This window comes from Bombina bombina, chromosome 2 (assembly GCF_027579735.1).
Source record: "Bombina bombina isolate aBomBom1 chromosome 2, aBomBom1.pri, whole genome shotgun sequence".
Lineage (NCBI taxonomy): Eukaryota > Metazoa > Chordata > Amphibia > Anura > Bombinatoridae > Bombina > Bombina bombina.
In genome coordinates this window covers 968,790,076-968,934,254 of record NC_069500.1, presented here as the reverse complement: position 1 = coordinate 968,934,254, position 144,179 = coordinate 968,790,076, and the positions used below count along the sequence as shown (strand labels likewise).

The following is a 144,179-nucleotide window of genomic DNA, read 5'->3' as shown; positions in this document are numbered from 1 at the left end:
CTTCCACATCAGCAATTGAATATCCAGATCATTCATAGGGGTCTATTTATCAAAGGTCTGGCTGACCTGATCTGACAGTGCGGATCAGGTCCACCAGACCTCGCTGAATGCGGCAGCGATACGCTCTCTGTATTCAGCATTGCACCAGCAGTTCTTGTGAGCTGCTGGTGCAACGCCACCCCTTGCAATCTGCCGCCGGTAGGGAGGTGTCAATCAACCCAATCGTACTCGATCGGGTTGATTTTCGGTGATGTGTGTCCGCCTGCTCAGAGATCGCTGCTTTATAACTGCTGTTTCTGGTGAGTCTGCAGGCTCACCAGAAACACGGGCCTTCAAGCTCAATTTGGAGCTTGATAAATGGGCCCCATAGGCTCAAAAGGAGCAAAACTCTCAAGACCAGATTGAGATTCCAAGGGGGATACACAGGCTAAACAACCAGTCTAAGTCTAACAAGTGATTGAACATCACGTAACCTCGCTAGATTTTTATTATACAAAATAGAAAGTGTAAAAATCTGGCCTTTTAAATGTTAGCCAGCATACCCTTATCTAAACCATCCTGAAGAAACTGAAGGATCCTAGGAATCCTAAAATAATCCCAATTAAAACTTTTGTGAGGGTTTAAGGGTGTGTGGAACTCAGAATGCAGGAACAGATACAAAGAACAAATGAAATTCTTTCTTGAAAGCTTTACTGTATGATACATAAAAAGGAACAGTTAGTAGTGCAGATTGAAGATCACAGAAGAGGACTTAAGCAAATCGTTAAAGTATTTTAGCAGAAACAAAGTCCATTAGACATTGGTTTTTGATAAGAGCTAAAAAAGGTGAGAGTAACACTGAATACCTATCAGGTACAGCTGGTATGGAGAAGGCTGTCACTGGTAAGGTAGACACAGATTTTTCAGCAGGCACAGGATACCCAACAGGTACTGTTGGTGAGACTGTCATGGGATACCAGATAGGTACAGTGGACACAGCTTCAGGAACAAGGTGAGCATTCACTAGTGTCAGTTTATACTACTTGACTTTCAGGATCCAAGTGAGCATACGTGGGAGCAAGGTAAGTATGCTTGGTTTCAGAGGCAAGGTGAGCATACACAGATATCAGGTGAGTATACTTTGGTTTTCAGGAGTAAGATGAGCATACACAGGTATCAAGTTAAGTATGCTTGGTCTCAAAAGCAAGGTGAGTATACACAGGTAACAAGGAAATTATGTTTGGTCTCAGACGCAAAGTCAGCATACACAGGTATCAAGGTAAGTATGCTTAGTCTCATAAGCAAAGTGAGCATACACAGGTATCAAGGTAAGCAAAAGGTAGGGAACAGCAGCCAAAACAATTAGGCACAGGAGCCAGGAAGCAGCCACCTCATCCACATCAAATGAAACTCCAAAAGAAAGGGTGCTCCAGCCTTTGCAGTTTAAAGTAAAATGACCTTTATTGTGCTATGGTCCACAAGACAAACCATGGCACAATAAAGGTCATTTTACTTTAAACTGCAAAGGCTGGAGCACCCTTTCTTTTGGAGTTTCAGGTATCAAGGTAAGTATGCTTGGTCTCAGGAGCAGGGTGACCATACACTGGTATCCAGGTAAGAATGCTTGGTTACAGGAGCAATGTGAGCAAGGTATGCTTGGTCTAAGGAGAAATGTGAGCATACACAGGAGGGAGCAATAACTCAGCCCAGAGTGATGGGCAGGGTGCGCTTTTATAGGGACTCTCACACCTGCTATTATCATGAGGATGGCCCTTTAAATCTATTCAGCGAACAGCCGTGCACACCTAGAGAGCTGCAGCCACAGTTTTTTTAAAGAGGAGGAGTGCAGCACCCTCGGTGTTCGCAGAGATCGGGTCCTCCCCACCCGGAGCAGTTAAGTAACATGATAACCCTTGTGAATCACACCAGGAAAGAAAAACTTTCCACACTTTGTGATAAATCTTTCTTGTTACAGGCTTCCTTGTCTGAATCAAAGTATTGATTACTGAATCAGAAAAAGCACTTTGATGTAAAACTAAATGTTCATTCTCCAAGCTGTCAAATTTAGAGCCCTGAGACTTGGATGAAGGAAACCTGAACCAAAAGATCTTTTTACAACGACAGGGACCAAAGAAAAGAACTGGACATCTACACCAAATCCACAAACAAAGTCCTGCAAGACCAAGCAGGAGTGATCAGAATGACTGATACCTTTTTCTGCCAAATTCAAGCAATTACTTTGGGAAACAGAACAAAAAATCCAAGAAACCACAAGTGCATCAACTAGATCTGCCTGGGGATTCCAAGATCTTGCACAGTATCTGGGTAGTTTGTGATTTAGATGAGCGGGCATCAGATTTCTGATAGAACCCACCTGCTCACAATCTGATTGAAAACCTCTTTGTTAAGGGCCATTGTTCTGAATGAAAAGTCTGACAGCTGAGAAAATCCACCACCCCATTTTTTACAGCTGGAATGTGAATAGCTGAAATTACACAACAATGTTGTTCTGCCAATCACTGAATTTGAGATATTTCCTTCCTTCCCAAGGAACTTCAAGTTCTTCCCTGATGATTGATATCCATGACCACAGTGACTTTGTGCAACTGAAACCTTAGGAAAGACTCCTGCTTGAGGAGAGGCCAACTCTGAAGAGCCCTGGAAGTTGCTTGGAGTTCCAGAACATTAATTGGTAACCTCGCCTCTTGAGGAGACCAAAATTCTTGCACTTTCTGAGGCCCCCAGATGGCTCCCCAACTGAACAGGATGGAGTCTGTTGTGGTAATTTCCAGGACGTACAAAAATGTATGCTCCTTGAAATATAGATTAGTGATCTGACCACCAAGAAAGAGATTGTCTTGTTTTGTAGTCCAAGCAGATTTTTTGCGTAAACTGTTTGTAATCACACGTCCACTGTTTGATGATGCTGAACTAAAGAGGCTGGACATGAATTCTTGCAAAAGGAATGGCATCTGAGGCTCCCACTTTTTGACCTACTACTTCCATGCATTGTTCCACAGAAGGAAGAGACAAAGTTTGAAGATTTGCAGAAGCCCTCTGCAGTTTTGACCAGCAAGCTTCTGTGAGTGATAGAGGCATGGAGTCCATAACCACTCCTAGAAAAGTGACCCTTGTTTGAGGAGTCATAGAACTCTTTGGAATGTTCGTGATTGTGAAGAAAATTTAAGGATTGACTGAAATTCCCTGAAGTCTTATAATGGATATTAAGGCTCTCAGAACCTCTGTGAAGATCCCTGGGGCTGTAGCCAAACCAAACAGAAGAGCTAAAAAATGGAAATGCTTGTCCTAAAATGCAAATCTGAGAAATTAGAAATTATCTCTATGGATGGGGATGTGGCGATATGCATCCTTCAGATCTATAGTAGTTGAGAATTTGACCAGTTTGTACCAAAGGCAAAATGGTTTGAAGTCTCTCCATTTTGAAAGTAGGGTCTCTCAAAATTGTGTGTAGAGTCTATAAGTCCAATATGGGTCTGAAACTTCCCTCCATCTTTGACATTAGCATGATTTAAATAGAATCATTGATTTTGTTCTGATACTTGAACTGGAACAATCAATCCCATGAGTTCCAAGACCAGAACAAACTCAAAAAGGCTCTTTCTTTCAACTGATTCTTGGGAACATGGGACAGTAGGAACATTCTCCAAGGGGGTCTGGTACGAAAATCTATCCTATACCTCTGAGAAACTATGTCTAATACCCAAGAATCCTGAACGTGTGCGAACAAGGCCTTCTAAAACAGGGATTATAAGTTATTTATGGGGTAAAAAAGGGGAAAGGCAGACATTTCTAAAAAAAAAATAAAAGAAAAAAAAATAGAAAATAGGATGCATAGAATCCAATAGGAAAGAACTGGGAGCTAAATAAAGCTATTTTTCCAATTTTCTACTTAGACATTTAGATTTCTCTTCAATTAATGTTTAGTTTTAAAGTACTGGCTATTGCAGAGAGCTAGTGACTGATAGGATTTAGACTGGGCATTTGCTGGAACAAAACATGGTTTATGTGTAGGAACACTTCAAATAATACATAAGTAAACTTAGTTTCACTATACAGTCACTAGATTTCCTACACTGGAAACTCTTGCCACTGAAAATTTGGTGGGACTGATATGTCTGAAAAGGCTGCATCAAACATAGAGGACAGTGCTTTGTACATTATAAACTTATTGTGATCCGCCTTTTTTTTATAGGATGAAGATATATTTTTAGACGTACAATACATTACGGAAGACAGTATCCACGACTTTATAGTTTTAAATAACTGCAGTTATGTAAAATGGTAAATTTGAGGATACTGTCTTCTATGAGAAGTCACTAAAAACAAATCTTCATCCTGAAAAAAAACATTACTTGAAATACATATTACATAATACATTTAAATTACAGTTATTGCATTATTATTATAAGTATTATAAGTTTTACATTAGGGTAAAATTAAAAACTAATAGTTTAGATTTACTATATTAAAAATAGCTGCCGCACAGTAGCAACTCAATGCAACAAAAGTCAGTACATCTTTCATTACTGAGAAACAAATCTCTTATGTTTTTCAATACTTTGTATTTTCACCTTTACTTTTGATGACAGACTCAATCCTCCTCGACATGGAGGATACTAGTGTTGCAGAAATTTCTGGAGATAATTTTTTTTTAGCTGCTCTTTTCTGGAGGGTTTGTGTTGCTCTACCTTTCTCTTTAAAATAACCCAAAGGTGTTCTATTGGATTAGGCAATATACTTGGCAAGGTCATAGGTTTTTCTTTTTCTTTAGAAACTCTTTTGTGATTTTAGCAGTGTGCTATGGATCCTAATCATACTAGAATATTCCTCTTAAGCGGAACTTCTGAAAACTATATCCACAGGCATTGATGGTGCCATCTATAAATGTCATCCCCCCAACACCTTTTGCAGACAGGCAGCCCCATATTATCACACTCGCACCTCCGCGCTTCACTATTGGGACTATGCATTCACTATGGTAGTCCTGGAGAGGTTCTTGCCAAACATGCTGGATCCCATCTGAGCTGAACAATTTGTATAGGTATCATCTGACCAAAGATTAATCTTGCAGTTTTGTGCAGTTTTGTGCTGAAGAGCAAGTACGTTTTGTTTTTTTCTTGGATACTGTCCAAGAGGTTGACATTACCCAATGTCCTTTACATTGTCTGAGCTGTGTTCCAACTGAGAAAGTTCTAGTGTTCACAGGTCATTTTAAAGCCATGTTCATAAAATTAGGCTAACTGGAAATCACAGGTGTAATCAATTTTGTTTCTATGATCTAACTTGTGTTTCAGTGATCATAGGTGTATTAAATTCATTGAGTACATAAAACGCAACATTAGGCCCACCGCAACCTAAGACCACTACACTATTAACCCCTTAAGGGCCATAAGCCCTGCTGCAACCTAACCCCATCTATACTATTAACCCCTTAAGCACCATAACTTTCACTGCAACCTAATCCCTCTAGTAGAGTAACAACCCATTAAACACCCTATCCTACAATGCATCCTAACCCCACTACAAACTAATGAAAATAAACAAACCATTACACAGCAATAAATAACCAAAGCAAGTAACCAAAGCTAGCAACCACAAAGTAAACAAAATATTACAGAAAATTATCACAATGTAAACAAACATTAAAACAATATCCAATAACAACAACATAATCAAACATCAACAACAAATATTTAATACTCACCATCCAAAGTCTTCTATTCTTCATTAGATGTAAAAAAAATTAAAAAAAAATCCAGGAGAAAAACAACTCCCTTTCTTTCAGATATAATCCAGAAGGATCAAGCTGAAAAAGAAAACCAGAACAAATGCTCCTTTTCTTTACTTAAAGGGACACTGAACCCAAATTTTTTTGTTTTGTGATTCAGATAGAGCATGAAATTTTAAGCAACTTTCTAATTTACTCCTATTATCAAATTTTCTTCATTCTCTTGGCATCTTTATTTGAAATGCAAGAATGTAAGTTTAGATGCCGGCCCATTTTTGGTGAACAACCTGGGTTGTTCTTGCTGATCGGTGGATAAATTAATCCACCAATAAAAAAAAGCTGTCCAAAGGTCTGAACCAAAAAAAAAGCTTAGATGCCTTCTTTTTCAAATAAAGAAAGCAAGAGAACAAAGAAAAATTGATAATAGAAGTAAATTAGAAAGCTGCTTAAAATTGCATGTTCTATCTGAATCACGAAAGAAAACATTTGGGTTCAGTGTCCCTTTAATCAGATGTTATTCATTAGATGGCTGTGGTTCCTCTTGTCCGTGATGGTGACTTTTCGGTGGTGGCTCCAGTGGCCCACCTTGGTGGCTGCAGCTCCTCCATGGTGGCGGCTCCTCTTCTTGCATCTGCTCCTCTTGGTGTCTGGCAGCAGACTCATTTTTTTCTGTAATTTTCCCCCTTTTATTGTCTGTTTAAATCTGCCGATAAAATATTTGTTTTTCTATTGGCTGTTTAAAAAAATAGAAATACGTCTATTCTATTTGAAAATTTAAAAAAATCAACCAATAGAACTGCCAGGATAATGAGTGTGCTGCCGGACAGCATGAAGAGCGGATGCAAGAAGAGGAGAAGCCGCTACCACGGAGGAGATGCCACAGCAGTAATAATAATAATAACTAGTATTTATATAACGCCTTTCTCCCAGTGGGACTCAAAGTGCTTTTTCAGCGCTCGCTCTCGGAATTAACCAAATCGGCAGCTGAATAGTAATAGTTGTTATTATTACCCAATTTAATGATACTCATTTTATTGACTTTGGAAGGATGAAGGGCTGAGTCGGCCCTGCTGGGATTTGAACCTGTGACCTGGGATCTTTCAAACAGGTAAGTAGTTAGGGTATTTACCAACTAAGCTACCTCACCTGCCACCATTTTATGTAGAAGAGGAGTCTGGTTTTTTTAAGTATTTTTTTTGTTTCTCACCTAGATCATTGTGGATTTGAAGAAGAGAAAAACTTTTTTTCTGTGGGGTTATTTTTTTATATTACTTTTTTTGTGGCTTTTTTTTTATTATTATTTGTTTCCATAATTTTTTCCATTATGGTTGTGTATAACATCTAATGAATGCTACTGTCTACCTATATAATCTAATATCACCTCTCCCCTAGTCAACATGGCCCTTATGGTTTTATTTTATGACACCTAATTTGGAGTATTAATAATTAAGGGGGTGGAAGCTGAAAATACCCATCTCCATAATACTCCTCATTGGAGTTAGGAATTTTGTCCTGTCTATTGCATATTTGTTCAATAAAGTGTTAATGTTTAACTGCAATATATATTTGATAAGGTAGTGTTTAATTCAACACTGGCTTAAATGCCACAAATCCTCTACTTTTCCCTAATCTCCCGGTATTTTTTTTTAATGATTTGTTTACTTTGTGGTTGTTGTTTGCTTTGGTTATTTATTGCAGTGTAATTTTATGTAATAGTTTGCTTAATTTGTGGTTGTTGTTTGCTTAATGCAATGGTTTTTTTTTCTTTAGTTTGTAGGGGCTTGGGGTTAGGTTGCTTTAGGGGTTAATAGTATAGGTCAACAAATTATCATCTACCATACAGAAGCAGTTAGTTTTTTTGAACACTATATAAATGTCTACTGACAGAGCACTGCAGCCTATTTGCCAGGTTAATGGATGTTTATAACAGTTGTCAAATGGATAGTTATATATATAACCTTATCTTGCATATGGAATGTGTTACACAATTCTTATCTGCCTACTCTAAAAGCATAGCAAAAAAAAAGAAAAATGTACTATAGCTACAACTCCTCCTTTCAATATAATAAGTAATGTTGGTTAAAGTGTCACTGCCATTCTGCCAATTATATTGTTGTTAGATTTTTAAATCTAGTTTTAGGCAATTAGGTATGTGATATACATGTTTATGTGCTATATATTATCATTATACAGAGTATTAAAGGGACACTGTAGATAACAAATATTTGAAAAAATAGATACTTAAATAGTAATATGGCTATTAATATTTTAAAGTGATAGACATACAAATATTAGTTAAACGAACAGTAAACCTAGAAAATAATGTTACATAATTCTGCACATAGTGCAGAATTATATAACATTATATTAGTGTTAGCTTTATGTAACATAATATTGCCTGTGAATTTTTATTAAAATAGAGGGGTTTTCAGACACGCCCTCTGTGCCCTACTGAGCGGGTCTGGTTTTCCCTCTGAGCGCATCTGGGCAGCTGTCTAGTCCCAGCCCGGCCCGACCGCGCCGTTACACTCAATGTAGCTTGCTCCTGCTCTGTCTGACAGCGGGAAGGAGCTACATTGAGTGTAATGGCGCGGTTGGACCAGGCTGCGACTAGACAGCTGCCCAGATGCGCTCTGAGGGAAAACCAGACCCGCTCAGTAGGGCACAGAGGGCGGGTCTGAAAACCCTCTTTTTTAATAAAAATTTCACCTGCAATATTATGTTACATAAAGCTAACAGTAATATGTTACTATGTGCAGAATTATATAACATTATTTTCTAGGTTTACTGCCCCTTTAATATATTTGGTCAGAAAAAGTTACAAGAACATATTGCTGCAAACCATATACACTATATGGCAAAAAGTAAGTGGACATCCCTAATTACTGATTTTAGGTTTTTCAGCCACATTGCTAACAGGTGCATAAAATCTAGCGCATAGCAAACATTCCCCTAGATTACGAGTTTTGCTCTAAACAGGGTGCGAAAATAACGCCAAAAAAGTTGCGTTATTTCACTATCCATAGCGCTGCCATTACGAGTTACTGAAAAGCCTCCTTCTGCTGTGCGTTAGGGTGCATTAAGCTCCATACGGCACAAAAGCCGAGAGCTGAGTTTACGTGCTTGTGCACGCTTTCCATCATAGACATCAATGGGAAGAGAGTGTTAGAAAAAAAACTAACACCTGCGATCGTGGAATGGATCCCCATTGATGTCTATGAGGAAAAGAAAGCTATGTTTAAACCTAACACCCTAAAAATAAACCCCAAGTGTAAACACCCCTAATCCGCCACCCCCGACATTGCCAACACTAATTAAAGCTATTAAACCCTAATTCTCCGCTCCCCAACATCGCTGATACTTATAAAAGCTATAATCCCTAATCCTCCGCTCCCCGACATCGGCAACACTAAAAATAATTATTAACCCCTATTCTGCCGCTCCCTGACATCGCCGACACCTAAATAAAAGCTATTAATCCCCCCTCCTGCTCCTTCCCTATGCCCCCGCCCTCTTCACTATATACTCACGGGGGGTTCCCTTTGACTATAGTATCACTGACTGGCATGGTTGACAGACCCTTCCCTTCCTGGCCTATTGCGATACTCCTCCAGAGGACTGCCGAGACCTTGTCCTCGCTACATGTAGATTCCCCTCTGATTCCTCCTCAGTAGACATCTTCCTTGACGGGGTCCTGACATATATCTTCCCCCAGCTTGGGAGAGCACTGGTTCACTGGTTAGTGAAGGTATGCACCTTACTCCCCATCTGACTCATACTTACAGCCATCTTAGTATTGAGACTTGTGGAATGAACTCAGAAGTTAGTACGTTGAACAATCTACTCGCCTCTCTTAAAGGGAATTTAATAACAAATGTGTTTAACTGTATCTCTTTTCCCTTATCCTACTTCCCCTTCTCCTCCCTTTTAGGAATTATAATTGTTACCATACTTATGCAGAATGTTTAAATGCTGATATGATTGCCCCTATTCCCGACCGAATTCTGTAACCCTCAGGTCGGGATTGGTGTTGTGTATTGTAATTTTTCAATAAATAAAAAAAAAAGCTATTAATCCCTAATCCGCCGCTCCCAACATCGCTGCCACTAAATAAAGTTATTAACCCCTAATCCACCACTCCCAGACATCGCCGCCACCTAAATAAACCTATTAACTCCTAAACCTCCGGCCTCTCACATCGCCGCCACTAAATAAACCTATTAACCCCTAAACCTCCGGCCTCCCACATTGCCTCCTATTAACCCCTAAACCTCTGGCCTCCCACATCGCCGCCACTAAATAAACCTATTAACCCCTAGATCGCTGGCCCCCCACATTGTAAAACACTAAATTAAGTTATAAACCCCTAAACCTAACACCCCCCTAACTTTAAATTAAAATTACAATATAACTATATTTAAATAAACAAAAACTTACCTGTAAAATAAAAATAAACCTAAGTTTAAACTATAAATGAACCTAACATTACTATTCTTATAAAATTAAAAAATCTAAATTACAATTTTAAAAAACCAACACCACGAAAAATTTAAAAAATCTAAAATTACAAAAAATAATAAACAATAAATTACAAAAAATAAAAAACACTAAGATTACAAAAAATAATAAACAAAATTATCAAAAATAAAAACAATTATACCTAATGTAATAGCCCTTTAAAAATAAAAAAGGCCCCAAAATAAAAATACCAACTAGCCTACGATACACTACCAACAGCCCTTAAAATGGCCTTCTGTAGGGCATTGCCCTAAGTTAAACAGCTATTTTACCTGTAAAAAAAATACAAAGTCACCCCAACAGTAAAAACCCTCACCCAACCAACCCACAAAATAAAAACCTAACTCTAAAAAATAATAAAATAACCATTGCCCCAAAGAAAGGAAAAAAAACAAACCTAACACTAACCCCATAAAATCTACTCACGGTCCCTGAAGTCCGGACATCCATCTTCATCCAGGCAGCAAGAAGTCATCTTCATCATCTTGGGGGCGTCTTCTATTTTCATCCCGGCTGCGCGGAGCTATCCTGGAAGACATTCTGAACGGAGCATCCTCTTCATAGGTCACTGAAATGGAATGCAAGGTAGCCGTTTCAAAATGGCATACCTTGCATTCCTATTGGCTGATTTGATTCTTCAAACTTAAATCAGCCAAAAGGATGAGAGCTTCTGAAATCCTATTGGATGTTCAATTTATTTTTAGAGTTTTTTTAGAGTTGACTTTGTATTTTTTTAAAGGTAAAAGAGCTTTTAAGGGCTATTGGTAGTTTATTGTAGTCTGGGCAGTGTTTTTCTTTTGGGGGGGCTTTTTATTTTTATAGGGCTGTTAGATTAGGTGTGATTGTTTTTATTTTTGATAATTTAGTTTAATATTTTTTGTTATCTTAGTTGGCTAGATTACCAGTTTTGCGTTATGAGCGGCTCGGTGCTAACTTGCACCTCCCTCTAGTGCTGCTATTACAGGTTTTCATAAACCCGGCGTTAGCAGGCAATATGTGAGCGTTGAGCAAAATTGAGCTCAATACCGCACTCCAATACCAGCGCTGCTTTGAGCTGGTTTTACGTGCTCGTGCACGATTTCCCCATAGGCATCAATGGGGAGAGCCGGCTAAAAAAAAGCCTAACACCTGCAATAAATGAGCGTAAAGCTCTGTAACGCAGCCCCATTGATTCCTATGGGGAAAGAAAATTTATGTTTACACCTAACACCCTAAAATAAACCCCGAGTCTAAACACCCCTAATCTGCCGCCCCCGACATCGTTGACACCTACATTACATTTATTAACCCCTAATCTGCCGCCCCGACATCGCAGCCAACTACAGTACACTTATTAAGCCCTAATCTGCTGCCCCTAACATCGCCGCCACCTAACTACATTTATTAACCCCTAATCTGCTGCCCCCAATGTCGTCACTACCTACCTACTCTTATTAACACCTAATCTTCCGCCCCAACATTGCCGCCACTATACTAAAGTTATTAACCCCTAACCCTAAGTCTAACCCTAACCCTAACACCCACTGACTTTAACATAATTAACATAAATTTAAATAAAAATTACAATTATTACCTAAATAATTCCTATTTAAACTAAATACTTACCTATAAAAAAAACCCTATTGGCCAGATTACGAGTTTAGCGGTATGAGGGGTAGGGTACAAACTTGCACGTTATTGTTACCGCTTACTTTCCTACAGCACTGGTATTACAGGTTTTCGTAAACCCGGCGTTAAAAGGCAAGAAGTGAGTGTAGAGAAAAATTGTGCTCCATACCGCACTCCAATACTAGCGCTGCTTAAGTCAGTGGTGAGCTGGTTTTACGTGCACGTGCACGCTTTCCCCATAGACATCAGTGGGGAGAGCCGGCTGAAAAAAAGCCTAACACCTGCAATAAAGGAGCGTAAAGCTCCGTAACACAGCACCATTGATTCCTATGGGGAAACTAAAGTTATGTTTACACCTAACAACCTAACATGAATACAGAGAGAAGTGCACTCACAGGAACGAACAACTGGCTCAATAACATTGTTAGCCTGTTCTATGGCGATTTACCACCTGGGTGCAACTTTTTAGCCCAGTAATGCTTTTCACAGAGTAGAACTTTCCTGTAGTATATCAGTCTGATCCCGCCTATTACGGTCAGTCCAGTGCCGAAATACCAGGCAATTCCTCTCTGAACAAGGAACACAGCAACCCCAGACGATCGTTTCGGCCTTCATTGGGCCTCGTCAGTGAGGTGTAGCCATATTCCTCTAAGCACACTGAGCAAGGAGTCCACGTCTGGTTGCCCCTTTTTCCCATAGGGAGACTAAATACATACAGAGAGAAGTGCACTCACAGGAACGAACAACTGTCTCAATAACATTGTTAGCCTGTTCTATGGCGATTTACCACCTGGGTGCAACTTTTTAGCCCAGTAATGCTTTTCACAGAGTAGAACTTTCCTGTAGTATGTCAGTCTGATCCCGCCTATTACGGTCAGTCCAGCGCCGTAATACCAGGCAATTCCTCTCTGAACAAGGAACACAGCAACCCCAGACGATCGTTTCGGCCTTCATTGGGCCTCGTCAGTGAGGTGTAGCCATATTCCTCTAAGCACACTGAGCAAGGAGTCCACGTCTGGTTGCCCCTTTTTCCCATAGGGAGACTAAATACATACAGAGAGAAGTGCACTCACAGGAACGAACAACTGGCTCAATAACATTGTTAGCCTGTTCTATGGCGATTTACCACCTGGGTGCAACTTTTTAGCCCAGTAATGCTTTTCACAGAGTAGAACTTTCCTGTAGTATATCAGTCTGATCCCGCCTATTACGGTCAGTCCAGCGCCGAAATACCAGGCAATTCCTCTCTGAACAAGGAACACAGCAACCCCAGACGATCGTTTCGGCCTTCATTGGGCCTCGTCAGTGAGGTGTAGCCATATTCCTCTAAGCACACTGAGCAAGGAGTCCACGTCTGGTTGCCCCTTTTTCCCATAGGGAGACTAAATACATACAGAGAGAAGTGCACTCACAGGAACGAACAACTGGCTCAATAACATTGTTAGCCTGTTCTATGGCGATTTACCACCTGGGTGCAACTTTTTAGCCCAGTAATGCTTTTCACAGAGTAGAACTTTCCTGTAGTATATCAGTCTGATCCCGCCTATTACGGTCAGTCCAGCGCCGAACATGAACCCCAATTCTAAACACCCCTAACCTTACACTTTTTAACCCCTAATCTGCCGCTCCTGACATCGCCGACACCTACATTATATTTATTAACCCCTTATCTGCCGATCTGGACATCGCCGCCACCTACATTATACTTATGAACCCCTAATCTGCTGCCCCCAACATCGCCGACACCTACATTATATTTATTAACCCCTAATCTGCTGCCCACAACATCGCCGACACCTACATAATGTTATTAACCCCTAATCTGCCGCCCCCAACGTCGCCACCAATAAACATATTAACCTCTAAAACGCCTTACTCCCGCCTCACAAGCACTAGTTAAATATTATTAACCCCTAATCTGCCACCCCTAACATTGCTACCTACCTACAATTATTAACCCCTAATCTGCCGTCCCCAACGTTGCCGCCACTATATCATATTTATTAACCCCTAAACCTAAGTCTAACCCTAACACCCCCTAACTTAAATATAATTAAAATAAATATAAATAAAACCTACAAATATTACCTAAATTATTCCTATTTAAAACTAAATACTTACCTGTAAAATAAGCCCTAAGCTATCTACAATATAACTAATATTTACATTGTATCTAGCTTAGGGTTTATTTTTATTTTACAGGCAAGTTTGTATTTATTTTAACTAGGTAGAATAGCTACTAAATAGTTAATAACTATTTAATAACTACCTAGCTAAAATAAATACAAATTTACCTGTAAAATAAAACCTAACCTGTCTTACACTAACACCTACCCTTACACTACAATTAAATAAATTCCCTAAATTAAATACAATTAACTAAATTCCAAAAACAATTAGCTAAATTACAAAAAACAAACACTAAATTACAGAAAATAAAAAAAAATTACAAGATCTTTAAACTAATTACAGCTAATCTAATAGCCCTATCAAAATAAAAATGCCCACCCAAAATAAAAAAAACCCTAACCTAAACTAAACTACCAATAGCCCTTAAAAGGGCCTTTTGCAGGGCATTGCCCCAAATAAATCAGCTCTTTTACCTGTAAAAAAAATACAAACAACCCCCCAACAGTAAAACCCACCACCCACACAACCAACCCCCCAAATAAAACCCTAACTTAAAAAAACAAAGCTCTCCATTGCCCTGAAAAGGACATTTGGATGGTCATTGTCCTTATAAGGGCATTTAGTTATTTTGCGGCCCAAAGCCCTAACCTAAAAATAAAACCCACCTAATACACCCTTAAAAAATCCTAACACTAACCCCCGAAGATCCACTTACCGGGAAAAGTCTTCATCCAAGCAGCAAGATGTCCTCAACGAAGCCAGCAGAAGTGGTCCTCCAGATGGGCAGAAGTGGTCCTCCAGACAGGCAGAAGTCTTCATCCAGACAGCATCTTCTATCTTCATCCGGCGGGGGGCGGGTCCATCTTCAAGACATCCGGCGAGGAGCATCCTCTTCCAATGACGACTACCCGACGAATGAAGGTACCTTTAAGTGACGTCATCCAAGATGGCGTCCCTTAGATTCCGATTGGCTGATAGAATTCTATTAGCCAATCGGAATTAAGGTTGAAAAAATCCTATTGGCTGATGCAATCAGCCAATAGGATTGAACTTCAATCCTATTGGCTTATCCAATCAGCCAATAGGATTGAGCTCGCATTCTATTAGCTGTTCCAATCAGCCAATAGAATGCAAGCTCAGTAGTCGTCGTTGGAAGAGCATGCTCCTCGCCGGATGTCTTGAAGATGGACCTGCTCCGCTATTGGTAGTTTAGTTTAGGCTAGGGTTTTTTTTTATTTTTTTTGTGTGGGCTTTTTTTATTTTGATAGGGCTATTAGATTAGGTGTAATTAGTTTAAAGATCTTGTAAACTTTTTTTTTATTTTCTGTAATTTAGTGGGTTTTTTTTGTAATTTAGCTAATTGTTTTAAATTTAGTTAATTGTATTTAATTTAGGGAATTTATTTAATTGTAGGGTTAGGTTAGGTGTTAGTGTAAGACAGGTTAGGTTTTATTTTACAGGTCAATTTGTATTTATTTTAGCTAGGTAGTTATTAAATAGTTAGTAACTAGTCTACCTAGTTAAAATAAATACAAACTTGCCTGTAAAATAAAAATAAAACCTAAGATAGATACAATGTAATTATTAGTTATATTGTAGCTAGCTTAGGGTTTATTTTACAGGTAGGTATTTCGTTTTAAATAGGAATAATTTAGGTAATAATTGTAGGTTTTATTTATATTTATTTTAATTATATTTAAGTTAGGGGGTGTTAGGGTTAGGGTTAGACTTTATTATTATAAATTTAATATAGTGGCGGCGACGTTGGGGGCGGCAGATTAGGGGTTAATAAATGTAGGTAGGTGGCGGTGATGTTAGGGGCGGCAGATTAGGGGTTAATAATATTTAAATAATGTTTGCAAGGTGGGAGTGCGGCGATTTAGGGGTTAATATGTTTATTATATTGGCGGCGATGTCCGGAGCGGCAGATTAGGGGTTAATAATTGAATTTTAGTGTTTGCAATGCGGGAGGGCCTCGGTTTAGGGGTTAATAAGTAGTTTATGGGTGTTAGTGTACTTTTTTGCACTTTAGTTATTAGTTTTATGCTACAGCGTTGTAGTGTAAAACTCATAACTACTGACTTTAAAATGCGGTACGAATCTTGACGGGATAGGGTGTACCGCTCACTTTTGGCCTCCCAGGACAAGCTCGTAATACCAGCGCTATGGAAGTCCCATAGAAAAAAGACTATACGCAAAGGCCAAAAAAGTGTGGGGTGCCCCTAAATCTGCAAGACTCGTAATACCAGCGGTAGTAAAAAAGCAGCGTTATGAGGCTTAACGCTGCTTTTTTACTCATAATGCAAGACTCGTAATCTAGCTGTAAGCTAGCTACAATATAACTAATAGTTACATTGTAGCTATCTTAGGTTTTATTTTTATTTCACAGCTAAGTTTGTATTTATTTTAACTAGGTAGACTAGTTAATAAATAGTTATTAACTATTTACTAGCTACCTAGTTAAAACAAATACAAATTTACCTGTAAAATAAAACCTAACCTATCTTACACTAACACCTAACCTTACACTACAATTAAATAAATTACATTAATTCAATACAATTAACTACATTACAAAAACAAACACTAAATTACACAAAATAAAAAAGAAATTATCAAATATTTAAACTAATTACACCTAATCGAATAGCCCTATCAAAATAAAAAAGCCCCCCAAAATAAAAAAAAACCTAGCCTAAACTGCCAATAGCCCTTAAAAGAGACTTTTGCGGGGCATTGCCCCAAAGAAATCAGCTCTTTTACCTGTAAAAAAAATACAAACAACCCCCCCAACAATAAAACCCACCACCCACACAACCAAATCCCCCAAATAAAACCCTATCTAAAAAAACTAAAGCTCGCCATTGCCCTGAAAAGGTCATTTGGATGGGCATTTCCCTTAAAGGGCCATAATACCCAAATGTTTAAACACTTGAAAGTGATGCAGCATAGCTGTAAAAAGTTGACTAGAAAATATCTCCTGAACATCTCTATGTATAAAAGAAAGATATTTTACCTCAAAAGTTCCTCAGTAGCCACCTCCCATTGTAAAGGATTTCTAAGCAGCATTTTAGTGTGTCTGTCCTGGGACATCTTAGGGGATGAGCATCGTGCACTCTCATATTATTTCACCAATCAGGTAAAGGAAGCTTACTATGAAATCTCATGAGAGTTAAGTTAAATCTCATGAGATCACAGTAATAGTTTATGACCTCAGCACTGCTGATGCTGATTGGCTGCTGTTCATTTCTTAATTTTTTTTTTATTTTTACCTGCAGCTGAGAGCAGCTGAGTATAACTTTTTACACAGAAATTACTCTGCTGAGCTGAGGAGGTTGTGAGGTAAACTATCTTCCTTTTTTACATAGTGATGCTCAGGTGATATTTTCCTGTCAGCTTTTTACCGTTATACTGCATCAGTTTCAAGTGATTTAGCATATGAGTATTATTTCCCTTTAAAAGGGCTCTTTTTCAGCCCAAACCCTAAGCTAAAAATAAAACGCACCTAATAAACCCTTTAAAAAACCTAACAATAACCCCCGAAGATCCACTCAACGATGCCGGGAGAAGTCTTCATCCAAGCGGCAAGAAGTCCTCAACGTAGCCGGGAGAAGTCTTCATCCTAGCGGCAAGAAGTAGTCCTCCAAATGGGCAGAAGTCTTCATCCAGACGGCATCTTCTATCTTCATCCTTCCAATGCGGAGTGGCTCCATCTTCAAGACATCCGGCATGGAGCATCCTCTTCTTCCGACGGCTAACGAAGAATGAAGGTTCCTTTAAGGGACGTCATCCAAGATGGCATCTCTTGAATTCCGATTGGCTGATATAATTCTATCAGCTAATCAGAATTAAAGGTGAAAAAATCTTATTGGCTGATCCAATCAGCCAATAGGATTGAGCTTGCATTCTATTGACTGTTCCAATCAGAAGATGGAGCCGCTCCGCGTCAGAAGGATGAAGATCAAAAAAATAACAACTAAGTTACACAAAATAAAAAACACTAAGTTACACAAAATAGATCCAATCAGCCAATAGGATTGAGCTCGCAATCTATTGGCTGATAGAATTCTATCAGCCAATTGGAATATAAGGGACGCCATCTTGGATGATGTCATTTAAAGGGAAAATTTATTGTTCAGAAGACGTCGGAAGAAGAGGATGCTCCACTCCGGATGTCTTGAAGATAGAGCCGCTCTGCGCCGGATAGATGAAGATAGAAGATGCCGTGTGGATGAAGACTTCTGCCCCTCTGGAGGACCACTTCTTGCCGTCTGGATGAAGACTTCTCCTGGCTTCGTTGAGGACTTCTTGCTGCTTGAATGAAGACTTCTCCCGGCTTCGTTGAGGATGAATGTCCGGTCTTCAAAAACTGTAAGTGGATCTTCAGGGGTTAGTGTTAGTTTTTTTTAATGGTTTATTGGGTGGGTTTTATTTTTAGCTTAGGGGTTTGGGCACAGAAAAAGAGCTAAATGCCCTTTTAAGGGCAATGCCCATACAAATGCCCTTTTCAGGGCATTGGGGAGCTTAGGTTTTTTAGAGAGGTTTTTATTTGGGGGGGTTGGTTGTGTGGGTGGTGGGTTTTACTGTTGGGGGGTTGTTTGTATTTTTTTTTACAGGTAAAAGAGCTGATTTATTTGGGGAAATGCCCTGCAAAAGGCCCTTTTAAGGGCCAATGGCAGTTTTGTTTAGGCTAGAGTTTTTTTTTATTTTGGGGGGCTTTTTATTTTTATAGGGCTATTAGATTAGGTGTAATTAGTTTAAATATTTGATAATTTATTTTTTATTTTGTGTAATTTAGTGTTTTTTTTTTGTAATTTAGTTAATTGTATTTAATTAATGTAATTTATTTAATTTTAGTGTAAGGTTAGGTGTTAGTGTAACTTAGGTTAGGTTTTATTTTACAGGTAAATTTGTATTTATTTTAACTAGGTAGTTAGTAAATAGTTAATAACTATTTACTAACTAGTCTACCTAGTTAAAATAAATACAAACTTAGCTGTGAAATAAAAATAAACATAAGATAGATACAAACAATTAGTTCTATTGTACCTAGCTTAGGGTTTATTTTATAGGTAAGAATTTAGTTTTAAATAGGAATTATTTAGGTATTAATTGTAATTTTTATTTAGATTTATTTTAATTATGTTAAAGTTAGTGGGTGTTAGGGTAAGGGTTAGACTTAGGGTTAGGTTTAGGGGTTAATAACTTTAGTATAGTGGCGGCGATTTTGGGGGCAGCAGATTAGGGGTTAATAACAGTAATGTAGGTTGTGGTGATGTAAGGGACAGCAGATTAGGGGTTAATATTATTTAACTAGTGTTTGCGATGCAGGAGTGTGGCGGTTTAGGGGTTAATATGTTTATTATAGTGGTGGTGATGTCCAGAGCGGCAGATTAGGGGTTAAATATTTTATTGTAGTGTTTGCAATGCGGCAGGGCCTCTGTTTAGGGTTTAATAGTTAGTTTATGGGTGTTAGTGTACTTTTTAGCACTTTAGTTATGAGTTTTATGCTACGGCTTTGTAGCGCAAAACTCATAACTACTGACTTTCAGTTTACGGTATAGATCTTGACGGTATTGGCTGTACCGCTCACTTTTTTGCCGGACAGACAAACTCGTTATACCGGTACTATGGAAGTCCTATTGAAAAAGGACTTTTTGAAAGATACAGTAGTTACATTGCGTTACGGTCAAAAAAGTGTGCGGTGCAGCTAAACTTGCAAGACTCGTAATAGCAGCGGTAGTGAAAAAGCAGCGTTATGAGTCTTTTTCACTCATAATGCAAAACTCGTAATCTAGCCAAGTGTTTATTATTTTTTGTAATTTTAGATTTTTTAAAAAAATTTCTTAGGCCTAGATTTGGAGTTTGGCGGTAGCCATGAAAACCAGCGTTAGAGGCTCCTAACGCTGGTTTTAGGCTACCGCCGGTATTTGGAGTCATTCAAAAAAGGTTCTAACGCTCACTTTTCAGCCGTGACTTTTCCATACCGCAGATCCCCTTACGTCAATTGCGTATCCTATCTTTTCAATGGGATCTTCCTAACTCCGGTATTTAGAGTCGTGTCTGAAGTGAGCGTTAGAAATCTAACGATAAAACTCCAGCCGCAGAAAAAAGTCAGTACTTAAGAGCTTTCTGGGCTAACGCCGGTTCATAAAGCTCTTAACTACTGTACTCTAAAGTACACTAACACCCATAAACTACCTATGTACCTCTAAACCGAGGTCCCCCCACATCGCCGACACTCAAATAATTTTTTTAACCCCTAATCTGCCGACCGCCACCTACGTTATACTTATGTACCCCTAATCTGCTGCCCCTAACACCGCCGACCCCTATATTATATTTATTAACCCTTAATTTTCCCCCCTCAACGTCGCCTCCACCTACACTTATTAACCCCTAATCTGCCGACTGGAGCTCACCGCTATTCTAATAAATGTATTAACCCCTAAAGCTAAGTCTAACCCTAACACTAACACCCCCCTAAGTTAAATATAATTTTAATCTAACGAAATTAATTAACTCTTATTAAATAAATTATTCCTATTTAAAGCTAAATACTTACCTGTAAAATAAACCCTAATATAGCTACAATATAAATTATAATTATATTATAGCTATTTTAGGATTAATATTTATTTTACAGGTAACTTTGTATTTATTTTAACCAGGTACAATAGCTATTAAATAGTTAAGAACTATTTAATAGCTAAAATAATTACAAATTTACCTGTAAAATAAATCCTAACCTAAGTTACAATTAAACCTAACACTACACTATCAATAAATTAATTAAATAAAATACCTATAATTATCTACAATTAAACCTAACACTACACTATCAATAAATAAATTAAATACAATTCCTACAAATGAATACAATGAAATAAACTAACTAAAGTACAAAAAATAAAAAAGAACTAAGTTACAAAAAATAAAAAAATATTTACAAACATTAGAAATATATTACAACAATTTTAAACTAATTACACCTACTCTAAGCCCCCTAATAAAATAACAAAGCCCCCCAAAATAAAAAAATGCCCTACCCTATTCTAAATTACTAAAGTTCAAAGCTCTTTTACCTTACCAGCCCTGAACAGGGCCCTTTGCGGGGCATGCCCCAAGAAGTTCAGCTCTTTTGCCTGTAAAAAAAAACATACAATACCCCCCCCCAAAATTACAACCCACCACCCACATACCCCTAATCTAACCCAAACCCCCCTTAAATAAACCTAACACTAAGCCCCTGAAGATCTCCCTACCTTGAGTCGTCTTCACCCAGCCGAGCCAAATACTTCATCCAAGCGGAGCAAGAAGAGGTCCTCCATCTGATAGAAGTCTTCATCCAAGCGGGGCAGAAGAGGTCTTCCATCCAATTGAAGTCTTCATCCAAGAGGCATCTTCTATCGTCATCCATCCGGAGCGGAGCGGCAGCATCCTGAAGACCTCCGACGCGGAACATCCATCCTGGCCGACGACTGAACGACGAATGACGGTTCCTTTAAATGACGTCATCCAAGATGGCGTCCCTCAAATTCCGATTGGCTGATAGGATTCTATCAGCCAATCGGAATTAAGGTAGGAATATTCTGATTGGCTGATGGAATCAGACAATCAGAATCAAGTTGAATCCGATTGGCTGATCCAATCAGCCAATCAGATTGAGCTCGCATTCTATTGGCTGATCGGAACAGCCAATAGAATGCAAGCTCAATCTGATTGGCTGATTGGATCAGCCAATCGGATTGAACTTGATTCTGATTGGCTGATTCCATCAGCCAATCAGAATATTCCTACCTTAATTCCGATTGGCTGATAGAATCCTACTGCTCTCAGATGGCGGTATGGAGCGTGTTGATATAGGCTGTAACACAAGCATTTTAGCCTGAACACACAACCTGTAATACCGGCGCTATGGAAATCCCACACTCAAATGTAATTTTTTTGAGTGCAGAATAGACGTTGCATTACAGGCTAAAATGCTAATATGCGTTCCTGGCCATTACAGCGTAATGGCGATTTTTTCAGCGTTAAAAGCTGTACCGCACAGTAACGCAAAACTAGTAATCGAGTTGATCGGCAGTACAATGGGTTGTACGGAAGACCGTAGCAACTTTAAACATGGCATTATCATAGGTTGCCACCTTTGCCACAAGTTAGTGAAATTTCTGCCCTAGTATATCTGCCCCAATCAACTGTAAGTGCCATTATTGTAAAGTGTAAGTATCTATGAGCTACAATAGCCCAGCTATGAAGTAGTGGACTACACAAACTCACAGAGCAGGGTTGCTGAGTGCTAAAGCGTGAAGTGCAGAAAATCACCTATCATCTGTTGCATCACTAACTGCAGAGTTCCAGACTGCCTCTGAAAGCAAATTAAATGGATTTCCATGGATGAGCAGCTGTACATAAACCTCACATCAACATGCACAAGAGTGGTGTAAAGCAAACCAAACTGTATTCTGGAGCAGGGGAAAAATGTTTTCTGGAGTGATGAATCACACTTCACTATCTAGAATCATGCCAGGAGAATGCTACCTACCAGAATGCATAGTGCCAAGTGTGCCTGGGCTAGGCCACTTAGTTTCAGTGAAGGGTCATCTTTATGTTCTACAGGATACAAAGACATTTTAGAAAATTGGGTGCTTCCAACTTTGCAGCAGAGGGAGAAAGTTATGATGGAACAGCATATGGCCTTCCCAAACTGCTTCCACAAATTAAGGTCTATGAAGACATTGGTTTATGTGTTTAGTTTGGAGGAATATGAATGACCAGCACAGAGCCCTGATCTCTTCTCAATTGAACACCTTTGGGATGATTTGGAATGCCAATTGTGAGTCAGAACTTCTCGTCCAACATCAGTATATGACCTCACAAATTGGCTGAATCCGCACAAATTCCCACAAACACACTCCAAAATATAGCAGAAGAGTGGTGACTGTTATAGCTGAAAAGAGGGAGGGGGCAACTCATATTAATGCTGGTTTCTTAATAGGATGTTAAACAACTTCATACAGTTGTGGTGGTCAAGTGCCCACATTCTTTTTGGCCATATAGTTTATCTCCTGCAGGCTGCAGCTGTCTCTGGGTGTCCCGGGGTGTTTTAGAGATGTGGTTTGTGTTTTAACCTACACCTGAGCTCAGCATGTGGAAATCATAAATACTCTATCGCCCATGTGATGTATCTTGTCTTGTGGTCATGCCTTGCTATTTCAAAACTGAGAATGTTGTCTTTTTAATTTTTTTTGTTATATGCACGTTAGCGTGGACTGTTTAAAAAAGTGAGGTTTTTTTGAGTAAAGGATACTACATATTCTACATGTATATCAGTAAGAAAAATTGCAGTCTCTTCAGCTTCACCAGCTTTAAAGGGACAGTCTACATGACAATTGTTATTTAAAGCAGGGGATTCAAGCTTATTGTATCCGTGGGCCACTGACCCAGTGTTCTTCTCCCATGGGGCCACAAACAAAGTGAGTACTCTGGAACTGGATATACTAGAAACTGGAAGGGACATTTACCCAAGAAATAGTGCATGGTAGGAGCTGTAGTCCCCAATAGACATACATTGTGTATATTTATGTTGTGGGTGCCATGTGAAGTGATCAATTTGGAACTGAATAAAAAGTGACATTTATCCAAGCAGTGCATAATGGGAGTCCACACTGGACAATACATGCTTGTCTTTATATTTATCTTGTGAGTGCCTATATAGATCAACTTGTTACACCTCTTAGAACCCTAAAAAAATTGATGGGGCCAAATTAATAATTTACCTAATAAACAAGGGAGGGCTAGATTAAACTATCTTGAGGGCTGTATATGGCCCCAGGGCTGGTACTTTGTGAACACTGGTTTAAAGGGACAATATATTCCAGAATTTTTATTGTTTAAAAAGATAGATAAACCCTTTATTACCCATTCCCTAGTTTTGCATAACGCTGTAATATCAATATGCTTTTTACCTCTGAGATTACCTTGTATCTAAGCCTCTGCAGACTGCCCCCTTATTTCAGTTCTTTTGACAGACTTGCATTTCAGCCAATCAGTGCCCTCTCATAAGTAAATTCACGGATGAGAGCACAATGTTATCTATATAGCACCCATGAACTAATGCAGTCTAGCTCTGAAAAATTGTCAAATGCATTGAAATAAGAGGTGGCCTTCAAGGGCTTAGAAATTAGGATATGAGCCTACCTAGGTTTAGCTTTTAACTATGAATACCAAAAGAATCAAGCAAAGTTGATGATAAAAGTGAATTGGAAAGTTGTTTAAAATGGCATGCCCTCTCAGAATTATGAAAGTTTAATTTTGACTAGATTGTCCCTTTTCAACACTAACTACATGCTAGATAGAATGATGCATTCAAATAAAATAGTAGTCTGAGAATAACATGTAGATATATTTTTTAAAGTTTTATTAAATAAAATGTATAAATGTTTTGTAGATGATCCATTTTAAATAACATTGCTCTGATTTTTAGACTCCAAACCAAGCCCCAAAGTTTTAGGAGAATACAGACGTATACCTACTCCAGCTTGCTTCTGTTTGTGTAAAGAGTCTTTTCATATACAGAGGAAGGGGTGGGGAGTGTCTGTTATTTCCCACTTAAAGTGGGTGTTCTAGCGACCTTTTTAACAGAGCTAAACTGGGAGCTTCTAAGTACATTTTTACGGTTTTACACTGGATTTGTATATAAGTATATGTGCATATTATTCTTTATAGTAGTGTATATTACAGTTATATGAAAATTGGTGTATACTGTCCCTTTAAATGTTTAAATATTGACAAAATAAAAGTTTTACACCAAGATTAGAAGTTGTGCGGAATGGCTTTACTGCTTAAAAAATGGCCTTTGAGTGCTGAATAGTCAGCTACTCTGTATTACAAGTCATGCAGTAAGGTATGGCTTTACCACGATCGTTATGGTCTATACCGCAACTATCCATTCCACGTTCAAAGACCTGTAAATATGGATTTTACAAAACAAAAATGTTTCACAAAACCCATAAAAAATATGTTACAAAGTACACTAATACCCATAAACTACACTATTAACTCCAAAGCCGCTAACCCCCCAGCATCGCAACTAATAAATAAAGCTGTTAACCCCTAAACTGCAATCCACCCACATCCCAACTACTAAAATAAACCCAGTGGCGTATTTATGTTTTGTGCTGCCCTAGGCACTCAAAATTTTCCACATAATATTTTTTTGGGTCTGTGGGTAAAATGTTTTTGTTTTATTTGTTTTTTCATAACCATTCAAAAGAAAATGGGCTAGCAAAACACTTGCATACAGGTGGGTTGAATTGCATGCATCTCATAGCATTTTCTCCCTGAGAGAAGGGAGAGAAAAGAAGGGAAGGGGAAAAAAGGGAGGGAAAAAAGGGAGGGAAAGGAAAGCAGGAAGGGAGGGAGAGAGAGAGAGAGAGAGAGAGAGAGAGAGAGAGAGAGAGAGAGAGAGAGAGAGAGAAGAGAAAAGTGGTGAGGGAAAGAAAGGATTGAAAGAAGAGGAGCAAGGGTGGGAGTTGAGAGAAAGAAGGAAGGGAGTTGAGGGAGGGAGTGAGTTGAGGGAGGGAGGGAGGGAGAAAGGGAAAGAAGTAGCGATGTGGGGGGGGTGGCGGTTTAGAGTTTAATAGGTTTATTATAAACCTTTTAAACCCTAAACCACCATCCCCACACATCGCTACTACTAAAATAAACTATTAACCCTTAAACCACCATCTCCCCATATCCTGACTACCTAAATTAAACTATTAACCCTAAACCTAACACCCCCTAACCTTAAATTAATGTTACAATATACTAACTGCAGCATAACAAAAGGAAAGACCCCTTGCTCCATAAAACTAAACTTTTATTATATACTTAAAATTTCAGATAGCAGTCCATCCAAAAATACATATAGAGGGAATAGCGCAGCACACCGGGTTACGTGTTTTGACAAGCAGCCGTAGTCTTAGCCACAATATACTAACTACCTTAAAATAAATAAAAACTTACCTGTGAAAAAAATAAAAACTTAGCTTAAACTACAATAAAACTAACATTGCAGAAAATAATAAAAATCTAAAATTACATAAAATAAAAAAATCTAATATTACAGGGAAAAAAAAACTAACATTACATTTAAAAAAAAAAAAAATTACAAAAAAATTAAAAATAGCTAAGATTACAAAAATAAAAAAACTAACATTACAGAAAATAACAAACCAAATTATCTAAAATAAAAAAGTTATCCCTAATCTAATACCCCCTTAAAAACAAAAAGCCACCCCAAAATAAAAAAACCCTAATCTAACAATAAACTACCCCCCTAAAATTGCAACACCCCAACCCAAATTCCACCCAACCCCCCAAAATAAAAAACACCTAACTAAAAAAACTTTGGCAATCATCTCTTTTTTTACCCATAAAAATGAAAAAATGCCCTAATCTAAAAAAAAAAAAACCACACCAAATATATATATATATATATATATATACAAAACACGGACGGGAACTGCACTCTCATACCGGACCGGGTACACATCCCATGACCCTACAACATGCTCAGCCCTGGGTGCCACTGGGACTCACAGGAAGCTGTGCTGTCCCCAGAGCCACAGACAGTTAACCCCAGACAGGGTGCAAGAACCATAGGGAAAATTACAAAACAAATGCATCTGGCCAAATGGGACAAGCCCAGGTACCTCATCAAGGTCCTTTCCAATACCTGGGACTGCCTGTGGCTCTGGGGACAGCACAGGTTCCTGTGAGTGCCAGTGGCACCCAGGGCTGAGCATGTTGCATGTTGTATGCATTTTTTTAATTTTACGATTACATTCGAAAATATTAGTTTAGAAAAATTTGAATTTATATATTTTTAATAGTATTTTTAATGTTTTCTTTAAATGTAATATTCGAATTATGCAATATTCGTATTCGAAAAATTTGATTTTATATATTTGTAATAGTATTTCTATAATGCTTTATTTAAATGTAATATTCGAATTATGCAATATTCGAATACGAAAAATTTGAATTTATATGTTTGTAATAGTATTTCTAATGCTTTCTTTAAATGTAATATTTTAATTATGCAATATTCGATCGAAATAGAAAAATTTGAATTGATATATTTGTATCTATTATGTATCAATTTACTAGATTCCCTACCACATGAACTATTGAACTTCTGAATAGTATTTGTTAAATAGAATGTTAAATTTGAAATTTCGAATGTGGACATTCGATCTAATTATAAACATTCAAATTCGAAAGTGATATTCGAAAACTGTAAATAGCATTCGATTATAGAATTTTTAAGAATATTCATTCGTATCAACATTCGGATTTGTAATTCGAATTTCGGTAACAACATTCGTTCTAACATTGGAATTTGGAAATTTACACATTCGCCCATCCCTACTGAACACAACTGCTGCAGTGAGCAAAGGCATAGGACTACTGTGTGTAAGCAATGCCATTACGATCGACTGACTGTATATACATTATGCCTTCCTTCAACCTCTAGTTCTCTGTGAGCACGGCACTAATGCATAGAGCCGGATGATTTTTGAAGAACTTTTTATTATTTGCTGCATGGTTGCCTTTTAACTACACCACTAGTGTAGGTGCAAAGTCAGTGAAACCGGGAGAGAGAGGGAATGGGAGACAGTGTTTGAGGTGCAGCACTTTGTAGCTGCAGATAATTGCTGAGCAGATTCACTCCGCTCCTGGCATAATGTGTAGCTAGATTACTCCGCTGCAGGCACAGAGCACTGCCTATCCAGCACCATACTAAGCTTGCTCCTACTGCTCATGTAAGGGTGGAAGCTCTGTGTCATTATTTTGAACACCCTCATAAAGCACAGGCTAGAGTCTCCCTGCATCGGACGTATCTTCAATATCAATCCACACTGCTCTTTCATTGGCCATGCAGCATTCTGGGACTTATAGTTCCCTGCCGTTTAACCTAGAAATGATCCAACCACACCAGGCTGAATTTTAGGTGTGGATGGCAGCAGTGGGGCAAATGTAAGGAACTCAAGGGTATTTTATGAACTTCAAACCAGAGCGCCAGGGCCTAATTTAAAGGTGCCATTGATGCCCTGGTGCCCGGGTTAGTCAAGCCCTGCCCTATTGTAACATCCTGTCTCTTTAAGGGGAGGTACCTTTTTCCTTGAGGCCTTCGTTTCAGCTGCCTCTCTGCTGGGTTTTACAGGCTCTTAAACCTTTAGGATTGTCCACAGCAGTCTCCATTATAACGCTGCCTGACCTGCAAACGCTGTCAGCTTTGACATCACCTTCATGAGCCGCATCTCCCTTTAGCGTGAATCCTAAGAATTTCCTGACCGCTAGCCTGCTTGATCCTTCTACATCGACTAAGCTCTTTCAAGGAAGGGGTAAGCCCTGCTTCTCATACCCCTATCATTTTTTGTTATCTTTTATTTTTTTCTGTTAGCTAACTATTATTTACAATCCTGCAGTATTTTACAGGGGAAACTTATAGTATTTGCTATCTTCCACACTGTTGGTATTACCATCTCCAATCTTGCACAATACTATAAGTCTCCTTTAGATTAAATCCTCATACTTAGACATAGGTGATACTATGGGGCCTATCTATCAAGCTCCGTACGGAGCTTGAGGGCCCGTGTTTCTGGCGAGCCTCCAGGCTTGCCAGAGACACCAGTTATGAAGCAGCGGTCTAAAGACCGCTGCTCCATAACCCTGTCCGCCTGCTCTGAGCAGGCGAACAGGAATCGCTGCAATTCCACCCGATCGAGTACGATCGGGTTGATTGACACCCCCCTGCTGGTGGCCGATTGGCCACGAGTCTGCAGGGGGTGGCGTTGCACTAGCAGCTCTTGTGAGCTGCTGGTGCAATGCTGAATACGGAGAACGTATTGCTCTCCGCATTCAGCGATGTCTGTCAGACCTGATCCGCACTGTCGGATCAGGTCCGACAGACATATGATAAATAGGCCTCTATGAATCAAAGTATTTATCTAGGTCTAAATCATAATACATAACTTTAATATAACTATGCTTATAATATACAGAGACTGTGTTCTAAAAAAGATATTACACCATTTTTTGTACTGAAAACCTCATGTTATAAGTTCTTGAGGATAAACTGAAGCTTTATGTTACACCTATGGTGCTGTGGATTCTTTTGGATCATTGTTTTGGACTAACCCCAAAATAGGTACTCACCATTATTGAAGTCCGACAATCCATCTTCTTCCAGGTGGCAAAAAGTTTTCATTGAGGTGAATCCATCTTCTTCCATTGCGGGAACATCTTTTTTCTTCTTGCCGGAGGTGCGGAGTGGTCTTCTGATGTGCGGATCTGGAGCGGTGGTCCTCGTCGGCGTTCATCAGCGTTGTGGAGGGTCCTAATTATGTGACCGTCTGACGCACACTGAAGATTGAATGCAAGGTACCCCTTTTATATTGGAGTATCTTGCATTCCTTTTGGCTAAAAAATTCAAATCAGCCAATAGGATGAGAGCTGCTTACATCCTATTGGCTGATTTGATCAAAGTCTAATCAGCCAATAGGATGTAAGCAGCTCTCATCCTATTAGCTGATTTAAATTTTTTAGCCAATAGGAATGCAAGGGTACCCCAATATAAAAGGGGTACCTTGCATTCAATCTTCAGTGTGCGGCAGACGATCACATAAAGAGGAACCTCCACATCGCGGATGATCGCTGTCTCCGACGAGGACCATCACTCTGGAATCGCAGAAGACCGCTCTGCCCCTCCGGTAAGAAGAAAGAAGATGGTTCCACGATAGAAGAAGATGGATCTTCTATTTTGGGGTTAGTGTTAGTTTTTTTGTTGTTTTTTTTTTGGGGTGTTTATTTTTTTTTTAAGATTAGGGGGCCTATCTATCAAGCTCCGAAAGGAGCTTGACGGCCCGTGTTTCTGGCGAGTCTTCAGACTTGCCAGAAACAGCAGTTATGAAGAAGCGGTCACAAAGACTGCTGCTCCATAACCTGTCCGCCTGCTCTAAGCAGGCGGACAGACATCGCCGTTAAATCAACCCGATCGAGTACAATCGGGTTAATTGACACCTCCCTGCTGGCGGCCCATTGGCCGCGAGTCTGCAGGGGACGACGTTGCACCAGCAGCTCTTGTGAGCTGCTGGTGCAATGCTGAATACGGAGAGCGTATTGCTCTCCGCATTCAGCGAGGTCTGACAGACCTGATCCGCACTGTCGGATATTGTTAAATAGAGGCCTAGGGCTTTTTTTTTTTGAGCAGTAAAAGAGCTGATTGCCCTTTTAAAGACAATGCCTATACAAGTGCCCCTTTAGGGGCAATGGGTAGATTAGTTTTTTTTCTAGTTAGGTATTTTTTATTTTGGGGGGTTGTAATTTTAGGGGGGCTTTGCATTTTTTTTTTTAAAGAGCTGACATCTTTAGGGCAATGCCCTACAAAAGGCCCTTTTAAGGGCTATTGGTAGTTTATTGTTAGATTAGGGTTATTTTTTATTTTGGGGTGGCTTTTTTGTTTTTAAGGAGATATTAGATTAGGAATAACTTTTTTATTTTGTATAATTTCATTTTTTTTGTAATCTTAGCTTTTTTTTTGTAATGTTAGTTTTTTTTTTAGATGTAATGTTAGTTGTTTTTTTCCGTAATGTTAGATTTTTATTATTTTCTGTAATGTTAGTTTTTTTTGTAGTTTAAGCTTAGGTTTTATTTTTTTTACAGGTAAGTTTTATTTATTTTAAGGTAGTTAGTATATTGTAACTTTAATTTAAAGTTAGGGGATGATAGGTTTAGGGGTTAATAGTTTAATTTAGCTAGTCACCATGTGGGGGGATGGCGGTTTAGGGGTAATAACTTTATTTTAGTAGTAGCGATGTGGGGGATGGCTGTTTAGGGGTTCATAGGTTTATTTTAGTAGTAGCAATGTGGGGGATGGCGGTTTAGGGTTTAATAGGTTTATTTTAGTAGTAGCGATGTGAAGGGGCCGTGGTTTAGAGGTTAATAGGTTTATTTAGCATTGGCAATGTGGGGGGACAGTGATTTAGAGGTTAATAGCTTTATTTAGTGTTGGGGATGTGGGGGGGCGGTGTTTTAGGGGTTATTAGACTAGGTGTTTATGTTAGGGTGTTATGTTTTTGTAAAACTTTCATTTCTCTGTAGACTTTAATGGGGAATGAGAAAATGCGGTAGCGATTTCCTACATTTTTTCTCTATTGATCTCTATGGGGGAATACATGCACGAGCATGCCAAGTCGGAACTTGGTTTGTTTGAGATATAAGGTTTACCGCACCATGCCGCACAACAAAAGAAAGTTTTATAGTGACTTGTAATTCCAGTGCTATCGAAATAGTGGTACGGCCCGATTTTGCGCAGTGAGTACGCAAAGGCTATACCGCACAACTTGTAATTTTGGTGTTAGTTTCTAAAAAACAATGGGAGCTGTCATGTTGTAACTTTGGTCGCCTTCTCTGCTGTGGCCAATTAGGGATAGGTATAAATAGGTCACTAGAATGTGCAGCCAATGGCTGTGTGGCATATAATAGTGTTCTGCACTTCCGTTTCTAACAGGAACTTAAAATCTCACAATTTCAGAATATAATTACAGGATAAGGGGACAAAATAAATAATAAAAGTTTATTGCAGACTTTTTTTCATAGCTATGATTTATCATTTTATATTATCTCAAAGTGTGTAATGTCTCTTTAAAAATATAGACCATCCCTTTATTTTCAATTCCCCTATTTTGAATAACCTACAGTTACATTAATATACTTTTCACCACTATGATGACCTGTATCTAAGCCCCTGCAGCTTGCCCCTTATCCCAGTGATTTATCCCAGTCATTTTTACAGTTTGCATTTTAGCCAAACAGTGATGGTTGTTGTATAACCATTATCATTCTCCACGGGAGTGAGCACAATGTTATCTATATAGCACACATGAACAAGCACTGTCTGGCTGTTGTGCAAGATTTTAAAAAATGCTGCAGGGGGGGGGCTGCATGGGGCTTAAACGTAGAGGTTATAAAGTATATTAATATAACAATGTTAGTTATACAAAGCTAGGAAATGGGTAGTAAAAGCGTTATCAATCTTTTTAAACAATAAAAAAAATCCAGTAGACTGTCCCTTTATCAGTTTTTCCATGTAAATGATTTACTTACTCATCTAAGTGTACACATTTTGTCCATTTTTAGTGAATCGGCAGCTTACAATAACATACAAAATGGTATGGAGAGCCCTAACTATATTATAACTATGATTTCTTTTCTGACAGGAAAAAATTCAACTTAAATGTTAAAACATAAAGTAAATTGCTATATGAGAAATTATTTTTTTTAAGCATAATAGCATTTATTTTAGAGAAGCTTTGTTTTGCATTCAAATACAAATATGACCTCTGTGATAAAAGTCACATAAGGTTAACAAGTACGCTTCGCTTGTGATATGTTTTTTATAAGCAGTTGATAACTTCCCTCTTCTTGCAACTACACTAAAATTCCTACTTCTGACAAAACATTTGCCTGAGCTGCATGAAATCTTTTCATTTTTTTTTGGTTAACGTAAGCATTGATGGTACATATCTATTTATAAATTTAATCTACACTAAATGCCTTACTAATGGGAAACTTATAATGCATATATTACAGGGCATATATGATACACTTTTTAAAGTAGCTTTGTGAGGAAAAAAAATAGGCTTTTACACTGGGTTGAATGCAAAAAAGTTATATACCCTCCCCCTGTGATTACACCCCAATATACTTGCAGTTATTTCAATTACATGTAATTGCCACTGTGATCACCAGATAGCCACTTGGGTATTTTAACCCTTAAATTGAAAAGATAGGACTGTTGTCTTTAGACTGAGGGGTCACATGATCCTCCTAATAATGGTGGACAAAAGAAAGGGGCTCCATGAGAGCCCCTGGTAAAGAGAATTAAGGTCAATGGATCTTCCTTGTTGTATGTGATACCATTATATTTGCAAGATGACAGAAAATCATTGAGATTTCTCAGTGATACTGTTATGTTACCGTACTAACAGAAAGATTTCTCAGTGATACTGTTGTGTTACCGTACTAACAGAGAGATTGCTCAGTGATAGTGTTGTATTACCTACTAACGGAGATATTTCTCAGTAATAGTGCTGTGTTACTGTACTATCATAGAGATTTCTCAGTGATAGTGTTGTATTACCTACTAACAGAGAGATTTCTCAGTGATAATGTTGTATTACCTACTAACAGAGATATTTCTCAGTGATAGTGTTGTGTTACCGTACTAACAGAGATTTCTTAGTGATGCTTTTGTGTTACCGTACTATAAGAGAGATTTCTCAGTGATAATGTTGTGTTACTGTACTAACAGAGATTGTTCAGTGATACTGTTGTGTTACCTACTAACAAATTTCTCAGTGATACTGTTGTGTTACCGTAATAACAGAGAGATTTCTGAGTGATATGTTGTGCTACCGTACTAACAGAGAGATTTCTTAGTGATATGTTGTGTTACCATATTAACAGAGAGATTTCTCAGTGATAGTTTTGTGTTACCGTACTAACAGAGAGTTCTCAGTGATGCTGTTGTGTTACCGTACTATCAGAGAGATTTCTCAGTGATAATGTTGTGTTACTGTACTAACAGAGATTGTTCAGTGATACTGTTGTGTTACCTACTAACAAATTTCTCAGTGATACTGTTGTGTTACCGTAATAACAGAGAGATTTCTCAGTGATATGTTGTGTTACCGTACTAACAGAGAGATTTCTCAGTGATATATTGTGTTACTGTACTAACAGAGATTGTTCAGTGATACTGTTGTGTTACCTACTAACAGATTTCTCAGTGATACTGTTGTGTTACCATAATAACAGAGAGATTTCTCAGTGATAATGTTGTGTTACTGTACTAACAGAGATTGCTCAGTGATACTGTTGTGTTACCTACTAACAGATTTCTCAGTGATACTGTTGTGTTACCATACTAACAGAGAGATTTCTGTGATATGTTGTGTTACCGTACTAACAGAGAGATTTGTCAGGGATATGTTGTGTTACCATACTAACAGAGAGATTTCTCAGTGATATGTTGTGTTACCATACTAACAGAAAGATTTCTCAGAGATACTGTTGTGTTACCGTAATAACAGAGAGATTTCTCAGTCATATGTAGGGATTGGCGAATGTGTAAATTTCGGAATTCGAATGTTAAAATAAATTTTATTACCAAAATTCGAATTACAAATCCGAATGTTGATACGAACGAGAATTCTTAAAAATTCTATAATCGAATGCTGTTTACAGTTTTCGAATGTCACTTTCGAATTTGAATGTTTATAATTAGATTGAATGTCCACATTCGAAATTTCGAATTTAACATTCTATTTAACAAATACTATTCAGAAGTTCAATAGTTCATGTGGTAGGGAATCTAGTAAATTGATACATAATAGATAAAATATATCAATTTGAATGTTTCTATTTCAATTGAATATTGCATAATTCAAATACTACATTTAAAGAAAGTATTAGAAATACTATTACAAACATATAAATATGAATTTTTCGAATTTGAATATTGCATAATCGAATATTACATTTAATGAAAGCATTAGAAATACTATTACAAAAATATACATTCAAATTTTTTCGCATGTAATCGTAAAATTTGAAACCGAAGATTCAAAAATCAAATGTTAGAATGTTATGTAAACATTCAAAATTCGATTTGAATGAATGAATGTGTTAAAATTTGTTTCATTTTTTGAATGTTGCAAAACATTCGCCCATCCCTAGTGATATGTAGTGATGTTGCGAACCTAAAAATTTCTGTTCGCGAACGGCGGACTCAAACTTCCGCGACTGTTCGCGAATGGGTGAACCGATCAATAGATGCAATAGATACATTTGATATATACAATAGACAGATAGATAGATTTGATTGATAAATAGATAGATTTGATAGATAGATAATTTCCCAGACAGAGAATTACAATACGTGCGGTCTGGGACCCATGGTAAGGTTACTTCCTTTTGCACAATCGAGTACAGGTTGGGGATTGCCTTTTGTGCAAAGAAATTTTGTCCGGGTACCTTCCACTGCGGTGTCCTCTATCAGGGGACGTGTATATGGCATGGATTTTAGGAACAGGGAGATGGAAAAAGATGCTTGATCGGTCCTCCTATTTCAAATTTGGAGCACTGCGCGTGCAATCTAATGTGCCACCAGGTAGGAGTGGTATGTTAAGTAGTACTATTCCTATCAGTTTAATCCCTGTTAAGTGCCTTTTTTTTGGTTTGGTTTTTGAAGCCACAGTGGAGCACCAGAGGCCAGAAAAATTTGGCATGTACACATGCCTGAAAAATTAGGTATTGTTGCAGCCGCTGCTGTAACAGCGGCCAGAAAAATTGATGTTAGTTAATGTTAGTTGATGTTAGTTAGTCACGCAAGTCATCCGGCATTCGAAGATAAAATACAGCAGCGTGTGGACCATTTTTAGCCCAAGGCAGCTCATCTCATCAGGCCTTTTTTACTCGAATGTATCGCCCAATGTCAGTCCCTTCGGGATCCATCCCTCATTCATCTTAATAAAGGTGAGGTAATCTAGACTTTTTTGACCTAGGCGACTTCTCTTCTCAGTGACAATACCTCCTGCTGCACTGAAGGTCCTTTCTGACAAGACACTTGAAGTGGGGCAGGCCAGAAGTTCTAGTGCAAATTGTGATAGCTCAGGCCACAGGTCAAGCCTGCACACCCAGTAGTCAAGGGGTTCATCGCTCCTCAGAGTGTCGAGATCTGCCGTTAAGGCGAGGTAGTCTGCTACCTGTCGGTCGAGTCGTTATCTGAGGGTGGACCCCAAAGGGCTATGGCGATGCATAGGAGTTAAAAAGCTCTGCATGTCCTCCATCAACAACACGTCTGTAAAGCGTCCTGTCCTTGCCGGTGTGGTCATGGGAGTCAGAGGATTATTTTCCCCTCTTCCCATTGTGCTGTGGCATCACAATTATACGCTGTGTAAAGCATACTTTTTAATTTATTTTGGAACTGTTGCATCCTTTCCGACTTGTGGTAATTTGGCAACATTTCAGGCGCTTTATGCTGGATATCAGAAAAGTGCACCATGGCCGTGTAGGAACGCCTCAAATGGCCATACACCTTCCTGGCCTGCTTCAGGACGTCCTGTAAGCCTGGGTACTTATGTACAAAGCGTTGTACGATCAGATTACACACATGTGCCATGCACGGCACATGTGTCAACTTGCCCAATTTCAATGCTGCCACCAAATTACTTCCGTTGTCAGAAACCACTTTGCCGATCTCCAGTTGGTGCGGAGTCAGCCACTGATCCACCTGTGCGTTCAGGGCGGACAGGAGTGCTGGTCCGGTGTGACTCTCTGCTTGTCAACCCCAAGACGGCGTGACACTGCCATATCCGGGATGTGGAATAGTACCTGCGAAGCTGGGGGCGTGCCGTTGATGTGGAACAAGACGCAGTAGCAGAAGAGGACTCAGCCGAGGAGGTTATGGAAGAGGATGGAGTAGGAGGAGTAGAGGAGATGGCAGCAGGCCTGCCTGCAAGTCGTGGCGGTGTAACCAACTCATCCTCTGCAGAGCCACGCATTCCATGCTTGGCAGCCGTCAGCAGGTTTTCCCAATGTGCAGTGTAGGTGATATACCTGCCCTGACCATGCTTTGCAGACCAGCTATCAGTGTTCATATGGACCCTTGCCCCAACACTGTGTGCCAGACATGCCATTACTTCCTTTCGCATAATCGAGTACAGGCTGGGGATTGCCTTTTGTGCAAAGAAATTTCGGCCGGGTACCTTCCACTGTGGTGTCCCAATAGCTACAAATTTTTTTAATGCCTCAGACTCCACCAACTTGTATGGTAAAAGCTGGCGGGCTAAGAGTTCAGACAAGCCAGCTGTCAGACGCCGGGCAAGGGGGTGACTTTGTGACATTGGCTTCTTACGCTCAAACATGTCCTTGACAGACACCTGACTGTGGGCAGATGATGAGCAGGAACTGCTCCGGAAGAGAGACGGAGTGGCGGATGGTTGAGAGGGGGCAAGGAGGACAGCAGTGGTTGACGTGGCTGAAGATGCTGGACCAGGAGGAGGATGGCGGCTTTGAGTTTGTGTGCTGCTTCTACTCATGTGTTGATCCCATAGGCATTTGTGATGTGCGATCATGTGCCTTCGCAAAGCAGTTGTACCTAGGTGGTGTTGGACTTTCCACGACTCAGTTTCTTTTGGCACAGGTTGCAAATGGCATCGCTGTTGTCAGAGGCAGACACACAAAAAAAATGCCACACTGCTGAGTTCTGCGATGACGGCATTCTGGTGGTGGCAACAGCATGCGTTGATTGGGGTGCTGTCGTTTCCTCCTCTCTGTCTCCCCATCTGAACTTTCCCCCTGTTCTTCTTCTCTTCTAGCAGGCACTCACGTGACATCCACGGACGCATCGTCATCATCAACCGCTTCACTTGTATCTGACAAATCAACAAAGGAAGCAGCAGTGGGTGCAACATCATCATCATCACACCGTACGTCCATGTCTGTAATGCTGCCTGACTGAGACATATCACTGTTATCTACATCCTCTGTCAATGATGGTTGCGCATCACTCATTTCTTCCAACTGCTGTGTAAAAAACTCCTCTGACACATCAAGTGAAGCGGCTGTGGTGCTAGTGTTGGTGGTGGCGGCAGGCGGGCGAGTGGTAACTTGAGCGGTGCCCGAAGATAAACTGGAGGAGGATGGTGCGTCAAGGTTCGGAGCGGAAGCTATAGAAGATTGGGTGTCCTGTGTTATAAAGTCAACTATTTCTTCAGAACTTATTGAGTTCATGGGACGTGGCCTCTGAACCCTGGGCATTATTCTAGGGCCAAAGGGAATCACAGCACCATGACCACAACGGCACCTGCGGGGTGGCCTGCCTCTGCCTGTCATTTTTTTTTTAAATGTACACTTACACTACTATTAAACAAGATATGAGTGGTGGCACTGGGCAAGTGGGCCCAGTATAAGCTGTGAGCCTGACACAAAAAAGCAGACTGATGTTTCACAGTCCAAAAAGTTTTTTGTTTTTAAATTTACAATACTGTTACACCAGATGTGAATGGTGTGGCACTGGGCAAGAGGGTCTGGCACACACTCTGGCAGGCAGGCAACTGCAATTAGATTACACAAGCAGACTGATGTTTCACAGTCAAAAAAGTTTTTTTTTAAATTTACACTACTGTTACACTAGATATGAGTGGGGGCACTGAGCAAGTGGGCACAGTATACGCTGTGAGCCTGGCACACACGCTGGCAGGCAGGCAACTACAATAAGATTACACTAGCATACTGATGTTTCACAGTCGAAAAAGTTTTTTTTTTTTTAAATTTACACTACTGTTACACCAGATATGAGTGGGGGCACTGAGCAAGTGGGCACAGTATACGCTGTGAGCCTGGCACACACGCTGGCAGGCAGGCAACTACAATAAGATTACACTAGCATACTGATGTTTCACAGTCGAAAAAGTTTTTTTTTTTTAAATTTACAATACTGTTACACCAGATGTGAATGGTGTGGCACTGGGCAAGAGGGTCTGGCACACACTCTGGCAGGCAGGCAACTGCAATTAGATTACACAAGCAGACTGATGTTTCACAGTCGAAAAAGTTTTTTTTTTTTTAAATTTACACTACTGTTACACCAGATATGAGTGGGGGCACTGAGCAAGTGGGCACAGTATACGCTGTGAGCCTGGCACACACGCTGGCAGGCAGGCAACTACAATAAGATTACACTAGCATACTGATGTTTCACAGTGGAAAAAGTTTTTTTTTTTTAAATTTACACTACTGTTACACCAGATATATGAATGGTGGCACTGGGCAAGTGGGCCTGGCACACACACTGGCAGGCAGGCAACTGCAATTAGATTACACTAGCAGACTGATGTTTCACAGTCAAAAAAGTTTTTGTTTTTTTAAATTTACACTAAGGGCTTTTTGGGGAGCTGTCCTTACAGCAGAGATCAGATGAGTCCTTTAGGACTGTAGTGGACACTGAATACACTAGCCTAGCTATCAATTTCCCTATGAAATCAGCAGCAGCTACACTGTCCCTCCTCTCACTAACAATGCAGCTTCCGAATGAATCTAAAATGGCTGCTGTCCAGGAGCTGGGAGGGTCTGGGAGGGAGTGTCTGCTGCTGATTGGCTGAAATGTGTCTGCAGACTTTGAGATACAGGGTCAAAGTTTACTCAATGATGACGAATAGGGGGCGGATCGAACATCGCATATGTTCGCCCGCCGCTGCGAATGCGAAGAAGCTATGTTCCCCGGGAACTATTCGCCGGCGAACAATTCGCGACATCACTAGTGATATGTTGTGTTACCGTACTAACAGAGAGATTTCTCAGTGATATGTTGTGTTACCGTACTAACAGAGAGATTTCTCAGTTATATGTTATTATTATTATTATCAGGTATTTGTAGATCGCCAACAGATTCCTCAGCGCTGTAAATGTAGTCGGTGTACAGGATAGCTTTTGTAGGGGTCAAGTGGGTAGAGGGCCCGGCCGAGAGTTTCACTGTTGTAGTCGGCTCTTATGAAGCGATCTGTAAACAGCTGGGCCCATAGGCTTACAATCTAAGGGGTTCAAGGGGAAAGCAATGGCGTTAGGAAAGGTTAGTGTTGGTTGTATGCATCCCTGAATAGTAGAGTTTTTAGGGAGTGCTTGAAGCTGTTTAAACTAGGGGAGAGTCTTATGGAGCGAGGCAGGGAATTCCACAAGATGGGGGCCAGTCTGGAGAAGTCCTGTAAACGTGAATGTGAGGAAGTAACAAGAGAGGAGGAGATCCTGAGCTGATCGAAGGGGACAGGAGTGAGAGTATATAGAGACAAGTTCTGAGATGTAGGGGGGGGGCAGTGCAGTTGAGAGCTTTATATGTCTGGGTGAGGATTTTATGTTTAATCCTAGAGGCAAGAGGAAGCCAGTGAAGGGATTGGCAGAGAGGTGCAGCAGATGAAGAGCGACGAGTAAGGAAGATGAGCCTGGCAGAGGCATTCATAATGGATTGTAAAGGAGCTATGCAGCAGCTAGGTAGACCAGAGAGGACGGAATTGCAGTAGTCGAGGCGGGAAAGGATGAGAGAGTGGATTAAAATCTTGGTTGTATCTTGTGTAAGGAAATGTCTAATTTTAGCAATGTTTTTAAGGTGGAAGCGGCAGGCTTTAGTCAAGGACTGGATGTGAGGAGTGAAGGAAAGATCTGAGTCAAGTGTGACCCCAAGACATTGGGCGAGCGGGGTAGGGGTAATGATGGAATTATCAACAGTTATAGAAATTTTGGGGGTGGAGACATTGGAAGAAGGGAGAAAATAAGGAGTTCAGTTTTGGAGAGATTTAGCTTAAGGTAGTGAGAGGACATCCAAGATGAGATGTGAGAAAGACAGTTAATGACACGGGTTAGTAAGGAAAGAGGTAGGTCTGGTGCAGAGAGGTAGATTTGGGTGTCATCAGCATACAAATGGTATTGAAACCCATGGGACTTTATTAAGGAACCTAGTGACGACGTGTAGATTGAGAGAAGAAGGGGACCAAGGACAGAGCCTTGAGGTACCCCAACAGAAAGGGGTAATGGGGCAGAGGGTGCTCCGGAGAAGGCTACACTAAATGTACGGTTAGTCAGATAGGAAGAGAACCACGAGAGAGCTGTGTCACAGATGCCGAAGGATTAGAGGGTTTGGAGCAGAAGAGGGTGGTCAACAGTGTCAAAGGCTGCAGACAGGTCAAGGAGGATAAGCAGAGAGAAATGGCCTTTGGATTTTGCTGTAAGTAGGTCATTGGTTACCTTGACAATTGCTGTCTCTGTAGAGTGATGGAACAAAATCCAGATTGCAGTGGGTCAAGAAGAGAGTTTAGTGTAAGGAAATGGGATAGGCGTGCGTAAACTAGCTTTTTGAGGAGCTTTGAGGCAAGAGGGAGTAGGGAAATAGGGCAGTAATTGGAAGGGGAGGTTGGATCAAGGGAAGGTTTTTTGAGGAGAGGTGTGACCAGTGCATGTTTTAGAGATGAGGGAAATATACCAGTGCTGAGGGAGAGGTTGAAAATGTGTGTGAGTATGGGGATGAGGGTAGAAGAGAGGGAGGGGAGTAGCTGTGAGGGGATGGGGTCGAGGGGACAGGTAGTGAGGTGGGAGGACAGTATAAGGGCTTATGTTGTGTTACTGTACTAACAGAGAGATTTCTCAGTGATACTGTTATGTTACCGTACAAACAGAGAGATTTCTCAGTGATATGTTGTGTTACCGTACTAACAGAAAGATTGCTCAGTGTGTTACTGTACTATACCGTATATAGAAACATTTATGAATACTAAGGTATGTAATATTTGCACAAAGAAGAGTAATACCAGAAGAAGAGAACTTGAACTCTTTTAGGAGGGTAACAGCTTCAGAAATAAATAATAAATATAATTATATATATATATACAAAAGTACATTGCTCTATATGTGAAGAAACTTGTAATGTGAAATATTCATAATTCATGTCAGGTTTAGCGCAATTGAATAAACGTGATTGGGATAGTGTGCAAGTGTGGGTTTTAGTTTTTTTTAAAGTTTGCCTGCTCTATTGAATTCTGTGGGAGAATAAGTTTAATGCGGTCGCAATATTTGCACACATCGGGTTTTCGCTTGCTCGCTAACGTTTTGATTTCGACTTGTTATAAGAGAGCAACCCAATTTGCACAAAAAGCTTCCATCTAGCGAAGTTAACGCGGAAGCACAAAATAGTGCTCCAATCATAATCTAGGCCATAGTACATTGTTTTTGGTCATGGACAAAAGTTAAAAAATTCTGCTATAATCAGAACACATATTTTTTCTGCTGTCTAATAAACTATAAATTAAATACTAGTATTTAATTCTAATATTCTGATGGTCAGGAACGTAATCTTAGAACATTGGAAATGTAATTTAACACCTTCATTTAAAATATTCAAACATGCACTTCACAGAGAATATTTAATGTTGCAATGGGATATACAATACAATGCAGAATCCAAGGTTGAACTGTTTTATGAAAAATGGAAATATTTAATTGTTAAATTACTTATTGGTACAAAGACAATTTATTCAAATATTTGCAAAAAACTTTTTTTGTACTGGAATTGTTTTTTCATGTATTTATTTACATTCTACTCTGTTTAAAAGTTTGTATTGTTGTTTTGTATCTTTGGAAACCTTATGAAAAAAAACTATTAATCTGATATTTTATAATACAGCTGCTAATAGCATTGCAGGTACCTTTTTACATAAACCTGCAGATTAGTATATACGGAGCAAAATAAAATATTATGAAAAATAAAACAGCAGTCTTTTATATGACTTGTTTTAAATGATGGTTTTGTCTTCTCAACAAATACTGCATATGAACTTCAATAGAAAACTATCTTACTGAACACAGCAAAATGGGGCGACGCCCTTTTGCAGGGGAGGTATAAGGGGAGGCTCAACTTAGACTATTCAAAACGTATGACTGAAAAGGGCAAAACATTTCTTGCAAGCTGCCTGTTGAGAACCAAAGACTGAAAACAGATGGACACTGCAGGGAAAGTAAGGAAACCCATTTTTACATATTAGGGACTTCCATTGTAACAGTAAATGAAAAATAGAGTTGAAGTTTAGATATTGCTTTGAGAAAATTAAATGTATTTAAGTTTAAACTTTACAAATGTTATATGCTCAACTTTTTCATTTCCATTAGCAAACAAGAGGGGTATCTTTCAAAGTATATTAGAGTCAAGATAAATAATACTTCTATGCAATATTTTAGATTAGAAAAATTATCTAATTGTATATGTGTGTTTATGTATGTGCATGTATGTTTGTGTATATGTGTTTGTATGTGTATATATGTGTGTGTATGTATGTATGTGCATAGATTTATATAGCATGCAGCATTTTGATACATTACTTACAAACTCACAATAGTATTATTGATATATATATACTGTATATCAATAAACTGTAGCATTTGTATTATAATGTAACGCATATAGGTCTTAGCAGTGTTTGAGTATGAATTACTTTTTTTTTTTCTCTTTTTAGTGATTTAGTATGTTGGAGTTGTATATAATATTGAGCAACTGTTGCTATAATGTATCATTATATAAAACAAAGTCTGCTTTAGTTTTTTTATGCTAAAATTGGATTCACGAGGGCAGTAGCGCAGGCACTAACCAATCAACAAGTGTGTGCACATGGTGCCAATATAGATTTAAAGAAAGGCTAAAGCAATGCCTTATAATAGTATCCTTGTACAGGATTGTATATAAACAACCCATGGACAGTGCTGCGGAATCTGTTGGCCCTTTATAAATCAAGAATGATAATAAACAACATACTGACTTGGAACTTTGGTAAGTTCTGTTATAAAGCTTTCATGTAAATGTAACACAGTCTGACTTTTTTTTTTTTTATTTCCCAGCACTGTTTCAAACAGTTAAATGAATATCATTGTGCAGAAATATCAAATACTTTAATTTTTTTTCTTTTGTGATTCAGATAGAGCAGGCAATTTTAAGCAACTTTCTAATTTACTCCTAGTATCAATTTTTCTTCGTTCTCTTACTATCTTTATTTGAAAAAGAAGGCATCTAAGCTAAGGAGCCAGACAATGCTTGGTTCAGACCCTGGACAGAACTTGTTTCTTGGTGCTGTCCAATCAGCAAGGACAACCCAGGTTGTGAACCAAAAATAGGCAGGCTTCTAAACTTACATTCCTGCTTTTCAAATAAAGATAGCAAGAAAATGAAGAAAAATTGATAATAGGAGTAAATTAGAAAGTTGCTTACAATTGCATGCTCTATATGAATCGTGAAATAAAACATTTGGGTTCAGTGCCCCTTTAAGCTAAAATGATACTGTTTAAAATGCCAAATATGTGGGCTATCTCTGTAACTGTAACCACACAAATCTATGCTAAAAGGCATATGTGTGTAGCCACCAGAAAGTTTCCAGTACAGCAATGCTACTCCTGAGACTAAAGTATAATTTTCAACAGAGAATACCGAGGAAAAAAGATCATATTAGATAATAGAAGTAAATTGGAAAGATGTTTCAAACTACATGTCGTATCTGAATCATAGAAGAAACATTTTGGGTCCTGTGTCCCTTTAAAGAATGTGTATTAAAACCCTGCTACAATTGACAATGTATATAAGGAAATATAGGGCATATATTGTCTGTAGTACTGTTTTTTTTTTTTTTTTTTTTTTTTTTTTTTTTTTTTTCCTGGCAACTAAAGAGCCATAAAATGTAACTTAATGGTCATGAAAGTGATACATTAACTTTAATGCATGTTTATTGTACCACATAAAGTATTATGACATCATTCTTTTGTTTACATACTTCCATTTTGCAAAATAAACTTAAGTTTCTGCTGTAGTTACTGGTCTGTGCAGAATTCATTTATTTAAAAAAAAAAAAAAAAAAAAAAAAATTAAATGTTGTGTTGGTGTAGCCAGAGGCTGTATAATTTGAGCACAGCAGTAACTTACTTAGGACAGCAAACTGGCTGCAGCAATACTATTTTATATTCAAGATGTCATAAAATGTTCTGTCCATTTAAAGAAGTGCTTTATGTTTGCAGCAGTACTATTCTGTTAGTGTAATCTTTTTGTGAGTTTATTGGCTGGACAGGTTTACATTTATTTGTGAGGTGATTGGATGGACAGTAGTGATGTCGCGAACATAAAATTTTCGGTTGGCGAACGCGAACTTCCGCAAAAGTTTGCAAACGGGCGAACCGCCATAGGCTTCAATAGGCAGGCAAATTTTAAAACCCACAGGGACTCTTTCTGGCCACAATAGTGATGGAAAAGTTGTTTCAAGGGGACTAACACCTGGACTGTGGCATGCCGGAGGGGGATCCATGACAAAACTCCCATGGAAAATTACATAGTTGATGCAGAATCTGGTTTTAATCCATAAAGGGCATAAATCACCTAACATTCCTAAATTGTTTGGAATATCGTGCTTTAAAACATCAGGTATGATGTTGTATCGATCAGGTAGTGTAAGGGTTACGCCCGCTTCACAGTGACAGACCAAACTCCCGCAGCGGGTACAACATCTAAAAAGTTTCTAAATTTTGTCCTGAGTTTAGAAATACACAATGTTAACATGTTCTTTGCTTTTTTTTTTTTTTTTGCAAGTTATAGGGAAATAAATACAAGAAGCACTTTTGCTATTTGAAAACCACTTTTTTTTTTTTCAAAATGAGCGCTAGTTACATTGGAACCCTGATATCTGTCAGGAATACCTGAATATCCCTTGACATGTATATAAATTTTTTTTTTTTTTTTTTTTTTAGAAAACATCCTAAAGCAGGGGTGTCCAAACTTTGCTCTCCAGAGGTTTTGGAACTACATTTCCCATGATGCTCAGCTAGATAAAATGCTGGCTGAGCATCATGGGAAATGTAGTTCCAAAGCCTCTGAAGAGCAAAGTTTGGACACCCCTGACCTAAAGTATTGATTTAGACCCATTTTGGTATATTTCATGCCACCATTTCACCGCCAAATGCGATCAAATAAAAAAAAAAATTGTTCACTTTTTCACAAACTTTTGGTTTCTCCCAGAAATTATTTACAAACAACTTATGCAATTATGGCCTCAGTGGCGGTCATCGACGGCGGTTGTCCTTGGTGGCATTGAAGCTCCTCTTGATGAGATCGTCCATTGCACACTGAAGATTAATGCAAGGTACCCCATATTTATTGGGGTACCTTGCATTGCTATTGGCTGACATTTTGAAATCAGCCAATAGGATGAGAGCTACTTAAATATTATTGGCTGATTTGAACCGTCAATAGGATTTCAGTAGCTCTAATCCAATTGACTGATTTCAAAATTTCAGCCAATAGGAGTGCAAGGTACCCCAAATTGATTGCGATACCATGCATTCAATCTTCAGTCTATAACGGACATCAGATGAAGTGGAGCCTCCATGCCGCTGAGGAACCGCCGCCATTGAGGATTGCCGCTGAGGATCCAGGCATCGGGAACACTGCTCCACACCTCTGCTCTGCGCCGCCTTCACTCCGGTTGAAGATAGAAGATGATGGATCCATCTAGAAGAAGATATTCTCCGCCGAACTTCAGGAACAGTGAGTACCTATTTGGGGTTTAGGCTTTTTTATTTTAATATTTTGGGGGGTGTGTTTTGTTTTTGTGGGTTTTTTTTTTTGTTTGTTTTTTTAGATTAGGGTTTTTTGGATTTTGAAAAAGAGCTGATTGCCCTTTTTAAAGGGCAATGCCCATACACATGCCCCTTTAGGGGCAATGGGTAGTTAACTTTTTTTTTTTTTTTTTAGTGGGGGGGTTTTTACTGTTAGGGGGGATTTAGTATTTTTAGAGGTAAAAGAACTGTTTAACTTAGGGCAATGCCTTACAAAAGGCCCTTTTAAGGGTTATTGGTATCTTAGTATTAGATTAGGGGGGTGTTTTTATTTGGGGGCGGATTTTTTATTTTTATACGGGTATTAGTTTAGGTTTATTTTGGATACCTTTGCTTATTTTTCTTAATTTTTTACTTTTTTTTATTTTTTGTAACTTTAGCTTGGGGGTTTGTAGTTTTTAAACATAGAATGCCCTCTGGGCAGGCTTATCGCCTAGTTAGATAATAGAAGTAAATTGGAAAATTGTTTAAAATTGTATTCTCTATCTGAATCATTAAAGAAAAAAAATTTGGTTTGATGTCCCTTTAATACGCATGTGCCACACAGCCAAATTATGAGGCATAATGTGATGTTGTTTGGAAAAAAAAAAACTACTTTTCTTTTTCCATTGGTACACAATGGCCCAGATTACACGTGGCGCTAATGAAAGCATGGATTGGTAAAAGCAGTATCGCTGGACCACACTAGCATTAGCGTGCAACTTGATATTACAAGTCTATGTTTAATTGAATTTACCAGAGATGGGTTAGCGTGACTGACATTGCTCTAGCGCAACCTATATTTTCAATGGATATTATGACTGCATAATATATAGCGCTTGTATTACAAGTGGAAAGTTATAGCTGCAACTCGAACGAAAGTCGAAACTGTGCTAGAATATTTAGCGCAGCTTGAGACCTGAAGTAAAGTGTAAGGGTTAAAAAAACAAATTCACTCAGCTGATCAGACGCACACTACAAGAGCTCCTACACTAAATCCTATTTTTGGGAGTTTTTCAGTAATTATACTAATAATTCAAACCCTCTAACGAGGTCCTCTGTAGCTCATTTCACTAATGGAGTTACAATTCAGTCTTGGTAACTAGAAAGAGGAACTTTGTCTAGGAATACAGGGTCTAAAGCTTCCACGAGGGCACAGAGTGCAGCCGCAACCCCTAAGAGCTCAATGTAATTTTGGCGGCCTGATTATCCTCACACTAACGCTTCTCATATATATGCACTTATAAATATGGCTCTGACACCTACGGAGGACTCACACGTTTCAGTCCAATCTCTACTAGAAAGCTTGGCATGGCGGATGGATGAGAACTTTGCTGACCTGTCGGCACTTCTAAAGTCGGTTATACATGAACCGGCTGATCACCATGCTCCGCTGGATGAGAACCTGTCTGTATCTATGCGGATAGTTGTGTCTGCTGATATCCCGACTGCTGAGGGAGTGGATCACAGAGACAGTTACTCGGTCGGAACCCGAAAGTGTGAATCTAAATTGTCAGAGCCGCTGAGCCCCGGTGATCACTTTAGCTCCAAACCACAATTCCTACGGAGCGCAACTATTCCCCATCCTAGTGTGAGTTTTTTGCCATCAATTAGACTGCACTGTTTATTAACCCTGACACCCAGAGGTCCCATCATGCTGCCTTACGAAGGGGAGTTTGAAGTGACACAGCCGTTACTGAAGACAAAGGGCGCAGATGAGATGTCGCTGCTGCTGGATTGTACCTATCTCTCCCCTATTGTTTCACTGAGAGATTGTGGTGGCAATCTCCTTGGATTTGGGGCAGGAAATCGTGAAGCTGGTCCCACTTGTGCTTGTGGATTGGGTAAGAAGCCCTTTTGACCCAGGGGGCCAGCTATACTTCTGTTCACTGTACTGAGTTTTACACAGCTCTGCAACAAACTCGCCAAATCTCTATCAGAGACAGTCACTTGGACTTACAATGAGAGCAGCGCCTGATAATTGAGAAGATATCCCACACTATTAAAGGCCACTAGACTCTAAAATTGCATATATGGACTAGTAATTCTCCTGTATATCTGTCTATGATAGTTGTTTTATCACGATACTCATATCTAGTATTTGTATGCTTATACTGTTCTATATTCTCATTATTAGCAGAGATCTAGTTTTACTCTCCTACAGAATGTATGTCTAATACTATTTGTTTTTCACACAATATGTTCTTTTTACTTAGTCTTTCAGTAACGTTTCCTTTTATCAGGATCAAATTTTATTTGGGCTTATCTTGAAGCTTATGCCTGCAGTGTGTATTCTATCTCATATGAATATTGTAAGTAGCTGATGTATATGACTCACACTTTCACATTTTATTTCTGCCATGTTATTCCTGATATACAAGAATGAGTGTAATACTTAATGAGACCTATCTGGAAAACATGTAGGCCAAACAAATATATTGTAGAATCGGTATTCCAATGCGGAGCAAATATTCAATACACACAATCTCAAATGGAGCCTTTAAATCAAACGTTATTCCTCAAAAGGAGAGTTCATTGCCAAACCTTAGAATTGAACAACTTGAGCATGCCTCATACAAACATAAACCACCCCACACTCTAATATAACCATGCAGTTACTTCAGGCGGGACCCACCGGCTTTATGGAACATTTCCAAAAATACTCACTACTTCAGCGTAGCCGCTCAGCAGGTCACTCACCACTTATTCCTGCGGCACGCCAACTCGCCATCTGCGAGGAGGGGGGGAAAGCTGTTCACCGATGATGTGAGGCTCCAAACTCCTGACTGACGAATAAGGAGGTAGGTGTGTCAGTGCTCCAGTACATTAAGGAATGTTTGTATATATCTAGGTTGTTATGAGCATAGTACGGCAGTAGGTATGTCCGATCTGGCAGTGTATATATTATATTCCAACAGACAGTCTAATCAGTTGTAATATGGGCAGATTTTGGCTCTACACTACATTGCAAACAACATCATTACCGCGATATACGCATTAGAGAGGTGTGTTTTACTTCAAGCACCTTATTGGTCATTTGATTATAACTGAACACCTGCGATATACGCATCAGAGAGGTGTGTTTCACTTCAAGCACCTTATTGGTTATTTGACTAAAACTGAACTTCCAGATTTCGGACACACCTACACGCATGCGCGGTGTGTTTTGGAAGACGCCGTTTAGGGATGTATAAGTTCGTGGCTGTTGTGATTTTATTATACACTTTTGCACCTGAGGAAACGGTCACGTACAGACCGAGAAACGTTGTGCCCATTAAAGTCTTATTTATTTTACTAAGATTTTTGCCACAAACTTTTATTCTTTACCTTTTGGTATTCATTATACTACTGCAATATTGCCCAGTATCCAGTTATCTTGGTAATTGGCTCTTAACGGGTGATCACTAACCGCACATTTGTATTCTGAGCTGGCCACAGTTCTGTCAGCTGGAAAGACTGTCTGAAGCAGAGACTACCACCGGAGCTAACACAGCCGGTCTATACGAGCGGACTTATCTTACCACACTGGAGTGGGAGTTAGCTGGACGACTCTGAGGGTCCAGGAGGCTGTTGTGACACTTCTCAAGTGTCTGCAATCTTGTGAGTACATTTCGACTATTGCGTGTCTTACCTCATTGATTTTTGCACTATGTTGGCGCCTTCTTTTATCTCACTTTCTATCTAGTTACTCGTCCTGGGTCACCAACAGGATTCGTTTGAAGAAGCTGCTTGCCATCTGCTAGTTGGATACCATCCTGAATATCACTACAAACATAAGGACATTGGGTCTAAGATTATCTTACCTTTTGCATACCTAACATTACTCTGTCCAGTTTACGATATCTTTATTGTTGTTTAACAGCTCATCTTGTGATGAGTATTTTATTCCACCATCTTTTATATTAACCTATGTAGGAGTATTTATATTTGGATCCTGCTAGATAATAGGTGTTCTTTGACAGTCACTTATTTCATTTTATATGTTATTTACACATTAGCAACTTGACCGTTGGCGCACTGATTTACATTTGCATTTTTGCGCTCCAGGAAAAAACGTTAACACTTCATATTCCCAATTGAATCAGTAAAGCTGAAAAACGATCCGTCCTTGCTGGTGAAACATGAATGAAGCAAGAGGTGCGGACAGTTTGTGATATATTGGAATAAAGATTATTTGTTTCATAAGTTAAAATCAGGAACAAGCACAAACATAGGAGCTGAATCAGTGTAGCACCAATTCAGCTCCTATGTTTGTGCTTGTTCCTGATTTTAACTTATATTGGAATAAAAATTATTCGTTTTATATAACGAACTGTCCGCACCTCTTGCTTCATTCATGTTATTACTGATACCTGATTTTGAGACTGTACGTTCATAATACCTATACACGAATTGTTAAGCATAGCAGATACTTGGTCTGGTTCGGTTTGTCTGACTCATAGATATCTTGTCTCTACAAATCTGTTTACTTTAATTGCCCCACTGGTAGGATGGTGCCAGCTCTTATTTTCTTGATATCTGTATTACTGTTTCATTGTGTACCACGTGGTTAGAAAATAGGGGAGTTATAATATTTCATTATATTTCAGCCACGCATAAGCATAACGGTAAACCATTAGCTGAAGCTAAATGTCTCCTCACTAACATTACATGAGGGCCCCTAGTTCACCGTGGTTTACTATTTTAAAAGCTACTGCTCTACAGCCCTTAGGTAGTCATATACCAGTGGGCTATTATATAGTGAGAGCGTCTGCATTTGATATATCAGAATCAAATTTCTTCTATGTTAAACTCTAACAGCCAATATTCTTTAAGTACTTACCATTCTATGTGTAGAGTTCTATCTGTCTCTCCCAGATATGGTTCTGTTTTATTTTGTAACCCAATTCTTGGAACTACATAGAATTGCTCATCATAAGTTTCAGATTATGATCTTCTACTAATGCCTTTGAGGGTAGGTTCATAAGGGTGACTCTGTTATTTAGTTCATGACTGTCTAGTCTGTTTGTTATTAATTGAGCTATGCATTCGCTAAATCTCTATGCATATTTAACCTTGTTTTATACAGTGCTTATAATCTGGCCTACTGAGACTATTAATGTACGCTCATATCACCATAATGTCACAAACATTAGAAACTGTGATGTCTGCTTGCTTGAATTTCTCTTATCACTTGGGATACTTGCACACATGAAGGCTCTCTACCTTAGTCTCTTAACAATATTACAGGACAACCCCCCCAACTACAGGGAGGGCAGAATTATTACTCAAAATGAGTATTTTGACCACATCATCCTCTTTATGCATGTTGTCTTACTCCAAGCTGTATAGGCTCGAAAGCCTACTACCAATTAAGCATATTAGGTAATGTGCATCTCTGTAATGAGAAGGGGTGTGATCTAATGAAATCAACACCCTATATCAGGTGTGCATAATTATTAGGCAACTTCCTTTCCTTTGGCAAAATGGGTCAAAAGAAGGACTTGACAGGCTCAGAAAAGTCAAAAATAGTGAGATATCTTGCAGAGGGATGCAGCACTCTTAAAATTGCAAAGCTTCTGAAGCGTGATCATCGAACAATCAAGCGTTTCATTCAAAATAGTCAACAGGGTCGCAAGAAGCGTGTGGAAAAACCAAGGCGCAAAATAACTGCCCATGAACTGAGAAAAGTCAAGCGTGCAGCTGCCAAGATGCCACTTGCCACCAGTTTGGCCATATTTCAGAGCTGCAACATCACTGGAGTGCCCAAAAGCACAAGGTGTGCAATACTCAGAGACATGGCCAAGGTAAGAAAGGCTGAAAGACGACCACCACTGAACAAGACACACAAGCTGAAACGTCAAGACTGGGCCAAGAAATATCTCAAGACTGATTTTTCTAAGGTTTTATGGACTGATGAAATGAGAGTGAGTCTTGATGGGCCATATGGATGGGCCCGTGGCTGGATTGGTAAAGGGCAGAGAGCTCCAGTCCGACTCAGACGCCAGCAAGGTGGAGGTGGAGTACTGGTTTGGGCTGGTATCATCAAAGATGAGCTTGTGGGGCCTTTTTGGGTTGAGGATGGAGTCAAGCTCAACTCCCAGTCCTACTGCCCGTTTCTGGAAGACACCTTCTTCAAGCAGTGGTACAGGAAGAAATCTGCATCCTTCAAGAAAAACATGATTTTCATGCAGGACAATGCTCCATCACACGTGTCCAAGTACTCCACAGCGTGGCTGGCAAGAAAGGGTATAAAAGAAGAAAATCTAATGACATGGCCTCCTTGTTCACCTGATCTGAACCCCATTGAGAACCTGTGGTCCATCATCAAATGTGAGATATTTACAAGGAGGGAAAACAGTACACCTCTCTGAACAGTGTCTGGGAGGCTGTGGTTGCTGCTGCACGCAATGTTGATGGTGAACAGATCAAAACACTGACAGAATCCATGGATGGCAGGCTTTTGAGTGTCCTTGCAAAGAAAGGTGGCTATATTGGTCACTGATTTGTTTTTGTTTTGTTTTTGAATGTCAGAAATGTATATTTGTGAATGTTGAGATGTTATATTGGTTTCACTGGTAAAAATAAATAATTGAAATGGGTATATATTTGTTTTTTGTTAAGTTGCCTAATAATTATGCACAGTAATAGTCACCTGCACACACAGATATCCCCCTAAAATAGCTATAACTAAAAACTACTTCCAAAACTATTCAGCTTTGATATTAATGAGTTTTTTTTGGGTTCATTGAGAACATGGTTGTTGTTCAATAATAAAATTAATCCTCAAAAATACAACTTGCCTAATAATTCTGCACTCCCTGTAGTATTGTTAAGCATATACTCTCAATAGAATTCAGTTCAATGTGGGCTCAATCACTGTTATCATGATTGCACTAGGCAATGGGCATTTCTATCATTTATTAAGAACTGTAGCTGGATAATCCGAATTACCTAGGACCATATACTCCTTTCCCTTAACTTATGGTCTATCATTACCATGATTTATGATCTCCCCAACTGAGGCTCTGAAAAGCCTACTCTTGCCCTTATTTAAACCTAGCACAACAGTCTCTGTCCTACGGACGGTGGAAGAGTCTGTGGGATAGGTTGAGTCAATTCCTTTACAGGATGAATGCATATAGGCTTAGGAGTGACTAATATATTTGTTTTATATCGGTTATATGGAGCTAACCTTACCCATTTTTTCAAGATTTTTTTTATTTTGTTTCAGCAGTTACATTGGGTAGTTTTATTAGCAGTACATACTTATCTCTTGGTGATATTCTAAGCTATATCCCCATTTAGCCATGATAAGCTCCTATCATATTAGCCCATTGATAGCAATGTGTATGCAATAGCTTCCTACTCCTATGTAACAATCTTTTGAGTATGTGCCCCTCTGTAGATAGGGCTCCTATAGTTACTACATTTAATGATACCCAGTGACTGATCGTTAGGCTATTTCCCTTGACTATATATCACTTGTGGTACACTGACGCCCTTGGTTTAATAGTAGTGTCTACTAATTTGCTCGACTTAACTGTGGTTTCTCAGTATTTATGTCAACGATCCTGGATAGTATGTTGTACCTTATCAGCTCATGCCACTCAAATCATTTTGCCCTTATATCGCTCCTCCTTAGTTTCCTATTAATTTACTGACATCCCTTAGTTAGCTCTGCCCCTCACTAATACAAGTGACTCTCGCCTGCTGCATTCCCTCCCCCACACGCTATGGTCCAAGAGTGACCGAAACATAAGCCATATCCCCTTGTTTCGCTATGATTAACTTAGATTGTACAGAGGTTTTCTTCTGTTGTTTTGGGGTACATATACTATATATTAAATTATAAAAGTGAAGTTCAATTCTGATTCGTCCATACCTTCTCCTATGCTCTATTGGAATAAGATATGATTTTGTAACCTGTACTTAAAGGGACAGTAAACCTTATCACTGTTTTACAGACCCGCTCTCTGTACTCTGCTGAGCGGGTCTGTTGTTTTTACTGAGCGCATCGGGCCAGCTGTATAGTCACAGCCCGGCCCGACCGCGCCATTAGACACAATGCAGCTCGCTCCCGCTGTCAGACAGAGCAGGAGCGAGCTGCATTGTGTCTAATGGCGCGGTCGGGCCGGGCTGTGACTATACAGCTGGCTTGATGCGCTCAGTAAAAACAGACCCGCTCAGCAGAGCCCAGAGAGCGGGTCTGTAAAACGGCGATATTTTTTTTTTAAAATAAAGTCAATATTATGATTTAAAATGTTTGGCTAATGTAATGTTATATAATTCTGCACTATGTGCAGAATTATATAACATTTTTTTTTTTTAAGGTTTACTGTCCCTTTAACTTGGATGTAACTACCTGCCTTTGGACGAATTATGTTTGTCTCTCTTGTTTGTTCTTACAACTTCAATAAAAAACTTTTAATAAAAAAAAAAAAAAGGGATTATCTATCTTGTTAAACAATAAAAATTCTGGTATAGACTGTCCCTTTTTTTTTTTTTTTTTTTTTTGCACTCCACTTGTAATCTAGGCCTATGTGTTTTAAAAATATTTTTAAACATTAGATATAATTTTATTTACTTTTTACAAAGAAAAAAACAAGTTTGCTTTTTAGACTTTGAATAAATAATTTGCTTTTAAAGGTCAAAATCTGCATGTAAGAACCCATGGTATTAATGCTTATACTGTATTCAACATTTTATGTTTTAAAGGATGGGCAAAATTAAATGATTCACCATTAAATAGTTTTAAAACTTCAAAAAAAAAAGAAATTCGCAAAATGAATCATTGCACTCATATAAATACACTTTTCAAATAAAAAAATATATATAATTTTATTAAGTTTTTAAAAGGTATATGGAACTGAGTGGTGTATGTACTGTAAATATGTCTGTGTGTTGTACAGTATGGATTTAACTATGTGTTTATTTTTTGTACATACAATGTTAACCTAGGTTTAAATAAAATAAATATATATATATATATATATATTTATGTATGTGTATATATCTGTTTGGTGCTTGCACAGACTATGACCTTGCTTTAAACACATCTCAGGGAATAAATAGGCTGGTAAAAGTCTGGAAATTGTAGTGCCTAAAAAAAGTTTCCTATGTGTTTAACCAAAATTTAGAGCACCACAAAATCTGTTTAGACTGGGTACACATCCCATGACCCTGCAACATTCTCAGCCTTGGGTGCTCACTGGCACTCACAAGAAGGTTTGCTGTCTCCAGAGCCACAGGCAGTTAACCCCAGACAGGTCTGGGTGCAAGAACCATAGGGAAAATTACAAAACAAATTAATACAACACACAGAGAAAGTCCAGCACTCACAAACTTTCAGCTAAGATTAAAAGCAAAAATGGAAGGGTTAGTTACCGTATCTGGCCAAATAGGACAAGCCCAGGTACCACGTCAAGGTCCCTTCCAAAAACCTGGGACCCTAAAACAATGCAAGCTCTCAATCAAGTGAAGGGTGCACAGGCTTATGTAATCACCCCAGACATATACAAAACGCGGAAGGGGACAGCACTCTAAAACCGGATATATATATATATATATATATATATATATATATATATATATATATATATATATATATATATATATATATATATATATATATATATATATATATATATATATACAGACAGACGCACGCAAGTTGTATTTTTGAGGATTAATTTTATTATTGAACCCAAAAAACTCATTAATATCAAAGCTGAATAGTTTTGGAAGTAGTTTTTAGTTATAGCTATTTTAGGGGGATATCTGTGTGTGCAGGTGACTATTACTGTGCATAATTATTAGGCAACTTAACAAAAAACAAATATATACCCATTTCAATTATTTTTACCAGTGAAACCAATATAACATCTCAACATTCACAAATATACATTTCTGACATTCAAAAACAAATTGGTGACCAATATAGCCACCTTTCTTTGCAAGGACACTCAAAAGCCTGCCATCCATGGATTCTGTCAGTGTTTTGATCTGTTCACCATCAACATTGCGTGCAGCAGCAACCACAGCCTCCCAGACACTGTTCAGAGAGGTGTACTGTTTTCCCTCCTTGTAAATCTCACATTTGATGATGGACCACAGGTTCTCAATGGGGTTCAGATCAGGTGAACAAGGAGGCCATGTCATTAGATTTTCTTCTTTTATACCCTTTCTTGCCAGCCACGCTGTGGAGTACTTGGACGCGTGTGATGGAGCATTGTCCTGCATGAAAATCATGTTTTTCTTGAAGGATGCAGACTTCTTCCTGTACCACTGCTTGAAGAAGGTGTCTTCCAGAAACTGGCAGTAGGACTGGGAGTTGAGCTTGACTCCATCCTCAACCCGAAAAGGCCCCACAAGCTCATCTTTGATGATACCAGCCCAAACCAGTACTCCACCTCCACCTTGCTGGCGTCTGAGTCGGACTGGAGCTCTCTTCCCATTACCAATCCAGCCACGGGCCCATCAAGACTCACTCTCATTTCATCAGTCCATAAAACCTTAGAAAAATCAGTCTTGAGATATTTCTTGGCCCAGTCTTGACGTTTCAGCTTGAGTGTCTTGTTCAGTGGTGGTCGTCTTTCAGCCTTTCTTACCTTGGCCATGTCTCTGAGTATTGCACACCTTGTGCTTTTGGGCACTCCAGTGATGTTGCAGCTCTGAAATATGGCCAAACTGGTGGCAAGTGGCATCTTGGCAGCTGCACGCTTGACTTTTCTCAGTTCATGGGCAGTTATTTTGCGCCTTGGTTTTTCCACACGCTTCTTGCGACCCTGTTGACTATTTTGAATGAAACGCTTGATTGTTCGATGATCACGCTTCAGAAGCTTTGCAATTTTAAGAGTGCTGCATCCCTCTGCAAGATATCTCACTATTTTTGACTTTTCTGAGCCTGTCAAGTCCTTCTTTTGACCCATTTTGCCAAAGGAAAGGAAGTTGCCTAATAATTATGCACACCTGATATAGGGTGATGTCATTAGACCACACCCCTTCTCATTACAGAGATGCACATCACCTAATATGCTTAATTGGTAGTAGGCTTTCGAGCCTATACAGCTTGGAGTAAGACAACATGCATAAAGAGGATGATGTGGTCAAAATACTCATTTGCCTAATAATTCTGCACTCCCTATGTATGTGTGTGTGTATGTATGTGTATATATATATATATATATATATATATATATATATATATATATATATATATATATATATATATATTTGAGAGTTTCTTGATCTGCGCTGTGTATGTGGCAAATGTTTATTTTGCTGTATCACTTCTCCTGATATATCTGCATGGCAGCTTGTTTCTGAATATTCCACTATCATCAAATGGAATGTGGAAATAGAAGATTTGGAGTAGGGTTTCGGAGTTCAGCGCACATAGAAGGGAGAAAATCGAAACCAAATTATGGTGCAGTATTTCAGTACTAGGCAAATAAAAAAAAAGTTAGAAGAGTTTCTCACCTTTTTTTTAAACCTCAAACATGTGAGATATGTTGGATGCGTGGAGGGGATATAATCCCTATCTATGGTAAAGATGTTCCTTGACTGGTGTGCAGTACCTTCCAGCAGGAAAAACTTGATGTCCCTGGAGTTGATATGTGCTTGTCTTTCCAATAAACTTCTCCTCTCTGGAGTAAGGTAGAGAAACTTTTTTTTTTTTTTCCCTTTTTTTTTCCTTTCTTTATTTTTGAAAAGCTTCTCCTCTATGGAGTATGGTATACACTTTATGTATGTCAAACTGAGCCTTGAAGTGCAACTGCGCACGCGCAGCTCACTACGCTATATGCACAGCTAAAAATAGCGTAATGAGAGGGAAGGATGGGGAGCTACACTACAGAAAAAAGGTGGAAATCCTAACTAACAATTACCGGAGCGGGGAGGTAGTGGGATCACTACACTACAAAAAATTAAAAAATAAATAAAAATATATTGTTGGTACAACTGCACTGGGGCTGGGTGGGCGGGCAGAGTCAGAGGAGCTAAAGCTTGGAGCAGAAAATAAAATACATTTTTTTTTTTTAATTATGCCATGTATAAGTTTCATGAGGGTCATGTGCTGTGGAGAAGCTGGGCTTGTTTTCGTTAGGCTCTCAGCCTCTCTCATTAAGGAGTTCCTGCGGCCTGGAGTGCAGAATGCTCGAGTGCACACCATGCTGCATGAGGAATATCTGCTGCTGGCTCGTTGGACACCGTCACTTTGACTGGCAGGCACTGGCAAGTAGAGTTAAAAAAAAGTGCCATATAAGCAAATGTGAAGGGGAAGAAAAGAAATCAGTATACATTTATTCATTGGAGAACAAGTCCTTACCATGTAAAAAGGCTTTGTGGTGACATTATTTAATATACTACTGATTGTCAGGCAGGAATGATACATGTGTTTGTTGTAGATGTGACACCATATGCATATTATTGTGGCGTAAAACTGGAATTAGAATATAAGGCTCCACTAGGTTTCACATGTTTACCAGTACACTTTTGAATAGCCCTGTAGATGTTTAACCTCTATGCTAAAGAGGCATTTTTCTAGGTCCGGGATTTAAAATTACGAACTATTTGCAAGTTTGAGAAAAAAAAAATAGTTTTGGGGCATAAAAACACAAGCTGTTTTGCTGTTGTATGGCTATTTAGTATCTGGCTGTGGACATATTACTAAATCCTGGAAATAGGTTAAACTTCATGCTAGTGGGCATTATGTATAATTATATCTCTTTCCAGTTAGGGAGAATAATTGTGTTAAAGGAACATGAAACCCAAAAACTTTCTTTCATGATTTAGGTAGAACATACCATTTTCAACAACTTTCCAGTTTACTTCTATTATCAAATTTGCTTTATTCTTTTGGTATAATTTATTGAAGAAGCAGCATTGCACTACTGGTTTCTAACTGAACACATGGTTATGTCAATGACAATCTGTATGTGTGTGTATATGTGTGTGTGTGTGTGTGTGTATGTATGTATGTATATATGTGTATATATATATATATATATATATATATATATATATATATATATATATATATATATATATATATATATATATATATATATATATATATATATATATATATACACACACACATACTCTCATTACACTGGGCAGGTTTTCATGATGTGTATATACTTTCTTTAATATGTCTTTGGATTAACTGTTTGGATGCAAAGTTCTAGGATGGGAGAGTACCTTGTGAGCGTATGAGTTTGTGTGTGTGAGGGTAGAAAAGGACTTGTGTAAAAGTAGGACATCATTTACAGTGTGTGCATGAGTGTAGGAAAAGGGCCTGACATGCTGTGTGTGAGGGTAGGAAAGGGCCTGTGTGTATATGTGTGTATATGTGTGTATATATGTATATGTGTGTATATATGTATATGTGTGTGTGTGTATATATATATATATATGTGTGTAAGAGTAGGAGTTCACTTTGAGTGTGTGTATGAGGGAAGGAAAGGGCCTGACATGCTGTGTGTGGGAGGGTAGGAAAGGGCCTGTGTGTGTATGTATATATGTGTGTGTAAAAGTAGGAGATCACGTAGGGGCCAATTTATCATTTGTCGGACGCACATGATCCACTGTAGCGGACAGTGTCCACCCCACATTGCTGAATGCATACACTGTCGGTATTTAACATTGCACAAGCAGTTCGGGTGAACTGCTTGTGCAATGCCACCCCCTGCAGATTAGCAGCCAATCGGCCGCTAGCAGGGGGTGTCAATCAACCCGATCATATACGATCGGGTGGATTGATGTCTGCCGCCTCAGAGGAGGCATATGAACTAAGGAACAGCGGTCTTAAGACCGCTGCTTCTTAACTCCTACTTCTGGCATGATAAATCAGCCCCATAGAGTGTGCATGAGGGTAGGAAAGGACCTGTGTGTGTTTGTGTGTAATATACATGAAACAATCACTTAGAGTGTGTGTGAAGGTAGGACAGGGCCTGTGTGTTTGTGTGTGTGTATATATATATATATATATATATATATATATATATATATATATATATATATATATATATATATATATAGGGGTGGGAATAGTGCTTGTGTCTCATAAAGATGAGACAGTACTTAGGTGTGCATAAGGACAGTGCCTGAGCGTGCGCAAGAATGAGGAATGACTGGTGGATATGCGTAAGGGTAGAATAGAGCCCATGAATGGTAGGAGATATTACATTAATCATGAAGTACAATAAGGGATAGCCTGCAGTCCTATCTAGAAAATATTAAGATAATAAGGGTCTGCATAACCCAAAAATAATTTTAGGAATACATTTGCACTATAATATTATCTTAGATGTAACTTTCTAAGACATTGGGGCCGAATTATAATTGTGAGAGCGGACATGATCCCATATTCTGGTGAACTTCTGGTGCAATACCGCCCCCAGCAGATTCACGGCCACTAGCAGGGGGTGCCAATCAACCCGATTTGTATTGGATCGGGTTGATTTCTGATGATTTCTGTCCGCTGCCTCAGAGCAGGTGGACAGGTTATGGAGTAGCGGTCTTTAGACTGCTGCTTCATAACTTGTGTTTTTGGCGAGCATGAAGGCTCGCCAGTAACACGAGACATCAAGCTCCATACGGAGCTTGATAAATATGCCCCATTATCTTTATATTAGCTGTTCTGTGAATTAGCTCAAAAGCTAATATTATTGAATCCAGGTGGTTTATCATTTGTTCAGCTGTTTTAATACTGATTTGCTCTGTATGGATATCTAGCAATCTGTTGGTCTACCCTGAGAATCTCTGAGACTAATTTAAACTAATGAAAACTCAGTTGGTAAAATGTTCACAGATCTTAGACTTAAAGTAACTTAATGTGTGCAAAAGTCAAAATCCTGGAAATATGTGATGTCCTTGTAATGTATTCTTAAACTGTACCCAAATTTTTCTTTTGTAATTCAGATAGAGCATGCAACTTTCTAATTTACTCCTATTATCATTTTTTCTTCATTCTCTTGCTATCATTATTTGAAAAAGAAGGCATCTAAGCTTTTTTTTTTGGCTTCATTACTCTGGACAGCACTTTTTTATTGGTGGATGAATTTATCCACCAATCAGCAAGGACAACCCAGGTTTTTCACCAAAAATGGGCCGGCATCTAAACTTGCATTCTTGCATTTCAAATAAAGATACCAAGAGAATGAAGAAAATTTGATAATAGGAGTAAATTAGAAAGTTGCTTAAAATTTCATGCTCAATCTGAATCATGAAAGAAAAATTTTGGGTACAGTGTCCCTTTTAATCATTTGTAAATAAAAACATGCATTTAGGACCAACAAGTCTAAAATAATCCTTCATCTATGCTAACTGCTCAGTTCCCTTCGGGTCTACAGGGTTAAAATTTTATTTAGTGAACTACTGTAAACATTTTGCCAGCAGCAGAGATTACTGGAATCAATCCAAGCTTTACTTCAACAGACGGAATATTGTTTGTACATTTGCTAAACAAGTAATACCCTCAAAAAGCCCTTAGTTTAATTTTGCTAGTAAATAAGACAACGCGGAAAGCATTTAACTTATAATACTAACTACAAAGCAGTGTGCCTGTGTCTGTGAAATACAAACAGGTATAGGCACAGACCAAGGCTGTGGTGGACATTTTCCAAAGTAGAGACCTTTGTGAAGGACACCAAGGTACATTTCAAATTTAAAACATCATTATATAGTGCTGAGTGTTATTATAATGATGCAGATACCACTGATCCTATAACCAGCCCTCCTCTGGCTATACCCATGTGCCAGTGTCACTTCTGTGTCTTTGTATAGTGCTGGGTGTTATTATACAGATGCAGATATACATATCGCTAGCAGTCTCTTGACAAGCCACTAATTTTATTCACACTACATATTCTCCCTTTCCTATTATTTAATCAGAAAGAAAATATATACTAAGGTTGTGAATCACAACCTTAGTATATCTTTTCTTCCTAATTAAATACTACTTAAAATATACTTCAGGTGCTGGTTAAAGTGCTTTACCTTTGCATATAAAGCTCCAGGGACACAGTGACAGCTTGCTTCTTGAATCTTCCCTCTCTCTGTCTCACTCAGTCATTTTCCCTGTACTAAGCGGCATCACGTGGGCGTGGCCCCAACCCTGCGAAACGTGGCGCCGCGTGTGTCAAGGAGGAGTCAGGACCAGCATTCATCTGTCCTACTCCTCCCTCCCTGCAGCAAAATGGGTGGTGGACACTGCAAGGGCCGGTCACGGACACCAGTGTCCGTGTACGGACACCTTGCCTATCCCTGAATGCAAACATATTTTCAACAATAACTTGTACTAATAGAAAAAATATGCATATTATAAATATTTCAGTGAAAGTTTAGAGGTACAGGGAGTGCAGAATTATTAGGCAAGTTGTATTTTTGAGGATTAATTTTATTATTGAACAACAACCATGTTCTCAATGAACCCAAAAAACTCATTAATATCAAAGCTGAATAGTTTTGGAAGTAGTTTTTAGTTTGTTTTTTTGTTATAGCTATTTTAGGGGGATATCTGTGTGTGCAGGTGACTATTACTGTGCATAATTATTAGGCAACTTAACAAAAAACAAATATATACCCATTTCAATTATTTATTTTTACCAGTAAAAACCAATATAACATCTCAACATTCACAAATATACATTTCTGACATTCAAAAACAAATCAGAGACCAATATAGCCACCTTTCTTTGCAAGGACACTCAAAAGCCTGCCATCCATGGATTCTGTCAGTGTTTTGATCTGTTCACCATCAACATTGCGTGCAGCAGCAACCACAGCCTCCCAGACACTGTTCAGAGAGGTGTACTGTTTTCCCTCCTTGTAAATCTCACATTTGATGATGGACCACAGGTTCTCAATGGGGTTCAGATCAGGTGAACAAGGAGGCGATGTCATTAGATTTTCTTCTTTTATACCCTTTCTTGCCAGCCACGCTGTGGAGTACTTGGACGCGTGTGATGGAGCATTGTCCTGCATGAAAATCATGTTTTTCTTGAAGGATGCAGACTTCTTCCTGTACCACTGCTTGAAGAAGGTGTCTTCCAGAAACTGGCAGTAGGACTGGGAGTTGAGCTTGACTCCATCCTCAACCCGAAACGGCCCCACAAGCTCATCTTTGATGATACCAGTACTCCACCTCCACCTTGCTGGCGTCTGAGTCGGACTGGAGCTCTCTGCCCTTTACCAATCCAGCCACGGGCCCATCCATATGGCCCATCAAGACTCACTCTCATTTCATCAGTCCATAAAACCTTAGAAAAATCAGTCTTGAGATATTTCTTGGCCCAGTCTTGACGTTTCAGCTTGTGTGTCTTGTTCAGTGGTGGTCGTCTTTCAGCCTTTCTTACCTTGGCCATGTCTCTGAGTATTGCACACCTTGTGCTTTTGGGCACTCCAGTGATGTTGCAGCTCTGAAATATGGCCAAACTGGTGGCATCTTGGTAGCTGCACGCTTGACTTTTCTCAGTTCATGGGCAGTTATTTTGCGCCTTGGTTTTTCCACACGCTTCTTGCGACCCTGTTGACTATTTTGAATGAAACGCTTGATTGTTCGATGATCACGCTTCAGAAGCTTTGCAATTTTAAGAGTGCTGCATCCCTCTGCAAGATATCTCACTATTTTTGACTTTTCTGAGCCTGTCAAGTCCTTCTTTTGACCCATTTTGCCAAAGGAAAGGAAGTTGCCTAATAATTATGCACACCTGATATAGGGTGTTGATGTCATTAGACCACACTCCTTCTCATTACAGAGATGCACATCACCTAATATGCTTAATTGGTAGTAGGCTTTCGAGCCTATACAGCTTGGAGTAAGACAACATGCATAAAGAGGATGATGTGGTCAAAATACTCATTTGCCTAATAATTCTGCACTCCCTGTATATTGATTAATGGGAGACTGGAAGTAGGCTCTTGTAGTCAATATTATTTTAAAAGTTCAAGAGAGGAATACAATAGAAGTGTCCAACTTATTTTAATTTATGCTTCCCAACATTGGGAGACTTACAGTCATGGACTAAGTGGCCCTGAGTCTTAGTCATATAGGAATGAGAATGCTGCATGAGATACAGTTAAGACAGGTTGCAAAATTAAACTCTGCTATTGAGGGGTCATTTAAAAGGGACATACTTTGTATATGCTAGATCAGTTCAAAGTGATGCAGTATAACTGTAAAAACCTGAAAAGAAAATATCACATGAGTTTCTCTATGTAAAAAGGAAGCTTTTTTACATAACAAATTGTTTGCCTTACAATAGTAAGTGCTCAGTGAACAGTTATCCTTCTGTTACTGTCCAGCTGCAGGTTAAAAACCAAATAGCAGCAAATCAGCATCAGCAGTGCTGAGGTCATACTTTGCTTTACTGTGATCTCATGATTACTGAAATCTCTCAAGATTTCATAGTAAACTTCCCTAAATTGATTAGGGAAATAACATGACTGTGCCTGCACATGCCAGATGCACGCTCACTTGCAAGTCCTGGGACTAGCATCTTAAAGCATGCTTAAAGTCCCTTTTACAATGGGATTTGGCTACTGAGGAACTTTTGAAGTAAAATATCTTTCTTTTTACATACAGATGTTCAGGTAATATTTTCTAGACGGCTTTTTACAGCTATGCTGTATCACTTTAAAGTGCTTCAACATTTGGGTATCATGTCCCTTTATGTATTGGGAACTTGTAATCACCCGTTAGGGTCTCAAGGCGCTGCTCATTTTATCGACCTCCGAAGGATGAGTGGACCTCGCTGGGGGTTGAACCTGCAACCCTTGGGTTGCTACAGTGCTCAGCCACAGTGCCTTAGCATGCTGAGCTATCTGCCCAGCTTCTTAAAAGTAAAGGAAAGAGGAAATGTAAGAAATAATAGTCAAAATAATGATACTCTAATGTAAATTTTAAATGAGAAATTCTTAAATAAGATAAATACATGTTCATATAGTCTTCAGACTTTTAAGTATAGATGCAGAGAAGATGTGGATCAGAAATGGCACATAAAAAGAATTTGAGGGCCACGCTTCAACTCACTGAATTCTTATTAACCTAAAAGTACTTTAATTTTACATGGATTTTCCCCAAAATTATTACCTAGTGTAAATTGACGCCTACCTGCACATACAATTCATTATTATTTTGATGGTCATCTTTCCTTTAAAAGGAAAATATCAGGTTTATTGTGGCTGTTTGCCTGTTGAAAGTAAACGTGTTTGCTTGAGCGCAATTGAAGTTAACGTGCGCTGACATTTCGCGTTCTCAGAGCTCTGGTTATCTGTTTCACAAAACAAAAAAGTCTCACAAGCACTTACACTCATAATAACACTATCTAATAAAAATGATTAAAAAATAAAATTGCACACAAAAGTTATAAGAGCTCAAAGATATGAGGTCTATGGTATTAGAAAAAAGGCAGGCAAAGGGATATATCTATATCACTCATTAAAATTATGGGGGAGATAAAAAACTGAAATTAAAATCCTCCATGTCTCAAAATTAAATCAATGTAAATATTTGCATAGGAAATTAGCACATCTAGGCAAGTATCCCCGCTTGCTTTTCCCCAGAAATTCTTAATATACAATGTTACCAATGCCCAAGAGAATTGTGGATAAGATATGCAAATACTCATTTTTTTTTGCTTCAAAAATACTGTTTTCACACAGTGATCCTTTTTAACAGGATTATGACAGCAACCATGTTTAACCATGAAAATAGCTTTACCAATGCAGCAACCAGAAATCTATCTCCTACTGACGAGTTCCAAAAAGAACGAAACAGGCTTGTCTAGTGAGTGATTTCTGGTTTGCTGTCATAATCCTGTTAAAAGGATCGCTGTGTCAAAACAGTATTTTTGAAGCAAAAAACTGAGAATTTGCATATCTTACCCACAATTCTCTTGTGCATTGGTAAGATTGTATATTAAGAATTTCTGGAGAAAAGCAAGCTGGGATACTTGCCTATATGTGCTAATTTCCTATGCAAATATTTACATTGATTTTTATATATATATAGATAGATAGATAGTACATTGGAGCCCTTTGCAGTTAAATAGATAAAAAAATGTAAAAGCATATTTATGTAATATTCATAGCTGAAGGGTAGTATATTCAGGAGTAATTTGAGGAAGCACTTCTTTACAGAAAGGGTGATTGATTCATGGAATAAACTTCCACAAGAGGTGGTAATGACAAACATTGCATGGGACAAGAATAAGGCTATCCTACAAACTAGATAAGTTTATACTATTTTACCATTTTGGGCAGACTTGCTGGGCCTATGGCTCTTATCTGCCGTCAATATCTATGTTTCTATGTTTAAAGGGAAAGTCTAGTAAAAATTACACTTTCATGATTCCGATAGAGCATGCAACTTTCTAATTTACTCCTATTAGCAATTTTTCTTTGTTCTCTTGGTATCTTTATTTGAAAAAGCAATAATGTAACCTTAGGAGCCAGACCATTTTTGGTTCAGCACCTGGGTAGCACTTGCTTCTTGGTGCCTGTATTTAGACACCAATCAGCAAGCCCTACCCAGGTGCTGAACCAAATTCCTCTATATATCTAGATTGCAAGTTCCCACAGGAATAGGGCCCTCAATTCCTCCTGTATGTTTGTAAAATTTTGTCTTGTCTCTTACAAGTATTATATCATTGTTTTATTTAAATAAATTGTACCCATGGACAGCGCTGCAGAATATGTCAGCACTTCATAAATAAAGTATAATAATGAAACAGAAGATCCCCAAAGGAGGACAAATAGAGGCCGATGCTTCATTCAAGGTCAGTTCAAAGCAAGTTTATTAGCAAAGTGCTAGTACATAGGTGAAGCCAAGACATTAACACCTGACGCGTTTCGCACATGCGCTTCATCAGAGGTGATATGTTCAAGGTGTGGATAGACTTATATACAGCAAAACAACCAATCAAAATACCATTTGGTAAATAAAATAGTGATTACACCTGTGATATGTGAAAACTAAGTGGTTTGTTGTAAACAAGTCAGTCTCTCATTCCTTTCCTTACAAATATAAATGTGTAAACAACAACATAAGACTCCATATATATGTAAGTCTATTTTGATGATAGTGCATATTCTAATATAGACAAATATTGTGATAATCTCTAAAGAAAAAAGTTTTTTGTAAATCAAAAATAAAAAAAGATAACAATAAAAATATGAATATAAGTGGTACATGTGAATTAGGATTGGATACCAATTACAAATTAAAAAACATATAAGTAATACAAGTATATTTATTTAAAATTTGATACCAGATATCAAATTATGATAGAACTAAATAACAATATACATATCCAATCCTAACCAAATGACTAACAATTATGCTAGAGAATAAGAAAAAAAGTTTCATGATCTATATATAAAACAAATAATTAAAAATAAACTAATAGAAATACACCTAAATAAATTAAAAAAATATGTTAACTAATAAAAAAGGAAGAAGGAAAAATCTAATTTCAATGAGGGAACACTACTTTAGCATTTAATCTATATTAATTTTCAAATTGATTTTCATTTTTACAGTTCAGGAGCTAAGGAACAGTAATGATTTAACCATAATAGTAAAGTCAGAGATAAGGTCAAACTTTAGAAGAGACTAGCTTTTTGAAAAAACAACAAGATCAGACGTTTGAAAAAATTAGATAACTGAGCAGCAGAGGGCTATTCAACAAATAGGTCAACATCCATCCTCTTGTTGATGCCCTCTGGTGCCCTGGTATGCAACTTGACAATCCAAAAGACTTCTTTTTTCCTGAGGCTTTTTTCCCTATCAACCCCTCTGGGATGTTTTTTGATTAAATCAATGCCTATAAATGAAAAATATTTAGGACCCATGCCATGTAATCTGACAGGTGTTCTCGGTTCTTTATCATCCAAAGAGCGCAGGTGCTCACGAATCCTATCTTTCAATGGGCGAGTAGTTATGCCTACATATTGGCAAGAACAAAATGAGCAATTAATTAGATAGACAACATATTGGGAGTTACAATCAATCCTGTCCCTTATATGGAATACTTGATTCGTCACATGTGAAGAAAAAGTGTCAGTCACAGTTATACTAGTGCACCCTTTGCATGGTACATGGCCACATTTAAAACATCCTGATTTTAGGCTTAGCCAATTAGAGCCGACTGTTACTTTCTCGGTGAACTGCTTACTAGTTATGTCTATTATGGTAGGGGCTTTACGTGCTATGCACTTAACTCCAGATGTTAAGATATCTTTTAGGGCCTCATCTCCTTTTAGAATGACCAAATTATTCTTGACTATCCTACAAATCTGGTTGTATTGTGTAATAAACAAAAGATTTTGATTAGGTAGTAGTCTTATTAGATGTCATGGTCCTATATAGATTATTCCTCCCTTGGAGTACATTTTGTCTATCTAAAGCTGCTACTTGTTTTTCTGTTTGTAATAGTAGGTTTCTTTGATCGCCTCTGTCTGTCAATCTATTGGTTAATTTTCTAGCCTGGGAGCAGTATTCTGTTAGTTCTGTGCAATTTCTCCTAAGGCGTAGATATTGTGCCTTCGGTATGCCTCTCTTTAAGTGGTCGAGATGACAGGAGTCAGCTCTCAATATTGTATTACTAGCCAGAGGTTTGCGATAGGTACATGTAGAAATTCTATTATCTGAAGCCTTTAAGTTCAGATCTAAGAAATCAATGGTCTGACTGTGTCTGTGCTGTAAATGTCAAATTGTATTCATTATTGTTCAAATACTCTGCAAGTTTGTCTGCATTGCAACTTTCACTGGTCTCCCAAATGAAAATGTCGTCCATAAAACGACCATAAAGTATGACATTCCTTTTGTACGGAAATAAGTGTGAAAAAATCATGTTAAATTCTAACCACCCAATATAAATATTGGCAAAGGCAGGGGCAAATTTTGCCCCCATCGCTGTGCCTCGTCTTTATAAGTAATGAGTACCTTGAAAAATGAAAACGTTATGTTGTAACAGGAACTCAGTTACTTGAACAATAAACGTTATAAATTCATGACTGTAATCTGAGTACCTGTGTAACATAAAGTCAATAGCTTCTAGTCCTTTTGAATGGGGGATATTTGAATAAAGAGCAGTCACGTCAATGGTGGCCCATACATAAGAGTCACTCCAAGTGAGATCTTTGATCTGTGTAAGCTGTCCTTAATATATCCAGGGAGTGCCACCATAATCGGTTGGAGGATGTGGTCGAGCCAGCCACCTAATCTTTCACACAAAGACCCATTGCTAGTCGTGTGTATATGTGTGTGTGTGTATATATATATATATATATATATATATATATATATATATATATATATATATATATATATATATATATATGTGTATATATATGTATATGTGTAAAATTATATATTCTACCAAAATACCATCAGATACATGTAGAAATATGCATTTATTAATAAATGGAACATTTTCTGCTATGTGAAGAACATTGGAATATGAAATATTCATATTTTCATGTCGGGTTAGTGCACTTGAGAATATGCAATCTGGTTTGCTCATGAGTAGGGTGTTCCCACTTTTTCTGCTCCCTTGACTTTTGTGTGGGAATACGTGAACACGTTTTTAAAAAATTCTAACTTCGGCTTTTTGCGCGCATCAGGTTAGCGCATGAACAAAAATGTTTTACTTTTAACCTGTGACACGAGCATGACCGACGCACATGCAAAAGGTTTACTGCCAGCAGGAGCTTGAGCAAATGAGTATTCGGAAAATGTACGTCTGAGTTGTCAAGTACTGTTGGCTGGTCTTGAGGAGGGGTGTTTTTTGGTACGGCATTGTCACAGGATATATTGTTTGGTCTGTTACAGACTATCGCATGCAAATGTATTACTGTATGCATGTACTCTAAGCCCTTGGTGATCTTGCTCTACCCATCAGGTATATTGCTCTATCTTTGTCCTTCAGGAATTTAAACTTGTACAATTTTACGCCATGGTGTGTTTTTCTCTTTGTTTTTTAAGGAAACATCGAACAAACTATTTGTAAAACAGAAACTGTTGCAACAAAAAATGATCAATCCTGGGATTGATGGAATGTACACCTGAATAGCACTCTTCCCCTATTTTGTGATGGCAAAAGTTGGACAGGGTATAGAGGTCTAAATTGGGAGGAGTATGTGGCGATATGTTAAAATATAACTTTTATTTGGAAAATTAAAAAGCAACAACAAACACACTTTACATATATACTTTATTAAAATCACAGGATAGGGTCTGGGTAGGTTCTCTCCGTAAATCACGGGAGATAGGAGTGGTTGTGATAAATGTTTACGAGAAACTGAATGTCAGTAAGACATCAGGATAATCTCTTTCACTATATATTATTTCAATGTTAGTAGCACTGGCTCAGTATCAGTAAACCCGCTATTTTGTAGTATAGACTTAGATATGCTGTGTGTAATTTATAACTCACGGAGGAATTCAATTTTTGTATTATAAATTGAATAATGTTAGTGCAACTTTCAAATATTCTCTTAGAAGTTTGTTACATTAGTCATCCAAGTTATTGAATTAATATCCCCCTATGTTTCATTTACACACTTATCACCGTCATATATATTTTTGTTAGAGTGCTACTGCAAATTAGCTGCTGTTCGTAAGGCTGATTTAGTATTTCTTGTGCTGATAATTGTCTTGTTTGAACGTATTATCGTGTTCAATACTGGATATTTTAGAAAGCTGTGTGCTGATCTTAAACAGTTTGCAGTATTAGATATGTAGTAAAGCTCAGTGTTTCTTAACCGCCTGTTTGTAGTCAAATTAGTCAGCTTAATATTGCTTATACTAATAATTTGTCTAGTTTAAAAATATTCAGTATTGAATACGGTAATACGTTCAAAGGCTGTGTGCTGATTTTGAATACACAGTTTGCGGTCTTAGGTATGTGCTGAAGCTCTGTATTTCTTAACCGCCTGTTTATAGTCAACACTAAGCTTCTTACTTGTAAGTGCCGATTTTGTTTTCAGTTTTAACAGTTGGCTTAGCGTTATTAGTATTAGCGATTTGTACTGATTATTCCGTGTTACCGGACTACAATATTGAGCATTTAGGGTGGCTGAGTATTGATTTTAAGTTGACAGTTAGCGGTAATATAACTGTCAACTTAAAATCAATACTCAGCACTGAGCTTTACTACATATCTAATACTGCAAACTGTTTAAGATCAGCACACAGCTTTCTAAAATATCCAGTATTGAACACGATAATACGTTCAAACAAGACAATTATCAGCACAAGAAATACTAAATCAGCCTTACGAACAGCAGCTAATTTGCAGTAGCACTCTAACAAAAATATATATGACAGTGATAAGTGTGTAAATGAAACAAACATAGGGGGATATTAATTCAATAACTTGGATGACTAATGTAACAAACTTCTAAGAGAATATTTGAAAGTTGCACTAACATTATTCAATTTATAATACAAAAATTGAATTCCTCCGTGAGTTATAAATTACACACAGCATATCTAAGTCTATACTACAAAATAGCGGGTTTACTGATACTGAGCCAGTGCTACTAACATTGAAATAATATATAGTGAAAGAGATTATCCTGATGTCTTACTGACATTCAGTTTCTCGTAAACATTTATCACAACCACTCCTATCTCCCGTGATTTACGGAGAGAACCTACCCAGACCCTATCCTGTGATTTTAATAAAGTATATATGTAAAGTGTGTTTGTTGTTGCTTTTTAATTTTCCAAATAAAAGTTATATTTTAACATATCGCCACATACTCCTCCCAATTTAGACCTCTATACCCTGTCCAACTTTTGCCATCACAAAATAGGGGAAGAGTGCTATTCAGGTGTACATTCCATCAATCCCAGGATTGATCATTTTTTGTTTCAAATAACCAGTACACGGCACCTCAGCCATCTTGCAAGATATTAAATCTGGATTATAAACAGATTTACATTACTATATTCTATCAACTAATCCAGAGAATAATAGGCTACCCTATTTTATAAATTTGTGCAGTGCCATTAGTATCTTTTGGTTTTCTTTGTAGAAACTGTTGCAACCCTCATTAAAAGGACACATACACCTGCAATTTTTGTAGTATTGGTTTGTATGATTTGTGTATAGGTTTGTGCACATTTTATTTTTAAAGGGACATAAAACCTCAAATATTTAATTACTCAGACAGAATATGTAATTTTAAACATTTTTTCAATTTACATCAATAATCTAATTCTCTTCATTGTTTTGGTATGTTTTTTTTTTTTTTTTAAGAAGCAGCAATGCACTACTGGGAGCTAGCTAAACACATTGGTGAGCCTATAACATGAGGCATATATGTGCATCACACATTCAGCAGCTCCTGAGGCTACCTAGGTATCCTTTTCAACAAATAATATAAACAAAATGAAACAAATTAGATAGAAGTAAATTTGATAGTTTAAAATAACATGCTCTATTTCATTTATGAAAGAAAAAAATGGGTTTCATGTCCCTTTAAAGCCACATTGAACTCCCGAGTAGGGCATGGCAAGTGAGAGCCAATGAGCAGATGAGGAGTGAGGGAGTCACCGGTCATGTGTTCACTGGTGCATTGCATTGTGACTGACTTGGAGTATGGGGCTCTAAATATGTTGGGTGTATTTTCTAAAAGCATATACATAAAACATCTCAGTGCATCTATAAACATTATGAATAACTCCATGCAGGACACACACATCTAGGAATATCACAGTGCAATGTCTATATATTTATATATTTATATATATTTTTATATTCCAGTGTATTGGTAGCTGTGTGGAAAATAACGACGCTTTCAATTGTAAGTGTCTGGAAAAAGAAACATAGACTCTTTGTCTCCACAGTAGCTTTCTGCATCCTATGCTCTGACAAAAGGCAGACTCTGTTTTGTTTAAGATAACAAGAGTTATGCTCGCTGTACTAAGGGGAATGCTTTGCTGAAAGTCAAGGAAATTCCACTTGTCTTTTTTTTTTGGGTGGACAATGTCTCTTTTAAAAGCAAAGCCTTGTTGCTCATGGTCCTATATATGTCAATATCAGAGGTGTAACTAGAACTCATTGGGCTTCAGGGCAAAGTCTGTGGCAGCCCCCCTCCTCATTTTAGCAGCACTCCTTCCAAAGCATAGATAATTAGATAGATATAGATATATATAGATATATATATATATATATATATATATATATATATATATATATATATATATATATATATATATATATATATATATATATATATATATATATATATATACAATCACAAACAAATAAACACAAAAACATACATTCATAATAAACTAGCTGCTTAAGGACACCCCATTAAAAGTGTGATCATTAAGTAAGCAATATCTACTATTACAAATTATTTGAGATATCTCCATGTACTACAGGTTACAAAACAGCGGCTATAGATGCCAAATGTTATAGAAAAATTTGAAGAGAAAGAGAAGAGAGAGTTAAAATAAAAACATTGCCTGAATTGCTTTTCTGGCCTTACTCACTCTTGGCCATATTACAAGTGGATCAGTAATTATCACTTGCACGCTAACTTCGCTAGAAGTAAGCTTTTGCACACCTCAGATTACAAGTTGAAAGTAAAATGTTTTCCTTCAGGAGCTATGTATATGTGTATATATAGGAATATCTGTATCTGATTAAAAAAATCAAAGAAAAAATTACTTTATGTAATAACAATGGAATGTGAAATATTTACAATAAATATATAGTTAAACACTTTATTAAAGTATTTTACATGCATTTCAGCACAAAGCTCCAATGCACTTATACATATGTCTATATAGGTATAAATAAAAAGAGATAAGCGCTCGACCTGGGAACGAATAATAGCTTGTTCTATGGCTATGGTTTGAACTTCCCTGAAGCATATCAGTCTGATCCTGACTTAACAGTGCAGTCCAGCCCCAAAATACCAGGCAATCCCTCTCTGAACAAGAGAAACAGCAAAACCCCAGACGTACATTTCGGCCTATTGTGGGCCTCGTCAGTGAGGTGCAGTCATATCCTTCTAGGCACACTGAGCAACGGGTCCACATCTGGATTCCCGCATCACACTTAGGGAGACTTCCCTAAGTGTCATAATTTTCATAAATAAAAAGACAGAAGCGCTCGACCTGGGAACGAACAATAGCATAATAGCTTGTTCTATGGCTAGTTACTACCCTAGAAGCAGCCTCTTTTTGCTCACATGTGCCTTTCACAGAGAAGAACTTTCCTGTAAAAATTAACGCTGTTGGGTTAACGCACATGAGAACTTAGTATTTTAAAGAAGTGTTATTGAAATATTACATATAAATTATTAATACAAAATTACTATAAATTATTACAAAAAAAACTGTAGAATATTATCAATAATCCTTCAAATATAACTATGTATTTTACAGTATTTTTATTTTTTTTTATAGCTCAATAACGTGCCTTAAAGGGATTTTAAAGTCCAAATTAAACTTTCATCATTCATATAGAGCGTGTACTTTTAAACCACTTTCTAATTTAACTTTTATCATCAAATTTGCTTCGTTCTATTGGTATTCTTAGTTGAATGCTAAACCTAGGAAGGCTCATATGGTAATTTCTAAGCCCTTGAAGGCCGCCTCTGCACTCACAGCTAGAGGATGTTAGTTCATGTGTTTCATATAAATAACATTGTGCTCACGCACATGAAGTTATTTAAGAGTCTGCGCTAATTGCCTTAAATGCAAGCCTGTCAAATGATCTGAGATAAGGAGGCAGTCTGCAGAAGCTTAGATACAAGGGCCCCTAGTTATCAAGTCGTCAACCTCAAATACGCTGGAATTCCGCAGCGTATTTGTGGCGAGACTGATTCGCCTTAGTTATCAAGCCCTGCTGCCCGGCAAAAGTAGAATATAGTGAATTAAACTTCGATCCGCCGGACTCAGTCCAACACAGATCGATTCTTACGTCACTCCAGATGTTCCGTACACAAGTTCAGCACAATCTGACTACTTTTGCTAGTTATCAAATGACTAGCAGGTACGCTTGGCACTTTTCCGGCCCAGCGTACCTGGTTTTCAATCCGCCGCCCTGGAGGCGGCGGATCCCATAGGAATCAATGGGAGTCTGACCATAGCGAAAGTTCATGTTCGCTGCTGCTCGACATCCCATTGATTCCTATGGGAGATGTCTGCACCTAACACCCTAACGTGTACCCCGAGTCTAAACACCCCTAATCTGTGTCCCCCCCCCCCCCCCCTACACCGCCGCAACTAAATAAATGTATTACCCCTAAACCACCGCTCCCGGAGCCCACCGCCACTCTAATAAACTGATTGACCCCGCTGCAACTATAATAAATGTATTAACCCCTAAACCGCCGCTCCCGGAGCCCACCGCAACCTACATTATACTTAGTAACCCCTATCCTGCCCCCCTATACCGCCGTTACCTATAATAAATTTATTAACCCCTATCCTGCCGATCTCAGACCCCACCGCAACTAAATAAATTGTTTAACCCCTAAACCGCCACTCCTGGACCCCGCCGCAACCTATATTAAACTTATTAACCCCTAATCTGCCCCCCCTACACAGTCACCACCTATAATAAATTTATTAACCCCTATCCTGCCCCCCCTACACCATCACCACCTATAATAAATTTATTAACCCCTAAACCTAAGTCTAACCCTAACACCCCCCTAACTTAAATATTAATTAAATACATCTAAATAAATATTATTCTTAACTAAATGAATCCTATTTAAAACTAAATACTTACCTATAAAAAAAACCCTAATATAGCTGCAATATAACTAATAATTATATTGTAGCTATTTTAGGATTTATTTTTATTTTACAGGCAAATTTCAATTTATTTTAACTAGGTACAATAGCTATTAAATAGTTATTAACTATTTAATAGTGCTACCTAGTTAAAATAAAGACAAATTTATCTGTAAAATAAATCCTAACCTAAGTTACAATTACACCTAACACTACACTATCATTAACTAAATTATTCCTATTTAAAACTAAAACTAAATACTTACCTGTAAAATAAACCCTAAGATAGCTACAATGCAATTAATAATTACATTGTAGCTATTTTAGGATTTAAATTTATTTTACAGGTAACTTTGTATTTATTTTACAACAACTTAAAGCTACTTACACCTAATCTAAGCCCCTTAAAAAAATAACAAAGCCCCCCAAAATAAAAAAATGCCCTACCCTATTCCAAATTACGAAAGTTAACAGCTCTATTACCTTACCAGCCCTTAAAAGGGCCTTTTGCGGGGCATGCCCCCAAAGTATTCAGCTCTTTTGCCTGTAAAAAAAAAAAAAATACAACCCCCCCAACATTAAAACCCACCACCCACACACCCCTACTCTAACCCAAACCCCCCTTAAATAAACCTAACATTACCCCCCTGATAATCATCCTACCTTTAGCCGTCTTCAGCCAGCTGACCACCGATGGAACAGAAGAGGACATCCGCAGCAGCTGAAGTCATCATCCAAGGGGCACTGAAGAGGTCTTCCATCTGATTGAAGTCTTCATCCAGGCGGCGTCTTCAATCTTCATCCATCCGGAGCGGAGCCATCTTCAGACGAGCCGACGCGGAGCCATCTTCTTCCACCGACGACTTCCTGATGAATGACTGTTCCTTTAAGTGATGTCATCCAAGATGGCGTCCCTCGAATTCCGATTGGCTGATAGGATTCTATCAGCCAATCGGAATTAAGGTAGGAAAAATCTGATAGTCTGATTTAATCAGACTGAAGTTCAATCCGATTGGCTGATCCAATCAGATTGAGCTTTCATTCTATTGGCTAATCGGAACAGAATAGAAATGTATTATAGGTGGCGGCGGTATGGGGGGGCAGGATAAGGGTTACTAGGTATAATGTAGGTGGCGGTGGGCTCCGGGAGCGGTGGTTTAGGGGTTAATACATTTATTATAGTTGCGGCGGGGTCTAGGAGCAGCGGTTTAGGGGTTAATAACTTTATTTAGTTGTGGGGGGCTCCGGGGGCGCCAGTATAGGGGGTAGAACAGTGTAGTTTAGTGTAAGTGCTTAGTGACAGGGGTATCGATAAATCTGGGAAAAAGCCAAAGAGCAGCGAGATCGGATGAGTGATAACTATCGCAGTCCGCTGCTCATCGCCCCGTACTTGGTGCGTGGCTTTTTGACAGCTTTATTGATAACTTTGGCGAGATTATCCAGGTCCGCGGCGGCGATGGTAGGCGAGCTTAGGCAGGTGTATTGGGCCGGCGAAGGCAGGTAAGTAGACAAGTTGATAACTAGGCCTCAAGGTAATTAGAGGTAACAAGTATATATAACAGTGTTGGTTATGCATAACTGGTAAATGGTAAAGGGATTATCTCTCTTTTTAAACAATAATATTTTTGGTGTTGACTATCCCTTTTAAGAATTCTACGTTCTCATGTGTGCTAACCCGACCATGATAAGATCTAAATTGAAAAACGTGATGCGCAAAACGCATGTTTTACATTCCTATGTAATTTAAATAGAAAAGAATGTACCTTTTTTATTATTAAATATATATTTTTATATTTCTCTGATAATGTTAATGTCAAATACATAGCAATACCTATATATTTATAGGAATAGATATGCAGGTATATGTATTTAAGAATAAACAGGACATAACCCTGTAAGTGAAAAACTTTGGAATGTGAAATATGTACAGTAAATAGAAAAAAAAAAAGTCTGTGTTTTCTTGTATAACACCTGAAACCTCATATCTATGAGCCCTTAAAACTTTTTAAAGCAATATTTTTTATTATATAACCTGTCCGCATGAGTGTAATTGTATAGTGAAATGTATTTTTGAAAGTTTTTTTAGTGACACTTTTTATATGAGTGTAACAGTTAACCAGAGCTCTAAGGTTGTCCTATCCAAACGCCTGTTAAATTCAATTGCGCTTGAGTGAACAAGTTTACTTTGAACTTGTATTATGCATACTACTTTCGATGTGTGCAAACACCCTCGGTAAACCCCTTATCGCTTGTGCTCAATTGTTAGCGCCTCCACTCATAATCTGGCCCTCTGTTTGCAAAAATAACAGCACACAGGAAAGCTGTAATAGCTGGAGTGTGACCTGACCCTTGATCTGCAATGCTGCCCTTTCCATCCATCAGTGGAGGAAAGTATACAGTTCAGCTCACATCAGCTATAAATAATGCTCATATTACAAGTTACGTTTTCATTCAAAAGCCTTAGGGCCATATTACAATGGGAGCGCTAAATATCACTTTCTAGAAAAGGATATAAGTGTTCCACTCAGTAATACCAGCGCAGGTTAATTTTATTATTATTACAAGTTGAAAGCAATACAAACGCGAGCTCTTGCTCACATTGCTAGGAAGCAATGTGCTCACGAGAACGTGCTTTCATAGGCTCACATGGCACACTGCATGAGAACACACGCAGGGCAAATGATAAGTAGCGCAGCGATGGGCAGATGTATGTATGTATCCAAATGTTTTCTTTCATGATTCAGAGAGCGTATTTTAAGCAACTCTCTAATTTACTCCTATTATCAATTTTGTATTTGTTCTCTTGCTATCTTTATTTAAAAAGCAAGAATGAAAAGCTTAGGAGCCAGCCCATTTTTTGTTCAGCACCCTGGATAGCACTTGCTTATTGGTGGCTATATTTGGCTAGCCAATAAGCAAGCGCAACCCAGGTTGTGATGGAAAAATGGGCTGGCTCCTAATCTTTACATTCCTGCTTTTTAAATAAAGATAGCAAGAAAATGAAGAAAAATTGTTAATAGGAGTAAATTAGAAAGTCGCCAAGAATTGCATGCTCTATATGAATCATTAAATAAAAAAAATTGGGTTTGGTATCCCTTTAATATGTGTTAATATTAACATATAAATATATTTAGAGGGAACATACAGTTTCCATAGACTGCAATGTAAAGGCACTTTTTAGTGCCTTTTTATTCTAACACTCCAGACCCGCTCACTTTAAACCCCAAAACTGCCTAGTGCTGTGTTTACAGTTTTTTTTATTGAAAAAAAAAAAAAAAAAAAAAATGTCCTCTTATGAGTTTTAGCTCTAATCTCTGGTTAATTTTTGGGGGCTGATTTAACATGCTGCGAATGCAGCTGTTTCTGCGCAATCCTTCTGGCTCGCTGGAAACATAAGTTAAGAAGTGAGGTGAAGGACAGCAATCATCCTGATCGGATATGATCAGGATGATTGGCACCCTCTGCTAGCATCTGATTGGCAACAAATGTGCAGGACATTTCACTAGATTGCTAATTGCTAGCGCGAGTTTGAGATAGCAATATCCAGCCACTTGTAATGGCTGGTTAATTATCGTGCGCGATAATTTAGCACTTGACTTGTAATCTAGCCCTTAGTGCATTAACATCTGGAGGTTAGATAGCAAAACAGTACTAAATCCCTCTCCCATAGACTTTTATAAGATGCTCTACGATGCCCGAGTGTTAACTCAATGGTGCTCTAAGCTAACTGCTCTAAAGTTGAAGATGCTCTTAGAAATGGTTTGAATAGCATTTTTCTTAACTCAGAAGAAAATTTTATTTTTATTTTTCAATATACTCTTTCATTTATATTTGTAAGGAAAGGAATGAGAGACTGACTTGTTTACAACAAACCACTTAGTTTTCACATATCACAGGTGTAATCACTATTTTATTTACCAAATGGTATTTTGATTGGTTGTTTTGCTGATTATAAGTCAATCCACACCTTGAACATATCACCTCTGATGAAGCGCATGTGCGAAACGCGTCAGGTGTTAATGTCTTGGCTTCACCTATGTACTAGCACTTTGCTAATAAACTTGCTTTGAACTGACCTTGGATGATGCATCGGCCTCTATTTGTCCTCCTTTGGGGATCTTCTGTTTCATGTATATGTGTGTGTGTGTATGTATATATTAAAAGAGAGAAGCGCTCAACCTGGAAACAAACAATAGCATAATAGATTGTTCTATGGCTTGTTACCACCCAGGAAGCAGCCTATTTTTGCTCAACATGTGCCTTTCACAGAGATTAACTTTCCTGTAGCATATCAGTCTGATCCTTACTTAACAGTCCAGTCCAGTCTCGGAATACCAGGCAATCCCTCTCTGAACAAGGGAAACGGCAAAATACCAGGGAAATGGCAAAACCCCACATGTACGTTTCAGCCTAGTGTGGGCCTTGTCAGTCAGGTGCAGCCATATCCCTCTAGGCACACTGAGCAACGTGTCCACGTCAGAATTTTTGCTGTTTCTCTCATTCAGGGAGGGATTGCCTGGTATTTCAGGGCTGGACTGTACTGTGAATTCAGGATAGACTGATATGCTTCAGGAAAGTTCTTCTCTGTGAAAGGCACATGTTGAGCAAAAAGAGGCTGTTTCTTGGGTGGTAACTAGCCATAAAACAAGCTATTATGCTACTGTTCGTTCCAAGGTTGAGCGCTGCTCTCTTTTAAATTATGCAAATTATGACTCTTAGGGAAGTCTCCCTAAGTGTGATGCTGGAATCCAGACGTGGACCCGTTGCTCAGTGTGCCTAGAGGGATATGGCTGCACCTCACTGACAAGGCCCACACTAGGTTGAAACGTCTGTCTGGGATTTTGCCGTTTCCCTTGTTCAGAGAGGGATTGCCTGGTATTCCGAGACATGGACCCATTGCTCAGTGTGCCTAGAGGGATATGGCTGCACCTCACTGACGAGGCCCACAATAGGCTGAAACGTACATCTGGGGTCATGCTGTTTCTCTCGTTCAGAGAGGGATTGCCTGGTATTTTGGGGCTGGACTGTACTGTGAAGTCAGGATCAGATTGATATGCTTCAGGAAAGTTCTTCTCTGTGAAAGGCACATGTTGAGCAAAAAGAGGCTGCTTCTTGGGTGGTAAGTAGCCATAGAACAAGCTATTATGCTATTGTTCGTTCCCAGCTTGAAAATTCAATTCACTATATAAAAAACACATTATTTGATGTTTTACTTAGTGAATTTAATGTATTTTTAAAAATATATATTAATTTCAAATCTGAATGCAACAATTTCCAAAAATGTAGGACTAATAGCGATGGGACAAGTTGAAATAAGGTTATGTGAAACAGGTGAGGCAATCATGTAATCATAGTATATAAGGAGCCTCCAAAAAAGGCTTAGTCATTTAAAGAGCAAGGATGGATCGAGGCTCGCCAATCTGCTAACAGATGCGTGAGCGAATAATAATTCCACACTTTGAGAACAACCATCCCCAAATACAGATCGGTAGTATTTTAGGCATTTCACCTTCTACAGAGCACAGTATAACTAAAAGATTCAAGGAATCTGGTCAAATCTCGGTGCCTAAAGGGCATGGCCGAAAGCCATTTCTGAAAGTGCGTGATCTTCTATCCCTCTGACCTCACTGTCTCAAAAATCGTCTTTGAGCCTGTGACGTGCTCGGGAATTCTTTGGTAAATCTTTGTCGGTCAACACCATTCGCTACTGCATCCACAGCAAGTTAAGGCTTTACTATACAAAGCAGAAGGTATACATCCACACTCTCCAGAAGCGCCGCCAACTTCTCTGGACTTGGTCTCATCTGAGATGGACATTAGCACAGTGGATCGTGTTTTGTGGTCCGATGAGTCAACATTTAAAAAAAGCCATTCTACAGGCCAAATAGAAAAAGGACCATCCAAGCTGCTATCAACGTCAGGTCCAAAAGCAAGCGTTTGTAATGGTATGGGGGTGTGTCAGTGCCCATGGAATGGGTAACTTGCATATCTGTGAGGGAACCAATAATGTAGAAAGATATGTATACATTTTTGGAGCAACATATGCTGCCATCCAGACATCGTCTTTCCCAGGGAATGCAGAGAATGAGGGTGCTAGCATGGCATGCCTGTAGTCCCGACCTGTCTCCAATTGAGAATATGTTGCGCATTATGAAGCACAAAATAAGGCAACAAAGGCCGCATACAGTTGCACAGCTGAAGACATGCATACTGGATGAATGGGGGAAAATTCAGCTTGCTAAACTTAACTAGTGTCTTTAGTGACCAACCACTTAAGTGTTAATTAAAATCTGATGACTGCAACACACTCCAGTTTTAATAAGTGTATATTTTTTCCATAATAATAATAATAATAATAATTTTTATTTTTTATTATATTTATTTTTTATTATTTATTTTTTATTAAAAAGCACTGCCTGATTACTGGGTACAAAAGTAGGGTATAAAATAGCTAGTTTACAGATACAAAACAGACTAAACTAAACAAGCTAATACAAAAGGGGGTTGACCCTGTTTTGAAGAGTTCACAGTCTACATGTTAAACGGTTGGGATTCATAAAGTGTGGGAGAGCTTGTCACATGGATTGTAGCCTCAGCAGTAATAACAGGTGGTTCTCTTTTTATAGTTATCTTTATCCAAACCAACAAAAGAATTCAGAGGAGATCTGGTAATGACTCTAAAAAGATGTGTTTTTCAAAGAGAGGATACCCTCCATTCCTAATTTTCTTCTACGGTATACGAATATTTGACTTGAGTCCATTGTTGCTATAATGATTCTCTAATAGCCACTTGTGGGTGTAACACTCATTTGAAAGAAGGACCTCTACTCTTTTAAATGAGAGGACACTTCATGTTAGTGCATATACAGTTGCAAGAAAAAGTATGTGAACCCTTTGGAATGATATGGATTTCTGCACAAATTGGTCATAAAATGTGATCTGATCATCATCTAAGTCACAACAATAGACAATCGCAGTCTGCTTAAACTAATAACACACAAAGAATGAAATGTTGCCATGTTTTTATTGAACACACCATGTAAACATTAACAGTGCAGGTGGAAAAAGTATGTGAACCCCTAGTCTAATGACATCTCCAAGAGCTAATTGGAGTGAGATGTCGGCCAACTGGAGTCAAATCAATGATATGAGATTGGAGGTGTTGGTTAAAGCTGCCCTGCCCTATAAAAAACACACACCAGTTCTGGGTTTGCTTTTCACAAGAAGCATTGCCTGATGTGAATGATACCTCGCACAAAAGAGCTCTCAGAAGACCTACGATTAAGAATTGTTGACTTGCATAAAGCTGGAAAGGGTTATAAAAGTATCTCCAAAAGCCTTGCTGTTTATCAGTCCATGGTAAGACAAATTGTCTATAAATGGAGAAAGTTCAGCACTGCTGCTACTCTCCCTAGAAGTGACTGTCCTGTAAAGATGACTGCAAGAGCACAGCACAGACTGCTCAATGAGGTGAAGAAGAATCCTAGAGTGTCAGCTAAAGACTTACAAAAGTTACTGGCAAATGCTAACATCCCTTTTAGCGAATCTACAATACGTAAAACACTAAACAAGAATGGATTTCAAGGGAGGATACCACAGAGGAAGCCACTGCTGTCCAAACAAAACATTGCTGCACGTTTACAGTTTGCACAAGAGCACCTGGATGTTCCACAGCAGTACTGGCAAAATATTCTGTGGACAGATGAAACCAAAGTTGAGTTGTTTGTAAGAAACACACAACACTATGTGTGGTAAAAAAGAGGCACAGCACACCAACATCAAAACCTCATCCCAACTGTGAAGTATGGTGGTGGGGGCATCATGGTTTGGGGCTGCTTTGCTGCGTCAGGGCCTGGACGGATTGCTATCATCAAAGGAAAAATGAATTCCCAAGTTTATCAAGACATTTTGCAGGAGAACTTAAGGCCATCTGTCTACCAGCTGAAGCTCAACAGAAGATGGGTGTTGCAACAGGACAATGACCCAAAGCATAGAAGTAAATCAACAACAAAATGGCTTAAACAGAAGAAAATGCGCCTTCTGAAGTGGCCCAGTCAGAATCCTGATCTCAACCCGATTGAGATGCTGTGGCATGACCTCAAGAAAGCGATTCACACCAGACATCCCAAGAATATTGCTGAACTGAAACAGTTCTGTAAAGAGGAATGGTCAAGAATTACTCCTAACCGTTGTGCACGTCTGATCTGCAACTACAGGAAATGTTTGGTTGAAGTTATTGCTGCCAAAGGAGGTTCAACCAGTTATTAAATCCAAGGGTTCACATACTTTTTCCACCTGCACTGTGAATGTTTACATGGTGTGTTCAATAAAAAACATGGCAACATTTCATTCTTTGTGTGTTATTAGTTTAAGCAGACTGTGTGATTGTCTATTGTTGTGACTTAGAAGATGATCAGATCACATTTTATGACCAATTTGTGCAGAAATCCATATCATTCCAAAGGGTTCACATACTTTGTCTTGCAACTTTATGGGGATATTAGGGTCCTTTTTGGAGCCAAGACCACCCTAAAAGTTACAAAATAGACAAACTTTTGCCATTCTCTCTAGAGAAGCCTAATGGTATTGGTAACCCCTTCTTTAATATGAAAGTTATTGTGTGTGTTGTATACTGTGATTAGGTGGCCTTTGGAACCACTACCCTCATTAATGACAGATGTTCAAGAATCCTAATTAGACACACATTTTGATAGGAGCCTTGCTCTCCCTTTATTAAAAACTCCTCGGAGTTCAGTGGGAAAGGTAATAACCATTTGTCATGTTGAGCATCTGCATCCTTGAAGAACAAGTAACCTTTCCGATAAGGGGTCACTTGTCCCTCCCGAAAAAAATTGAGGGATAGAAATGTGCGATTCGTTTCGGATCGATTCGGAAATTTGGCTGAATTCGTAAAATTTGGCATTCGGATCGATTCGAATTTCCAAATTAAAATAGTGCCGACTCTACCGAATTAGTTCGGATTTTTTCGGTAGATTTGGATGGCCATGGATTACACTAGTTTTGTACAGTATATTAGGTTATATCACTCTGCTATGGGTTACACCTAATATACAGTACATAATACTAGTCTAATACACAGCACATCCCACTTAACACTTACCGAAATTCCGAATTTCCGAACCGAATCCAGCCAAATTTATTCGAATACGAATGAATCCGAAATGAATCTAAACCGAATTTTTCCGAATCGATCCAAACCGAAATTCGAAAAAATCTGAACCGAACAGGATTTTTTTCGCCATGCACATGTCTATTAAGGGAGATTGGAATTCTTTTTTTTTTTTTTTTTTTAAATGATTTTTATTGAGGTTGTGCGAAAACATTACAACTTATATGAAATAACATATCGTAAAACAAACATAATGGTACATTTCCATTTGACTACTGCCAAATAAATTAACAAAATTCACATAATAGCCAATACAATATAGAAGACTGGAACCTCTTTCACCCTTTTTTTTTTTTTTTTTTTTTTTTTTTTTTTTTTAACACAATCTAAACAATTAGAGACTCATCTGGCAAATTATGTTAATCGGTCCTGCTGAGCTGAGAATAGCAGAGTCAATACTGTGGTAGATTTTTACCAAATAAACTTAAAACATTTTTCCTATAACTTCATAGGCCACTATTGGACCTGACTGAAATATTAACTCAAGGTAGGAGAGAAAAATTATTTTAGCGCGTTCAATTTGTGGGTAATGATGAAAGTTATGATAAGGGTTGCGGCATAGGCAAGAGAAGCCGCATATTTAGTTCTCCTTAACAAGGGGACACATTATGAATGGGGGGGGGGGGGTAAGTATATATATATATATATATATATATATATATGTATATATGTATATATGTATATATATATATGTATATATATATATATATATATATATATATGTATATATATGTGTATGTGTGTGTGTATATATATATATATATATATATATATGTATATATGTATATATATATATGTGTGTGTATATATATATATATGTATATATGTGTATATATATATATATATGTATATATGTATATATATATATATGTGTGTGTATATATATATATATGTATATATGTGTATATATATATATATGTGTGTGTGTGTGTATATATATATACAGTAAGTTATATAAATTAAATAATCAGGCTATATCCATATAGAGCAATATTACTTTATGTAGCAGTGCGTGGGTATGAGAGACCCTAAAGGATTGTGAGAAAGGAATAGGTTACATATGAGGCCACTAGCTTATCTAGTACAGTAGGGCAATGTGTGCCATGTTCCCAGACTAGTAGCAATACAAAGCTAGAGATATGAGGATTAGGGGTGAAGTGCTGCTCCGCTACATACTATGACTACTACATCTAGTATAGGTATACTAAGATACATAGTTCCTACGCCAACAAAGGGAAAAATATTGTGCATTCACGTAAGAGCATGGAAAGCTATTGCCTGGAGACTTAAACTAACATGCAAGTCAATAATAAAACAAATAATGCTATGCTTCATGTAATTGTTAAGTAGGGATTAAAAAAAATGTAACTACCTTTAACATTTCAAATATACCATCGTTATCATAAAGAAAGAAGGGAAGTTACATCTTTATACCTAATTTGTCTTAGATCCTATCCCCTGGGCATGGGCCCTATACCCAGTAAGGATCTAGTCATAACTCGGCGGTAAATTACAAGGAGTTCTCATTCCATATTTTTTAGCTTTTAGCCTTATACAGATTGTACGATTTGTTTTATATCAAAGGTATGCTTAATAATTAGATTGCTAAAATACAAATGAAGAGCAAGCATGGTTCTTTAACTATGATGAGTGTCAGATAAGTGGAATGCAAATCATAACACTCACGAGCTAGCTGAAAGCCCTTAAATTCACCACATGCAAGATATAGCCTTAATCAGCAAAGAGCATAATATGACAATTCTTATTTAGAAGTTGCTGTAAGAAATACAGAAAACTCAATGTGAACATTTGTAACCTGCAGCAAAAGTGCAAAAGCTGACAGTGAATCGGTAGTGTCTGCAGCCTTTCATTACCCATTATGGCGCATAAGCAGATGCATATTAATAAACTGAAAAGCATAATTATAATAGAAACTCATATGTAACATAACATATAGACTTAGTGCTAATTTTAAACAGACAGTGTGGAGTAATACATTTATAAGCAGATGGTGCTACATATTAATTCAGGAGCTATTATTAAAAACACTGAAGATAATATAATATGATGTTTATAAAGGTCTGCAGGCAGGGCAGGGGGAAAACCGTAACGATATCAACTCTAGAGTTTTAACAACAACTCAGTTCCAGTAGTTGTGAACAGGATGTCTATATAGAATTTAGTTATGTCTCATAGCAGTCTTAGCCTGACAAGGTATGCATTGTCTTAGGGAGATTTTTAGAGAGGTCTCAGTGTCCACAGACCATGATTGGTGTATTCAAGTTAACCGATGCCCCTTCGTTGGCTATATGGAGCACACTGACCCTGATGCGCAGTTACATGGGTCAAATAGAGCGGTATATACTGGGGGGAGATTTGCGCCACCACCGGCTTCCATCTCAAATCAGCAGAGCATACATTAGGGCACTCAGCCGGAATAATAGCGCTTCCAGAGTGGTCCCTTCTCGTTGTTACCCGCTTGGTTTTCAGCAAAGCCCGCTCCAGGACATGAAACTGCTGATCGGCAAGCTGTGTCTCATAAAAGTCAGACTGCGAGCAGAAGCCTCCAGCCTCTTGTGTGAAAGGTGGGATCTCGCTCGGTGGTGCGCTGCTGTGCTGCAGTAAATCACAAGGATGCGTGTCCTCTAATTTACCGGTAAGCTGGATCGTAGTCTCTGAGTTAGGTGGGCTCATAACCAATTGCACAGTTTCTGCAAAATGGAGCTGATACTGTTTCAGAAGGGCTCCGATATCCTGCAAAATGCAGCAAGCAAATGCCATGATGAATTTAGATAGGGTTTTGTGGATTACCCTCCTTGCGTAGTTTAAAGATGGCTGCTCCAAAAAGGCCTCCTCTGGTTCCCACGACAAAATAGACAGGACAGCTTAACTTCACATTATCCTTCAGCCTCCAAAAGTCTTGACGATGCTCAGTAAGCAATTAGACACCTTATTAGTATTAAGTGTGCTGAGTACAAAGGTCAAATATGCATTTTTTTAAATAGTATACAGCCAGAGCTGTGTTAACATGCAACCTTTCTGTCTCAGAGCTGGCTCCGCCCCCGGAGATTGGAATTCTTTTAGAACTCTTTTATCCTCAACCAAAACAGAACTTTAGCTGCTGCTGTTGGTGTTTTAGTGGTGATAACCTGCATTTTAGAGGGACAGAAGACTGCGTATTTGATTGGACAGACTCCATTTATCCTCATGTCACTCGTGTTGTGTGGAGAGATATTTGCTTCATAGGAGCCACCTCTGTACCATTTGCAATAAGTTAACTTCTCTAACCTCGGCACATCTTCATTGCATCATATACAACAAGATAATGTCATATATCACAGATTACTGTGGGGGCACTAGAATGATGAGGGATCTTAAATTCTTGCTGTTGTAAATTACTCTGTGCAGAATCATGGAATGTTGAACACTGTTACCCTGGCATTCAAGATATTAAAGGAACATTAACTTTTTTTTCTTAAAGGGACATTCTGGTCAAAATTTTAATTCACATAGATGAATTACATCTTTGGATAGAAACATTATGCAATATAAATGTATTGGCAAAAATGTTTTAGTGTTAACATTTTTCACTGCACATGCATGCGAAGCATAGCTAGATATTCTCTGTGCACCAGCATTTCAAATACTACAGCTGGACAGAGTGCTTGTATCATGTCAGCAATTAACAGTCATTACCATATGTTACAAGCACCTTAGGCTCTCAGAGCAAGTGCTGTGTTTAAAATGCTACTGTACGGTGCATACTTAAAGGGACAGTATACACTCATTTTCATATAACTGCATGTAATAGACACTACTATAAAGAATAAGATGCACAGATACTGATATAAAAATTCAGATTATCCTATTTTATGATGGAATAACCTAGATTTTATTAAAGAGACAGACGAGTATTTTTGCATAACCTTTCACTTTACTACTCGGGCAGCATTTAAAAGTAAAACATTTGAATATTAACAGAAAAAATATAACAGAGAGGACATATAAGAGACCAATGAGAACAGTCCTTTAGTGGTCAGGGATAGTAAGGACCAATCATATGCATCATAGTATCTATATAGTGACCAGAAAGCAGCAAAACCTCCTTTTCTCACTGAAGCGAAGGAAACCTAAACCATTAGACAGGTAAAGAAACAGGAACAGTCCACAAATAACCATCCATAGAGGAAACAGAAATTTTGATGGACAAAAGAGTTGATTGCAGAAACTTGTCACATTCTTCCGGAATGAAGTAGCGGAAAACTTGCTAGAAGATACAGTCAAATTTGATTGAAGAGAACAATTCGATGAGTTCAAAATTCTAGACTAATTTTTAGAATCCTGTAGAGGAAGGATTTGGAACTGAAAGACAAATAAAAAGTCATTAGAATAACATAAGGGACTTGATTAATTATACCTAGGGAGGGAAACACATAAAACAGAGGTGGGAAAATACTCGTCTCTGTCTCTTTAATAAAATCTAGATTATTCCGTCATAAAATAGGATAATCGGAATTTTATTACAAGAACAGAGACTCCTATTTTTCAAGTTTAAAGCAAAATAATAAAATAATCAAAATACTAACATAACAAATAAATTACAATACTAACTGTTGAGGAATAGAATTAATTGGTTTAAAATAAAATTGTCTGAAAGTTTTTATCAGACCAATCAGCGGCATTCAATATATCCTGTAAAGAAACAGATTTAGAAAAAGCTTTAGAAGCTGAAGCTCCACTGATGGAATGTGAAGAAAAAACATTATCCACACCAGCTTCTGACATAATAGTTTTGACCCATCTACTAATAGTGGGTGAAGAAACTGGTAAGTGAGGCGAAACAAAAGAAATTAAAAGTTGCTTAGATGAGGGAGATCTAAGATGAAGTTCTTGATTCGAATTCTTTGAGACAAAGAGCTATACATAGTTTTGGTTGTTCAAAGAAATAAAGATAAAAAATAGTAGAAGAAAGAGTTTTAGTTCTAAGAGAGTAAAAATTACACCTTGAGGTGAGCACATTTTTGAATTCTAATCAATGGCCCGAACATCTGAAACTCTTTTACAAGATAATAAACATAAGAGTTGCAAGTTTGAAAGAAAGTTGTTTTAGTGATAGTTTATCATTGTCTGGCCATTTTTGAAAAAGAGAAATTACTAAATCTACATCCCAAAAGGAAGAGTATTTAGAGGTAGGAGGTCTTTTAAGACAAATAGATTTTAATAATCTGCAAATAACAGGATTTTGGCCAACGGGTAGATTATCAAAAAATTCATGGCTAGCTGAAATGGCTGATCTAGCAACATTAATGGATCTATAAGCTAGACCCTCCATAAAAAGAGAGGATAAATAATTGATGACTTAATTTAAAGGAGCTGAAACAGGATCCAAGTGTTTGTTACAGCACCAGCTAGACCACTTAATCCAGGCGGAAATATAACACTTTTTGGTTCCAGGGGCCCAAGAGTCTTGAAGGAGGAGTTTAGCGTGCTCCGAAAGTCCGTTGCAAGACCAGGATCCCCCTGAAATCATCCAAGCTACTAGCTGGAGGTTGCCTTGAAGCACTAAAGTGTGATATTCTCCTCCTGGATCTGTAAGAAGATCTGGAATATTGGGAAGAAGAATTGGGGGAAGGAAGGACATTTCCAGAAGATATGGGTACCAAACTTGATTCGGCCACAAAGGAGTCATGATCGGAAGGGAAATCTGATGCCTCTTGACAAAAAGAAGAGCCCGGAGGATCATTGAAAATGGAGGAAACGCATAAGCTCCTTGAGGAGGCCATTGTTGTAGAAAAGCATCTATTGCTAGAGCTTCCGGATCCGGTTTCCAACTGAAAAAAGGAAGAATCTGACGATTCAGTCGAGAGGCAAATAGATCTATTACAAATGAACCTCTGATCTGCATAATTTGTTGAAAGAGAGAAGGTTTCAACATCCAGTCGCTGAAATCCATAAGGTATCTCGAACCCCAGTCTGCCATTTGATTGTTGAGACCAGGAAGGTATTCTGCTTGAATAGATATGTTTTGGGAGAGACAAAAGTGAATAAAGTCTTTTGTTAGAGTCGATAACATTTTTGAAGTTGTTCCACCTAAATGATTGATATATCGCACAGCCGATATATTGTCCATCCGAAGAAGGACTGTAATAGGATGAGAATGTTTGATGAAACTCTTGACAGCAAAAACTCCTGCCAAAAGTTCCTGACAATTTATATGAAGATTTTTCTCCATAGACCATTTTCCTCCTGAAATTTGGGAACCACATCTTGCTCCCCAACCAGAATTGCTCGCACCTGATTCTATAATTATGTCTGGTGAGCTTCCAAAAATGGCTTTGCCATTCCAAGCTTCTATGTTGATAAGCCACCAGTTCAATTCCTCTATAGCTTCTTCTGATAGATGAATTGTATGTTGATAAGAATAACCTTTCCTGAGGTAAAAAAATTTTTTAACCTCTGTAGAGCTCTGTAGTATAGAGGAGCCGGAAAGATTGCCTGGATAGAAGAAGAAAGGAGACCAATAATTCTGGCCAAAAGACGAAGTGGAATGTATTTCTTGTTCAATGCATAAGAAATCTCTCTTTCTTTATCCTTTTTATTTTGTCTAAAAAAAGACTTAAAGAGGCTGAGATGGTATCTATGTTGAAGCCTAAGAAAATTAGATTCTGAGATGGAATTAAGGCTGATTTCTCGAAATTGATAATAAAACCTAAATTCTGAAGTAGATAGATAGTTAAAGATGTTCTCGTAAAATAGAGGGAGACTGGTGGATAAGCAGAATATCATCCAAGTAAATGATTAGACTAATTCCAAAGGAATCTGAGATAATTTCTGAAATTTAGATGAATTGGAATTGTAAGGTAAGCATCTTTCAGATCTAATCTTACCAACCAGTCGTTGTTGTAAAGGCAGTGTCTGAGTAGATGAATCCCTTCCATTTTGAAGTGATTGTAAACCAGAAAATAATTTAGATCTCTTAAATTTATAACAGGACGGTAACTGCCTTCTTTCTTTTGTACTAAAAACATGTTGCATATGAATGAATTTGTTGTATTGTGTGCAGGTTCTACTGCGTTTTTTGATATTAGGTCTGAGATTTCTTTGTCTAGAAGTAATTGATCTTTCTGACAAAACTTTATTGGATTGGGTAAAGAAATTTGGAAGGGAATTTCTAAGAATTCTAAAAGACCTGTAACCGTCTGTAAAACCCATGGGTCTGAGGATATTTTTTGCCATTCTGAAAGGAAAAATTCTAACCTGCCTCCTATTTTTTGTTGGGGGAAAAAAGGAATGGAAGAAAAGGTGATTGAACTTACCTTGGAAGGGTCTTCTGTTGATCCTGGATCTGAAACCCCTGGTAAATCTCTGTCTTGAGCGTGAGGGAAAAAAGTTTTGGTAGGAGGTAGAGGGTGTAGCTGAGTTGTGGAAATGAGACCTTGTTAAGGCTGAATAACGGCTGGAAAAGCGGTCTCTGCCTTTTCCAGCCCTTGAAAAAACTCTGAGGTTGATTTTGGTAAAAAAAAAAAATTCTTGTGATTTTTAATTTTGTTCGAAAAATTAAAAGTATTAACATAATTACTGAGTTGTTTGAGACCAGAGTCACCAAACAATAGGCCATCTGTCTCAGGGCCCATTTCTGTAGAGGCAAAATCTGTTATTTTGGGGTCTATACAACGTAAAACTAATCTTCTACGTTGGGTGGCTAAGGAGGTATTAGCATCTCCTAAAAAATAGACTGTTCTTTGTAACCACTCTCTTACCGTGATAGGATCTAATAAATAATTTTCTGAAATGGCATTTTCAGATAGTTCAAATAACTTGGTTACAGGTCCTAGGGTGTCTAAAAGTTTATCCTGGCAGGATTTGCGGAATCTGTCTGGACCAGATCTAAGATTGGACTTCTTTGTCCCAAAATTTTTTAAAAGATTTTGGTCAATCTCTGGGGTCAAGTGAGTGTTATTGGGTAATTCGGGCCTAGGACACTCAGCTTTTAGGGTATTTTTAATCTTTTTGGATAAGGGTCTTCTGATGTAAAAATCAATAAACTTAGAAACCTTTTTTGAAGGTCTCCATTGTGAGAATCTGGGATGATGTAGGTCATTAGGATCTGTATATGGAAGACCCATATTTTCAACCAGAAAAGGTTTTTTATTTTTTAAAACTTTTTTTTTCCTTTTCTTGGGTTTGGGGGACTCATCAGAGGAAAAAGAAAATGCATTTAATAGAGTGGTATTAGATTTGTATGATTCAAATGAATCATTATCAGAGTCCATATTATTAACATTCATTTTAACATTATCATCATCATTATTGTCTGAGGAATCAGAGTCAATTTTAAATTTCCTTTTGCGGGAGATTTTATTTCTTTTCGGTATAATTATATCTGATTCCGCATCAGAGCCAGATGTATTTTCACTTCTGCATTTATGAGCAGGTATGGAAATGTCAGAGCACAGCTGACGTGACATATCTTTATTACCTTTCCTTTCTGATTAAAGTTTTCCATCAGAGTTTGTGTGTTTTAAACTTGCTTGAAGCCTTTTTATAAATATGACCTTGTAATTCATTAAAGTTACTGATAACAGATTGGAGCTGGTCCATCTGTTGCTTTAAAGGTTCAAAAGAATTGTTAATGAGATTTTGCACAAACTTTTCTGACATTTGTTTAGGATCTTCAGACATTTTAAAATATAAATGTGAAGTAAAACACCTCTTAAAATGTAATAAAAATACAAAAATTATTTAAATAATTAATCTAACTATACTTATGAGGAAAAAGTTAACCAAAAACAAAGTTTTTTTTCAAGCAAAGATTATATATAATTTGTGAATATAATCTGAAAAATTTGGTGCCAAACAATGCAAAACGATTGCTGAGATAATAAATGTTAGGCAAATTTTAAATAAGCTAAACAATATAAATTAGAGTAAGTTAATATATATTATAATAACAATAACTTTGTTTCAATAAATGTGTTGCAAAGTAAAGAGAAGTCAGTGATACTTGTCTGACAGGCACAGCAGACTAAGTATCTAGTGAGGCGGGAAGTGAAACTGACTGCTTAGTGAGGTGTAAAATGGAGGCGTGGCCGAAACAGACCAGCAGAGACAAGATGGAGGACGGAACTGCACGGAGCTCAGACGTTCCAGGGGAAAAACAAACAAAGGATATCACTGTGAACTAGGTAAATTAAGCAAACACAACCGGGTAGGAATGCAATTTATTAGGCAAAAGCGGATAGAAGGGGAAAGCAAAACGGAACTATGTTAAGAATTAACTAAGGGGATAAAAACAAAAAAACGGAAATAAAACATAATAAACAATAAATAAAACAAACAATTAACAACTAGAATTGGGAAAAAAATTATAAATAAATAAGAAAAATAAAATAATAAATAAGTTAATAAATTATAAACAAAAGATAACACAATAAACAGTAGAATGAATAATAATAAATAAAATGAGATATATATATATATATATATATATATATATATATATATATATATATATATATAGTAAAAATTATTTGTTTATAAATAAGTTTGTACTTAACTCCTGAGCAGCAAAGAGAAAAGAGTAGGTTTTGCTGCTTTCTGGTCACTATATGGATACTATGATGCATATGATTTGTCCTTACTATACCTGACCACTAAAGGACTGTTCTCATTGGTCTCTTATATGTCCTCTCTGTTATCATATTTTTTCTGTTAATATTCAAATGTTTTACTTTTAAATGCTGCCTGAGTAGTAAAGTGAAAGGTTATGCAAAATAGGAGTCTCTGTTCTTGTAATAAAATCCAGTACAAAATGGTTTAAAAATGTACTTAGAAGCTTTCAGTTTAGTCAGTGAGTAGGGGAATGACGTCGCTACAGCCTGAGGAGGGTGTGTGCGCTGTTGTCCAATTACAGCCCCAGAATGTCGGCACAGAGAAAAGCACTGTTGGCGTGGTGCCAGCTAGAAAGAGAATCGAGCCAAATCCAATAGTAAAGAGTAGAAGGAAGCAGCACTCTCAATCCACTGTCCATAAAATCAAAAAAAGTTTATTTCAAGTCGTTTAAAACGCAAATAGACAAGAACAGCACAGTACAAGCTTCACAAGTGGAGGGGGAGCAAATCCTTACATGTTTCGTGCTATGCAGCACTTAATCATAGGATAGCTCACCACCTGTGCAGCACATCTTTAAAGGGTGTAATGGTCAATCACAACTTCAAAGCCCTAATACACCTCTAAAAATGGATGTTTTAAAGGTATACTGCAAAGGTGTGAGAAGAAATAGTGTAACATGGAAAAAAGTACTCCTTATATAAAAAAGAACACACAATACAAAAACAAAATGCATATAGAAAAATAAAAACAATACCGAAAAAAGATATGTTTTTCTATATAGAAATAAACACATCAATTGTTCACGTTACACAAATTTGAAATTAGTCTCAAACAATGAAAAAACAAAAGATATATAAAAAATATTAATTGATGAAAAAATTAGTGAGAAAAATATTTTTAGAAAAAAACATATGTTAAAATTAATTCATATAATTACACAAATATCATCAATATTATTAGGTGATTTTTTTAGGTGATTTTTTTGTATACAGGACCACATGACAATGATCCAACAAGAAAATGTATATAAGAAAAATATATCTATGTACACAAGGCAAGAAAAAAGAACAATAGATCTAGTAAAATGTACAACACATTTTGGTGAAAATTTGACAGATATAGTATTGATTCTTTAATGTAATACAAAGATTATATTCATATTGATATATTGACAGTGAAATTGAAAACTCCGAACATTAAATTATATGTTCAGAAATCAGAATTCCAGAGTCTAATATCCCTACACAATAATAATAGACATGGCAAACCATTAGGAATGTGGCTCAGCTCAATTTGTTATCTCCCATGGTTAGCCATGAATAGTCATTCATAATATTTCACAGTAATAGATAAATAAAAAAACAAAAAATGTTAATGTGAAAACATATACAGATATGTATGATTGTAAATATCAATATGTGAGTATATGAAAATGTGAAGATGTAAAAGTGGATATCTATAGAGTGTAAAAAAGTACTCTTAATATAACTATGGATATCTACATTAATGGAACTGCTTAAGATAACCAAAATTACTCCACAAAATAACTGATGTCCCATTCTTTATTTAGACCAAGAGGTGCCCTCGTACTAAGTTTCCAGATCCAATAAAGTTCTTTCTTGGACAGTATATTATAAATGTTTCCTCCCCGAATGGGCTTTTTGGCTATGTCTATTACTTTGACAGTGAATTTGGGCTGATCTGTGAAATGTAGACAATTAAAGTGCCTTGCTACACTCGAATCCTTGTTATACTTTTTAATGTCCCTTCTATGCTCCCCTATTCTCGATCTGAGGGCACGGGAGGTCTGACCCACATACTGTTCAGAACAGAGGGTACACTCAATAAGATAGATAACAAATGTACCACAATTCGCATAATGGTTAATCTTAAAATTCTGTTTGGTTACATGACTGCTGAATTCTGCCTCCATAGAGATCTGTGAACAAGTAAGACAATTTCTAGATAGGCACTTGAAATAAAGGTGATGATATTTTAGTAAACATCGTTGACAAAGTTAAGTTTGTGCCCAAAAAGGCACCTACACTTGCTAAAAAAAAACTGTCCCCCAGTATGGTGAATAGCCAAGTAGGAGTAAAAGGGAGTCAGTGGCTTAACAAGAAAGGCACTTTCAAGTCCCTATCTAGAAATTGTCTTACTTGTTCACAGATCTCTATGGAGGCAGAATTCACCAGTCATGTAACCAAGCAGAATTTTAAGATTAACTATTATGTGGATTGTGGTACAACATTTGTTATCTATCTTATTGAGTGTACCCTCTGTTCTGAACAGTATGTGGGTCAGACCACCCGTGCCCTCAGATCGAGAATAGGGGAGCATAGAAGGGACATTAAAAAGTATAACAAGGATTCGAGTGTAGCAAGGCACTTTAATTGTCTACATTTCACAGATCAGCCCAAATTCACTGTCAAAGTAATAGACATAGCCAAAAAGCCCATTTGGGGAGGAAACATTTATAATATACTGTCCAAGAAAGAACTTTATTGGATCTGGAAACTTAGTACGAGGGCACCTCTTGGTCTAAATAAAGAATGGGACATCAGTTATTTTGTGGAGTAATTTTGGTTATCTTAAGCAGTTCCATTAATGTAGATATCCATAGTTATATTAAGAGTACTTTTTTACACTCTATAGATATCCACTTTTACATCTTCACATTTTCATATACTCACATATTGATATTTACAATCATACATATCTGTATATGTTTTCACATTAACATTTTTTGTTTTTGTATTTATCTATTACTGTGAAATATTATGAATGACTATTCATGGCTAACCATGGGAGATGATAACAAATTGAGCTGAGCCACATTCCTAATGGTTTGCCATGTCTATTATTATTGTGTAGGGATATTAGACTCTGGAATTCTGATTTCTGAACATATAATTTAATGTTCGGAGTTTTCAATTTCACTGTCAATATATCAATATGAATATAATCTTTGTATTACATTAAAGAATCAATACTATATCTGTCAAATTTTCACCAAAATGTGTTGTACATTTTACTAGATCTATTGTTCTTTTTTCTTGCCTTGTGTACATAGATATATTTTTCTTATATACATTTTCTTGTTGGATCATTGTCATGTGGTCCTGTATACAAAAAATTCACCTAAAAAAATCATCTAATAATATTGATGATATTTGTGTAATTATATGAATTAATTATAACATGTTTTTTTTCTAAAAATATTTTTCTCACTAATTTTTTCATCCATTAATATTTTTTATATCTTTTGTTTTTTCATTGTTTGAGACTAATTTCAAATTTGTGTAACGTGAACAATTGATGTGTTTATTTCTATATAGAGAAACATATCTTTTTTCGGTATTGTTTTTATTTTTCTATATGCATTTTTGTTTTTGTATTGTGTGTTCTTTTTTATATAAGGAGTACTTTTTTCCATGTTACACTATTTCTTCTCACACCTTTGCAGTATACCTTTAAAACATCCATTTTTAGAGGTGTATTAGGGCTTTGAAGTTGTGATTGGCCATTACACCCTTTAAAGGTGTGCTGCACAGGTGGTGAGCTATCCTATGATTAAGTGCTGCATAGCACGAAACATGTAAGGATTTGCTCCCCCTCCACTTGTGAAGCTTGTACTGTGCTGTGCTTGTCTATTTGCGTTTTAAACGACTTGAAATAAACTTTTTTTAATTTTATGGACAGTGGATTGAGAGTGCTGCTTCCTTCTACTCTAAGCTTTCAGTTTAGCTCTGTTGAAAAGGCAGTTGGAAAGCCCACTGCAAGTGGGAAATAAGACACTCCCCCCCCCTCCCCCTTCTTTTGCATATGAAAAGACCCTTTACACAAACAGGAGCAAGCTGGAGAAGGTAGCTGACGGTATTCAAATAAAACTTGCTAATATATGTATATTGCGCAAATGCTTCTATTCAAAACTGAAATGCATCTATGTGGATTCCAATTATGGCTGGAATATCCCTTTAACCCCTTCCTGATAGTACTTATTTGTTACATCAGAACAAACCAATAAGTACAAAATTGAAATCAAGCGATGGTTCATGCGATTGCGTGATTTCAATAATGGGATTGGGTCTGGGGGAGTGCCTATGATGCTAGGCACACCCTCCAGCCTGCAATCCCAGTTAGGAAGCCGTTATGGCTTCAGTACAGTCAAACATCTTGGGTTGTTCCATGCTGTCCTAATGGTAGATAGGAGTTAATGCATGTATTTTACCAATTGAATAACATGTCCATTAAAAATACATGTTTTATTATATACACAGCGTTTTTTCATTAACATGCACTAATTACATTAATTTGATATTTTCTAGGTCATTAAATGCAAAGCAGCTGTGGCCTGGGGGCCTCATGAACCACTCAGTATTGAAGAGATTGAGGTTGCTCCCCCAAAAGCTCATGAAGTGCGCATTAAGGTAAAGTAGACTTATTTTATTTAAATCTACAATAAAATAAGTTTTAAGAATTTCAACTAATTTTATCATTTGAGGTGTTGGTTACTACAAAAATTAATTTAAAAGGGAAACTGGTCTATAAGAAGATGTCCTAATTGGATCTAGATTCTATTTCAAATTTAGAATGTTAGCCGCATTGAACTCACTTGAAACAATACTTTGGCTTCAAATTAGTTTTGGAACAAATCCGTTGGAGGATCTTCTTCTTATGTGACATAAGCCAATACAATTCTATGGGGAGATCATCTGGATGATGTGCTTTTTCTAAGGCTATTACATTTATTGTTTTAGCAATTTCCTCCTTTTCTATAGGCATATTTAAATATGAGAATCCTTATGAGTTAACTCTGGTAAACCAATCAGATCCAAGAATTTAACTTCTTGTGAGCTATGCAAATCTTTTTGGTAGGATACAAAAGCTTTGATGATCTGATCAGTATCATTATAAATCTTATTTTGCATTTTTATTGCAGCTATAGATTTATTTTCTTTTGAGATTTAAAAAGAGGGGCAAGAAATCTACTGGCTGAATCTAAAAAATCTAGCTACATTTCTCAGCGTCAGTTATTCTGCCACTTGAAATAAAAATGTATCTCTTTCTTTCTTTACTCTAAAATGTTCTTGACAATTAAAGTTTGTTGGCTCCTAATAAAATCTGGCAGTTTATTCAGTTAGTTTTAGTTTAGTTTTTTTATTTTAATAAACTACACTACACTGTATTTTGTGGGCAATTGGGGCACTTTTGGAAAATTAACCAGAGATCTGGCTAGTTACTTATCGCGTGCCTGTAAACGGGCGAGTTTTACATTGCAAGAATAAAAAACAACTGCACTAAGCAGTTTTTGGGGTCAAAAGTTAGTGGGAGCGAGGTGTTAGAAAAAAAACGGCAATCAAAGTGCCTTAACATTGCGGTCTATGGGAACTGTGTGTTCCCAGTAAATATATATGTATATAATCATATACATATATATATATTTACAAACTGCTGACTTTACAGTGCTACTTACCCTCTTTGCTGCGCTTTGGTTCTGATTACATTAGAACGAGGCTCCTATTGGAGCCTATCAAAGAGCGTTCTTGTGAGGTCGCGTTCGCATTGCTGTTAACTTGTAATACCAGCGCACATTATCTTGCGCTGGTATCATACATTGGAGCGCACATTTAGCTTTCTTGAAAGTGATTTTTAGTGCTTCACTTGTAATCTGTCCTGATGTATGCTTTCTTTTCAATGTGTATTAAAATGCACTTGAAATGAATCCATACTGTAAGCACATTTATGGTTGTTTCAAAGCATCTTCTTCAATAGTAAAACCAATCTGAAAAACACCTACACCCCTCTAAAAATAATTTGCTACCCAGGACTGTTGGTTTAATTTACCCACTAATCAATAAAGTCAATAAGATATAAGCATAAAAGTAAATAAAGAAAGACAGATCTGCATCAAATATAAATATACGAGAAAAAAATAGTAAGTTGCAAGAGTAACTGTATATGTAAATAAAATCTTAACAGTAAAAAAACAAAACTTCAATACAAGAGACAACAGCAAATCAAAGCATTTAGTAACAGATGTGCCTACGTGTCAGCTGAGCTGCAGAAGAAACACATTTCACTGATTTCTTAAAGGGCCATAATACCCAAATGTTGAAACACTTGAAAGTGATGCAGCATAGCTGTAAAAAGCTGACTAGAAAATATCACCTGAACATCTCTATGTAAAAAAGAAAGATATTTTACCTCAAAAGTTCCTTAGTAGCCACCTCCCATTGTAAAGGATTTCTAAGCAGCATTTTAGTGTGTCTGTCCTGGGACATCTGAAGGGATGAGCATCGTGCACTCTCATATTATTTCACCAATCAGGTAAAGGAAGCTTGCTATGAAATCTCATGAGAGTTAAGTCAAATCTCATGAGATCACAGTAAGAGTTCATGACCTCAGCACTGCTGATTGGCTGCTGTTCATTTCTTCTTTTTTTTTTTTTTTTTTTTTACCTGCAGCTGGGAGCAGGTGAATTATAACTTTATACACAGAACTTACTCTGCTGAGCTGAGGAGATTGTGAGATAAAATATCTTCCTTTTTTACATAGAGATGCTCAGGTGATATTTTCCTCTCAGCTTTTTGCAGTTATATTGCATCAGTTTCAAGTGATTTAGCATATGAGTATTATGTCCCTTTAAAGAGAAGACAATAAAAATAGCAGGAAGTTTATTAAGTCTTGTTTTCAAGGGCAGTTTTACAGCTGCAAATATTGTCGTTATCACATATAAAAATAGAAGCTTCAAACCCATATTAGGGCTAGATTAGAAGTGGAGCGCTCATTTATTGCGTGCCTGTAAATGGGCAAATTCACTCATTTACGTGCGCACAATAAATAACCAGCCATTACAATTGGCTGGTTATTGCTACCACGAGCTTGCACTAGAAATTAGCGCTCCAAAAATTAACCAGAGGTCAGACTTCTGGTTCATTTTTAAAAAGTCCGCCAATTGCCCCCAAAATAAAGTTGTTGTTTTTTTAAAATCATAACTTCACAAAGCAATTATTAGGGGTTAAAGTGAGCAGGTCTGGGGTGTTAGAAAAAAAATCGGCATTGAAAAGTGCCTTTACATAGCGGTCTATATATGCTTATATACATATATATATGTATGTGTTAATATGTGGAGATATATATATATATATTTATATATTGTAAATGTGCTGCCCATTGCTGCGCAACTTACCCTCTTGGCTAGGTTCTGTGCCGTGTTTGATGGCTCCCATTGGAGCCTATGGAAACAAGCCCTAGTGAGCACATTTATAAATAGTGCATTCGCAGGCTCCACAGCACAATACAGTGTGTACAATAAACACAAGATAGTGAAGCATTACAGGACCCTGCTTAATAGAAAGATTACAAGTTAACCCCTTGAGTGCTAACGATGGCTCTGAGCCGTCGCAAATTGTCTCAGTCAGATGCTAACTATGGCTCAGAGCCGTTACTAGCACTCTCCCACCTTAAGGGGGAAATCTGGGGGCTCCCACCAGCTCCTACCCCGGTGATCTGGCCTGCATAGTTAGACATTGCCAGGGCTTCATGCTTTGCACGGTGATGTAACGCACAATGACGTGATGACATCACCGTGCAACTTTATTTATAAAATACCATAGACAGTATAGGGAAATGGGGCATGCTGCTTAGAAGCCTTTATCTCAGGCATCTAAGCAGCTACAGACCCCCAAGACCACCGTTGGAAAGGTAATCGCCTAGCCATTCCAATGGTGTAAGTCTTGGGGATCTGGAAAAAAAATAAACATATTTAAAAAAATAAAACCCCCTCAAATCCAGCTTAGCACCCAGGTGGGAAAGTGCTTAGCACTCAAAGTTTTAAATAAAATGCACGTTAGTGTATTTCAGTTTTGACTAGAAGTATATTTTGTAGTACATGTGCATTAGTATAATTTATTCTTCTGAAAGCTTTTATGTGCACATGCAATGACAGCTTGCATTTTTTTAGCAAGCTAGAAGTGACACATACTGTGTGTCTTTCATGTATATGATGACTCAATTTGAATAATAAATAATCATTTACACAATTTGTTTGCCCTCTAAGCATCTGCAAGCTGTCAATGTGTTCTCATGTAGCATCCAGACTTATGTTTTTAAGATTGCGTGTACATTGATATCTTCTGATATGTTGCATAAGTAAGCCTGCAACCGCAAATTTTATAAACATTTAATCAGAGGACGTGATAATAAATCGCCCTGAATTTGCTTGTCCAGGGTGATTGACAGGCCCTGCTCTAGCAAAAGCAGGATTGTATAAGAAAGATCTTAGGCAATGTTGAATTTTGCCAAGTAATGCTGTATTACAAGTGACAGTTGTGGGTAGAGAAAACTGATGGAATTTAGTAGAAGATTTTCCTTAATACATGTTTATTGCTGACAGCTTTTAATCAAAACTAAATTGCATTTACATGTATTTCACTATAATATCCCTTTAAAGCTAAATACAACAGAGCTGTAAGTTTTTTTTTTTTTTTTTTTTTTTTTTTTTTTAAGCTTTACTTGCAGCAATGCCTAGATTCTATGACGGTAATTGTATCCCTCTATTTAATCCCTGTTGTGGTAGAAACAGATATTCTGGGAAATTGTAGACATAACTTTATGATTATTAATCAGCTGAAAACATTACAAGAACGTAAGCTGGCTTTGAATAGAAATGAAAGAAGCTGGTGGCTCGTGTGCAAAAATTCTAGAATTTCAGGAATCCTTGCGTGCAACAGCGAATGAACTAAGCTCACATCTGGCTCCCTGTAGCACTGGTTAATGTTCTCAGGAACATTGCTAGTCCCTGACACTAGTTAATGATTTATCTTTTTCAGCAGGCAAAACTGATTAATACTTTGCAAGCAAAAGGATATTAGTTTAAGCAGAACAATTTTAAACATACATTTTCATTCAGATATCTTTACTTACTGTATTCAAAGTCTAACAAAATGTGCATCTGCTGGTAAACTGGATGATTATGATCTTCATGTTCTTTTGCATTTTGTGTATTTGGTATATTTTACTATATGTGAGGATGGCATTTTCATTAGATATTGTAGGCAGTAGTCTACAGGTACATTCCCTCCAAGATCAATCTGTCTTGCTGGTCCAGTAATGAAATATTTGCAAGCCACAACCTGATCCCTCCCATTCTTCTGATTTGGTAATCAGACTTTACTCTTACAAGAATATGACCAATAGAGAGGAGTCACTGATGAATAGAATTTCAGATTTTGCCTAACCTTTTTTTGTGAAGTGCATCATCAAACACTTCTAAAATGTATATATTTCTATTGTCATCAATATAAGAGAAAGCCATCTATGTAAGAGATACCATTCTAAATCATGGTAAACATCACCCTGTGACTAAAAGTGGATTAACTATGTACTGGTAAGAGGCCAAATATCAGTTGGAAGAAGTTGAGGTGTAGACAATTAAAAAGGAATGAAGTTATTATAAGACAAATACCTTCTTGGACATGGTTTCATCAATATGAGAGGCAGAGCACATAAAATGTACCTAAAATTGGATAATCTACAGAAATAATCCAGCTGGAAGTACTTCTTCAGTAAAATGAACTGTGTGCTTGTGATAGACTTCATGAGTTTAAAAAAAAAAAAAAAAAAAAAAGATTGTTAGCCAAGAGAGGAAAACAGCCAAGGAAGCAAAGAAGGCTAAACTCAGCTGAAGCAGCCAACGGATGGCTGGATAAAATATACTCTCATGAAATAATACCATAAATGCTGTCACACCTCTGCACATATGTTGTTTGTCCGCTCCATCCCAGAAACTTAAAGATAACTACAGTGACCAGCTGGAAAATGTATCTTTTGTATTAAAATATATTGTGTTTAGTATATAAATATTTTGTTTATAATAGTTTAAGATTTATTTCCAGAAAAACCCATTGATCACTATAATAGTTTAATTAGATAAAATCAGAGATAATGTCCTACAAGTTACATGTTTTTTTTTCTCCTGTGGGGAATAAAATATATTTTATGAGTTTTCAGTGCTACTATTTAAAAAAAAAAAAAAAAAGGGCCCTTATAGCTTTCAAAATTCTAAAACAAGTTTAATACTTTTTTTTTTAATAGCAAACTATTTATAAATTACTCCTACTGTTGTTGGTTTTGTAAACTATACCATTCCTAAGAAATATATAAGCTTCAGGATAACGTGTTACACCAAGTTGCTTTCATTCCTCTAGCTATTCATTGGAGGAACAATTCAGACAAAATTAGACTTTCATTAATCAGGTAGAGTATGCCACTTTAAAGGGACAGTAAAGTCAGAATTAAAGGGACATGAAACCCAAAATAATTATTTCAAGATTCAGATCGAAAATACAATTTGATAGAACTTTTACTTCTATTATCTAATTTGTTTAATAATCTTGGTATCCTTTGTTAAAGAAGCAGCATTGCACTAGTGGGAGCTAGCTGTACACCAAGTGAGCAAATAACATGAGGCAAATATATGCAACTACCAATCAGCAGCTCCTCAGTCTACCTAGGTAACCTTTTCAACAACGGATACCAAAAGAATGTTGCAAATTAGATACCAAAAGTACATTGAAAAGATGTTTATAATTGTTCTCTATGTGAATCATTAAAGAAAATAAAAATGGGTTTCATTTCCCTTTAAATTTTCATGTTTCAGGTAGAGCAGGCAATTGTAAACAACTTTCCAATTTACTTCTATTATCAGTTTTGCTTAGCTCTCTTGGTATCCTCTATTAAAAAGAAAATCTAGGTGAGCTTGGGAGTGTGCACGTGTGCTTGGACACCTGGCAGCTGTGTTTGCAACAATATTTATGGCAATGTTCTATATAGTGGCAAACTCTGCTGCCATAGAGTGTTTGTAGCATTTTATGGCAGCAGTTTTTGTGTATAAAACTACTATAAACATTTTTGGAAACACAGCTGCCAGGTGGCTAAGGACACATGCACACTCCTGAGCTCACCTAGGATTACTCTTTAATAAGAAACATTTTGGGTTTCATGTCCCTTTAATGCAGATCTTGGCATTAGATCCCTCAGTGTGCATAGGAAATACAACAGTAAAATGTTTTTAAAGCATTGTTATCCTCATGGTGTTTTGCTGTGCAGTTTGTAATTACAAAGTACAAAGCATAAGGAAAAAGAAATCGATCATTCTATTGCTTTCTTTAGCTTTAATAGGGTGCTGATCAGAGGCAAGGCGACTACATATCTTTTCAAAAGAGGTCAGCATTTTCAAGAAACTTGCGATGAGTTTATTTTTTGTTATAAATAAATAATAGATAAATAAATAAAATAAAGCATTTTCTTCAACCCCAAAAGTTTTTATTTTAAATTTTTGTGGGCCCCAAAAAATGTTGTGTGCCCTAGGCCTTTACTGTGCCTAATGGATCAGTCAGCCCTGATAGCTACATATTATTATTATTTTAGTGTATAGATCTATAAAATAGGATCCAGAGGTAAGATTCAAGTATCCATATGGATCACTGACTTTTCCAATACTGAGATTCACAAACCTATCCCTGTCACGTATCTGACACTAATGGCATCAGATGTGATCAGATAAGAAACTGTAAATCAATTACAGTCTTGTTAAGACAATGTCAGTAGCAAGTCTTGTCTATCCCAGTAACAAGTCCAGAATGTCAAGTAGTGGGTTGAGTTTATTTATTGATAACAGATGAAGCAAACTAACGCCTAGATTTAGAGTTTTGTTGGTAAAAAGCCACGTAGCTAACGCTGCTTTTTTTGCCAACGCACCCTTCCAACAACGCTGGTATTGAGAGTTGTCTGAGGGGCTGCGTTAGGCTAAAAAAAATGGAGCATTGAGCCTAACTTAGCTCCACTTCAACCCTCAATACCAGCGTTGATTACGGTAGCGGCAAGCTGGCAAAACATGCTCGTGCACGATATCCCCATAGGAAACAATGGGGCATTTTGGGCTGAAAATAAACCAGCGTTCATCTCCTAACGCAGCCCCATAGTTTCCTATGGGGAAACACTTTCTAAGTCTGCACCTAACACCCTAACATGTACCCCAAGTCTAAACACCCCTAACCTTACACTTATTAACCTCTAATCTGCCGCCCCCGCTATCGCTGACACCTGCATTATACTATTAACCCCTAATATGCCACTCCATACACCGCTGTAATCTACATTATACTTATGTACCCCTAATCTGCTGCCCCTAACATCGCCGACACCTATATTATATTTATTACCCCCTAATCTGCCCCCCCCCCCCCCAACGTCGCCGCTACCTTACCTACACTTATTAACTCCTAATCTGCCGACCGGACCTCGCCGCCACTATAATAAATGTATTAACCCCTAAACCGCCGCACTCCCGCCTCGCAAACACTATAATAAATTTGATTAACCCCTAATCTGCCTTCCCTAACATCGCCACCACCTACCTACAATTATTAACCCCTAATCTCCCTCCCACACCGTCGCCGCTACTATAATAAATGTATTACCCCCTAAACCTAAATCTAACCCTAACACCCCCATAACATAAATATAATTTAAATTAAACTAAATAATATTCCTACAATTAACTAAATTAATCCTATTTAAAACTAAATACTTGCCTATCAAATAAACCCTAATATAGCTATAATATAACTAATAATTACATTGTAGCTATTTTAGGATTTATATTTATTTTACAGGCCACTTTGTATTTATTTTAACAAGATACAATAGCTATTAAATAGTTAATAACTATTTAATAGCTAGCTAGTTAAAATAAATACAAAATTACCTTTAAAATAAATCCTAACCTAAGTTACAAATACGCCTAACACTACACTATCATTAAATTAATTCAATAAATTACATACAATTGGCTAAAATAAAATGCAATTAAATAAACTATACTATAATACAAAAAAACCCCACTAAATTATAAAAAAGAATTACAAGCAGTTTAAACTAATTACACCTAATCTAAGCCCACTAATAAAATAAAAAAGCCCCCCAAAATAAAAAATTCCCTACCCTATTCTAAAATACAAAAGTAATCGGCTCTTTTACCAGCCATTAAAAGGGCTTTTTGCGGGGTCTTGCCCCAAAGTAATTTTCTCTTTTACCTGAAAAGAAAAATACAATACCCCCCCAACATTACAACCCACCCAAACCCGCTTAAATAAACCTATCGCTAACCCCCTGAAGATCATCCTACCTTGTCGTCTTCACCCAGCCGAGCCAAATTCTTCATCCAAGGTGCGCAGAGGAGGTCCGGTAGAAGTCTTCATCCAAGCGGCAAAGAAGAAGTCCTCCATCCGGTAGAAGTGTTCATCCAGGCAGCGTCTTTAATCTTCATCCATGCGGAGCGGAGCCATCTTCAATGGAGCCAACGCGGAGCCATCCTCTTCAACCGACGGACTAACGACGAATAAACGTTCCTTTAAGGGACGTCATCCAAGATGGCGTCCCTTCAATTCCGATTGGCTGATCGAATTCTATCAGCCAATCGGAATTAAGGTAGAAAAAATCTGATTGGCTGATCCAATCAGTCAATCGTATTTAACTCGCATTCTATTGGCTGATTGGAACAATAAATAATAAATAAATAATAAATTTATTATAGTAGCGGCGACGGTGCGGGCGGGAGATTAGGGGTTAATAATTGTAGGTAGGTGGCGGCGATGTTAGGGAGGGCATATTAGGGGTTAATACTATTTATTATAGTGTTTGCGAGGCGGGAGTGCAGCGGTTTAGGGGTTAATACATTTATTATAGTGGCAGCTAGGTCCGGACGGCAGATTAGGGGTTAATAACTGTAGTTATAATATAGGGGTCGGCGATGTTGGGGGCAGCAGATTAGGGGTTCATAGGGATAATATAGGTGGCGGCGGTGTCCGGTCGACAGATTAGGGGTTGTTAATTTTTATTAGAGTGGCGGCGATGTGGGGGGGCCTCGGTTTAGGGGTACATAGGTAGTTTATGGGTGTTAGTGTACTTTAGAGCACAGTAGTTAAGAGCTTTATATTCCGGCGTTAGCCCATAAAGATCTTAACTACTGACTTTTTTTGGCTTTAGGAGTCTTGTCGGTAGAGGGTCTACCACTCACTTCTCCCAAGACTATAAATACCAGCGTAAGGCAGATCCCATTGAAAAGATAGGATACGCAATTGGCGTAAGGGGATCTGCGGTAGCCTGGAATCGCGGTAGGGAAGTGAGCGGTAGACCCTTTTCTGCCTGACTCTAAATACCAGCGGGCGGCTAAAAGCAGCGTTAGGACCCCTTAACGCTGCTTTTGACGGCTAACGCAAAACTATAAATCTAGGTGCTTGTGTTAATGCATTTAAAAATTGTTCACACTCCATCAGTATGTAAATGCATTGCAAAACTGCAGAAGATATTGCCCATTACCTTCAGCACTTTTACATTTTAAGCTTTTAAGAAAGAGTGTGTTTCCCTCTGTGTGTTTTCAGTCCCTATGGGTATGTATCCTTTTTATCCCCTCTTTTTTTTATTTTTGTGCTATGATGTCCTAATTAATTTTTATTTGTATGTACATATGTTATGTTTTTTCCTGGTTGCTTGTCAACAAAGTTTTTTATATTGAAAATATATAAAAGTACAGGTTTTGCCACATTCTGTACCAGGCACTAGCAATAATGTGATATCCACCACTAGTACAAGTATCAAAACTTATTTTCATTTAAGTCGTGTATCATCTGATTGTTCCTGCAGATTGTGGCTACTGGAATCTGCCGCTCGGATGACCATGTTCTAGAAGGAGTAATAAGTGACTTGAAGTTTCCAGTGATTCTAGGCCATGAAGGAGCAGGAATAGTGGAAAGTGTTGGAGAAGGCGTCAAAAACATTAAACCTGGTATGACTTGCCATAAAAGATTTAGGGTTAGATTATGAGTGGAGCACTATTTGACCCTCCCGTTTGATCGTAAACTTGGCTTGGCTTTTTGCGCACATCGGTACCACATGTATTACAAGTTGAATGTAAAAAGTTTTTGCTCACGTGCTAAACCGACGCAAGCAAAAAGTCAAAGTTAAAATATTGTGACCGCTGTATTGAATTCCCCATAGACTTCAATGAAGCGCTAAAAATGGAAAAGAAAGTGACAACCAACAAGTCTCTCAAATCCAACCGCGTTTAACCAAAGTGGGCTAACCAGACATTAAATAGTAATATTTCATATTCCAATGTTCTTCACAAAGAAGAATATGTTCTATTCATTCATAAATACATATTTCAATATACGAGAGAGAGAAAAAGCAAAATAGAGAAATATTTACAGTAAATACATAGTTAGACACTTTATTAAATATGAATATTGCACAAATGTTTTTTTCATGTTTTCAGCTACTTGACTGCAAATGGTTCCAATGCACTTATATATGTTTGTAAATACATATATACACATATAAATACATAAAGAAATACACATGTGTGTGTATGTGTATGTGTATATATATATATATATATATATATATATATATATATATATATATATATATATATATATATATATATATATATATATATATATATATCACACACACTTTTGACTGAAACAAAGTGATTGCAAAATGTTTTAAAAAATATATTTTATTTTTCTTTTAGGGGACAAAGTCATTCCTCTCTTCATTCCTCAATGTGGAGAATGCAGATGCTGCTTAAATCCGAGAAGCAATTTGTGTTCCAAGAATGAGTGGGTTCTAAAAATAGAATAAAATGCACCACACTTTAATTTAATGTGCTGAAACATTCATTTGAATTCCAACTTGCTTATTTTAAAGGGACAGTCTGCACCAGAATATTTATTGTTTTAAAAGATAGATAATCCCTTTATTACCCATTCCCTAGTTTTGCATAACCAACACTGTTATATTAATACACTTGTTACCTCTGTGATTATCTTGTATCTAAGCTTCTGCAAACTGCCCCCTTATTTCAGTTCATTTGACAGACTTTCATTGTTGCCAATCAAGGCTGGCTCATAGGAACTCCACATGCGTGAGCACAGTGTTATCTATATGAAACACATGAACTAACACCCTCTAGTGGTGAAAAACTGTCAAAATGCCCTGAGCTATGAGGTGGTCTTCAATGGCTTAGTAATTAGCATATGAACCTCCTAGAATAGATTTAGCTTTCAACTAAGAATAGCAAGAGAACAAAGAAAAATTGGTGATAGAAGTAAATTTAAAAAATTGTTTAAAATTACATGCCCTATCTGAATAATGAAAATTTGTTTTGGACAAGCCTGTCCTTTTTAATCGTAGGGTACTACAGATTTGTATATTACTTAAAAATCTAAATACTGTTTTAACTAATAATCTGGCTACAGAAGGCAGATGGTTTTTGATATGATACAGCAGCAATCTATGATTTTTTTATGCCTTAAGTAAATGCTGTTTGTGTATATATATATATATATATATATATATATATATATATATATATATATATATATATATATATATATATATATATATATATATATATATATATATATATATATATATATATAACTAGTGTTTTTACACATAGTGGTATGTTATATACAATTTCATTGTCTGAAAGGAACAACACCCACAAATTTACTGGTAGAGTAACAAGTCATTGCTATTTAAAAAGTAAGTTTATAATTTTAATAAAGAAAAAGTAAAAATTGTGAACAATGTCTTAAAGTGATACTAAACCCAAATGTTTTCTTTCATGATTCAGATAGAGCATACAATTTTAAGCAACTTTTTAATTTATTCCTATTATCAATTTTTCTTTCTTCCCTTGCTATCTTTATTTGAAAAGCAGGAATCTAAGCTTAGAAGCCGGCACATTTTTGGTTCCTAAGCTTACATTCCTGATTTTCAAATAAAGATACCAAGATATAAAATTTCATAATAAGACTAAATTAGAAAGCTGCTTAAAATTACATGCTCTGTCTGAATCATGAAAGAAAACATTTGGGTTTCATATCCCTTTAACCTTCAACTTACAACTTGTGAGTACCTTTCTAGAGAAAACGCTTTTTACAGACCAATAACCATATGTCTCTTAAACAGCATTGGTAAATACAAAGGTGTGCTGTTGGACAACACAACCAGATTCACCTGCAAGGGACAGATGGTACACAATTTCATATGCTGCAGCACCTTCACAGAATACACTGTGGTGGATGAAATAGCTGTCGCTAAGATAGATGATAATGCTCCTCTGGATAAAGTGTGTCTGATTGGCTGTGGCTTTTCTACAGGATATGGCTCTGCAGTGAACATTGCTCAGGTGAGTTTTATATCAGTAATACATTGGCAATATACTAATTGGTAATAAACAAAATCACCAATACATGAAAATGTTTGCTTTGCAGACTTTCATTTGCTTATGTTCTATGACATTATTGATGGAGCAAATATTCTTTTGAAAAGATTTAGAATTATATGCATCATGGCCTCGATCCGATATAAATCGTCGCCCGCAAAAGCCGGCAACGCCAAATTTTGCGTGGGTTTGGTATCCTATATACGGCGTAACTTAGAAGTTACGCGCGTATATTTCTGCCTTCGCCCATATTTTTTTGGCCCATAGACTGACATACAAAACACGCACAGTTTGGTATCCAATATACAACGTAAGGATTTATGCACGCAGATTTCAGAAAATCTACTCCATTCTCATCTCGCCACAAATTGCAGGCGCAGGAGTCCTTGCACTGACTTAGAAACCAACGTAACTCTGTGAAAGCCTAACAAATGCATGCTTAACAACATACATATCAGCAGCTTGATCACAAATAGTTAACCTCCTTCAAAGCATTTATTATTCCTGCCCCTGCAAGTGTGTCAAACCAATCACCAAGGGGTGCATCATGGGGCACAAGGGGTGCATCATGGGGCACAAGGGGTGCTGGAAGCCCTACAATCCCCTGTTCCGTCTACACATGTTGATTCTATAGTTGCTGCTGAGGTCCCTGGTCATGGTGCTGCCCCTGCTGCAGCTGGTCATCGAATTACATACCGCGGATTTCCACTGCATGTAAGTGAAACTACTACATCCCACCCCCATTCCCTTAACCACCCTTATTACTGAAAATATATAATTAGTTCAATTCATGTTTTGGTCACTATGATTTATTGACTATCATTTAGATGAATGAAAATGGATGTTTATACCTTATGTTCACACCTTCTGTAAATACATTATTATTTAGATATATATACCCATGTGCAGGGATAGGCAAGGTGTCCTTCATTAAAGGTCTTTACCTTAGAAAATGTCCGCCACAGCCTTGGCTCGTGCCTTACCCCTGCACATGTGTCAATTTCTACTGGATGTGAGAAACCTTGATTTACATCTTATAATTGAATATCACTATATGTACCCTTCATACACAACTATGTGATGTGGAACACTATTAGTTAAAAAAAGGAATTTTAACTCGCTGCAGGATGCATTTTTATAGCATTTCCTTCTCCCCAGGAAGAAGGAAGTGCTATCAAAATGCATCCTGCAGTGAGTTACAATTCCTTTTTTTAACTAATAGTGTTCAAAACCATTGTCTTATGCATAAGCACTCCAGCCAACAAATAAAGTCTACCGACAGTAGGCATTTTACTGGCATCCCCCAAATATTTGTGTAGTGCGTATGCACCCTTCTAGTTCTCAGAATAACTATGTGATGTGGTTTATAGAACATGAATGTCATAAACATGATGATATTACCTTTTCTGGGCCATTTCCACACAGACCTTATTATGTTTCAACAATATTAGTGTACTAAAACACCCCTCACATGGATGTGGTTGACAATTATATATGGTAAATAACAGAGGACAAGATTTATGCTGAAATATAACAATATTTTATTTTTTTTAGGCTTCTTAGATGAAGGGGCTGAGGTGCCTGGAGTGGCTCTCCTGGGTTGTGTAGATTCATAGGATTCTGCAGGAGTGCTGGCCACAGATGAGAGGCTGGAGGCAGTGTCCTGCTGGTGTGTGAAATGATCCACCAACACACCCAACAGTTGGTTTTGTTCCCGCCATCTGTTGTCAGTCTGCATATCCAAAATAACTCCTCATCTGAGACTGGTTTTGGACTATACCATTTAAAGATGCTGCCATGTCCCGTTGCAGCTCAATGGAATGCAGGAGTAAAGTCTGTTGGCTCCTGTAAAACCTGCGTTGGTCTCTCTGTATTTTCTCGCTGCTTGCTATGAGCCTCCTCTGGATGGAAATGTATTTGTCAATCATGGGAAAATACAGAGGATCTACAGGCTGTTGACCAGCAGGGATCATAGGCGCAGGTTCACCTCTAGCTGCTGTTGCATCTGGAACATCCTCAGCTTCTGCTGCATCTAGAAAATCCTCAGCTGGGGCTGCATCTGGAACATCCTCAGTTGGGGCTGCATCTGGAACTACTACAGCTGGTGCTGCCTGAGGAACTACTACAGCTAGTGCTGCATCAGGGACAAATACACCTATATGCTCCTCTTCAGATGCTGGAGCTCTTCCAAGGGAAGCGGATGGTGGTTCTCTCCGGGTGGACTGGTAGTCCCCATTGCCGACTGGTGTGCGACCACTCAGCCTGTCCAGTTTGCATGTCCTGTACGTAAAAGCCCTGACTGGCCTGATATTGGGGGGGGGGGGGGGTAAAGACATGTACCCTTTGGGGCTGACTTGGCTCCCCCTCAAAGCCAAAAGAACAATCCTCCGGCCAGGGATCCATTCTCTGGATTGGTGGTTGCCGTGGATGCATGCCGTTTGCACCCTGGTGACAGGAGGTTCTGTGGAGGAGTCAAATGATGAGAGGTATTAGAGTAATATATATATATATATATACAGGGAGTGCAGAATTATTACGCAAGTTGTATTTTTGAGGATTCATTTTATTATTGAACAACCATGTTCTCAATGAACCCAAAAAACTCATTAATATCAAAGCTGAATAGTTTTGGAAGTAGTTTTTAGTTTGTTTTTAGTTATAGCTATTTTAGGGGGATATCTGTGTGTGCAGGTGACTATTACTGTGCATAATTATTAGGCAACTTAACAAAAAACAAATATATACCCATTTCAATTATTTATTTTTACCAGTGAAACCAATATAACATCTCAACATTCACAAATATACATTTCTGACATTCAAAAACAAAACAAAAACAAATCAGTGACCAATATAGCCACCTTTCTTTGCAAGGACACTCAAAAGCCTGCCATCCATGGATTCTGTCAGTGTTTTGATCTGTTCACCATCAACATTGCGTGCAGCAGCAACCACAGCCTCCCAGACACTGTTCAGAGAGGTGTACTGTTTTCCCTCCTTGTAAATCTCACATTTGATGATGGACCACAGGTTCTCAATGGGGTTCAGATCAGGTGAACAAGGAGGCCATGTCATTAGATTTTCTTCTTTTATACCCTTTCTTGCCAGCCACGCTGTGGAGTACTTGGACGTGTGTGATGGAGCATTGTCCTGCATGAAAATCATGTTTTTCTTGAAGGATGCAGACTTCTTCCTGTACCACTGCTTGAAGAAGGTGTCTTCCAGAAACTGGCAGTAGGACTGGGAGTTGAGCTTGACTCCATCCTCAACCCGAAAAGGCCCCACAAGCTCATCTTTGATACCAGCCCAAACCAGTACTCCACCTCCACCTTGCTGGCGTCTGAGTCGGACTGGAGCTCTCTGCCCTTTACCAATCTAGCCACGGGCCCATCCATCTGGCCCATCAAGACTCACTCTCATTTCATCAGTCCATAAAACCTTAGAAAAATCAGTCTTGAGATATTTCTTGGCCCAGTCTTGACGTTTCAGCTTGTGTGTCTTGTTCAGTGGTGGTTGTCTTTCAGCCTTTCTTACCTTGGCCATGTCTGAGTATTGCACACCTTGTGCTTTTGGGCACTCCAGTGATGTTGCAGCTCTGAAATATGGCCAAACTGGTGGCAAGTGGCATCTTGGCAGCTGCCCGCTTGACTTTTCTCAGTTCATGGGCAGTTATTTTGCGCCTTGGTTTTTCCACACGCTTCTTGCGACCCTGTTGACTATTTTGAATGAAACGCTTGATTGTTCAATGATCACGCTTCAGAAGCTTTGCAATTTTAAGAGTGCTGCATCCCTCTGCAAGATATCTCACTATTTTTGACTTTTCTGAGCCTGTCAAGTCCTTTTGACCCATTTTGCCAAAGGAAAGGAAGTTGCCTAATAATTATGCACACCTGATATAGGGTGTTGATGTCATTAGACCACACCCCTTCTCATTACAGAGATGCACATCACCTAATATGCTTAATTGGTAGTAGGCTTTTGAGCCTATACAGCTTGGAGTAAGACAACATGCATAAAGAGGATGATGTGGTCAAAATACTCATTTGCCTAATAATTCTGCACTCCCTGTACAGTGAGTATAGTGATTATTAGTAAGAGCAGTGAGAGAGGCGCAATTTATAAAAGTTAGTTAGGTCGGATTTTTGCATTTGTCTTTGGTTAAAGCCTGTACATTTACTTACACTTTTTTTTACATATTGCACACATTTTGCATACATACATAGACAAAATACACAACACTTTTTTTTTCTAACACCTCACACATTTTATTTATCTTTTACAGTGTGATAGGCTGAGTGTTTGGTTGTGATTGGGAGTGAGTGTTAGTGTGTTTAGTGTGAGGATGACAGGGAGAGCTAGGGCGGAGGGGAGGAGGGGAGGGGAGTTGCAGGGAGAGGATTATGGACAGGAGGAGCAGCAGGGTCCCCGTCAGGGAGTAAGTGGAGAGGGAGAGCCAGAAGGGATGATGGGAGTGGGGCTGCCCCGAGACCAGGCACACATAGAAGAGGGATAGAGGGTGCACATGGGGATAGAAAGGGAGAGGATAGGGAGGAACCCACACTAGGGACATCCCAGGGAGGAAGCCAGGCTGCCCAGGACAATGAGCGCATGAGGTGCCCGAACTTCTCTTTCGCTGAAAATCTAGCGCTAGTCCAGGCCGTCATGGAGAACCACACTACCCTCTTTGGCCAAGAGAAGGGCAAAGGAGTTGCCCAAAGGTGTAGGGATGCATGGCTGTTGGTCGAGGAGGCAGTCAACAGTGTGGCCCAGCAGAGGAGGAATGTCGATGGGCTAAAGAAAAGATGGAACGACTGCAAGAGGCGGGTGAAGGAGAAAATGGGCCAAGAAGCAATGACCAGAGGGGAACAGGCGGTGGTCCTCCCCAGGAGGCTGAATACAATGAATGGCAGGAGATAATACGCAGGTCCCTGAGCGTCACAGCAGTCCGTGGACTTCCAGGGGCTCGTGACTCAGGGGCTGCAACATCAGCACAGCATGCTGGTGAGTAACATCCCACACACCAGTATTATATGTATTTGAGATAAAACATCCTTTAATGTCACACAGTCATGTACACAATGAGGAGCATGGTATTTGGCCTACTAACAAAAACATCTACAATTATATTTCACATTAAAGGGACATTAAACCAAATCTTTTTATTTCATTATTCAGATAGAGAATACAGTTTTAAACAACATCCCAATTTACTTCTATTTAATTTGCTTCATTATTCTGATATTCTTTGTTTATTAAATCTCAATGCACATGGGTGAGCCAATCACATGAGGCATTGATGTGCAGCCACCAATCAGCAGCTTCTGAGCCTATCTAGATATGCTTTTCAGCAAAGAATATCAAGAGAATGAAGCAAATTAGGTGATGGAAGTAAATTAGAAAGTTGTTTAAAATTGCATGCTCTAGCTGAATCATGAAAGAATAAAAATGGGTTTAATGTCCATTTAATGCTAATTAACACATTGAAATTCATGATATGTAGAATAGTGAAATACTAACATGTCTCAGAGTAACACAGGCCACAAGCCACATGTAGAGTTTTCAGTAAATGGACACTATAGCCATCACAATACTTTTAGCTCAAGAAAGCATGTTATGTGCCTACATCGGGCTAAATGAAATTGTGTAACCATAGTGTCACTTAAAGAACACATTTTATCCATCACTGACATGTACACATACATGTATACTTTGCATATTAAAATCCCTCATATCACAAATCACAATGTGCACATGAATGTTATAGAGTTTGACATGAGAATGAGTAAAGGCCCTAGCATTTATCAATGTACATTGTATGTCCACATGGATATATATATGATTGTACTAATACCTCTCATCATTTGACTCCTCCACAGAACCTCCTGTCACCAAGGTGCAAACGGCATGCATCCACCGCAACCACCAGTCCAGAGAATGCCTCCACCGCAACCACCAGTCCAGAGAATGCCTCCGCCGCAACCACCAGTCCAAAGAATCCATCAGCGAGGACAGTATGCTCCCAGGCATGAGCTGAGTTGGATTGCCTCCGTTGAAGAGCCAGACGTCATGCCACCAACATTGGCAGACGAGCCCTGGCAGGATCCCTGGCCAGAGGATTGTTCTTTTGGCTTTGAGGGGGAGCCAAGTCAGCCCCAAAGGGTACATGTCTTTACCCCCCCCCCCCCCAATATCAGGCCAGTAAGGGCTTTACGTTCAGGACATGCAAACTGGACAGGCTGAGTGGTCGCACACCAGTCGGCAATGGGACTACCAGTCCACACGGAGAGCTCCACCATCCGCTTCCCTTGGAAGAGCTCCAGCATCTGAAGAGGAGCATATAGGTGTATTTGTCCCTGATGCAGCACCAGCTGTAGTAGTTCCTCAGGCAGCACCAGCTATAGTTGTTCCAGATGCAGCAGAAGCTGAGGATGTTCCAGATGCAGCAGAAGCTGAGGATGTTCCAGATGAAACAGCAGATAGAGGTGAACCTGCGCTTATGATCCCTGCTGGTCAACAGCCTGTAGATCCTCTGTATTCTCCCACAGGTGACTAATACATTTCCCTCCAGAGGAGGCTCATAGCAAGCAGCGAGAAAATACAGAGAGACCAACGCAGGTTTTACAGGAGCCAACAGACTTTACTCCTGCATTCCATTGAGCTGCAACGGGACATGGCAGCATCTTTAAATTGTATAGTCCAAAACCAGTCTCAGATGAGGAGTTATTTTGGATATGCAGATGCAGACTGACAACAGATGGCGGGAACAAAACCAACTGTTGGGTGTGTTGGTGGAGCATTTCACACATCAGCAGGACACTGCCTCCAGCCTCTAATCTGTGGCCAGCACTCCTGCAGAATCCTATGAATCCACACAACCCAGGAGACCTAGGAGAGTCACTCCAGGCACCTCAGCCCCCTCCTTTAAGAAGCTTAAAAAAAAAAAAATTTTGTTATATTTCAGCATAAATCTTGTCCTCTGTTATTTACCATATATAATTGTCAACCACATCCATGTGAGGGGTGTTTTAGTACACTAATATTGTTGAAACATATAATAAGGTCTGTGTGGAAATGGCCCAAAAAAGGTAATATCATCATGTTTATGACATATTCATGTTCTATAAACCACATCACATAGTTAGAAGGGTGCAAGGAAATGCTATAAAAATGCATCCTGCAGCGAGTTAAAATTCCTTTTTTAACTAATAGTGTTCCACATCACATAGTTGTGTATGAAGGGTACATATAGTGATATTCAATTATAAGATATAAATCAGTTTCTCACATCCAATAGAAATTGACACATGTGCAGGGATAGGCACGAGCCAAGGCTGTGGCGGACATTTTCTAAGGTAAAGACCTTTAGTGAAGGACACCTTGCCTATCCCTGCACATGGGTATATATATCTAAATAATAATGTATTTACAGAAGGTGTGAACATAAGGTATAAACATCCATTTTCATTCTTCTAAATGATAGTCAATAAATCATAGTGACCAAAACATGAATTAAACTAATGATATATTTTCAGTAAATAGGGTGATTAAGGGAATAGGGGTGGGATGTAGTAGTTTCACTTACATGCAGTGGAAATCCGCAGTATGTAATTCGATGACCAGCTGCAGCAGGGGCAGCACCATGACCAGGGACCTCAGCAGCAACTATAGAAAAAGCATATGTAGACGGAACAACAGGGGATTGTAGAGCTTCCAGCACCCTTTGTGCCCCATGATGCACCCCTTTGTGATTGGTTTGACACACTTGCAGAGGCAGGAATAATAAATGCTTTGAAGAGGTTAACTATTTGTGATCAAGCTGCTGATATGTATGTTGTTAAGCATGCATTTGTTAGGCTTTCACAGAGTTACGTTGGTTTCTAAGTCAGTGCAAGGGCTCCTGCACCTGCAATTTGTGGCGAGATGAGAATGGAGTAGATTTTCTGAAATCTGCACGCGTAAGTCCTTACGCTGTATATTGGATACCAAACTGCGTGTGTTTTGTATGTCAGTCTATGGGCCAAAAAAATACAGACGAAGGCAGAAATATACGCGCGTAACTTCTAAGTTACGCCGTATATAGGATACCAAACCCGCGCAAAATTTGGCATCGCCGACTTTTGCGGGTGAAGATTTATATTGGATCAAAGCCCATATATCTATCTCTCTGCCTGTCTATCTAATTAATAGTTCATAGAGCATTTGAAAAAAAAATGTTTATAAGACTATTTGGATGTATTTCTGCCTATAACATTTACCAATATATAATTTCACTTTCTCTTTTCACTCTGCAGGTTACCCCTAACTCCTCGTGTGCTGTGTTTGGTCTGGGAGGTGTTGGCCTTTCAGCCATTATTGGATGCAAAGTAGCAGGTGCTTCTAAGATCATTGCAGTTGATACAAATAGTGATAAGTTTGCTAAAGCAAAAGAGTTAGGAGCCACTCACTGTGTCAACCCAAAGGAATTTAAGGAACCCATCCATGAGGTGCTAGCAAATATGACCGATGGAGGAGTGGACTACGCGATTGAGTGCATTGGAAATGTTGATATAATGGTTAGTAAATGCCCTCTCTCTTATCTGAGGATATCCTATTTGGTAGTGGATATTGACTGTGGATACGTTATACATAGTTTATGGGGACTGAAAACGAACAAGAATTTGACTATACTATTTATTATTATTCATCCTTTGAATAGATACAGTATATTGTTATATTTTTTGGTGCACAGAATTATTTACACAGGTTTTTATTTTACAATATTTTTTTTTTGTCTGTGTTATGATTACTGTATTGTTTTTTTGTTGTTCTTTTGCTTTAAAATAGATTAAACAAAGTCAAAATGATATAATGATGTTTAGGTAAACATAGGTTAAAGGTACATGATGCCAAAATGTTGAAGAACATGAAAATGATGCAGCATAGCTATAAAAAGCTGGCTAAAAAATATCACCTGAACATCTCTATGTAAAAAATGAAGATATTTTACTCGGTAGCCACATCCCAATTTTAAGTAGAAAATCAGGATGCTAGTCCCTGTGACTTGCAAGGGAGCGTGAATCCGGCATGTGCTAGCACAGTCATATTATTTTTCTTCTCAAGGAAATTTATAATGAAGTTTCTCGCGATTTCACTATAAACTCATGAGATCACAGTAAAGCAAAGTGTGACCTAAGCACTAATTTAGTTGTTTGGCTGTTTTTTTTTTTTTTTTTTGTTTTTTTTTACCTCCCTTCTGATTGTAGCTGAAGTACAATTATTCACAGAGCACCGTGATCTAAAGAAATGTTGAGGTAAAATAAGTTCATTTTTTACATAGAGATACATATGATATTTTCTAGCCAGCTTTTTACAGTTATGCTGTATCACCTTTTAAGTGATTTAACATAGGGGTAACATGTCCCTTTTTAAGAGCCAAGGCCCTTTAGGTTGATTTTATAGTATTTATTTAGATATGATGTAGAGGATACCATAAGAACTAGCGAGAGATCTTTCTTTCTGTAAAGCATTTCATATTGATTGAGAATTGGGTAATTACGGGTGCTTTCTTCCTTTTTATAATTTGTTTAAAAAAAAATTCTAATCACTAAAGTATTTAAAAAAAAAAAAATATTGTTGAAAAAGAGGAAAATTAAAACAGCATACACTTTCTTATCCTAGTATCAAATGAAAATCCTCATAAATTGCTAAATTATGCATAGTAAAAAAAATATTTGCAATATTCTTTCAATGTTCAATTCTTTCAAAATTCTTCAAATGTTTCAGGTAATTTCTTGAAATGTGGTCAACTGCAAAGATACTGAATACTACATTCTGCAGATGCTTTTCAAGAGTGTTTTTTCATAAATTGCTCTGAGATGAATAAACAATGTGGATTTTGCAAACAAAATTACAGTTTTAATAAATACTAGAAATGCAATTTATTTGTATGCAGATCTTTTGCAATACAGTTTCTGATATATACTATGCATGTATTAAACATTTCAATGATAAATTTAACATCTTTATATCTTTTGTATCCTCTTCTCAGACATCTGCACTTTTGGGTGCTCATCATGGCTGCGGGACTTCCGTTATTGTTGGCTTGGCTCCTGCATCAGCTAAAATGAATTTTGACCCTGCATTGATGCTCACTGGCCGCAAACTGGCAGGAGGATTGTTTGGAGGTACTTTATTGAGAGATTTAATTGTAGCTCAATTTGGTATTTATTTGAAATTTAGATAGAAGATAGATAGACATATAAATGATAGATAAATGATAGATAGACATATACCTTCTAACATATGTAATAATTCAGACAGAGCATGCAGTTAAAACCTTACAAAAATACAATAAATAAACCTTTTTTTTTTAGTCTATTAACAAATTAACTTTGGCATTCTTTGTTAAAGAGCATGTCTAGATTTGATCAGTGTGCACTTCTCTTGAACTATATGCCAGCAGTCCTACGATTAGTATATAAACATTTTCTCTGAATGTCATTAAAAAAACCCTACTGAATTTGTTTAATAAACCTGGTGGAACTTGTAGTATCAATTGGCCTTACTAGATATGCGAATCCTAGTATTATAGTTACTGAGATCTATTAAACTTTATTTTACAGGTTAATCTATTTTACATTCAGAATAGCAGTTAAAGGGAGATGAAACCCAATTTTTTCATTCATGATTTAGAAAGAACATGCAATTTTAAACAACTTTCCAGATGACTTGTGTTATCTAATTTGCTTCATTGTCTTGATATCCTTTGTTGAAAAAGGCTCAGTAGTCGCTGATTGGTGGCTGAACATAGAGGCCTCCTGTTATTGGCTCACCCATGTGTATTGTATTTTTTCAACAAAGGATATCTGAAGAATGAAGCAAATTAAATATTAGAAGTAAATTTGAATGTTGTTTAACATTGTAATGAATGAAATATTTTGGGTTTTATGTCCCATTAAATTACTTTCATTTAAAAAAAAGTTGAAAATTTAAAGGGACACTGAACCCAAATTTTTTTCTTTTGTGATTCAGATAGAGCATGGAATTTTAAGCAACTTTCTAATTTACTCCTGTTATCAAATTTTCTTTATTCTCTTGGTTTTCTTTATTTAAAATGCAAGAATGTAAGTTTAGATGCCGGCCCATTTTTGGAGAACAACCTGGGTTGTCCTTGCTGATTGGTGGATAAATTCATCCACCAATAAAAAAGTGCTGTCCAAATATCTGAACCAAAAAGCAGCTTAGATTCCTTCTTTTTCAAATAAAGATAGCAAGAGAACGAAGAAAAATTTATAATAGGAGTAAATTAGAAAGTTGCTTAAAATTACATGCTCTATCTGAATCAAGAAAGAAAATAAATTGGGTTCAGTGTCCCTTTAAGTGACCAAATAAATGTTGGTCTCACAGTTTATATTTTGTAATATTCTGAAACATTTATTCATGCTTAAGAACAACTATAATAAGCAATCACAATATTAATAATTTCTTAATTTTGCAACAGGTTGGAAGAGCAAAGAAGCTGTGCCAAAGCTGGTTTCTGAATTTATGGATAATAAGTTCCAGCTGGATGGGCTAATAAGTTTCAAATTTCCATTTGAAAAAATCAATGAAGGTTTTGAGCTTTTGCGCAAGGGAGAAAGGTATGTTGTGTATTTAAAATATATACATTTAATGTGTGTAAGATGTATAGAGAATTAAACATTAATAACCCATTAAATTAAAGGGACAGGAAAGTCAAAATTAAACTTGCATGATTCAGAGCATGCAATTTTAAGACACTTTTTAATTTACTTCTATTTTCAAATGTGCTTTGTTCTCTTAGTATCCCTTGTAAAAAATTAATAAGCACATATCATACACTAGTGGGAGCTGCTGCTTATTGGTGCCTGCACACATTTGTCTCTTGTGATTGGCTAAATAAATATTTTCAGCTTCCTGGCAGTATTGCAATGCGGTCCCTTCAGCAATGGATAACAAGAGAATGAAGTAAAGTTTATAATATAATTAAATTGGAAAGTTGTTTAAAATTGTATGTTCTATCTGAATCATAAAAGACAATTTTGTGGTTTACTATCCCTTTAAATGGGTAATTCTTATGCAAATATCACACTCTCTAAATCGGTGATGCCCCACTTTTTAATACATGGGGATTGTAGATCAATATTTTAGAATCCTTAAGGGTAGCATATACACGTGTGGCCATTAGAAACACAAATCATAATATATTAACTAAAAAAATAAAGCAGTGAACACCTCTTTGCGAGACACACTGTTCTAAAGGTAAAAACTGCCTTTATAGAATTGGGACAGTGGCTTCATAGTACTGGTGAGATTTCTCATATAATCTGACAAACCCAGAGAGCTTTATAGCATTGAGCCCCACAAAGGTAATATCCTGCTCTGGAGGTGAAAGTGTTGCTCCTTCAATGCTTGCAGAACCTGAGTGGGACTTTACTGGTGTTTTTTAACCCCCTTATCCACCACCTTCTTAACTTGCAGTTGCTAGAATATGTATGCCTTTATTAGCTTATCAACTAGGTATCAGTTACTTAAAGGGACAGTCTAGTCAAAATTAAACGTTCATGAAACAGATAGGGAATCCAAGAATAAGAATGAAGAAAAAATAATAGGTGTAAATCAAAAAGTTGCTTAAAATTGCATGCTCCATCTGAATAATAAAAGAAAAAAATTGGGTTCAGTGTCCCTTTAACCCCTTGAGTGTTGCCGTCGCAGAGTTTCCCACTCTGGTGCTAACGACGGCTCAGAGCCGTCGCTAGCACTCTCCCACCTTGAGAGAGATCTGGGGGCTCCCACCCACTCCTACCCCGCCGATCGTGCCTGTAGAGTGACAGGCATAGCCGGGGCTTCCAGTATTGCATGGTGACGTCATGCACAATAATGTGATGACATCACCTCACAATAACGTGATGACGTCACCGCGCAACTTTATTTATACTTAACAATGTTAAGTATAGGAGCAGGGGGCATGCTGCTTAGAAGCCTGTATCTCAGACATCTAAGCAGCTACAGACCCCCAAGACCATTGGAAAGGTTATTGCCATTGGAAAGGTAATAGCCCAACCTTTCCAACAGTGTAAGTCTTGGGGGTCTGAAATTTTTTTAAAAAAAAGTTATAATAAATTGTTAAAAAAATAAAAATAATAAAAAAACCATTAAAAAAAATCTTAGCACCCAGGTGGGAAAGTGCTTAGCACTCAAAGGGTTAATGCAATGTATTTTTTTTATCTTGTTAAAGTTCATTATTATATCAGCTTCAAGCTCTCCAAATGTCTTCAGTGTCAAACTGTGTTGACCATTAAAACTAATTTGTGAAACACTTTTCTTTTTTTTTTTTTTTTTTTTTTTTTTAAACTAACTTTTGACTGTTTTTATTTTACAGCATACGCACTGTGCTTGAGCTCTGAGACCCTCATGGACTTTTCCACATCTTAACATAATATGAGATATGAATAAGGAAGAAGAGTGATTTTATAACAGAGAAAATATTTAGCGATTGGCACCATAAAGCTCACAAAGGATACATGAGTATACTAACACTGGTGGAGGTTATATTGCAGACTAAATTCACCTTAAATAATTCTCAAATAGTAAGACATTGGTATATTTAGCTAAATACTATTCTTGCTTGAAAAAAAAACTTGCAATAAAATCTAGTAAAAACCAGAAAATGTTTTGTGATTTCCCCCCCCCCCCCCCATGTAATGTATTTTTTATTTTATTTTTAAATTAATTTATTTATTAATTTTGGAAAATCGCATCTAAAATGCTCACTCAACTTTTGAACCTGGCAACCAGTCTAACAAGTTTACTTAACCGTGTCATGCAAGAGCAGGTTATTGCCAGTCTAATTTAGTTTTAGATAGCTTTGGCTAAAAAAACTAAGAATATTTTTCAACTTTTACTCTCACAAAAAAATAAATAAGAATAATAATAAAATATATATATATATATATATATATATATATATATATATATATATATATATATATATATATATATATATATATATATATATATATACACAGGGAGTGCAGAATTATTAGGCAAGTTGTATTTTTGAGGATTAATTTTATTATTGAACAACAACCATGTTCTCAATGAACCCAAAAAACTCATTAATATCAAAGCTGAATAGTTTTGGAAGTAGCTTTTAGTTTGTTTTTAGTTATAGCTATTTTAGGGGGATATCTGTGTGTGCAGGTGACTATTACTGTGCATAATTATTAGGCAACTTAACAAAAAACAAATATATACCCATTTCAATTATTTATTTTTACTAGTGAAACCAATATAACATCTCAACATTCACAAATATACATTTCTAACATTCAAAAACAAAACAAAAACAAATCAGTGACCAATATAGCCACCTTTCTTTGCAAGGACACTCAAAAGCCTGCCATCCATGGATTCTGTCAGTGTTTTGATCTGTTCACCATCAACATTGCGTGCAGCAGCAACCACAGCCCCCCAGACACTGTTCAGAGAGGTGTACTGTTTTCCCTCCTTGTAAATCTCAAATTTGATGATGGACCACAGGTTCTCAATGGGGTTCAGATCAGGTGAACAAGGAGGCCATGTCATTAGATTTTCTTCTTTTATACCCTTTCTTGCCAGCCACGCTGTGGAGTACTTGGACGCGTGTGATGGAGCATTGTCCTGCATGAAAATCATGTTTTTCTTGAAGGATGCAGACTTCTTCCTGTACCACTGCTTGAAGAAGGTGTCTTCCAGAAACTGGCAGTAGGACTGGGAGTTGAGCTTGACTCCATCCTCAACCCGAAAAGGCACCACAAGCTCATCTTTGATGATACCAGCCCAAACCAGTACTCCACCTCCACCTTGCTGGCGTCTGAGTCGGACTGGAGCTCTCTGCCCTTTACCAATCCAGCCACGGGCCCATCCATCTGGCCCATCAAGACTCACTCTCATTTCATCAGTCCATAAAACCTTAGAAAAATCAGTCTTGAGATATTTCTTGGCCCAGTCTTGACGTTTCAGCTTGTGTGTTTTGTTCAGTGGTGGTCGTCTTTCAGCCTTTCTTACCTTGGCCATGTCTCTGAGTATTGCACACCTTGTGCTTTTGGGCACTCCAGTGATGTTGCAGCTCTGAAATATGGCCAAACTGGTGGCAAGTGGCATCTTGGCAGCTGCACGCTTGACTTTTCTCTGTTCATGGGCAGTTATTTTGCGCCTTGGTTTTTCCACACGCTTCTTGTGACCCTGTTGACTATTTTGAATGAAACGCTTGATTGTTCGATGATCACGCTTCAGAAGCTTTGCAATTTTAAGAGTGCTGCATCCCTCTGCAAGATATCTCACTATTTTTGACGTTTCTGAGCCTGTCAAGTCCTTCTTTTGACCCATTTTGCCAAAGGAAAGGAATTTGCCTAATAATTATGCACACCTGATATAGGGTGTTGATGTCATTAGACCACACCCCTTCTCATTACAGAGATGCACATCACCTAATATGCTTAATTGGTAGTAGGATTTCGAGCCTATACAGCTTGGAGTAAGACAACATGCATAAAGAGGATGATGTGGTCAAAATACTCATTTGCCTAATAATTCTGCACTCCCTGTATATATATATATATATATATATATATATATATATATATATATATATATATATATATATAAAAATCTTAAGACATACTTAACCTCTAAGCATTAGGGGCGAGATTACATATACGGTGCAAGCTTCAGCGCAAGTGCTGCAACCCGTAATTTCACCTCGGACATCGGGGTATCCAAACAACCTCAAAATTGTGTATATAGAGTGTGTGTGTGTGTATATGTGTGTGTATATATATATATATATATATTGGGGTAGATTTAACAAAGGTCGATCAGACATGATCCGTTGTGGCAAATCATGTCTGCTCGACCTCTCTAAATGCCATCAGCATACGCTGTCTGGTGAAATGCTTGTGCAATGCCGCCTCCTGCTCCGCTAGCAGGAACCTTCAATCATCCCGACCTGAAACAATGGGGCTTCAAAGCAGCATCCGCTTTTTAATAAATGAAGCCTATAGAGTGCAATTTCTGTTTGCGCTCGAGTGCAACTGTTTACTTGCCACTTGTAATATGCACGTTAGTTAGCATGGTCGTGGTATTGTTTATCGCAAATGTTAGCACAGCACTTGTAAACTAGCCCATAATTAGCAAAATGTATATTGTGTTTTGCCAACAGCATCATTTATTGAAAAGTCCCCTAATTAAGTATTTATCCAGCTTATTTAAAAGTGCATTTTTCTTTTTATGTTGCTCAGAGAAAGTCCATACATATTATATTAAAACAGATAAGAAGTCCCTTGGTAAACAGCCAGATTAGTTGCTATCAAGAAAGATTTTGTGTTTGCTATTGCAAATATTAGCGAAATAAAGTTTAAAGTAACAATGACTTATTTAATGACTTAAATACTTCTATAAATTGCGTTGTAAATGTTTTCAGTGTACTTTGGTTTAAAAATAGTGATGATTTGAAACTGCATAAGCTGATTTTAATGCTCTATAGCAAATTATTTTATAACAAATCATATAATTTATAGCTATGCATTATAACTGTTTATCCTCACAGATATTAAAACCTGACTGGTGAACATTCTTCATTCATGCATGCACAAATTAGGAAACCCAGTCCTGCATAGCATTAAAGGGACACTAAACCCCAAAAATGTCTTTCATGATTCAAATAGAGAATACAATTTTAAACAACATTCCAATTTACTTTTATTATCTAATTTGCTTCACTCTTTAGATATCCTGGGTTGAAGAAATATCAATGCACATAGGTTAGCCAATCACACGAGGCATATATGGGCAGCCACCAATCAGCAGCTACTGATCCTATCTAGATATGCTTTTCAGCAAATGATATCAATAAAATGAAGCAAATTAGATAATAGAAGTAAATTAGAAAGAAGTTTAAAATTGCATGCTCGTTCTAAATCATGAAAGAAAAAAAAATTGTGTTTCATGCCCCTTTAATAATAATATAAATCCTGTTGCTAAAAAAGGTTTTTATTTACTTCATATAGGGTCCAAACAAACAATATGACAATGTGTCAAGCCCCAACCAAACTCTTATCCTCTTAAAGGGACAGTATACTATCAAATGGTTTTTCTCTTAATGTGTTTCCAATTACTTTTTTTTTACCAGCTGCAGAGAATAAAATGTATGAGATTTGCTTTTTAAGGTTTGAGTATCTGAATTAGCTGATTTTGTGTTTTGAGGTCACAACCTAATAAAATGGGTTGAGGTTGTAGGTATAATCAGATCTCAGTACTTTATCAAGTTGTGTACATATAAATGCATCTTTATCTTATATCTGTCTGTAAACCAATCACCAATACTTGGAAGGAACAATGGAAAATTAACATTTTTTTACCTTATATCTTGTATACTCCACTGGGAGTGTAATTTCTTCTGCTGGTTATGTTTACACAGCTTGGCCTTAAGGCCAAAAACTTTCAGGATAGATGGGGATACCACAGGCTAAGTCAACTATTTCAAATGCCATTATAAGGGTAATAGAAATACTTGTAAACAATTTAAAGGGACGGTCTAGTCTAAAACAAACTTTCATGATTCAGATAGAACGTAATTTTAAACAATTTTCGAATTTTCTTTTATCACCAATTTTGCTTTGTTCTCTTGGTATTCTTAGTTAAAAGCTAAACCTAGGAGGTTCATATGCTAATTTCTAAGCCCTTAAAGGCCGCCTCTTTTCTCAGGACATTTTGACAGTTTTTCACCACTAGAGGGTGTTGGTTCATTTGTGTAATATAGATAACACTGTGCTCACACATGTGGAGCTCCTAGGAGCCAGCATTGATTGGCTAAAATGTATATATATAATGTATGTATTTTATATTACTGTGTTGGTTATGCAAAACTATGGATTGGGTAATAAAGGGATTATATATCTTTTAAAACAAACATTCTGGGGTAGTCTGTCCCTTTAATACACTCCAGCAGGTAAAGTGGATCATTGGGAACAAATTAAAGGGGTGAAAAAATTAAACTGTCCCTTTAACTGCTGATGACAACACATTATCCTCAATGTCTTTAGTGTAGATGACTACCATCTTGTACAGCTAACGAGATCTGCGGGATATACAAGAAAATTGAAGTCATTGAGAAATTATATTTAGCAATCTTGATCTGAATATCTTTTTATTTCATACTCACATTTTTGGGATTGTGAAGTACAGTATTTTTGTCTTTAAGAACGGGGTTTCTCAATTGCTTCATTATAATCAGCAGATACTTCAGTCTTGTTTGTTTAAAATCACAATCTTCTTACACTCATATAAATTCAGCAAAAAGAAACCCTGTTCTGTATAGTGAGAATAAGGTTTGGAAATCACGGTCTGTACAGTGGGTTTCTGAAATTTAGTTCTGTACAGTGGGTTTTTCAGCCCTGCAACTTTGAACTACGCTGTGAGAATTGTTAGAATCAGTTTTCGAAGATAAGTTGCGACCACCTTCTACTTATGTAAATTAATATCCCACACTGTTCTTGTTGTTTTTAGATGAAAATCATGCAAAAAAAGTAAAATGAGGTTTTGTTGATCAAATAAATACTTTTAACATATTAAAAAAATGAATTGATCAGATACCAAGTATACCAATATGGCCATATACAAATGTAATTCCTATTGTTAACACTTATCATAAAGACCACTCTATCCAATTGCAAAACTCAGACACCTTTAACACATAATTGCTTTTCAGTATTCGACATCCATTATCAGCAATTCTAGGGGCTGCTGTAGGTAAATGGAGATAAATTCTCCCCTCTGCGGAAGTTAAACACTTCACATTACAAATTAGAGCACATCATTTTTGTAATGTCCCTTTAATAGTTTGTAATAAAACTATGAGCTCTAGAGCTAACCATTGTATTTCCAAGTCTACACATTGCTGTTTATAACCTAATGAGTATAATTCCGATTATCCTAATTCTTTGAAGGTATAATCTAGATTTTATTAAAGACACAGAGACGAGTATTTTGCATATCTTTCTTTACTACTCATATGCAGCCTTTAAAAGTACACAATAACATATACTGAATACAATAAGAAGCCAACATAGCTGCTTATAACCATAAGAAAAAACAGCCAATCAGAGAAGGGGTATGACTATAAACAGACCATTATACTGACAAACCTCCTCTTTCTAATTGATACTCACAAAGAACATAATATTAATAAACATAAACAGTCCAAAACAGCATAACATCACGGAAGCCAAAGAAGTGAGAAATTGATTGAAGAATTCTTTTGAATTGATGATGTTGATAGAAGAAATCATAGTTGTCCAAAAACTTTTTGTAAGCGACTTGGAATCTTGAAATGAAGGATTAAATCCAGACGACAAGAATGGGTTGCTTTCAGATTGAAACTATTAAAGACAAAAAACTTATTAGTATATATAAATGACAACAGGAAGGGATATAACCACATATTTGAGGTGGGAAAATACTTGTCTCTGTTTCTTTAATAAAATCTAGATTATACCTTCAAAGAATTAGGATAATCGGAATTTTAGTACAAGACCAGAGACTCCTATTTTGCAAGTTTAAAGCTAAACAATAAAATATTTTAGGAAAAAATATTAAGAGAAGCGTGTTGAATGGGTCTGAAATAAAATTGTTTAAAAATAGAATTCAAAGACCAGTCTGCCGCACTCAAAATTTGTTGAAGGGGGGCAGATTTTAAAAAGGCCTTTGAGGCAGCCGAACCTCTAAAAGAATGAGCTGAAAAAGACATATCAATACTGGCTTCTTTCATGACCCATTTAACCCATCTTGCAATAGAAGTAGAGGTTATAGGAGAAAAAGGAGGGGGAAAAGAAATCAGGAGTTAATTATTGGAAGAATTTCTGACAGACAAGGTTCTAGATTCATAAGACTTAAGACATTCAACCACACAGAGAGTACGTTCGGAAAGAAGATAAGGATAAAAAAATTGAAGTAGAAAGAGTTTTAGTTTTACGAGACAGAAAAAAAGGTGACCCCTTCAGGGGAAAAACGTTTAGAATTCCAATCTAAAGCTTTTACATCAGAAACTCTTCTAAAAGAGATCAGACAGAGAAGAGTAGCAAGTTTGGCAGAAAGTTGTTTTAGGGATAAGGAAGCGTTTTCAGGCCATGATTTAAAAAGTGAAAAAATTAAATCAACGTCCCAGAAAAACTCATGTTTAGGAACCGGAGGACGTTTTAGTCTGATAGCTTTGAGAAGTCTACAAATCATGGGATGCTTGCCCACAGAAAGATTATTAATTAAATGTCATGCAGAAATAGCTGAACGATACATATTAATAGTTCTGTAAGCAAGACCAGAATCGAAAAGATGAGATAGGTAATTAATAATATCAGTTACATCTGAAGAAAAGGGATCAAAATTTCTCTGCAAGCACCAGCAAGACCATTTAGACCACTAGGTGAAGAGAACCTTGGACAACTAGGTTGTGAAAATTGCCCTCCAGGTTCATGAGAAGATGAGGCAAAGGGGGAAGCAGAACTGGAAGATTGATGGACATCTTCAGAAGAGAGGGGTACCACAATTGGGTCGGCCAAAAAGGTGTCACAATCGTTAAACGTAGAAGATCTCTGCGAACAATTGAAATTGTCCTCGGAATCATGGAAAAAGGAGGGAAAGCGTAAGCCCTCTGAGGAGGCCATGCATGAAGAAAAGCATAAATGGCCGCCACCTCCGGATCCGGACGCCAGCTGAAATACGGGCGAATTTGAAAGTTGGTCCTGGATGCGAAAAGATCCAGACAAAAGGGACCCCTGAGAGATTGGAGAGCCAGGAAAATGCTCTTGTCCAATTTCCAGTTGCTGAAATCCATCAAATGACGAGATCCCCAATCCGGCGCTGAATTTGATTGACCTGGAATATATTCTGCTTTGATAGAAATGTTCCTGTCCAAACAAAGATGAATGAACTCTTTGGTTATATTGGATAAATCTCTGGATTTGGTACCTCCCAAACGGTTGAGATATCGCTCTGCAGAGATATTGTCCATACGTAGGAGAATAGAAACTGGAGAAGAAAACTTGGCAAAACTCTTGACTGCAAACGAGCCAGCCAATAATTCTAAGCAATTGATATGATATCGTTTCTCTTCCAGAGTCCATTTGCCACCTGTGATGGAGGGACCGCAACGAGCTCCCCATCCTGAAAGACTGGTGTCGGATTCTATAATGAAGTCTGGAGTTTTGCCAAAAATGGCTCTTCCATTCCAGGCTTCCAAATGAGAAAGCCACCAGAAAAGTTGTTCTTTGGCTTCTAATGAAAGGGGAATCAAATGAGAGTAAGAAAAACCTTTTCTCAAATGAAGAATCTTCAATCTCTGGAGTTCGCGGTAGTGTAAAGGAGCGGGGAATATAGCCTGAATAGAGGATGAAAGTAACCCTACTATCCTGGCTATAGTCCTGATAGGGACTGATTCTTTGGATAAGGTTTTCAAAATTTCTTTCTTGATATTCTTCACTTTGTCTGAAGGAAGACTCAATGAAGATGAAATTGTGTCTATTTGAAATCCTAGAAAAATCAGAGATCTGGTAGGAAGAAGAATTGACTTCTGTCTGTTCACGATAAAACCTTATGATTCCAATAAGGAAATTGTTGAATGCCGGTGATTTTGAAGAGTTTGAAAATCTTGTTCCATAATAAGGATATCGTCTAAGTAAATTTATTAGACGAACACCACGAAGTCTCAGCCAAGCTACCACAGGTTTTAATAGCTTGGTGAAAATCCAAGGAGCTGAGGATAGACCAAAAGGAAGGCAGGTAAAATTCCAAAATTGGTCTTTCCAATTTTCTTGAGCAATCGGAACTGTTAGATAAGCCTCCGTAAGGTCTAGACGAACTAACCAATCGTTTTCTCTGAGAAATTCCCTTAAAAGATGAATGCCTTCCATCTTGAAATGATGGTAATGAACAAAGGCGTTCAAGGATTTTAGATTTATTACTGGTCTGAATTGATTGTTTTCTTTTTGACCAGAAAAAGGTTGCTTAAATAAGTTTTGTGAGGGGATAGAGCAGGTAAAATTGCTCTTTTGGAAAAGAGAGATGAAATTTCATTTTGAACCAACAGTTCATCGTTTTTTGAAAATTGGATAGGGTGAGGACGTTTTATTTGAATTGGTTGAGAAACTAATTCTATTAAAATGCCTGAGACTGCTTGGAGAATCCAAGGGTCTGAGGTGATTGAAACCCAATTTTGGGCAAACAAAGCGATTCTGCCACCAATTCTGTCTGGGGAAAAAGGTATATGAAGAAGAGATAATGAACATACCTGGAGCTTGTCTTGATCTAGTCCTGCCCCTGAAACTTCTTTGGTTCCAAGTGCACCCTCTTGTAGGGAAAAATGAGGCAGTTGAGGGTTTTTGGTATGTCCTCTGGTGATAAGGTTGGAACTGTGGAGGATATTGGCTTGATTGATGAGCTAGGAAGTAGTGAGACCTTGAAATGAAAGGTTGACGGCCGGGAAAGCGGCCTCTGCCTCTCCCGGCCCTGTCAGAGAAACTCTGAGAAGGGTAAAACATTTTCTTTACTGAAGATTTCACTTTATTTAAATTGGAGAAGGTGTTGACGTACTGATTCAACTCCTTTAAGTATGAGTCTCCAAAAAGGAGACCATTGTTTTCAGAAGAGATAATGTTTGAAGCGAAATCACATATCTTTGGATCTATTTTTCTCAGAATGTTTCGGCGTCTCTCAAGAGATATGGCAGAGTTGGTATTACCAACAAAACAAAGTAATCTTTGGACCTATTCTCTCACTAAAAAAGGATCCAAAGGAGTATTTTCAGCTACTCCCAATTCGGATAATTCAAACAATTTAGAAAGGGGACCTACAGTGTCTAGAAGCTTGTCCTGACAGATTTTCCAAGATCTGTCAACCCACTTTTTTAATTTATATCCAGGGGCGCCAATAAATTTTAGGACTTTGGGGTCAACTTCAAGGGTGAGAGCGGCAGTTTTTAGAAGAAGAGGACGAGGACATTCTGCCCTCATTTTATTTCTTGCTTGCTTTTTAAGGGGTTTGCGAAGCTGAAAATCAATAAATTTAGCGATTTCAATAGGGGGCCAACATTCCGAAGAATGGGGATGGTGTAATTCGTCTGGGTTAAATCTTGGGTTGCCCAGACAATCAAAAAATTCATCTTCCTCTTCCTCATTAAATTTTTTTAACATTTTTTTCATCTTTTTATGTTTTTTGGCAGCTGGAGAATAATTAGTTGTCTGAATTATCCAAAGTATCAGAATTAACATCAGTGTATTCCTCATCATCTGAAGAATTTGAATTAGATGAAGGGATTTTCTCAATATTTTTTAAATTAGATTTTGATTTAGACATTGTTAAAGAATTTGAGGACCCTTGGGGTGCAGGGTTCGTTTAACAGCAATTTTGCATCCTTTGCTGTGAGGAGCAGTGTCAGAAAGCAACTGACGTGATTTGACAATCAGTTTTTTACTTGCTTGTAAAGCAATAGAAGGGTTCTTTCTTTTAAGGGATTTTTTAATATCTTTAATACCCATTAAATTAGTCATTTTATCAAACAATTTACTCATAGATGAGTCAATCATAACTTGCACAGAGTGTGCAGTTAAAGGGTTATTCCCTTCAGGGGCTTCAGACATATTTGGATATATAAATAAAACTTTTAATTAAATTTAAAATCCAGCTGATAAAATAAATGTATATAATAACACAAAAATAACAATTGTAGAATAAAAATCAATTTTTTTTTGTAACAGATATTAAAATAGTTAACTAATTTACCTCAGGAAAAAACTCTATTAAAACTTATTATTAATAAAATGAAGTGTGTATATAATATTTGCCACCAGATGGCAATAAAAGACCTAGAAAATGGCAAAGAAATTAACAAGTCAAAAGGCCAAAGCAACCGGAATGAAACAAAGTTGCTTAATGGCCACCAGAGCTGTACTGAGGCGTCTCTCCCACACGTCAGAAGAGAGGGCGGGAAGAGAGCCTCAGTACAGCCCCTAAAATGGCGGTGCCGATGTGTGTAGCACCAGAGGAGAGCATGAAATGGATACTCAGGCTAGAAGAGAAGAGAGAACAGCGGTTAAAACGCAACTGATAAGCAAAAATAGTAGGTAAAATAAAAGGAGCTTAATAATGTGAATAAGTGACAGGCAAGAAATGAAAAAACGGAGATAGTTGAAAAAATGGAAAAAATATAATTAAAGTGGAAAAATTGAGAAATAAATAGCAAGGCAATGAGAAAATAATTAAAATAAAATATGTATATAAAGGCAAAACAAATAAAATTCTTTATTCAATAATAAAATAATATTATTGTGATATGATACTTATCTCTTGATGAGCAGCAAAAGAAAGAGGAGGTTTGTCAGTATAATGGTTTGTTTATAGTCATACCCCTTCTATGATTGGCTGTTTTTTCTTATGGTTATAAGCAGCTATGTTGGCTTCTTATTGTATTCAGTATATGTTATTGTGTACTTTTAAAGGCTGCATATGAGTAGTAAAGAAAGATATGCAAAATAGGAGTCTCTGGTCTTGTAATAAAATCTGAATTAGTTATGGATTCCCAAGGGGTGCAATACCCGTTACTTGTCCCAAATGGCATTAGCAACAATAACACTGTTTAATGATCCAGTTGTATCTATTAGCCATGTGGTTAAAGAGATATGAAACCCAATTTTTCTTCTTCTTCCATGATGTAGAAAGAGCATACAATTATAAACAACTTTCTAATTTGCTTCATTCTCTTGATATTCTTTGCTGAAAAGCATGTCTAGATATGCTTAGTAGTTGCTGATTGGTAGCTGCACATGATGCCTCCTGTTATTGGCTCACCATGTGCATTGCTATTTCTTAATTAAAGGATATATAAAAAATGAAGCACATTAGATAATATAAGTAAATTGGAATGTTGTTTAAAATTGTATTCTCTACCTTAATCATGAAATATTTTTTGGGGGGTATAGTGTCCCTTTTAAATATAAAGCCTCTAGTTTATAATGTAATATTGTTACTCAACTAGTGATTAACACATCCACATAAATAGGTTGTAATATATATTTTTATGTTGTTGTTTTCCGTCTTTGGTATTTTTGGTATATTGATATTTATTTGGTATTATTGGTATTTTTTTCCCTCCCTTCCTGCAACAATGCTCTGAACACTGTCTTAATTTTATTAGTATGCTGATTAAATTGTGGCTATATAACATCCTCTTTAAAGGAACAGTCAACACCAGAATTGTTGCGGTTTTAAAAGATAGATAATCCCTTAAAGGGACACTGTACCCAAAAAAAATATTTCGTGATTCAGATTGAGCATGACATTTTAATCAACTTTCTAATTTACTACTATTATCAAATTTTCTTCATTCTCTTGGTATCTTTATTTGAAATGCAAGAATGTAAGTTTAGATGCCGGCCCATTTTTGGTGAACAACCTGAGTTGTCCTTGCTGATTGGTGGCTAAATTCATCCACCAATAAAAAAAGTGCTGTCCAGAGTACTGAATCCAAAAAAAAGCTTAGATGCCTTCTTTTTCAAATAATGATAGCAAGAGAACGAAGAAAAATTGATAATAGGAGTAAATTAGAAAGTTGCTTAAAATTGCATGCTCTTTCTGAATTAAAAAAGAAAAAATTTGGGTACAGTGTCCCTTTAACCCCTTAATGACCGGACCATTTTTCAGTTTTCTTACCCTTAATGACAATGGCTATTTTTAAATTTCTGCAGTGTTTGTGTTTAGCTGTAATTTTCCTCTTACTCATTTACTGTACCCACACATATTATATACCGTTTTTCTCGCCATTAAATGGACTTTATAAAGATACCATTTTTTTCATCACATCTTATAATTTAATATAAAAAATATATAAAATATGAGGAAAAAATGGAAAAAAACACACTTTTTCTAACTTTGACCTCCAAAATCTGTTACACATCTACAACCACCAAAAAACACCCATGCTAAATAGTTTCTAAATTTTGTCCTGAGTTTAGAAATACCCAATGGTTACATGTTGTTTGCTTTTTTTGCAAGTTATAGGGCAATAAGTACAAGTAGAACTTTGATATTTCCAAACCACTTTTTTTCAAAATTAGCGCTAGTTACATTGGAACACTGATATCTGTCCGGAATCCCTGAATATCCCTTGACATGTATATATATTTTTTTTAGAAGACAACCCAAAGTATTGATTTATGCCCATTTTGGTATATTTCATGCCACCATTTCACTGCCAAATGCGAGCAAATAAAATTTTTTTTCACTTTTTCACAAATTTTGTCACAAACTTTAGGTTTCTCACTGAAATTATTTACAAACAGTTTGTGCAATTATGGCACAAATGGTTGTAAATGCTTCTCTGGGATCCCCTTTGTTCAGAAATAGCAGACATATATGGCTTTGGCGTTGCTTTTTGGTAATTAGAAGGCCGCTAAATGCAGCTGCGCACCACACGTGTATTATGCCCAGCAGTGAAGGGGTTAATTAGGGATCTTGTAGGGACCTTGAAGGGTTAATTTTAGCTTTAGTGTAGTGTAGTAGACAACCCAAAGTATTGATCTAGGCCCATTTTGGTATATTTCATGCCACCATTTCACCGCCAAATGCGAGCAAATAAAAAAAAAAGTGACATTTTTCACAATTTTAGGTTTCTCACTTAAATTATTTACAAACAGCTTGTGCAATTATGGCACAAATGGTTGTAAATGCTTCTCTGGGATCTCCTTTGTTCAGAAATAGCAGACATATATGGCTTTGGCGTTGCTTTTTGGCAATTAGGAGGCCGCTAAATGCTGCTGCGCACCACACTTGTATTAAGCCCAACAGTGAAGGGGTTAATTAGGTAGCTTGTAGAGAGCTTGCAGGGTTAATTTTAGCTTTAGTGTAGAGATTAGCCTCCCACCTGACACATCCCACCCCCTGATCCCTCCCAGACAGCTCTCTTCCCTCCCCCACCCCACAATTGTCCCCGCCATCTTAAGTACTGGCAGAAAGTCTGCCAGTACTAAAATAAAAGGTGTTTTTTTTTTTTGTTTTTTGTTTTTTTTAATTATTCAGCTGTGATGGACCCCTGCCTTAACCCCCAACCTCCCTGATCCCCCCCAAACACCTCTCTAACCCTCCCCACCTACCTAATTGCCACCATCTTGGGTACTGGCAGCTGTCTGCCAGTACCCAGTTTTCCCCAAAAAATAAAGTGTTTTTTTATTTATTTTTAAATGTTTTTTTTTTTCATTTTTTCTGCAGTGTAGCTGCCCCCCCCCAGTACCCCAAAACGCAACTGATAAGCAAAAATAGTAGGTAAAATAAAAGGAGCTTAATAATGTGAATAAGTGACAGGCAAGAAATGAAAAAACGGAGATAGTTGAAAAAATGGAAAAAATATAATTAAAGTGGAAAAATTGAGAAATAAATAGCAAGGCAATGAGAAAATAATTAAAATAAAATATGTATATAAAGGCAAAACAAATAAAATTCTTTATTCAATAATAAAATAATATTATTGTGATATGATACTTATCTCTTGATGAGCAGCAAAAGAAAGAGGAGGTTTGTCAGTATAATGGTTTGTTTATAGTCATACCCCTTCTATGATTGGCTGTTTTTTCTTATGGTTATAAGCAGCTATGTTGGCTTCTTATTGTATTCAGTATATGTTATTGTGTACTTTTAAAGGCTGCATATGAGTAGTAAAGAAAGATATGCAAAATAGGAGTCTCTGGTCTTGTAATAAAATCTGAATTAGTTATGGATTCCCAAGGGGTGCAATACCCGTTACTTGTCCCAAATGGCATTAGCAACAATAACACTGTTTAATGATCCAGTTGTATCTATTAGCCATATGGTTAAAGAGATATGAAACCCAATTTTTCTTCTTCTTCCATGATGTAGAAAGAGCATACAATTATAAACAACTTTCTAATTTGCTTCATTCTCTTGATATTCTTTGCTGAAAAGCATGTCTAGATATGCTTAGTAGTTGCTGATTGGTAGCTGCACATGATGCCTCCTGTTATTGGCTCACCATGTGCATTGCTATTTCTTAATTAAAGGATATATAAAAAATGAAGCACATTAGATAATATAAGTAAATTGGAATGTTGTTTAAAATTGTATTCTCTACCTTAATCATGAAATATTTTTTGGGGGGTATAGTGTCCCTTTTAAATATAAAGCCTCTAGTTTATAATGTAATATTGTTACTCAACTAGTGATTAACACATCCACATAAATAGGTTGTAATATATATTTTTATGTTGTTGTTTTCCGTCTTTGGTATTTTTGGTATATTGATATTTATTTGGTATTATTGGTATTTTTTTCCCTCCCTTCCTGCAACAATGCTCTGAACACTGTCTTAATTTTATTAGTATGCTGATTAAATTGTGGCTATATAACATCCTCTTTAAAGGAACAGTCAACACCAGAATTGTTGCGGTTTTAAAAGATAGATAATCCCTTAAAGGGACACTGTACCCAAAAAAAATATTTCGTGATTCAGATTGAGCATGACATTTTAATCAACTTTCTAATTTACTACTATTATCAAATTTTCTTCATTCTCTTGGTATCTTTATTTGAAATGCAAGAATGTAAGTTTAGATGCCGGCCCATTTTTGGTGAACAACCTGAGTTGTCCTTGCTGATTGGTGGCTAAATTCATCCACCAATAAAAAAAGTGCTGTCCAGAGTACTGAATCCAAAAAAAAGCTTAGATGCCTTCTTTTTCAAATAATGATAGCAAGAGAACGAAGAAAAATTGATAATAGGAGTAAATTAGAAAGTTGCTTAAAATTGCATGCTCTTTCTGAATTAAAAAAGAAAAAATTTGGGTACAGTGTCCCTTTAACCCCTTAATGACCGGACCATTTTTCAGTTTTCTTACCCTTAATGACAATGGCTATTTTTAAATTTCTGCAGTGTTTGTGTTTAGCTGTAATTTTCCTCTTACTCATTTACTGTACCCACACATATTATATACCGTTTTTCTCGCCATTAAATGGACTTTATAAAGATACCATTTTTTTCATCACATCTTATAATTTAATATAAAAAATATATAAAATATGAGGAAAAAATGGAAAAAAACACACTTTTTCTAACTTTGACCTCCAAAATCTGTTACACATCTACAACCACCAAAAAACACCCATGCTAAATAGTTTCTAAATTTTGTCCTGAGTTTAGAAATACCCAATGGTTACATGTTGTTTGCTTTTTTTGCAAGTTATAGGGCAATAAGTACAAGTAGAACTTTGATATTTCCAAACCACTTTTTTTCAAAATTAGCGCTAGTTACATTGGAACACTGATATCTGTCCGGAATCCCTGAATATCCCTTGACATGTATATATATTTTTTTTAGAAGACAACCCAAAGTATTGATTTATGCCCATTTTGGTATATTTCATGCCACCATTTCACTGCCAAATGCGAGCAAATAAAAAAAATTGTTCACTTTTTCACAAATTTTGTCACAAACTTTAGGTTTCTCACTGAAATTATTTACAAACAGTTTGTGCAATTATGGCACAAATGGTTGTAAATGCTTCTCTGGGATCCCCTTTGTTCAGAAATAGCAGACATATATGGCTTTGGCGTTGCTTTTTGGTAATTAGAAGGCCGCTAAATGCAGCTGCGCACCACACGTGTATTATGCCCAGCAGTGAAGGGGTTAATTAGGGATCTTGTAGGGACCTTGAAGGGTTAATTTTAGCTTTAGTGTAGTGTAGTAGACAACCCAAAGTATTGATCTAGGCCCATTTTGGTATATTTCATGCCACCATTTCACCGCCAAATGCGAGCAAATAAAAAAAAAAAGTGACATTTTTCACAATTTTAGGTTTCTCACTTAAATTATTTACAAACAGCTTGTGCAATTATGGCACAAATGGTTGTAAATGCTTCTCTGGGATCTCCTTTGTTCAGAAATAGCAGACATATATGGCTTTGGCGTTGCTTTTTGGCAATTAGGAGGCCGCTAAATGCTGCTGCGCACCACACTTGTATTAAGCCCAACAGTGAAGGGGTTAATTAGGTAGCTTGTAGAGAGCTTGCAGGGTTAATTTTAGCTTTAGTGTAGAGATTAGCCTCCCACCTGACACATCCCACCCCCTGATCCCTCCCAGACAGCTCTCTTCCCTCCCCCACCCCACAATTGTCCCCGCCATCTTAAGTACTGGCAGAAAGTCTGCCAGTACTAAAATAAAAGGTGTTTTTTTTTTTTTTTTTTTTGTTTTTTTTAATTATTCAGCTGTGATGGACCCCTGCCTTAACCCCCAACCTCCCTGATCCCCCCCAAACACCTCTCTAACCCTCCCCACCTACCTAATTGCCACCATCTTGGGTACTGGCAGCTGTCTGCCAGTACCCAGTTTTCCCCAAAAAATAAAGTGTTTTTTTATTTATTTTTAAATGTTTTTTTTTTCATTTTTTCTGCAGTGTAGCTGCCCACCCCCCTAACCCTACCAGATCCTATTATTATTAAAAAAAAATTACAGTTTGCTGCCCCCCTCCCTCTTACCAAAATTCATTGGTGGCAGTGCTAGTGATTGCTGCGCGCGCGCACACACAAACACGCACGCACGCGCGTGCACGCAGCCCCCCCCCCCGCGATGGGCCGCCCACCCTCCTCCCTGTAAGCTCCCACCCACCAACGAACGGCCCCATCGCTACCGGTGCAGAGAGGGCCACAGAGTGGCTCTCTCTGCATCGGATGCTTTTTAAAGGGTATTGCAGGATGCCTCAATATCGAGGCATCACTGCAATACCCTGAGAGCTGCTGGAAGCGATTGCGATCGCTTCCAGCACTCTCTTAGACAACTGACGTACCAGGTACGTCCATTGTCACTAACTGCAAGTTTTTGCAGGACGTACCTGGTACGTCAGTTGTCATTAAGGGGTTAATTACCCATTCCCCAGTTTTGCATAACCAACACAGTTATAATACATGTTTTATCTCTGTAATTACCTTGTATCTAAGCCTCTGCAGACTGCCCCCTTATTTCAGTTCTTTTGACAGACTTGCAGTTTAGCCAATCAGTGCTCACTCCACTGTAAATTCACATGCATGAGCTCAATGTTATCTATATGAAACACATGAACTTATTCCCTCTAGTTGTGAAAAACTGTCAAAATGCATTTAGATTGATACCTTCAAGATCTAAGAAATTAGCATATGAACCTCCTAGGTTTAGCTTTTAACTAAGAATACCAAGAAAGCAAAGCAAAATTGGCGATACAAGTAAAATAGAAAGTTGTTTAAAATTACATGCCCTATTTTATGATATCTCTAAAGGAACTATAATGATTGTTTGTGATATATGTACAGATAGCTCAGCATGCTAAGGCACTGTGGCTTAGTTCTGTAGCAACCCAAGGGTTGCAGGTTTGATCCCTGGCGAGGTCCACTCAGCCTTTCATCCTTCCGAGGTTGATAAAATGAGCAGCGCCTTGAGACCCTTACGGGTGATTAGACGGCTTTACAAGTACCCAATACATTGTTTGGGTTTGTATATATGTAAAAATGGTAATATTGATGAGAAATATGAAAAAATATATCATTATACATAATTGGTGTCTAAATCTACGTAATGTTGTTTTTATAGTTAAAACAGTGTACAAAGGGTCAATGTTATTTGAGTTCAGTGATTGGGGAATGGACATCCATATTGTGGATAAATATTGAGGTTGGGCACCTGTTGAACAGCTCTGATGAAGTGTTGTTAAGGCAAGAAACACATCAGCTATTTGTTGTGCTAGCTGTACCCTTATTATATTTTAACTTTGCATACAAATAAAACGTAAGTTTTTAAATTATATGGATCCCTCCTCATTCAAGCCAAAGATGTAGCCCTATGTTTAAAATTTTAGATTTCATTATTTTGGGGTGAGTTTGGAGAACCCCTGCAGCATCGGCTGTTGATCTTTTTTGGTGTCTGTCAAAATCATTATGGCAGCATAGCGAGACTTGGAACTCAGTTATCCTCAGAGCGGTGGCCTTTACACTTCATCCTCAATCTCAATCTTCTTGATCTGATTTTCAGCTATCGATGCACTATCTCAAACTTCACAA

The 144,179-nt window shown here is 37.6% G+C and overlaps 1 protein-coding gene across 1 annotated transcript; it reads left to right on the top strand.

Annotated features, from left to right (window-relative positions):
* The first annotated feature begins 42,520 nt into the window (after positions 1-42,520).
* LOC128649914 (alcohol dehydrogenase 1) lies at positions 42,521-125,730 on the top strand. The gene is made up of 9 exons (XM_053703465.1): positions 42,521-42,597; positions 99,090-99,191; positions 109,471-109,612; positions 110,363-110,450; positions 111,808-112,027; positions 120,355-120,615; positions 122,091-122,226; positions 123,543-123,681; positions 125,442-125,730. Exons 1-9 carry the CDS (start codon positions 42,580-42,582, stop codon positions 125,464-125,466), a joined length of 1,131 nt encoding a protein of 376 aa, XP_053559440.1. The 5' UTR covers positions 42,521-42,579; the 3' UTR covers positions 125,467-125,730.
* Positions 125,731-144,179: the final 18,449 nt, after the last annotated feature.

What these genes read in the sequence shown, in the direction of transcription:
- LOC128649914 (XM_053703465.1), top strand. An exon ending in CTCATGAAGTGCGCATTAAG is followed by an intron (nt 99,192 to 109,470) that starts GTAAAGTAGACT and finishes TTGTTCCTGCAG; the next exon opens with ATTGTGGCTACTGGAATCTG. An exon ending in AATTTGTGTTCCAAGAATGA is followed by an intron (nt 110,451 to 111,807) that starts GTGGGTTCTAAA and finishes TCTCTTAAACAG; the next exon opens with CATTGGTAAATACAAAGGTG.